The sequence below is a fragment of the Leucoraja erinacea genome, unplaced genomic scaffold (genome assembly GCF_028641065.1).
Source record: "Leucoraja erinacea ecotype New England unplaced genomic scaffold, Leri_hhj_1 Leri_125S, whole genome shotgun sequence".
Taxonomy (NCBI): Eukaryota; Metazoa; Chordata; class Chondrichthyes; order Rajiformes; family Rajidae; genus Leucoraja; species Leucoraja erinaceus.
In genome coordinates, this window is record NW_026575517.1 from 58,005 (window position 1) to 202,183 (window position 144,179).

The 144,179-nt window shown below is 45.2% G+C and overlaps 3 protein-coding genes and 1 long non-coding RNA gene across 8 annotated transcripts; 3 read left to right on the forward strand and 1 right to left on the reverse strand.

Moving 5' to 3' along the window:
- Window positions 1-3,641: 3,641 nt before the first annotated feature.
- On the reverse strand, window positions 3,642-34,147 carry LOC129715570 (uncharacterized). Of its 5 annotated transcripts, none has more exons than XR_008726528.1 (5): window positions 33,950-34,147; window positions 32,478-32,578; window positions 23,314-23,431; window positions 21,820-21,976; window positions 3,642-5,956 (listed from the first exon to the last, which is right to left on the reverse strand). It is a non-coding gene; the product is annotated as an uncharacterized LOC129715570 (long non-coding RNA). The 5 variants fall into 5 exon arrangements; XR_008726529.1 differs by lacking the exon at window positions 3,642-5,956 and adding an exon at window positions 20,683-21,430; XR_008726530.1 differs by lacking the exon at window positions 3,642-5,956 and adding an exon at window positions 29,942-30,133 and having other exon boundaries at window positions 21,458-21,976.
- Window positions 34,148-44,200: 10,053 nt separating this feature from the next.
- LOC129715572 (latent-transforming growth factor beta-binding protein 4-like) lies at window positions 44,201-61,031 on the forward strand. The gene is made up of 5 exons (XM_055665444.1): window positions 44,201-44,700; window positions 46,298-46,396; window positions 56,800-56,940; window positions 59,464-59,580; window positions 60,497-61,031. The coding sequence occupies exons 1-5, from the start codon at window positions 44,661-44,663 to the stop codon at window positions 60,736-60,738; spliced, it is 639 nt and encodes a 212-aa protein (XP_055521419.1). The 5' UTR covers window positions 44,201-44,660; the 3' UTR covers window positions 60,739-61,031.
- A 6,841-nt stretch (window positions 61,032-67,872) lies between these two features.
- Window positions 67,873-80,835, forward strand: LOC129715573 (fibulin-1-like). Its single transcript, XM_055665445.1, has 7 exons — window positions 67,873-69,438; window positions 70,980-71,096; window positions 71,819-71,950; window positions 73,866-74,003; window positions 75,386-75,517; window positions 75,657-75,797; window positions 79,675-80,835. The coding sequence occupies exons 1-7, from the start codon at window positions 69,429-69,431 to the stop codon at window positions 79,842-79,844; spliced, it is 840 nt and encodes a 279-aa protein (XP_055521420.1). The 5' UTR covers window positions 67,873-69,428; the 3' UTR covers window positions 79,845-80,835.
- LOC129715574 (adhesion G protein-coupled receptor E1-like) lies at window positions 80,412-117,644 on the forward strand. The gene is made up of 14 exons (XM_055665446.1): window positions 80,412-80,457; window positions 84,035-84,102; window positions 85,155-85,241; window positions 87,114-87,288; window positions 93,797-93,916; window positions 94,625-94,812; window positions 95,984-96,160; window positions 98,948-99,139; window positions 100,137-100,372; window positions 104,250-104,316; window positions 112,040-112,131; window positions 113,595-113,763; window positions 115,860-115,940; window positions 116,642-117,644. The coding sequence occupies exons 1-14, from the start codon at window positions 80,412-80,414 to the stop codon at window positions 116,645-116,647; spliced, it is 1,704 nt and encodes a 567-aa protein (XP_055521421.1). The 3' UTR covers window positions 116,648-117,644.
- The last annotated feature ends 26,535 nt before the right edge of the window (window positions 117,645-144,179 follow it).

Genomic DNA, 144,179 nt, shown 5'->3' on the forward strand with positions numbered 1-144,179 from the left:
ACCACCCAATCTGAACCCATGCCTTTTATATGCTGAAGAGAAAACTGAAGGGGACTAGCCCCCAAAACAAGCATCAGCTAAAGAAGGCTGCAATATAGGCCTGGCAGAGCAGCACCAGAGAAGATACCCAGCAACTGGTGATGTCCATGAATCGCAGACTTCAAGCAGTCATTGCAGGCAAAGAATATGTAACAAAATACTAAGCATGACTACTTTCATTTACATGACATTGCTGTGCCCCAATCATTATGGTGCCCTGAAATGGAACGGTGCTCCGGTGGCTGAGGCGGCGTTCTGGCGGCGGTGACCTGAGTCCGGGGTTCAGCCGCGGGTCAGTGGACAACGTCGTCAGCGGCTGCGTCCGCTGGACTGGAGGGCGGCAGCTCCGACCACCCTGGGCCGCGGTGTTTGAGCCGGCCCGTTCGCGGAGCTCGGTGAGCCACGGGACTGATTTTGCCATCGCCCGGTGGGGTATCGCCTCAGCGCAGAGGGAGAAGAGGAGGGAAGAGACTGCAGCCCTAAGATTTTTGTCTCCATCACAGTGAGGAGGTGCTTGGTGGACTCACTGTGGTGGATGTTCATTTGTGTTTACTGTTGTTTATTATTGTATTGTTGTATGTATGACTGCAGGCACGAAATTTCGTTCAGACCGAAAGGTCTGAATGACAATAAAGGAAATTGAAATGGGGGACTATATATAAACACAGCTGTAATTTCTACATGGTGAAATCAAAATGTATAAAAATGACCTTTATTAAAATCTGACAATGTACACTTTAGCCACATGGGATTTTGTTCTATGGCAAATCTCAAATTGTAGAGTACAGAGGCAAATAAATAAATAATGGGTCTTTGTCCCAAACATTATGGAGGGACTGTGAAAGTTGTTTTAAATAACAAGCTGCAATTTACAAAACAGAAACACTGATGGTAGCAATGTTACAAAATTTTGAGATTTTAAAAATCAAGCCGAGGGTTCGCCTAGTAAGTGGCCTAACCACCAGGTGGCGCCACAGTAGATTATTTTCTAAATGGGGAGAGAATCCAGAAATCTGAGGAGCAAAGGGGCTTGAGAGTGTTGGTGCAGGATTCCCAAAAAGTTTATCTGCAAGTCGAATTGCTAGTAAAGAAAGGAAATGCAATGCTAGCATTTATTTCGAGAAAGCTTATATATAAATAGAGGGATGTAATGCTGAGGCTCTATAGGGTGCTGGTCAGGCCGCATTTGGAATAGTGTGAGCAATTTTGGGCACCAAAATCGTGGTCAGGTCAGGGGGGGGGAATTCATTCTGTGATTCTCTTCCATACACTTTTTTTGTTCATTTTCAACTCGATAAAAAATTGGATTACAAACAGTTCTGAGGAACGGGTGAACCTTTTGTAACCTGGGGTGAGTGTACAAATCAAAACAGCCGAACAAGCCACCAAAATAAAGGATTCATTTGCAGCTATGAATTTTGTTTTCATTCTTTTAGATCGATAAGAATTTTAAAAAACTTCATATCAGACAGAAGCTACAGAAACACATTTGCATACCAGTTTTGGAACATTTTGATAAAAAATATAGGCAAGAACATGGTGAGTTGCGGGAAAAAGCAAGGTAATATTAGAGATTATTTCCTTCTCAGTAAATAGTGAAATCAGTGTTCTGATTTACAAAATAATCGATTCTGGTCTCAATTTATCATACCACTATCGAATCTTTAAAATGGTATCTGTTTAATACTGCATTAAAATGTTGCCATATGTTATGCACTGAAATACCTAGAACGGGTCTTGGGTTCATAATTATCTAACTGAAAGGATTGTGATCTATGAACGACCAACCTTGATGTCAAAGATGGATTTGTGGACAGATTATTAACATCAGTGTTATGGCACTACTCGCATGATAAACTTTAGACCACATGCTGGAGTTGTTTCTTTTAAATTCATTTTCTGCGTGTGGTTGGTAAAGCCAACAGTTATTGCCCATCCCTCATTGTCCTGGAGAAGGTGACCATGCAATGCTGCAGTATTGTGGAGGTCCTAACATTGCGCTTTTGCCCAGGGAACTCCAGGACTAAGACTCAGTCATAATGAAGGACTGGTAAATATTTCTAAGTCAGTATGGTGTGATACATGATGGGGAACTGAAAGTGGTGATGTTCCCATGATAGAGGTCGTGAGTTTACTTTAAAGATACAGCGTGGAAACATGCCCTTTGACCCACCGAGTCCTTGCAGACCAGCGATCCCCGTACATGCGCACAATTCTACACACTAGGAACAATTAACAATTTTTACGAAAGCCAATTAACCTGCAAACCTGCACGTCTTTGGAGTGTGGGAGGAAAATCGCACACACTAGAGGTAGGAAACATGTTGCTGATGTTGGGGGAGCACACACACACACACACACACACACACACACACACACACACACACACACACACACACACACACACACACACACACACACACACACACACACACACACACACACACACACACACACACACACACACACACACACACACACACACACACACACACACACACACACACACACACACACACACACACACACACACACACACACACACACACACACACACCCCCTCTTCTTGTCGTGGTTACCGAGACTCAGAGTTAGATAAGATGACATTGCGATGTTACAATACGTTGCTGCAGTTCTGCCACTGGTCATATGCGCGACTTTGGCGGGGGGGGGGGGGTCGGCGGGATTAAAATGCTGTTTTCTCTTGCGTATCGGAGGCGAACTTCCTCAGGCTGCTAGTTGCTGAAGAACAATCGATTGGACTTCCGTTCTCGGAAGTTTAAAAAGAAAATTGTGGGACAATTTAGTCAATGGAGTAAAATAAAAAGCTGCTTCTAACGCCGTCAACGCCTACAATGGGACGGATCACACGTAGGGGACAAAACAAAATGTAAGTCGTTTAGATTACATATAAACTTGCTTCTTTGGATAACTTTTATCAAAATTTCCTTGGCGAAAACGTGATTTTGGCCCCATACGAACTGGCAGTGTTTTTCCTGGGGTTCAAATTCACCGCTAATGCAATGTTCTGATCTATCGCGTTCCAGAAAAACCTACTCGCAAGATGATTTAAATGGCCATTAATTTACGGGAATTAAACATTAAATTATAAATTAATGACGATGAGATTAAAAAATCATGTTATATTGTGAATTCTTGTGTGAATGTTATTTGGACACTAAGGCTATTTAAAAATGTTAACCTTTTCTTAAGAAATGGATAGATGTTTAGATCTAGTAATTGAACCATAGAAACATTGAAAATAGGAGCAGGAGGGGGCCATTCGGCCCTTCGAGCCAGCACCGCCATTCATTGTGATCATGGCTGATCGTCCCCTATCAATAACCCGTGCCTGCCTTCTCCAATATCCCTCGACTCTGCTGGGTCCTAGTGCCCCCCCCCCCCCTGATTGTTCGCGATGTTGGGGAAGTCCAGAACAAGGGGTCACAGTTTAAGGATAAGGGGGAAATCTTTTAGGACCGAGATGAGAAAAACATTTTTCTGATAGGTACTCCTGCACCTATTTTCTATGTTTCCATGTTTCTATGACTCCACTACAGTCATATCTCTTCTACCTTACAAAATTGAATTTTGTAATTAGCTACAATTAGGTAACTAATTAATAATATGCTTTAATTTCAGGTCATCCAAGTAGATTGTTTCATATTTGTTTCAGAATGCTTCAATCTATAATAACTGAAAATGTCATTCAGTTCTCTTAATTTTTAAGAAAGTTGTGGGTTTTTGACTGTCCTCGATCACAGCTTTTGAATTAAGTCAATGGAAAAGCAATAGGGAACAAGATGCTAATTTCCGAGTGTGAAAATGGCCATAACCTTTTTAATACTGAAGATATGAAAGTGAATTAGGTGTCAAATTAAACTTCTTTTTATGCTTTATCTGATGGGGGTAATTTGCAGACTTGATTTTTAAAATCTCAAAGTTTTGTAACATTGCTAGATGACACAAACAATCCCCTGGGCGAATTCTTCAAGAAGTCGAAAAGCCTTTATTTGCAAACATCAGCTGCAACACTCAGGGAAGACAACCGCCTGCCTGCTCCCTGACTCCTCACACATTACAGCAGCAGGCTCCTTTTTAAAAAAAAATAGTTTTACAGGTATATCTCTTCTACCTTATCTTGCATACTCATACTCCTCTTGTACCCATCCATCTTCTATTCTGACACTCTCTGTCCTGCCACCATTAACATCCATTGTCGTTTCAATCTTATCTAAATTCTTATATCTCTTCCCATATCTCTTCTTCTTTCCCTACCCTTATTTCCCAGCTGCCATTCTAATCTCCCAGCTGTCACTCTAACTCACTTATTACCCTCTATTTCGCTACCCTTATTTTCCAGCTACAACTTGCTTGTTTCAAAGGTTACATACCAGTTTATAGGTTGAATACAAAGATACAAATGAATGACTAAAAATACAAAGATACACAAGTAGAAGTAAGTAACTTGTTTACTGGACAAATTATTTAACTAATTGACTAATAATAACATGAATGTGTTGCTAAAGGACTGACAATCACGTGAGTATTAAGTAAAGTAGCTGACATCTGGTTACGTAAAATAGCTGACATCTGCTGCTATGTGTATACTTCCATATAATTCCACCAATTTAGACCATTTGGTCTCAGAGAAAAAGAAAGCCACACACACATTTTCCCAGGTGGAATCACACATAGAGCCCTGAAATGCAGGGTTTTTAATGATGTTAGTGCAATGCTGTGCAATGTTCTTTCTCTAGCTCCCTGGGAGACTGAGCCAAAAACCTACCCCCATGTTCGTGGGGCAGGAAAAAAGACCCAGCTTCCCTTACAGACTTCCTTTAGTAGCCTTCTAAAATATCTTCTCCGTTGATATATTTACAAAGATTTTCAAGTCAAGAATAGAACCCAAAACGGAATGGATTATATTTGGAATAATAGGAGAAGATACCAATTTAAATAAAGATCAATATGTTTTTTTTAATTATGGGTTAATAATTGGAAAGAAATTGATACTTAAATTTTGGAAAAATACAACCACACCAACTGTTAAAATGTGGATTAGGAATGTGATGGACATAGCACGCCTTGAAGAAATGAGACTCCGACTAATAGATAAATATGACCAATTCTTAAGGAGTTGGTCTCCTTTCATCGACTTTTTGGAATCATGTGATGCAGCGGTACCGTAAGGATTGCTGATTTCAGTTCATGACGCGGATAGATCTACATCTCCGAATACAGATTTGTAAAATTCTCTTTTAAGGGGCCTTCTCTTCTATTTCTACTTTCCACTTTCTCTCTTCCTTTTTTTATTTTTTATATACACACTTCACGTTTTTCTACTCTCTACCATCTATTTTTCCACTTTTTCCCCTTTCTATTGTTTTCTTTTTCTTGTCCTGCTTACTTCCTTCTTATAACATAAAACTAGAGGTTGTACATAGAATGGATTACGGTATTACATAGTTGGCACCTAAAATTAGGTGCCACTGTACTGTTTTGTGCTGTATTAACTTCTAATAAAATAAACAAAAATAAACAAAAAAATAAATAAATAAATAAATAAAATATCTTCTCCGTTGTAGTAGTATTCCAGCATCGAGGTCCGTTTTTCTTGAGGGTCGGATTCGTCTTCTCCCGATAACAATGGGAATTGCTTTACCGCAGATTTTACTGGGAGAGACTCGGGGTTACCCTCGAGCTGTGCTGGCAGAATAGCCCTTGTGCAATGATTAAGATGGTACCACATGGATTGGCCCTCCACCTGAACTGCAGTAGGTGAGGCCTTAGTTACTGTGAATGGTCCTTCCCTTCTTTGTTCATTCCATGTTCTTCGAATGGCTCGTACATAAACTTGGTCTCTGGGCTTAATAGGTCCTTCCTCTTGGTCTGCCTCTGGCTCCTTTTGCTTTTCCTGTGCATAAATAGATGTATGTATCATAGTTAACTGTTACATATATTGTTTAAGTTCTACTTCTAATTGCTCCAAACTTGGTGCCTCATATGCATCTCTTCGTCTGGGCAACCGGCATGGGTCTGCTGGTGAGCATATCATGTGGTAAGAGGTGAGTCGTTCGATTAGTTTGCATACGGCAGCCGATGGCAGGGCATCAATCCAATTCAATTTTGTAGTGGCACAAATCTTCTTTAGTTTGGCTTTCAATGTCCCATTCACCCTTTCCACCATGCCTTGTGACTGAGGGTGGGTAAGCACATCCAAATCTTTGTTTCACCCTTAAGGCCTGCAGTACCAGCTTAACTGTTTTTTAAATAAAGGCTGACCCATTGTCGGAGCTAATTATTGTTGGCATGCCAAATCGTGGAATTGCCTAATTTGTCAAAAAAATTTACCACCGTACCCACCCCTAGATCGTTGGGAGGTACAGCCTCCACCCATCTGCTGAGTCGATCAATTATTACCAAAAGGTATTGTTTACCTCATACGTTTTTCAACATGTCCACATGGTCAATTACCAAATGTGTGAATGGTCCCTTGGGCACCGGTATGTGACCGATAGGTGTCGTTATGCCCTTCCTGACATTATTTTGTGCACATATCTCGCACCGGAACAAAATGTGATCTACTGAAGCCTATAGATAAGGTGACCAGACCCATCCTTTTTTACCTTTCGTATAACTTCCCCCCCCTTGCGCAATGGTATAGTCCATGCGCTTCTGAAATGAGAATGGTCAACAGGGGTGTAGGTGCCACTAACAGGCATTCGTTGGTGGTCCACAAGCCATCTGTGTTTGGCTTGACTCCCCTCCACTTCCACTTGTTCAGCTGGTGTAGCCTCGCTCTGCATTTCAATTATATCCTCCTTTGTGGATTCTGGGTCCAGGTTTACCTGAGGTGCAATTATTGCCAATTGGCATCCAGATGCTGTTTCAGCTGCTTCATCCGCTGCATGATTTCCCTTCGTAACTGTGTTACTGCCCTTTTTGTGCGCCTAACAATGGCCAATGCCCTAGGCTTTGCTAATGCCTTTATTACGTCAGAAATGTGTTGAAGATGTAGTATGGGATCACCATTACTTTTCATGAAGCCACTTTGCTTCCATACTGCACCAAATAGATGGCAGACCCCATGTGCATAAGCCAAATCTGTATAGATACCCACTTTTCCAACCTCCATCATTTCACATGCTGATGTTAAAGCCTTAATCTCCGCCAGCTGGGCTGAACATGGCTCTGATTAGGAACAGTCAACATGGATTTGTGCCTGGAAGGTCATGTTTGACTAATCTTCTTGAATTTTTTGAAGAGGTTACTCGGGAAATTGATGAGGGTAAAGCAGTGGATGTTGTATATATGGACTTCAGTAAGGCCTTTAACAAGGTTCCTCACGGAAGGTTGGTTAAGAAGGTTCAATTGTTGGGTATTAATGGTGGAGTAGCAAGATGGATTCAACAGTGGCTGAATGGGAGATGCCAGAGAGTAATGGTGGATGGTTGTTTGTCAGGTTGGAGGCCAGTGACTAGTGGGGTGCCACAGGGATCTGTGTTGGGTCCACTGTTGTTTGTCATGTACATCAATGATCTGGGATGATGGTGTGGTAAATTGGATTAGTAAGTATGCAGATGATACTAAGATAGATGGGTTTGTGGATAATGAAGTAGATTTTCAAAGTCTACAGAGAGATTTATGCCAGTTGGAAGTGTGGGCTGAAAGATGGCAGATGGAGTTTAATGGTGATAAGTGTGAGGTGCTACATCTTGGCAGGACAAATCAAAATACTGGTACATGGTAAATGGTAGGGAATTGAAGAATGCAGGTGAACAGAGGAATCTGGGAATAACTGTGCACAGTTCCCTGAAAGTGGAATCTCATGTAGATAGGGTGGTAAAGAAAGCTTTTGGTGTGCTGGCCTTTATAAATCAGAGCAATGAGTATAGAAGTTGGGATGTAATGTTAAAATTGTACAAGGCATTGGTGAGGCCAATTCTGGAGTATGGTATACAATTTTGGTCGCCTAATTATAGGCAGGATGTCAACAAAATAGAGAGAGTACAGAGGAGATTTACTAGAATGTTGCCTGGGTTTCAGCAACTAAGTTATAGAGAAAGGTTGAACAAGTTAGGGCTTTATTCTTTGGAGCGCAGAAGGTTAAGGGGGGACTTGATAGAGGTCTTTAAAATGATGAGAGGGATAGACAGAGTTGACGTGGATAAGCTTTTCCCACTGAGAGTAGGGAAGATTCAAGCAAGGGGACATGACTTGAGAATTAAGGGACAGAAGTTTAGGGGTAACATGAGGGGGAACTTCTTTACTCAGAGAGTGGTGGCTGTGTGGAATGAGCTTCCAGTGAAGGTGGTGGAGGCAGGTTCGTTTTTATCATTTAAAATAAATTGGATAGTTATATGGACGGGAAAGGAATGGAGGGTTATGGTCTGAGCGCAGGTATATGGGACAAGGGGAGAAGACGTGTTCAGCACGGACTAGAAGGGTCGAGATGGCCTGTTTCCGTGCTGTAATTGTTATATGGTTATATGGTTATATGGTCTTTCCTACACCTGTTTCCTGTGTAAATACTGCTGCCGCATACCCCTCTTGCCTGTTGGAAACGTACAGATGAAAGGATTTTTCATAATTAGGCAGGGCCAAGGCTGGAGTCAACTGCAACTCCTGCTTAATCGTGTTAAAAGCCACTTCAGCCTCGTCATTCCACTGCAGAACATTCTTTAGGCTTGTTTGTCCTGCTTCCTTCATTATCTTACTTAATGGCGTTACAATTTCAGCATACTCTCCAATCCAGACCGAACTGTATCCTGCCATTCCTAAGAATGTCTTTTTTTTAAATTAAAAAAATATATATATATTTTTATTAGAAGCAGTGTACAAAAGTATAAAGCATGGCATATAACATAATAAATTCATTGTACAGCTTCCATTTTAATTTTAGCAAAGATGAAATAGAAAAAGAGAGGAAGAGCACGAAAGAAAGAAAGTGAAACAGAAAGTGAATGTGTAAGAATAGAACCCCTAAACTACCAAATGAGTGTAGTCAAAGAGTGAGTAAGTAAAGACTTAAAGAAATAAAAAAGAAAAAAAAGTGTTGATATACCTGCTTCATATCTCTCCCCACCCATCACCCAGTATGTAAATCGGTTTAATTCCAAAGTTGTGTTGCACCAAACTATCCTTGTATTGAATCAATGAAAGGAATTCATATCTTTCAAAATAGCTCTGATTTTCCTGCTAAGACAAGTTTCATATCTTCAAGATGTAGCGTCTCAGACATGTTTGTAATCCACATTTTAAGAGTAGGGGCAGATTAATTTTTCCAAAATTTAAGCATGTTTTTTTGCCATTATCAGGTCATAATGAAGGAAACGTCTTTGTAATATTGATAGCTCAGGGCAGGCTTCTGCTGTTCCGAAAATAATAAGTTCCGTATGGGCGTCCAGTTTTGTTTTTAATGTGTTTGAGAAAATTTCAAAGATTCCTTCCCAAAAGTTATGTTGTTTATGCAAAAGGCAAAGGAGTGTGTTATAGTTTCTTCTTGAAGGAGACAGGAGACATTTGTCACAAATAGGAGATACATTTGAAAACATCTTATTCGGTTTGGTCTTTGAGCAGTAGAGTCTGTGCTGGATTTTGAATTGGATTAAAATGTGTCTAACATTAATCGAACAGTTATGTATATATAAGAGATATTTTTCCCATGTCTTTGGAAATTTTTAGGTCTAATTCCTCTTCCCATTCTCTTCTAATTACGTCTGACGATGGAATTTCTATATTTAGAAAGGTACTAAACTAAGTGGGACCCGTTGGGTCCCAGCATCACACGGGAGGGCTAGTCACCAACGCAATATTCCATCTCTCCACCAATTACAATATTCATTTTGTGAACACAAACTTGTTAAAAAAAAAGTGAGGCAAACAATTGGGCTGTAGACACCCGACAATCAAAATTCTTTGTGAACACAAACTTCTTAAAAAGGGCTGCAGCCACTTCACAGCCACATCGAGGGGACTCACCGTGGAGTAGACGTGCGTTCAGTTTTATTCGCAGCTCAGAGAGCCGTGAGCCTCTCACTTCCTGGGTCTGGCAGAGACTAAGTGAGGCACGACACTTCCTGGTTCTATAGTCCCTCCCCCTGCCGCCAGCTGGGGCAGCAGAGAGAATGGGGAATTTTGTACAAACATTAATATCTCTCTCATTTTCCATCAACGGAAAAAAATCCTCCGCACTCATATGGCAGAGGGGGGCTCTGGTGGCCCAACATGACAGCCATAGGTGGCGGGGTTCTCTCAGAAATCGCAGCACAGTCGGCCAAAAGCAGTCAAGATCAGAGATTTAGTAATATAGATTATACAAGTATGATGTTAGATTGTTTGACTCTATTTTCTATTCATACCTTCGTCTAATATATCTGGCAGCAGAGTTTGATAATCATGGGTATATGTTTTCAAATAATCTCGAATTTGAAGATATCTAAAATATTGATTACCTTTCTGACTGTATTTCGACTGTAATTTCTGAAATGACAGGAGATTTCCCATCTCGTACAAATCTCAAAGCTTTTTAATTCCTAGTCTTTCCCAATAAATACACATTTTATCTATAATAGATGGCTTAAACAAGGGGTTATTAACTATTGGTGAAAGAAGAGATAAATTACTTAGTTTAAAAGTTGATTTTACTTGTCTCCAGATTCGTAAAGTGTTGTGAATAATCGGATTTTTCTCATATATTGTGTTCTTCAACTTTATTGGGGAGAGAAGAATCGCAACTATATTAAAAGGCGAGCAGTCCTCTCTCTCCATTATTAACCAGTCTACCAGTTAACATTTGTTATCCAGCCAGTAAATTACATTTTTAATATTCGTTGCCCAATAGTAGTCTAAGAAATTGGGGAGCGCCAATCCGCCCATTTCTTTGGGTTTACATAGATGTTGTTTATGAATTTATGTGATTTATAATCCCAGATAAAGTTTGTAATCCGGGAATCAAGATGTTAAAAAAATTTAGGTTGGTATATCGGTATTGATTGAAATAAATAGAGAATTTGGGGGAGGAAAATCATTTTTATGGCATTTTTTCTGCCTATTAGAGACATCGGAAGTGTTTTCCAGAATTGAATAAGAGCGTTTAATTTAGTAACTAAAGGCGGGAGGTTTGCGTTGAATAAAGAAGTATATTTTCTGGTTACTTGGACACCCAGATATTTAAATTTTTCTGTAGCAATTCTGAAAGGGAATTTTAAAAGGTGTGTCGGCTCTTGAGGTTTTATTGCCATCATTTCACTTTTGTTCCAGTTTATTCTATATCCTGAGAAGGAACCGAATTTCTCTATAAGATTTAATATATTTGGAATACTAACTTGAGAATTGGTGATATTTAATAATAAATAATCTGCATGTAATGATATCTTGTTATTGGAGTGTTTGGTATTATGTTCGGATGTACTCTTATACTTTCCGCTAAGGGTTCAATCGCAAGGGCAAATAACAAGGGCGATAATGCACAACCCTGTCTATTGCCCCTGGATAGTTGAAATTTATACTCTCTCTCCCCCCTCATTCTTCCCCCCTCTCCCTCCGCATCTCTCTTTCTCTCTCCCTGTCTCTCTTTCTCCTTCCTCTCCCCCTTCCCCCCTCTCTCTCTCTGTCCCATTTTTTCCACCTCTCTCCCCTCCTCTCTATCTCCGCTCATCCCTCTCCTCTCTCCACCTCTCCCCTCTCCTCTCTCTCTCCCCTCTCACTCCCCCCTCTCTCTGCCCCTTCTCTCTCCCCTCCCCCTTTCTCCTTCCCTCTCTCCTTGCCCTCCGTCCTTCCCTCCCTCTTAACCCCTCAAAATGAGATAGCGAGAAAGAGAACGAGAGGGAGACGTGGGAGAAGGGAGATATAGAGAGGTGGGAGGAGTGAGAGAGGGAGAGGGGAGAGAGAGAGAGAGAGAGAGAGGAGGGAGGACAGAGAGAGAGGGTAGAGAGAGAGGTGGGAGAAGTGAGAGAGACAGAGTGGATGGTGGGGGGGAGATCAGGAGGGACGGGTGTGATCCCATGTTTGGGGACAGAGCCTCCCTCCCCCGCCCCTCCCCCCCCCCCTCCGTGATCGACTGCTCTCGTTGGTTCCCCCTCCATTCCTGAATCTCCCCTCTGCGCAAAGAAGAGGGAGACTCTCTCTCTCTCTCTCTCTAGTTCTCTCTCCCTCTCTCTCTAGTTCTCTCTCCCTCTTTCTCTCAGTCTCTATCTCATCGTTTGTAAATTTCTGAAGCCGTTTACACGCTAATTGATGAAAGAGGTAACTATCTATTTTTCTCACACATATCCGCATCTCATTTCTAGTCAAAACTGTGTGAAATATGTCAATAAAATAAAATAAAATAAAGAGTTTGTTGTTGTTGTTGTGTGTGTGTGTGTGTGTGTGTGTGTGTGTGTCTGTGTGTAAACATATATTTTTGTCATGGTAAAACTAACCATGTCCCAGTTTTTTTTCTCTCCTCTCCTCCTCCCCTCCTCTTTTCTCCTTCCCCCTCTCTGCCCAGCTCGGACGGAGGCCGGGCCAAAACGAAACATCAAAACAAAACAAGAGCTCTGAGTGCAAAAAATTAAATTGAATCTAAAACAATTGAAAGAAGAGAAAGAGAACGAAATGCAAAAAGAAAAAGAGATGCAGACCAACTGGCCCTGGGGATTTATCAGCCATCGGTCCCATCAGTCTACCCAACAACATTTCCTGCCTACTGTGGGTTTCCCGCAGTTCCTCTGTCAACCCAAATCCTCTGGCCACTACTATATCAGAAAGATTGTTTGTGTTCTCCTTAGTGAAGACAGATCCAAAGTACCTGTTCAACTCATCTGCCGTTTCCTTGTTCCCCATAATAAATTCACCTTTTTCGGTCTTCAAGGTTCCAACTTTGGTCTTAACTATTTTTTTCTTCTTCACATATGTAAATAAGCTTTTACTATCCTGCGTTATATTCTTGGTTAGCTTACATTCGTACCTCATCTATTTCCCCCGTATTGCCTTCTTAGTTATCTTCTGTTGCTCTTTAAACATTACCCAATCCTCTTACTTCCCGCTCATCATCTTTGCTACGTTGTACTTCATTTTGATACTGTCCCTGACGTCCCTTGTCAGCCATGGTCGCCCCTTACCTCCCTTGGAATCTTTCTTCCCCTTTTTAATGTTTGGAACCTTCTGTATTTATTCTCAGAAATACCTACCATTGTTGTTCCACTCTCATCCCTGCTAGTTTATATATCTTTAAGGTCAACTTTGGCCAGCTCCTCCCTCATGGCTCCCGCGGTGAATGTCAGGAGCCGGAGCCCGGAGCGGAGAGACTGCGGCCGCCTCTGGGATGGATGCGCTCAGGGCGGAAATTTATTAATGAGCCGAAGCACTGAGGTGAGCGGATATTTCACCGCGCTCTTCACCTGCTCCCTGAACTTGGACTGGGTCACCGCGTAAATAAATGTGTTGGTGCAGCAGCTGAGATTCTTCAGCAAATACCCGACGTTGTTAAATATATATTGAGAAACATTCCTATCAGCTGCAGTCCCTGTGATCCGATAATGGACGAAGTTTACAACCAGCGTCAGCCACAGGAGGATGAAGCTGCCGGAGATGGTGAAGAGTAAAACCACAGACCTACTCCTGCTCTCCATCTCCGGGTCACTGCGGTTCTCCCCCTTGCTCTCACCCCTCAGCCCCTTATGGACCCGACTGGCCACTAAAATGTGGCGGACTGTCAGAGCGTTGAGCAGCAGGATTACAGCGAAAGGGAGGAGCGGAGTTAAAACCGTGTCGATCCAGTCAAATGCCACCCACCCGGGGTCAGTGTAATAACTGTGTGCCGTGATACAGCCCCACGGGACATTGTCGATGATTGTCCCGGGTTCCTGTGTAAAGTAATGGGGAACGTTTTTTTAGACAGAGCAGAACGCCAGCTGTTGCCAGAACCACAGCCGCTGTTTTCCCGGTGCAATATTTGGTTTTCAGCGTCTGGCAACAAATGGCGACAAAGCGATCAAAGGTGAAAGTGACGGTGAACCAGACAGAACAGTCTGTAGCTGCAAACCTCAGTACAAGGAGAACACTGCACACAGGGGTGATGGACAGGAAACTCCATTTAAAGTAATGATATCGGATCCAATACAAAATGACCTCGGTGATGAGGACCAGTAGATCGGCCGCTGCCATGGCCACCAGGTAGCGAGTGGTGCAGGTGGAGAGGCCACACTTTCCCCGGGACAGGATCACAATCGCCACTAAATTCACTGCGGAAAGACAAGGGAACGGACACTGGGCATTTACTCAACACGGGGGGTCTCCGGGGCTGAACACGGGCTCGACTTTCAGCTCAAGATCAGGAGTGTTGGAGTCGGTGCGCGGCTGCTGCAAGTTGAACAATGTTAGAGCCGGCTCCGACTGTGCCCGACCTGCCTGCCTGCTTCAGGGGAGAAGAGATAAGGCGACGGGCAGACGGGGTAAAGGGCGGGGTGTGAGGGAACGATAGGCGCTACAATAAGCGCAATGGTCCTTTCTATAGTTAACTCTGCTGCTGTTCAATCTCTGATGGGGCCGCTTTCACAGACTTAACAGACAGACTCCACAGTGAGACACAGTGTCCACAAGAGCAGCTGGTCACTTTGATCAATAACTCAGACACAGCGAACTTCACAATGTGAACCCCTCTCTCCTAGTCACACCGTCCCGGAGAGCTGCTTGCCTGCCCAGCGACGTGTGCCCGTGAGCTACGGGTAATGTCTCGGAATGAAATGCAGATAGTTGAGCAGGTAGAGGCCTTTAGATACCTGGGTACAGAGATTGACACCCGCCTGTCCTTCTCCCAGCACACAGACTCTGTGTACAAGAAGGCACAGCAGCGCCTGTTCCTGCTGAGGAAACTCAGGAGCTTTGATGTCAGACAGGACATTTTAACAGCTGTCTATAAATCACTTATAGAATCTGTACTCACCTTTAACATCACATCCTGGTTCACCCTCACCTCTGTCAAAGACAAATCAAAGCTTTCCCGGATCATCAATCAGGCAAGCAAAATAACTGGCAAAACTCAAAATCAATTATCAGTACTCCACACCCAGGCAGTTAAAAGGAAAGCCAACCTCATTACACAGGATCCCACCCACCCCCTGCACAAGTCTTTCCAACTTCTGCCATCAGGCCGCCGATATAAAGTCCCCCTATCCAAGAAAAACATCCACAAAAACTCATTCATACCCATTGCCATAAACAGCTTAAATAAAAAATGAACAATGGACAAATTAACCCTGACGCATTGTCACTTTACACGTATCCACAACTTTTATCTTGTCTATTTTTACAGTTTTTAATCTTTATATTTGCTTTTAAGATCGATACACACTGTGTGTGCTCGCAGAAATCTGTGTTGTATGACTGCTTATCAGTACATTGTCCTGTCTGTATGTTGAGCCACGTCAAAGAAGATTTTCTGTTATGACAGACAATAAAGTTTTCTGAACCTGAATCGGAATCTGAACATTCCTGTAGATTTTATACAATTTTCTGTCTACACCAGGACCGTGAAGGTTCAACAGAGTTTAAAAATAGAAATTTTGAAATGATTCGCAAACAGATGACATCAGCCGAGTGAAATCCCTGCCGAGCCAGACAGGTTGTGATTTAATCAGGAAATTGATTGAGAAACTCCAAAGACTGGTAATTGTGGCGATAGATACTGAGGGATGGAAGTTGGGAGCGGCGGCATTGTTCCAGCAAAGGGGATATTGTTTCAAATTCCATGCCTTTAGCCACAAGGGCCAAATCTAACTCCCTCTTAAATATAGCCAATGAACTGGCCTCAACTACCCTCTGTGGCAGAGAATTCCACAGATTCACCACTCTCTGTGAAAAATGTTTTTCTCATCTCGGTCCTAAAATATTTTCCCCTTATCCTTAAACTGTGACCCCTTGTTCTGGACTTCCCCAACATCGGGAACAATCTTCCTGCATCTAGCCTGTCTAACACATTAAGAATGTTGTAAGTTTCTATTAGATCCCCCCCCCAATCTTCTAAATTCTAGCGAGTCCAAACAGAGTCTATCCAGTCTGTCTTCATATCGAAGTCCTGCCATCCCAGGACTCAGTCTTGCGAACCTTCTCTGTATTCCCACTATGGCAAGAATGTCTTTCCTCTGATTAGGAGACCAAGTAAGTCTACGCAATACTCCAGGGTATTGTCTCACCAAGACCCTGTACAACTGCAGTAGAACCTCCCTGCTCCAGTACTCAAATCCGTTTGCTATGAATGCTAACATACCATTCGCTATCTTCACTGCCTGCTGCACCTGCATGCCTACTTTCAATGAATGGTGTACCATGACACCCAGGTCTCGTTGCATCTCCCCTTTTCCTAATTGCCCACCATTCAGATAATAGTCTACTTTCCTGTTTTTGCCACCAAATTGGATAACCTCACATTTATCCACATTATACTGCATCTGCCAGGCATTTGCCCACTCACCCAGCCAATCCAAGTCACCTTGCAGCCTCCTCGCCGCAAACACTGCCCCACAGCTTCATGTCATCTGCAAACTTGGAGATGTTGCATTCAATTCTCTCGTCCAAATCATTAATATATATTGTAAATAGCTGGGGTACAACGATACCCGTTGTGGTACCCCACTAGTCACTGCCTACCAGTGTGAAAAGGACCCGTTTACTCCTACTCTTTGCTTCCTGTCTGCCAGACAGTTTTCTATCCACATCAATACTGAACCCGCAATACCGTGTGCATTAAGTTTGTATAATAATCTCTCATGTGGGACCTTGTCGAAAGCCTTCTGAAAGTCCAGATATAAAAAATCCACTGGTTCTCCCTTATCCACTCTACTAGTTACATCCTCAAAAAATTCTATAAGATTCGTCAGACATGATTTACCTTTTATAAATCCATGCTAACTTTGTCCAATGATTTCACCACTTTCCAAATGTGCTGCTATCCCATCTTTAATAACTGACTCTAGCAGTTTCCCCACTACCGATGTTAGACTAACTGGTCTGTAATTCCCCATTTTCTCCCTCCCTCGCTTTGTAAAAAGTGGGGTTACATTAGCTACCCGCCAATCCTCAGGAACTACTCCAGAATCTAAAGAGTTTTGAAAACTGATCACTAATGCATCCACTATTTCTGGGGCTACTTCCTTAAGTAATCTGGAATGCAACCTATCTGGGCCTGGGAATTTATCGGCCTTTAATCCATTCAAAACACCACTCCCCGGCTGACCTGGATTTATACTCAGTTCCTCCATCTCATTGGACCCCCGGTCCCCTGCTATTTCCGGCAGATTATTTATGTCTTCCTTAGTGAAGACAGAACCAAAGTAGTTATTCAATTGGTCTGCCATGTCCTTGTTCCCCATGATCAATTCACCTGTTTCTGACTGCAAGGGACCTAAATTTGTTTTAACTAATCTTCTTCTCTTCACATATCTATTAAAACTTTTGCTGTCAGTTTTTATGTTCCCTGCCAGTTTTCTTTCATAATCTATTTTTCCTTTCCTAATTAAGCCATTCGTCCTTCTCTGTTGGACTCTGAATTTCTCCCAGTCCTCTGGTAGGCTGCTTTTTCTGGCTAATTTGTATCCTTCATCTTTTGTTTTGATAATATCCCTGATTTCCCTTGTTATCCACGGATGCACTACCTTCCCCGATTTATTATTTTGCCAAACTGGGATGAACAATTGTTGTAGTTCATCCATGCAGTTTTTAAATCCCTTCTATTGCATATCCACCGTTAACCCTTTAAGAATCAATTGCCAGTCTATCTTGGACAATTCACGTCTCATACCGTCAAAGTTACCTTTCTTTAAGTTCAGAACCCTTATTTGTGAATTAACTATGTCACTCTCCACCCTAATGAAGAACTCGACCATATTATGGTCACTCTTGCCTATGGGGCCCATGCACAACAAGACTGCTAACTAACCCTTCCAAATTACTCAATACCCAGTCTTGAATAGCCTGCTCTCTCGTTGGTTCCGCTACATGTTGGTTTAGAAAACTATCCCGCATACATTCCAAGAAATCCTCTTCCTCAGCACCCCTGCCAATTTGATTCACGCAATCTATATGTAGATTGAAGTCACCCATTATAACTGTTTTACCTTTGTTGCACGCATTTCTAATTTCCTGTTTGATGCCATCCCCAACTCCACTACTACTGCTAGGTGGCCTGTACACAACTCCCACTAGCATTTTCTGCCCCTTAGTGTTTCGCAGGTGAGTGGGGTGAGGGGAGGGGGAGCTCCCCTAAAGTCTACAATCAATTCCACTGTCTTAAGAGCATTGAGCTCCAGGTTGTTGCAATGTTACCAGGACGCCAGCTGTGTCACTTCCTCTCTGGAGGCAGATTCCTCCTCATCCTGGATCAGTCTAATCAGGGTTGTGTCGACCGCAAACTTGAGAAGCTTGACATGGAGTCTGTGGGGGTGCAGACATTGGTGTAGAGAGAGGAGAGGAGAGGTGAGAGTACGCAGCCTTGCGGTGCTCCTATACTCAGGGTCTGCTGGTTCGAGATGTGCTTTCCCAGCCTCACATGCTGCTTCCTGTCTGTCAGGAAGTGGATGATCCTCTGACAGAGGGGTTCACGGACAGTCAACTTGGAGAGTCTGCGATTGTCTGCAGAAGGGTCTCGACCAGAACCAGAACCACAACCCTCTCCCCAGAGCCGCCACAGCCCCGTGTCCACCTTCAACTCCAGAGCCAAATAACATACCCACACTAGTGCTGGAGGACGTCAGCGGGCCAGGCGGCACCAGCAGAGGGAACTGACCAGGAGCCGCCACGGGCCAGGACTCTCCCAACCCCCCAACAGGAAGGAACCTCAGATGCAGCCGTCACCGCAAAACGTCAAATGATTCCGGGAATGCCGAGGCGACAGGGTGAGAGAGAGGGAGACGAGATCAAAGATACTAGAGGAGCTCCTCTACTATCTTTGGACGAGATGGGGAGCAGGAGAGCAAGTGAGGGAGGCAGAGAGAGAGTGAGTGAGGGAGGGAGGGAGAGTGAGGGAGGGAGGGAGAGAGAGAGAGGGAGGGAGAGAGAGAGAGTGAGGGAGGGAGGGAGAGAGTGAGGGAGGGAGAGAGAGAGAGGGAGGGAGGGAGGGAGGGAGAGGAGGGAGGGAGGAGAGAGGAGAGAGGGAGGGAGGGAGTGGGGGGGAGGGAGAGAGAGAGAGAAAGACAAGAGAGACACAGTGTTGGGTGAATGACTTTACCTGCAGGAAGAAGGCCGTGCTCGCGGTCCGGAGCCTTCAATGACTAAGTTTTAAGAAATTCTCACAATGTGTCGTAGAAAGAGAGAGAGAGAGAGAGAGAGAGAGAGAGAAGGGGCAGAGAGAGAGATGGGGTGAGAGACACATCAGGCCCATCATGACATTTTAACCACAGATTCGAGTTGGGGAGCGCAGCGGCCCGGGGCTGCTCTTAGTGTTGTTGCCGATTAGTTCCCTCGAATAGTCAGAGCCGAGACATCACTGGGCTGCCGTGAAGAAGGGTGCAATGGTGCGGTGCGGTGTTCGGCGGCGGTCAAAATGGGACGGCTGTGCGTTATAACGTGCCATCGTTCCTCTCTCCCCATCTCTCTTTGCCCCTTCTATCTCTCTCTGCTGCCCCATCTGTCTCTCTCTGCCCCATCTGTCTCTCTCTGCCCCATCTCTCTCTCTCTCTCTCTCTCTCTCTCTCTATCTCGGTCTCTGCCCCATCCGCCTTTCTCTCTCTTCCTCCCCTCTGTCTCTCTCTGCCTGAGAGTTGGCAGCCCTGCCAGTGTCCTAGGTCCAAAAGAGGATAGAAAGAAAATACTTTCAATGGTCTACATAAGAAGCTTTAAATAAGCTCTTCTACATTGAAATTGACACATTAGTGGCAAAATGCATCTTCAATATACAGGTCTCTCCCCACAACTGAACAATTGCACTTAAATGCTATATCAGACATTCTGCAGATATGTAGTTATAACTACATTTTTTTTTCTTCTTAGTTAATCAAGGGGAAGAATGAGAACCTCCCGTTAGCTACACAAAATTGTGCAAATGACGATTTATTTATTATGGTATATGTTGGAAATGTTGTTCTTTGGGGGTATGCAAGGGGTGGGGCTATAATTGTCTGAAATATGTTGAATTTTACATCACTTTCAAAACACTGCAACCCCCTGTATATGTCGTGCACAAAATGATGTGAATTATGTAAATATTACCATAAATGACGGAAATAAAAAGCGTTTTCCTTGTTTATAAAGTTCAATTTAGGGTTATTTGAAATTGTGCGGGTTGGTGCAATATACGGCTGACCCACAAATGTGTCGTTATGAGACATTCACATTTAAAAAATCCATGTCTCAAAAAAAAAGCAAGAAGGTCCCCATATTATTTGCACAACTTATCGACTGAATTTAAATATGTAGGTATGTATGCATTACATTGTGTTACGCTAATCTAGAATGGAAAAATATTTCGACATTGTGTTCATGGATATTTCATTCACAATATTAGGATTTCATATATATTTTATATATATATATATATATTATATATGTGTGTGTGTGTGTGTGTGTGTGTGTGTGTATATATATATATGTGTATATCACAATATATATATTGACAATATATGTGTATATACATATATATATATACATACATACACAGAGAATGAAAGAAAAAGGTTGCTAAACAAATTAGAGGAAATCTGAAGAAAGCAACTAGAGAAATATGTCGTCAAGTCACATTTATTTATATAGCACATTTAAAAAACTCTCGCACAACGCCACGCGCTAACTGTACGCCGTCAAGACGCTGCATACGTCCGTCGAGACGCTCAATGTGCCTGCAGGCATTGCAAGGTTTGGTTGCGCTAGACGCATGCTGGTGGGACAGGCCCCTTAACTTGCCTCTCACACACAGGCACACACAAACACACATTCATATAAATATATATACAAGTTAAATTTAATTTTGTGCACAGTGTGTGTTAAAGCAATACAAAGGAAGCTGCACAATACAATGCAAGGGAAACCGCAAAGGTGGCGGCTGGGGAGGAAAGATGGGAGGGAAATGGGGGAACGGGGCGAAAACATTTACAATAAAATTAATTAAAATATGCGAGGTGATAGATGCACTGTATCACACACTGTTCCCTACAACACTGATGATAGAGCGGAGTGCACAGCGGGAGGCATATCGGACAAATGGCAGCCGTGACGTTCCGTTACATACTACACGTCAACCCATTGGATTTCGGAGGATTGGGCTATCTTGCTCCTCTATAATCTTTGGTTGTGGTCCTCCTTATCGGAGAGGGGAGAGACACACTCACAGGTTGATTTCTTTGACATATACTGGGTGAATGTCACTCATGGAACAGAGCAGAGGTTCTGGGGCCAAATATCCAGGGGTTCAGCAGTTCTGGTGGAGAGAAGAGACACCCTGAGAGTCTACCCCTTCTCACCTCCCACCTCGCCTCCTCGAGAAATCCCCCCTCCTCCACCCTCAATGCTCGAGTCACAGGGGGACAAGGCGGTCAACAAGGCCATTGGCAGCCAGATCTCTCTCCCCCTGTCCCTGTCTCTCTCTCTCTGGTCCCTATTCAATCTTCTCCCCCCTCACTCACCTTAAACCCTCGTCCTCTGGTCCTCGATACACCTACTCTGGGCAAGAGACTCTGCGCCTACCCGATCTATTCCCCTCATGATTTTGTACACCTTATACCTCTACGCGTTCTCCAGAGATGCTGCCTGACCCGCTGAGTTACTCCAGCACTTTGTACCTGTCCACATTCTCCCCTCTCTCCTCACCTTTCAGCGTCTGGCCGGGCTGCAAGATGCAGGAGAATCCGAAATGGGAGATCGGATATGGATCCGGTCGTCGAGGAGAATGTTTTCCATCTTGATATCCCAGTGGACCACGTGTCGGCTGTGGAGGTATCTGACCACCTCCAGTAACTCCCTCACCCTGACCCAGCGAGGGGGAGGGAGAGAGGGGGAGATACAGAGGGAGAGATAATAGATAGAAAGATATAAATATATTGGTAGATGACGATTTTGACCCTAGTTTTCCCACGTAGTTTCTATGATGTTTGACCTCAGGTCTGATCATCCAACTCAGTATCCTGTACCTGCCTTCTCTCGGGGTGTTGGTCGGGGTGGGACTAGTGTAATGGGGCATGTTGGTCGGGGTGGGACTAGTGTAGACCACACCGACCAACATGCCATATCTACACTTGATGTGTAGGGCCGAAGGGCCTCTTTCCACGTTGTATCACTCTATGACTATGACTCCCTCTCTATCTCTCCCTCTCTCTCTCCCTCCATTCTCCTCCATCCCTCCCCATGAACACAATGGCGCCAACCATGACCCCTGACCCCGTCTCTGGTTTAATAGTTGCCCAATGACGCCAACCCTGACCCCTGACCCTGGCGTTGTCCACCCCTGGCCCCGTGCTATCTAAGATCTTTGGTGCTATCGGCCGCAACGTCATCACATCTCCAGCCATTGACCCAAGACATCGTTGCATCCCGTGGCCCCGCCCTCCGAGCGCCCGCGACATCATCATGTTCGCGCGGCCCCGCCCATCATTCCCCTATGATGTCATCGCGCAACCGCGCCGACGTCACTCATCGCATCCCTGACCCCGCTCATCGTCTGCCTTCGACGTCATTGCGCAAACTTCGGCCTCGCCCACCGACGTCACCGAGTCTCAGACCTCACCCATTCATCACCCCTCGACGTCATCACCCAACCGTCGCCCACCGTCTGCCTTCCGACGTCATCACAATTTATAGATTCCAATCTAATTGGAAACTAATTACCAATCAATGGGGACACAAGGAACTGCAGATGCTAGAAACTGCAGATGCTAGCAAAACACAAAGTGCTGGAGGAACTCTGGGTCAGGCAGCATCTGCGGAGGGAATGGACAATCATTGTTTCAGGTCAGGATCCTTCTTCAAACTGTTTGTAATGGAGGAAGAAAGCTGGAAAGGGGAGGTGGGGTGGGACAAAGTTTTGAACATGATCGGTAGATACAGGTGAGGGGGTAGTTTTATTTGCAGATGGATGGAGCAAGTGAGAAAGATGTGAGGCGCAAAGGAGACAAAAGGGCGTCAGGTAAGGAGAGAAATGGTGGAGTGAAATGTAAAACATGAGGGAGGGGAAAAAGGGGGCGATAAAAGGCCAGTGAGGGATTTTGGGATGGGAGATGAGTGTATGGCGGCAGGTAAAGGAGCAGGGTGACTGGAGAAGTGGGAAATTACTCATCTTTACCAATCTCTATACAGTTTGTGACTTACATTGACTTACGCTTCTGTCCTTTTCCCAGATATGCTTAGTCAGGAGTCAATAGTATTTGATGGTCGAATGTGCTGGCAATGGAATACTGAAATTCTTACTTGTTGCAGCTTGGCAGGCCTGTTAATGCAACAACACACACATATATAATGATCAATAAATGAATAACAGTAAAACTAGGTACAAAGGGCAGCACGGTGCCACAGCGGTAGAGTTGCTGCCTTACAGCGCTTGAGCCTGGGTTCGATCCCGACTACGGGTGCTGTCTGTACGGAGTTTGTACGTTCTCCCTGTGACCTCGTGGGTTTACTCCGAGATCTTTGGTTTCCTCCCCCACACTACAAAGACGTACAGGTTTGTAGGTTCATTGGCTTGGCGTATGTGTAAATTCTCCCTAGTGTGTGCAGGATAGCAGTAATGTGCCGGGATCACTGGTCGGTGCACATTCGGTGGGCAGAAGGGCCCGTTTCCACGCAGTATCTCTAAACTAAACTAAATTAGAACCAAAGTCGGCAGTGCAATCAAAAACACAGTCCATAGAAGATCATGGATCGGTCATACCCTCTACAGGTGCTGCCTGACGTGCTGAGTTTGTCCAGCACGCTGTTTTGCTCAAGATTCCAGCATCTGCAGTTCCTTGTTTCTCCATAGAAAATCATAGTCCAGGTTAATGTTGAGCAATGTTCAAGAGCCTGATGGTTACAGGGAAGCTGTTCTTGAACCTGACAGTCATGGTTTGCAGACTCATATACTGTTTTCCTGCCCCAATGGTTTCTAGTGCAAAACAATGGTCTGGACGAGAAAATATTAAGGAATAAAACCCATAAAATCTTTATCATGTGAACTCCATCACAGGTACTGACCTCCCCGCCATCAAATGGAGGTGGTGCTACCTCAAAAAGGCAGCCAAGATCATCAAGGACCCACACCAGCCTGACTACACTCTTACTTCATTCCTGCCATCAGGAAAAAGGTTTAGGGGTCTGAAAACCATGATGTCCAGTTTCAGGAACAGCTTTTTCCAAAAGAACAATCGGGCTCTCGAACATTACATGTGTAAGAGGGAACTGCAGATGCTGGTTTAAAACAAAGATAGACAAAAAATGCTGGAGTAACTCAGCGGGACAGGCAGCATCTCTGGAGAAAAGGAATGGGTGACATTTTGGGTGAAGTTTGAAGAACTCTCTGAAGTTTGAAGAACTGTCTGAAGAAGGGTCTCGACCCAAAACGCCACCCATTCCTTCTCTCCAGAGATGCTGCCTGTCCCGCTGAGTTACTCCAGCATTTTGTGTTTATTACATTTTGTGAACATTACAAATAGAAACTGAACTTCGAACTACATACTGACATGGTTGCACTTGCATTCAGTATTTTGTTTTGTTTTGCTACATATTGTCAAACCTGTTGTGCTGCTGCAAGTAAAAATGCCAATGTTCTGTTTTGGTACATATGACAATTAAACATTCTTGTCTTTCTTGACCCCCTCAGATAAATAACAAACATCAAGGTGTGACGATGGGTCCAGAACTGAATCATCATCCTTCCACCTCCCTCTGAAGGGTCTCGACCCGAAATGTCACCCATTCCCTCTCTCCCGAGATGCTGCCTGTGCTGCTGAGTTGTTCCAGGTTTATGTGTCTATCTTTGGTTTAAACCAGCATCTGCAGTTCCTTCATACACCTTCCACCTCTCTCCGCAGATGCTGCCCAACCTGCTGAGTTCCTCCAGGAGTTTGTCTTTTACTCACGATTCCAGCATCTGCAGTCTCATGTCACCAATTTGAAGGAGAGATGGCGATCAGTTTATTTTTTAATGATAATTGCTTCATCAATAGCTGACAAGGATGACTTCACCAGCACCATGGAAATCCTGACCTGTTATGATGCAGCAGGTAAGGATATAATTGTTCTGTTGTTGGTTCATATGACAATTAAACACTCTTGACTCTTGTTTGCAAATGAATGTTGATGAGCCAGTAGTGAAACTGCTCTCCTCTTTAAAACTTTGGTTGGATAGGTAGATAGAGTGGTAGAGGCAAGATAGACACAAAACACTCAGCGGGCCAGGCAGCATCTCTGGAAAGAAGGAATGGGTGACGTTTCGGGTCGAGACCCTTCCTCAGACTCAGAGTGGCAGAGAGCTGTATGGATATGCTTGACTTCATTGAGTGGAGCACTGAGTATAAAGGGCCTGTCCCACTTGCCGATTTTTTCGGCGACTGCTGGCGTCATATGAGTGTCGCCAAAATATTTTGAACATATCAAAATGCAGCAGCGACAAAAGAAATGTTGCGACGCTTGAAAAAACACTGCACATTAATACGTCATCACGCCACAAATTATACGGTGACCTGATACATCAGTCAATGATGCCGGCAGTCGCCAAAAAAAATCGCCAAGTGGGACAGGCCCTTAAAAGTCAGGAAGTCATCCTGCAGCTCTATAATGCTTTGGTTAGGCTTTAGTTGGAGTATTGCATGCAATTCTGGTCACCTCTTTACAGGAAAGATTGGAGGTTTCGGAGAGGGTGCAGAAGAGATTTACTGCATTGCTGCCTGGATTAGCTATAAGGAGAGGTTGAACAGACTTGGATTGTTTTCAGTGGAGCCACAAGAGGCTGAGGGGAGACCTGATGGAAGTATATAAAAATATGTGAGGCATAGATAGGGTAGACAGTCAAAACCTTTTTTCCCCAGGGTGGAAATGTCAAAATCCAAAAGGCTTAGCTTTAAGGAGAGAGAGTGGTATTCAAAGCAGATATGTGGGGCAGATTATGTTAGAACAGAGGTTGGTGGGTGCCTAGAACACACTGCCAGGGGTGGTGGTGGAAGCATATACTATAGTGGCATTAAAGAGCATTTTAGATAGGCACCTAAAAATGCTGGGAATGGAGGAATATAGATCATGTGGATGCAGAGAATATTGGTTTAACTTGGCATCCTGTTTGGCACGGACATTGTGGGCTGAAGGGCATGTTCCTATGCTGTACTGTTCTATGCTTAACCAGTGCTATATAAATGGAACCCAATTTAACCACCAGACATTTGGGGGGAGATTTCACTCATGGGTCCAGAAGCAAAAATTAATTCCAAATCCCTTCATATTTTCCCACGTTAATTAGCATTTCCATGCCTCCAGCTCCATTGGAACGAACCCACAAAGGAACACCATGCCTCATTAAACCCAACATCTTTACACCTTTGCTTAATTAACCTTTAACACGTAATTGTAAATAGTGAAGCACTGTGGGATATGATCTTTTTGCCAGATGTCAGACTGGTCATAACTCACTCACGGCAAGAGAAAGTCATTTTATTGGGCAAGTTTGCCCATATCCGAGGCAGATTAGCAGTTATCGACCACTTAGCACCGATTAGAGCAATTGGCTGGGACACTCTTGTAAATCAATTGTTTCGAGCTATGTGTGCATTTCTTTCAAATTATAAGCACTACACAATCTTGGTATTGGTTTATTATTGTCACATGAACTGAGACGCAGCAGAAAAACGTTTTGGTTTGACAGAGTCAAACTGCAGAGGCCAGGAAGAGGACATGACTTCAGACAAACAAGAGGACATGACTTCAGAATAAAGGGACAGAAGTTTAGGGGTAACATGAGGGGGAACCTCTTTACTCAGAGACTGGTAGCGGTGTGGAATGAGCTTCCAGTGGAAGTGGTGGAGACAGGTCCGTTGGTATCATTTAAAAATAAATCGGATAGGCATATGGATGAGAAGGGAATGGAGGGTTATGGTGTGAGTGCAGGCAGGTGGGCCTAAGGGAAAAAAAGTTGTGTCGGCACGGACTTGGAGGGCCGAGATGGCCTGTTTCCATGCTGTAATTGTTATATGGTTATATGGTTATAGGATGGGGTCAGAATGCTGGATCTGTGAGGCAGAGAGCGGCACGGTTGTGCAGCGGTCGAGTCGCTGCCTTATAGCGCTTGCAGCACCGGTGATCCGGGTTCCATCCCGACTACGGGTGCTGTCTGTAGGTAGTTTGTAGGTTCTCCCCATGGCCTGCGTGGGTTTTCTCTGATATCTTCGGTTTCCTCCCACACTCCAAAGACATACAGATATGCAGGTCAATGGGCTTGGTAAATGTAAAAATTGTCCCTAGAGTGTGTAGCATAGTGTTAATATGCAGGATCGCTGGTCGGTGCGGCCCCGGTGGGTCTATTTCCGCGCAAGTTTAAACTAAAGTCATAGAAAGATACAGCATGGAAACAGGCTCTTCAGCCCACCAAATCCACGCTGATAATCAGAGACTAAATTAGTTTAAAGATCCAGCATAGAGGCAGGCCCTTCAGCCCACCGAGTTCACGCCAACCATTGATCACCTGATAATTCTATGTTATCGCATCCACTCCCCACATACTAGGGGCAATTTTCCGAGGGCAAGTCTTTGGGATGTGGGAGAAACTGGAGTAACAAAAGGAAACCCATATGGTCACAGGGAGAACATGCAAACTCCACACTGACAGCATGAGAGGTCAGGATCGAACTGGGGTCTCTGTAGCAGTGAGGCAGCGGGTCTACCAGCTGTGCCACTGTGGCATCACTTACCAGGCCAGAAATAGGTCAACTAACAGGCAAGAGGCTAGATCTCTTCTGCAGAGAAGGATATGGGTGGGCAGCACAGCGACACAGTTGGAACAGCTGCTGCCTCACAGATCCAGCGCCACGACTCCATCCTGACCTCGGCTGCTGTATGCGTGGAGTCTGCACGTTCTCTCTGTGACCCCGCAGGTTTCCTCCGGGTGCTCGTTTCCGCTCACATCCCAAAGACTTGCGGGTTTGTAAGTTAATTAGCCTCTGTAGATTGTTAACCATATAACCATATAACAATTACAGCACGGAAACAGGCCATCTCGGCCCTACAAGTCCGTGCCGAAACAATTTTTTTTCCCCTTAGTCCCACCTGCCTGCACTCATACCATAACCCTCCATTCCCTTCCCATCCATATGCCTATCCAATTTATTTTTAAATGATACCAATGAACCTGCCTCCACCACTTTCACTGGAAGCTCATTCCACACAGCCACCACTCTCTGAGTAAAGAAGTTCCCCCTCATGTTACCCCTAAACTTCTGTCCCTTAATTCTGAAGTCATGTCCTCTTGTTTGAATCTTCCCTATTCTCAAAGAGAAAAGCTTGTCCACATCAACTCTGTCTATCCCTCTCATCATTTTAAAGACCTCTATCAGGTCCCCCCTTAACCTTCTGCGCTCCAGAGAATAATTGTTCCTGATGGGAGGCAATTGCCAGACCCTGGGAGGGTGCGGAGATGGTGGAAAACTTGGCAGGAATAAGGTGGTATTTGTGTGGTGCAAATTGGTGCTTGTTTCTCCATTCCCTACATATCCATGAGTCTATCCAAACACCTCTTCAACCTCACTATTGTATCTACCTCCACCATCACCCCTGGCAGCGTTACAGGCACCCATCACACTGTGTAAAGAAAACCTTGCCTCACATTCATGTCCTTTGTGTTTTGCTACTGAAATAAATAAATAGCAGGCCAGGGTTGTGGGAGGATGCAGATTAGTACATTGACTGATACCTCCGCGAGCTCTTTCTAAACCAGCATCAATGAGCCAGATGGGCAAGTACACCAACGTACAGTTAGGGATTTGTATTCTGCCCTGTGATTCATTCACATCATGTATCCAAATGCTTGGCATGTTTCAACATGGAACATCTATCTTTGCAACAGAACGGTGAATGCAGAGCAGATGTAATTGGAGCTTGATTAATGCATGAACGTTTCGGATTTTTAGTTTCAGCCACTGCCCCAAATTGAAATTTTAATGGTGTATTTTTCCCTCTGCAGTTCATAGATGCTTTCATAAAGTAAGCAGACAATGCCTCCACTTTTTTTTGGAAGTTTAAAGCGGTTCGGTATGTCGCTGAATGCGTGAACAAACTTCTACAAATGCGTTGTAGAAAGTAATGAAAAATGAACTGCATATGCTGGTTTATACTAAAGGTAACACTCAAAATGCTGGAATACCATGGCGAAAATGCAGAGAAAACATAGGGTGATCCGTTGTGGGGGGCGAGGCCACCGAGAACAAAGGGGGACCATTGGGGACTAATTAGAATGGTTTGTCAAGGGCCGGTCCCACTTACGCGACTTTTTTTGCGACTGCCGGCACCCGTCATAGGTCGTTACAGGTCGCCGAAAAATGTCAACATGTTGAAAATCCAGCGGCGACCAGAACAAGGTACGACTCTTTGGGCGACTACTCACGACCATACAGGCTTCACCCCGCGACATGTCGCCAGGTTGTCGCCTGTATGGTCGTGAGTAGTCTCCTTGTCACCCAAAGAGTCGTAGCGTCTTTCTGGTTACCGCTGGATTTTCAACATGTTGAAAATTTTCGGAGACCTATGACGGGTGCCGGCAGTCGCCGAAAAAGTCTCGTAAGTGGGACAGGCCCTTAACTTTGTCGGCAGCCTATATGTGGCCACTCTTTGCATACCTGTACATGCAAAACAAAGGATCCTACTGTGACATGTCACATGTGATTATCATTCATTCACAATGAACTTGAACTAATATGTATATATATTTTAAAATATTGAATCTCTGCAGAATCCCTCGGAAAATAGTAAAGGGATTTCTGACCTGTCACTGCGTGGTTGAGGAAGGCAGCGTTTTATGAGCGATGAATATCATGACCAACGTCTTAGCTGTCTAGTCTTAGACGACCAACGTCTAGTCTTAGCAGGGAGGACTCTCCACCACAGTCATCTTCACTGCTGAATGTATCTGTGATAACATCCGAATAAAATCAGTGCTGGTTACAGGAAGGTTACCCTTCAAGAAACACAAAACAGAGTTAACATGTAGCTAGTCCTCAATTCTTGTCCTACAATTATTTTCAATACCAAAAGCAACATTGTTTCCAGATTACTCCTGGCTCCTTTTACAGAATTTACATTGGTGCAGAAATTAGAAACAAAGAACTGCAGATGCTGGTGACAAGAATAAAAGGACACAATGTACTGGAATAGCTCAGAGGGTCAGGCAGCATCCCCAGAGTCTGAAGAAAAGTCCCGACCCGAAACATAATCTATCCACATTCTACAGGGATGCTGTCTGACCTGCTGAGTTATCCCAGTTCTTTGTGCTGTTTTTTTTAATAGAACAGTACAGCACAGGAACAGGCCTTTCAGCCCACAATGTCCGTGCTGAACATTGTGCCAAGTTAAAGTAATCTCCTCTGCCTGCGTGTGATCCATGTGCCTATCCAAAAGCCTCTTAAACGTTACTATTGTATCGGCCTCCACCACCACCCCGGCAGTACATTCCAGACACTCATCTCTGTGTATAAAAGCTTTCCCTTGCACACCTTCTTTAAACTTTGCCCCTCTCACCTTAGAGTTATGCTATTAGTGGGAGAGTCTAGAACAAGAGGCCAGAGCCTCAGAATAGAAGAACGTACTTTGGTCATGAACGTACTGATGAATCTGTGGAATTCATTGCCACAGACGGCTGTGGAGGCCGTCAATGGATATTTTTCAGGCGGAGATTGTCAGATTCTTGTCAGATTGTCAGATTCTTGATTAGTCAGAGGTTATGAGGCGCAGATAGGAGAATGGGGTTGAGAGGGAAAGATCTATCAGCCATGATTGCATGGTGGAATAAACTTGATGGGCTGAAAGGCCTAATTCTGCTCCGAGAACTTATGAACATGACATTGCAGAGAAAACAAACCAAGTTCTTCCAACCTCTTATCTCTAACACCCTCTAATCCAAGCATCATTCTGGTAAACCTCCTCTGCACCCTTTTCAAAGCCTCCCACATCCCTCCTGTAATGGGGCGACCAGAACTGCCACAACACTCCAAATTTGGTCTAACCAAAGTCTTCCTTTGTGCTCACATTATTAACATGATGTTGCCACAGTTACTAGCTCTGGAGGAGAGTTTCACAGCTGCACAGCTCTCAGTGAAGAGGATTCTATTCCCCAACAGGATCAGTCTCCTATTTTTAAAGTAGACACAGTGCTGGTCAAAGGAGGTTACCCTCAAGAAACACAAAACAGAGTTAACAGGTACAGTCCCTCAATTCTTGTCACAATTATTTTCAATACCCAAAGACATGTTTAAAGGATAGAAACGGTAGATGTTGGTTTACCACAAAAGACACAAAGTGCTGGAGTAAATCAACGGGTTAGGCAACATATCTGGACAACATGGATTGGTGATGTTTCGAGTCTGAAAAAGGGTCCCAACCCAAAAAATCACCTGCCCCTGCTCTCCGGAGATACTGCCTGATCCACCGAGAATGCATCACCTGTGGTGGTGGTGGAGGCAGATGGTGGTGTTTAAGAGGTTTTTAGAAAGGCACATAGAAGTGCAGGGAATAGAGGGATATGGATTATGTCCAGGCAGATGAGATTAGTTCAGCTAGGCATCATGTTCAGCATAAACATTGTGGGCCGAAAGGCCTGTTTTTGTGTTGTACTATTCTATGTTCATATAGTTCTCAACATTGCAGTGTATCAGTTCCACAGTGGAGTAGATGTCAATCGGACAGTACTAGTTTATGGAAGGGCCATTCAGTACCCGGATAAGGGTGGCACAGCAGTAGAGTTGCTGCCTTGCAGTGCAAGAGAATGGGTTAAATCCTGACTATGGGTGCTGTCTGTACGCAGTTTGTACAGCCTCTGTGACCATGTGGGTTTTCACGGGGTGCTTCGGTTTCCCCCTACACTCCAAAAGACATGCAGGTTTGTAGGTTAATTGGCTTATGTAAATTGCCACTAGTGTCCGGGATAGAACTAGTGTATGGGCCATCGTTGGTCGGCATGGGCTCGGTGTGCCGAAGGGCCTGTTTCCACGCTGCATCTCTAAAACTAAAACTAAACTGAGGGGAATAAGCTGTTTCTGAGCCTGGTGGTGTGTGCTTTCAAGCTTCTGCACCTTCTATAGGACAGGAGCAATAACAGTAAACTAATCTGAGTATGAAAGCACTTCTGGAGAAAATGGATAGGAGACGTTTCAGGTTGTGACCTTTCTTTAGAGTCAAAACGTCACCTATCCATTTTCTCCAGAGATGCTGCATCTGAGTTACTCAGCATTTTGTGTCTGCCTTTGGTATAAACCAGCAGTTCCTTCTTATTACATTGAGTCTGAAAGATTTAATTAGAAATTTACCTTATCAGTTGAGCTGTGCATTTTGTATTATGCAGTGGAACAGAAGTATGTTCAAAGAACAATTCATCATCGAAAGAGTCCTGAGCAACACCACAGGAGATCTGTCGTACAACATACAAAAATAGTCGTTTCACATAACATACAGAAATATCACAGTTGCCTACAGATACAGACAGATCTGCTCTGAGGTGAACTTTACGTAATCCTCTCTTTGAGGCAATGGTGAATGGGTGGACAAGTGCGCAGCATTAAATCAAAATCAAACCAAAACCTGCACTTCCCCCAACAGTGACACCAGCACAATTTTGGCACTGTCTTTAAGAGTTGGAACATTACCCAATTACCCTGGCTGGTAAGCCTAAAACTATGGCTCCAATCATCACCATAAATGGCAGCCAATACCTCAATACAAAACTAAAATAGCATACTGTTTCCTTTACATCATACAGAAACTATGCTTCACTCTTATTCATTTAACAGATATGCACACAGTGGTTAAAACTGTAAGTTGCAGAATGGCATTCCGTGGTGCTAACAATCCTCTGTTGTACAGGTGACTGAATAGAAACATTTCATGACAAAATTATATAGTGATCAATTTAATTTAACCACAAGGCGACGGATCATTTAGGTTGCAACTTCAAGGTCTGTCCGTGCAGGGGGAAGGGGGACAGCAACGAGACAATGCAACGAGCAAACACTCATTCACACAAAGAGGGGTTTACCGATGTAGATCAGCTGACATCTAGAGCAGCGGATGCATTAGATGAGGTTGGAGGAGATACAGGTGAACCTCTGTCGCACCTGGAACGACTGCTTGGGTCCTTGAATTGAGTCGAGGGGGGAGGTAAAGGGACAGGTGTTGCATTTCTTGCGGTTGCAATGGAAAGTGCCCGGGGTGGGGGTGGTACGGGAGGTAAGGGAAGAATTGACAAGGGAGTTGCGGAGGGAGCGGTCTTTGCGGAAGGCAGACATGGGGGGGAGATGGGAAGATGTGGCGAGTGGTTGGGTCATGTACGTCTGAAGAAAGGTTTCAGCCCGAAACGTTGCCTATTTCCTTCGCTCCATAGATGCTGCCGCACCCGCTGAGTTTCTCCAGCATTTTTGTGTAACCACTCATTCACACATTTAGCTCTAAGAACAGCACTCCCTTCCATCACATCACAATAGGCACCTTGCCCTTGGAAGACACAATAACACTATCCATAGGCTGGACGGGGAACAATTTTTTTTCTGACGGGACCCACTTTGCAGCAAGCTGCACAGTCCAGCAACTACAATACGCCACACTGTCACCATGCAATGCTCCAAACATTCATTTCTAAATGCACCTGACAGTTTACAGTCAAAACATGGAAGTGCAGCCCAGTGCAATGTCACTGTACAATGAAACGCACTCCAATGTCAATATGCACTTTTGCATTCAAGACAATCAGATCCCACTTTGTTTGGAAATTGAAAGAAGCACATACAGGGGTTTGGAGGAAGATGGGTCTTTGCAGCTGTGCTCCCTCAGGCTGCACTCACTCCTTGGTGGGTCCCTGTGGTGCGTGCCTGCTGGAGACTGCAGCCCCCTGCAACCAGCTCAGTGCAGCTGCATTGTGGCTTCAGCCAAGTGGCATCCATTACTGCCTGGGAATCCCTGGCTCAGCCCCAGCGCGCCCGCAGGAAGTCCCGCCCCTGCACACCACCCATTGGCCACCCCGATGTCATACATCCGCCAGGCCCGCCTCCCCACCGCGTCTATTGGTCGACAGCGCCGCGGGGGGCGGGGTCTCCTGAGCGGCAGCGCCGTCCGCCATTGGCCGGGCCGGCTGCCAGTCACTCGACCCGACCCCCCCGCTTCCGCTCAGCGCACAATGACCAAAGATCTTTGAGCAGAGCTATAGATGTTTGACAATGACAGCGGGAGAAGGGGCGGGGAAAGATGGAGATAGTGTGTGAGAGAGAGAGAGAAAGAGTGTGTGAGAGAGAGAAAGAGAGAAAGAGAGAGAGTGTGTGAGGGGAAGAAAGTGAGAGAGAGGGAGTGAGTGAGTGAGGGGGAGAGAGAATGAAAGAGGGTGGGGGCGAGGGAGAATGAGGGGTTAGGGAAGAGGGGAGATAACTGGTGTGAGAGGGAGCGAGTAAGTGGTTTGGGGAGAATGAGGGTGTGAGGGGCGAGAGCTTGGAGCGAGGGTTAAGGGAGAACTGCGGTGCTGGCTCGAAGGGCCAAATGGGGTCCTCCTGCACCTATGTTTCTATGGTAACTTTGGGCGAGGGTGTGAGGGGGAGTGTATTGGGGAGTACATGGGGTGAGGGGCAGAGTGAGGGTGTGGGGACGATGGGTCGGGGAGCATGAGGGAAGAGCTTGGAGTGAGGGTAAGAGGTGGAGTAGTGGGAGAAGATTAGGGGTACGAGGGGTGTGGGAGTTTGAGGTTATGGGGAAGAGCACAAGATCAAGGGTAGGACGGTGAGGGGGTGGGAAGCGTGAGTTGAGGGTTAGGAGGTCAAGGGGAGGGAGCCTGAGGGCTAGCTGGGCAATGAGGGATGGTAGGTGGGGGATATTAAATGACACAAGGGACCACAAAGTGGCGTGAGCCAGTTGGACCACAGGGTAAGATGCACTAAGGTGAACCATAAAGTAGTGTGCACAAGGATGGGCAGAAGGAACCACAAAATGGTGGCACAAAGTGGAGTGCACAAGAGGGACATAAAATGGGGTGCGCAAGTTGGACCAGTAAGTAGGGTGCACAAGGTTCGGGACATTACATGGGGGCTCAGGAAGCACAAAGTGGATGGGGTCAAGGTGGAGGATTTAGAAGAGAGAGGTGGCAGTGGGTGAACAGTTTTGATTTGATAGTTGAGGCTCGGGCTGTGGAGGAGACGTGATAGATGGTGATGGAATGAGTCTAGATGAGGTGGGATGGGCTGAGGGGGGTGGTGATGAAAATATGGTGGAGGTGCTTTGTTATCCTTCTCAATACCTCGTTCCTGCAAGAAAACCAAACCTAGCCAACTTTGGCCACAACAGATCTTCAACCCTGACACCATCTTCCCACAACAGATCTCCAACCTTTGCCACGCTCTTCCCACCCATTGTTATTGCTATTCCTTCCAATTGTATGACACCTAGGTTGTCCAAATGTTGTGAAACAGTTGAAGCAACGTCTAAAGGTGTATGATAAAATAGGAGCACGTGGAACTGCAGATGCTGGATATATTACATAGGACTCAAACTGCTGGAATAACTCAGCGAGTCAGGCAGCTAAAGAGATCTACAGATGGCAGAACAGAAGGAGTGAGAGAGGGTGAGATATTTTGTTTCAAAAATAAGCTCTTAAAAAATATATATACAAAACATCAAATTCTTAATACTTTCTTAGTGTGTCTCTACATTCAATATTGTCAGTGAACCCAGCAGAATTAGCACCTTTTTTCCCTTACAGATAGCACCCTTGCCACTCATGTGGCTCCCTGGGGTGATCTTCCTTCACCGGTTTGGGGGTGTCCCCACCAGACTCTGCCCCTCAATGTCCAGCAGCTGAGGGCCCTTTGACTGTGGTCCTCCCCCACAGAGCCTTGGTGTTGACTGCACCGAGCTGCAGTGCGTCCCTCAGCATGTACTCCTGCAGTCTGAAGTGGGCCAGTCGGCAACATTCCCCGACGGACATTTGTTGGGACACCAACATGTTTCAGGCAGACCAAAGAGCATTTTTCACCGAATTGATGGTCTTCCAACAACACTTGATGTCCGCCTCCGAATATGTCTCTGTGAACAGCGCATAAATCAGAGATAGACATAGAATGCTGGAGTCTGAAGAAGGGTCTCGACCCGATACGTCACCCACTCCTTCTCTCCAGAGATACTGCCTGTCCCGCTAAGTTACTCCAATTTAAAGTGCTAAGGTGTCCAGCAATTTAATACTTCATTTACACCAGCATGTACAGTATTCCTACGCATGTCCTCGGTTTACAGTTAATATTCGCCATAGCATATCTGAGATTGTGTAACTTGGCACCACGTTTGGCAGGGACATTTTGGCATGAGTGATCTGTGCTGTACTGTTCTATGTAAGAACCAGGGACTGCAGATACTGGTTTACAAAATAAAAATACACAAAGTGGTGGAGTAACTCAATGGGTTAGGCAGCACCCCTGGAGAACATGGGTAGGTGACATTTTGGGTGGTGACCCTTCTTCAAACTCCACTTTAATATTGCCTGAAAGTCTGAAGAAGAGCCCCGACCCGAAACGTCACATCCATGTTCTCCAGGGATGCTACCAGACCCAATGAGTTACTTCAACACTTTGAGTGCGGAGCTTTTCTGTACTGTTCTATATTTGCAGCATTGATTGTGGCTGGGTTCAGGTGAACCTTGACTATAACAAATTCTTCCAGAGGCAGTGATGTTGACACGAGAAACTGCAGACGCTGGTTTACAAACAAAGGCACAAAGTGCTGGGGTAACTCAGTGGGTCAGGCAGCATCTCTGGATAACATAGCTAGGTGACATTTCAGGTCGGGACCCTTCCTGTTGAGGGTTGTGAAGCTGGCTGCCACTAGTACCTTGGATTGCGGTTAAATTGTATGATGACACCAGGCAAGAACTTGGACAAATCACTTGCATGGAGAGAGTAGAGAAACCATTTTGTGGTGTACCACACTCATTGCTGCCAAGGTGCGGTTTCTAATTTCAGCTGCATATGGTGGAGGTATATGTTCTGTACTGTACACACTCCACCCGTAGTCAGGATCGAACCCGCAACTCTGCCACTTTAAGGCAGCAACTTTGCCACTGTGCCACCTGCCGCTGTGAATGCAGAATGAATCCCAGCTGCCATGGAGGCTGAGACAGGGAGAAAATATAGAAGCTGACCAAGGCAAATAATGAAGGAAATTATATTGTGGGCCACATCAAAGTGGCAGTCTCCAGTGAGACTGAATCTCCAGCAATGAGCACAAGAGGAATGATTACTCCACTGCCCACAAACTGATAAACTTCCCTTAAGCCGGACACTAAATCTAATCCTTACTCTAGTGATGACAAACACAAAATTGGCCAGTGTCCCAGGAGCCAAATTCATTCATGCTGCCTCTATCTTGGTAAAAATTGGTACCATGCCCAAAAATAAATAGCCAAAAAAGAAGTCATCTTCTCAATTGGCATTAATAAGCACTCCTAAAAAAAATCCAGATTGCTATTAAAGAATTCCAGTGAATACTAAAAATGGGCCATAAAAATGTCCTGTAGCAGAGTTTCCAAAACGGAACGCAATCCTCGAAGTGCGAACTCGCCAATGTCTTGTGCAACTGCAACATAACTTCCCTTACATTGAAAATATCTTACTATATTTTTATATCAGTCATTCATTAATTTGCAGTGGGAAAATGTTCTGGATCCTGTAATAAGGTCTGAATATCAAAACTGAAACATCCCTTGCATTACCCGCATGTTGATTTGTAGTCATAGAAACATGGAGACATAGAAAATAGGTGTAGTACTAGGTCATTTGGTTATTCGAGCCAGCACCACCATTCAATATATCATGGCCGATCATGTTGGAAATGGTGGAAGAACATAATTTCTTGCTCTCAGTCAGTAAAACCGCGAAATGCATTGTTAACTTTAGAAGGCCATGGATCTACAAGCCTACAAGCCTGTCTTCAGCAAAGGATCAGTGGTGGAGAAAGTCAATAACTTTGACTTCAAATTTCAGGCCATGCATATCTTTAAAGGTCTGTCCTGAATCCAGCACATTAATCCAGCACAAGAATGTCCTTCAACACCTCTAATTCCTTATAAGATTGAGAGGATCTCTCAAGAAATATTCTCTTGAACCTCTACAGGTAGAGAGCATATTGACAAGTTGCATCATGGCCTGGTTCTACAAATTGACCACCTAGGCTTGTAGGAGATTACAAAAAGTAAACGCTGCACAGTCCATCATAGGTGCTGACCTACTTAACATCAAAGGATTCAATTTCATGTAATTTAATTGTTCCATTTTGATCCATCCATCCCCTCCTTGCGGTCTACCACCTGGATTGGAGTGCCTTTCCTGCCGGGGACCCGGACCAGAGCTTCAGCAGCCGAGGCACAGCGCTGGATACATCGCAGAGTGGCAGATTTCTTACCTGGATCGCCGTTGAAGCTCCAGAGTGTTGGGACTGCTACTTCAACATCGGAGCTGTGGTTCGTAGAGCTTCCATCCCGGGTGGTGCTAACTTCAACATCGCGGAGTCCTGGGGCCCTTTGCCAAGGGCCACCAGCATTGAAGTGTCTGACCATCGCAGCCTGTAGACTTTGAGAGCCGCGGACTCCGGTCGGAGGTGGCCGATTCGGATGTCCAAGCCGCTGAGGATGTCCTCTGACCCCTGACCACGGGAGGACAACAGAGGAGGATGAATGAATTTTGGAGCCTTCCCTCACAGTGGGAAACTTTGATCCCGCTGCGTGGGGATGTCTGTGTTAAAGACTATGTCCGTGTTAGAGACTATGTCCGTGTTAAAGACTATCGTGTTCTGTGCTCTTTATTATTCGAATGGCGACCACTAACAATGGCAGCCGGAAGTGAGGGAGAACGCTGGCGCGACTAGCTGCTGCTGCTCTCTCTCTCCGAATTATGTATTATTGCTGTATATGTTATTTTTATTTCATTTTAATTATATATTTGTAATTTGCTTGTTTTAACTATAAGGTGTCCTTGAGTGTTCTGAAAGGCGCCCATAAATAAAATGCATTATTATTATTATTATTATCTTGTTTGTTTGTGCGGCCGTGTGCATGTGAGTGAGCGAGAGAGATCCTGAAATTATGTCAAAATAGTACATGGGAGTGCTATAATTTTTGGACCACCTTACCCACCATTGTCCTGTGGTGTGGTGTATCAAAGTTTTGTTCAGATTGATGTTATATTTTACGTTATTCACATTTTCAACTTTACAAAACCCCACTTTGAGAAAAATCACTTGAACACTGCAGTTGCAGTGGCAGTTACAGCTATGATGTCACAATGGGATCTCATTCACATAAACTGCCCGATAGCCATGCTCCACCCGACAATGACATCACAATGGGATCTCATTTACATAAAAAATGCAGCAATGGGGGAGTGGACGAGGATTGTTGTTTATTGTTATTTAAACAAATAGGGAGGGGAGAGGGGTTTATGGAGTGAGGATGTGAGGGGAGTGAAGAGGGAGGGGGAAGGAGTGTTGGGGATGAGGAAATCAGCCGCGCCTGCATTGGGGGAACGAGTTGCGTTGGAACGGGTGAGTGGTGGAAACAGGTTGCGTTGGGGGAGCGGGTGAGTGGTGGAATATTACGTTGATGTTATATTTTACAAGTTAGTCACATTTTTAACTTAAAAAAATCCAATTTGAGAAAGAATCACTTGAACACTGCAGTGGCAGTTACAGCTATGACATCACAATGGGATTGTAGCCCTGCCCGTTACAATCTTGCAAATCCCAGGACACGGAGTCCTGCCAGCAAGAGCAATTGTATTTTCTTTAAGTTTAAAAAGAGGGAGGGTGAATAAGGGGAAATGAGCTTCCCTCGCTCAGTTGGGGGCTATGGGTGAATGGTGGAACATTACATTGGGGGAATGGGTTGCGTAGGGGTAACGGGTGAGTGATGGAATAATGTGTTGCGGTACGGATTGCGTTGGGGGACCAGGCCTTCTGTGGGGGCTATGGATGAGTGGTCGAGTATTGCGTTGAGGGAACGGGGTGCGTTGGGGGACCAGGCCTCCTGTGTGACAGGGACCCAATGGGTCCCGCTTAGTCTAGTATGACAATAAAATTCTCTCGACTCTTGAAATTGCTGCACAGATGGCCGCAGTACCAATAATACCCCATTGATGGCGCCGATTAACCACTTGTACAGTTACACAGGGCAATGTGAAATGGACAGAAATGCTGCATGTCAGGTCAAATGTTTCTGGTTGATAAAGGGACATTAACTTAAAGAGAGAGTCAAGAAACTGCAGATGCTGGAGTCTTGAGTAAAAAGCAAAGTGTTGGAAGAACAGCGGGCCAGGCAGCATTTGTGGAGGGAATGGACAGACGATGCTTTGGGTCAATACCCTTCTACAGATTTTCTGATCTGTCTGATCAACTTGACCAAGGGATACAAAATGTCTGTCCACAGAAGTTGCCTGACCTGATAAGTTCCTCCAACACTTTGTATTTTGCTCACTTAAAACCTCCATTACTTTTCTCTCTCCACAGATGCTGCCTGACATGCTGAGTATCTCTAAGAGTTATGGTTTTTATTTCATATTTATCAGAAATTTCACTTTAAAAAAGAAGACTGATTTGAGAATTCATCTGATTTGTTTGCACCTCGTCCCAAAAAAGTGGTTGTAAAAGTGGGTAAAAAAGAGTGTATGAAGAGGTTCACTAGTACTACTCAGGGGGGTTTAAACTAGAAATGCAGGGGGATAGAAACCAGAGTAGTATGTCAGAAATTGGAAGGGGTAGAAATGGTGAATGCACAGAATATTTCAACATTACCGTAACCTGTCCAACAACGGTGGTGTCGTCAGTGAATTTAAAGATGGAGTTGAAACTGTTACCGGCTACACGGTCATGGGGAATAGAATGAGTAGAGCCTTGAGGTGCCACTGTTCTGATTGAGGAGGAAGTGTTGTTGCCATTTTATACCGATTATGGTCTGTAGATGTGGAAGTCTATGATCCAGTTGCAAGAGGCCCAGTTCTCTGAGCTTGGTAACAAATTTGGAAAGGATGATGGTATTGAAAGGGCATCAGTGTTCTTTCTTTCAATCTGTGTGTATAATGAATTTAGCGATGTTCAGAAGTGATGCCTCGCTGTTGCTTGAGTTGCCGCTTAGTTTTGCCTTGTGGAAAGTGATGGCATGCAAGTCCTGCCACAGCTGCCGAATGTCTGCCTCATCCTCCAATTTAAAGCAAAAGTCCTTCTTAGCATTTTTGATCAAGGTTGTATTTGAACTGTATGAGTCTGTGTTGCTAGCATTGAATGCCTGAGGTCTGGTACTCAAAAGATTGTGAACTTCCAAGTTCACCCAAGACTTTTGATTGGGGAACACTCCAATGATTTTGGTGGAAACACATTCCCCCACACATTTCTTTATGAACATGGACAGGACAGGTTTGGAGAGATATGGACCAAATGCAGACAGGTGGGATTAGTGTAGATGGGACATGTTGACCGGTGTGGGCAATTTAAGCCGAAGGGCCTGTTTTCACACTTTATCATTCTATGACTCTAGGTCTGAAACAGCTGGGTCATATTTGTTCAGGTCTCTTGCTGAGTCAGTGCCATACAGCGCGGAAATAGGCCCTTCGGCCTAAGTTGACGATGTTGATTATGATGGCCCATCTACACTAGTCCCACACGTCTGCGTTTGGCCCATATCTTTCTAAACCTTTCCTTGTCCAATCTGAGTCCTTGAACATCGGATAGTCTATGAACTCTTTCCTTTTCCTTTGGCTTCAACCATAGCGAGTCTTCGGGTCATACAGCATGGAAACGGGCCGTTCGGCTCATCATGACCACACAAAGCCGTGGTCCAGCATCAGCACTAATGTGCTCTAGCTTTCTCGCTGCCTCGGGAGATGACACCAGATCTCCTGATATGTTGTTGCTGACATGCCCTGCAGTTTCTTGAGCAGGAACTAAAGGGCATGCACACACTAGTGTGAGAATAGGGCCCCACTGCTCTGGATCCCTCGCTCTGCTGCAGACCATCCCAGCAGAAACTGCGGAGGCCAGCTGCGATCAGTGGGAGATGCTGGCGGGAGGAGAGTGGTCAGCACTACCGTGGCGCAGCCAGCCACTCATCCCTACCCCCCTGTATCCCTGGCCCTGACTCCCCATGGACTGATTCACGGCTCAGCTCAGCCCTTGTGCACAACTCTTGCATGTTGCTCGCTTATCTTCATTGACACCTTTCTGATCATAGTTGTGGTGACAACATTCATTGTCTCTGTTGGTCACACTGGGTAAGGAACTGCAAACTTCATTTATGGAAAGAAGTTATTTTTGTTTTTACAATGCGCTCCCAGTTTTCCAGTCACTATTACTGAAGACACCATTTAATGTTCACTGTTGACTTTCAACTTTTGATTATCAGTGTCTGGATGTGACTGAGAGCTGAAAGGATATTGAGTTTGGGCTGTTCCCTCTTAAAGGGAAGATCAGGAGGAGTGCATATCACATTGTTTGAGAGTGTAAAGGGGTTTCATAGTAGAGACATGGAATAGATTTTAGAGATACAGCAAGGAAACAGGCCATTCAGCCCACCACGTCCATGCTGATCATCTGTTCACCAATGTTATCCCACTTTTGCATCCACTCCCAACACTCTAGGGGTGGGATGGGAGATTGTAACCTTCACGTGGTCCTCCCTGTTTCGACTAATGCTATCAACCCGACGTGCACAAAGAAGATCAAGTTGACCTACAACTTTAGGCTGTGCACGCCATACGCTTTTCACTCTGCCTCAGTACACGTGCCAATAAAAATACAAAACTAGCTGCAACACTGTGCAGGAAGGAACTGCAGATGCAGGTTTTACACCAAAGATAGACACAAAAGCTGAAGTAGAGATGAGATAGAGAAAAGATATGCCATTTATTGTCACTATACATGTACAGTGAAACTGAAAGCTGCTCGTACTCAGTGCATACATACAATTTTACACAAAAAACAAGAAACAGGTAGAAGGGAGAGAGAATAGGTGCACCCTACGGCGGAGATAAAGGAATTGGTGACGTTTCTGGTTGATATAATTCTCGGGAAACCCATCTGTTTTCCTGGATTTGATGCACCAGCGCCTGTGCCGAACAGTTTCCACCAGTAACCTGATCTTCTTTCTGCTAACATGTCCATCCAGGGGAGAGGGCAACCAAATTTTCCTGGTTACCCTTGGCCTTTGGCTCCATGGTGCAGCTGCCATACCATGCTGCAGTATGTCAGCAGGCTCTCAATGGACGAGCGGTAGAAGGTCAGCAGCAGGTTAGAACCAGGTTTGTTCTGAGGACCCTCAGTGCACGGGTTACCGCTGTAGTCCGTCCAAGAGATGTCAATAGAAATGAATTTGACCCTCTCCACACAGTTAATGTGTAGGGGGCAACGTGGCAGCACGGTCGGCGCTCTGCTGGTGTTCAGACCTGTGCCAGAGACCCAGCTGCTGACCACAGTATGTCCTTCAATCCTGACTATGCGGTTGGGTGACTACAGTCGTAGGTGTAGAGACCTTATGGAAGTACTTTGTACGTTCTCACTGGGGCCGGTGTGACCTGCGTCCAGGGCATTTCTCCGAGGTGACCAGTTTACCTGAGGATGTCCGGGGATTGTGTTTCCTCCCAATTGCCAAAGACGTACAGCTTCGTCGGTTAATGGTGACGTTTTGGTTGAAAAGTTTGCAAAACTGTGCCACCGTAGTAACCTGTGTAGTTTGGGGCTAGTGCATTGTTCTTCAACGGTTTGGTCATATAGATTTCTTTGCCGTGGACTCAGACCTGGGCCAGAAAGGCCTGACTATTTCTACGTATGTTTTCTATAAACTACCTGCGTTGGTTTTCTCCGGGTGCTCTGGTTTCCTCCCAATTGCCAAAGACGTACAGGTTCGTCGGTTAATTGGCTTTGGTAAAGTTTTAAGGCCAATTATGGGTGAGTGAGACAAATGAGTGAGAAACTATTTTTGGATTTCCAGTAGCTCTCAGCCACAATGTGACTCGCTCCAGCAGAAGCAACACATCATTTCCCTCTTCTGTTCCTGTGACCCTCTTCGCTGGAGTAACACATTCTCTTCTGTGGTCGATAATCGTCCTCCCTATCTCCACACAATCGCATCGTGCCGAGCACTGTGGAAGAAGCTACTGCAATTACCATGCTCCCAAGTCCCAGGATTTGAACATTGAACCGTCCTCCCCAAACCACCTACACCCCCCCGCCCCCCCTCGGAATCGAACCCATGTTTGTGTCCTGGTCTGATCCAGGCATTCTGTTTCCCTGTCGAAATGACAACAGAGACATGGCCCTGAGATGCCCAACAAATACGTTTTGGATATCTTTGCCTTGAGAATGCCGCAGGAAGAGTGTTTCATTTCCTTTCCCCGCTGATTAGCTCGATGTGATGAAGCGATCAGATAGTGTATAAACTTTGGTGCTTTCAGAATCAGCTGACACAGGAGCGGGTGAAGCTGCAGAGAATGGGCCTCAGCAACATGGGCCGCTGTTTGCCTCTAATGGGTAAATATTCATTCCAATACTTCCCTTCTGCGCCCCACACCACTCTTTTCCCACTCTTTCCCTCGCCTCCCCTCATCTCCCTTTCTTCACATCCAACCCTTCCCATCTCCCAGTCCCCTCCCTCTCTTGTCCAATCTGTCCTCTCCTCCCACCCTCCCTCCGCCCTTTCCTTTCACCCCCCTCTCCCGACTCAGGGGCTGGGAGGGGAGGTGGGTGTGCGTCGAGAAAAGAGGGCATTCTGTGGTTTTCTTTTCTTCCTGTTTACTCCCACATCCCAAATACGTGTGTGGACTCTGGGGGTAGTTGATGAGAATGTGGGATTGATGAGAGATGACTGTAGGCTGATGGTCAGCGCAGACTCGGTGGGTCGAAGGGCCTATTCCCGTGCTGTGTCTCTCTGTGAATATTGGGCCAAGCACCAGGGGAACCTCCCTCGCTCCCCGCTCTTCACATCATTGGAGGGTAGCAGGTTGCCACCGGCAGCTGGCAAGCCCAAAAGTGCTGCACTCCACACACGGGGGGCCCTCCATTGGGAGTTCATTACTGGGGGCAATTTAGACCCCGGCCATCGAGTAAATTGTAATTTAGGGTGAAACGTCCATTGTGCCAAGGAGACAGTCACCAAGATCTTCATTTATAACACCTATTTCTCAGTGTTGTCCACAGCTCCCGTTAGCATTGATCAGGTTTAACTTTGTCGGAAGGTTTATTAATGAATCCCTACCCCTGCTGGTTTTAGCTAAGGTGTTGGACTGGGAGGGAGGGGAGAGGGGGTGGGTGTAGCAACAAGACGCAGCCTTGGTAAAGCTGGGAGATGTCACAGAAAATAAATACTTCTTTTGTTTGACGATGTGAGAAAGTCGTAGATAAACTGGAAGCCTTAAACAGTTCAAGAGTCAAGACTCTCCAGAGAGTTTTATTGTCATGTGTCCCAGATAGGACAATGAAATTCTTGCTTGCTGCAGCACAACAGAATATCATCGGCATAAATACAGAACAGATCAGTGTGTCCATATACCATAGACCATATATATAAACACACAAGTAAACAGATAAAGTGCAATAGGCTGTTATAGTTCAGAGTTTGTTTGATGTTGTGTTTAATAGCCTGATGCCTGTGGGGAAGCAGCTGTTCCTGAACCTGGATATACCAGATTTCTGGCTCCTGTACCTTCTACCTGATGGCAGCGGAGAGATGAGTGTATGGCCAGGATATTGTGGGTCCTTGATGATGTTGCCAGCCTTTTTGAGGCATCAACTGCGATAGATCTCTTCGATGGTTGGGAGGTCAGAGCCGTTGATGGCCTGGGCTGTGTTTACAACTTTGTGATATGGAGTCTCCTGAGCTTTAAACACCAGAGTTGATAGTAGCGGTGTCTACATTTTGGTAGTTGAGTACAAAGCACAGAATGCTGAGTGTTCAGTGCCTTCGATCCACATCTCAGGAAGGGAGCCCATTGCTTTCAGCCAGTCTCCCTCCCATGGTCAATGTCAGTGCTAGCCCATGCTGTATTGGGTTGTTGTGTTTTGTTTTCAGGAGAGAAGCAGCAAAACTGGGAGAACAAAAGTCTAACCGCTTCATTTTGTTTCTTCCTAGTTGCATTGAGCTGCAGTGTTTTCATGGTCGATCGATCCCAGGGTGCAACATGTTCACCAGGATCTCAAGTTGCCCCAAATGACAACAATCAGTGTATTGGTGAGTGCTAAATTGTCTCAGGTGACTGCTGTGTGCTTGAGATTAAAGTGGGGAATGCAGTCAGATTATTGAATTTCATGAATTAATGCAGTATGTTTGTACGAGGGTGTGTTTCAAATGTTTCTACTTAAGTGTGCATGTGTATAAGTATGTGCATAATTTGTTAAACTAAGATCTTATAGCAGCGGGTGTAGACCATTCGGCCCCTCATTGTTGCTTGCCTGTTCAATGAGATGGTGTGTATGTGTATAAATGTGCATATCGAGTGTTCATTAGTACAAAACTAAGATCGTATATTGGATCTTTCAGCCCCTTGTTGCTGCTTGCCCGTTCAATGAGATGTCGGCTGTTTTTTTACAACAGAAACACTTCCCTGCTCTAACATCACACCCCTTGATTGCCTCATTGTCCGAACGTATATTGATCTTGACACATCAACGCAGATCGTTGAAGAAATCATCACTGCGTCCACCCTGTCAAGTCATGTTATAACCATGCCCACATCAGTGAGATATTTTGCACATATGCGTTCCTGCTTAATCTTTCCACAGAGAGCTGCCCCTAGTCCAGCTGTCAGTCAATGAACCATTGCTGCCCGATTGTAAGGAGACCCTTCCTCAGGTACATAGACTAGACCCACACATGATATTCTAGCTCTGTCTCATCAGGGACTTTTGTAATTGGAGCAAGACATCTTTACTCTTCTAGGAATAAGGAAGTTATGTTGCAGCTCGATAAGATTTTGATTAGCCTGAATTTGGAGTACTGCAGACCCCATTACAGGAAGGATGTGTAGGTTTTGGAGAGACCCGACACCCCCCCCCACCGGGTTCCTCTTTGGTCTCCCGGTAGCCCTCCCCCCACACACACCGGGTCCCCCCTTGATACCAAGTGCAGAATATATAGGCGTTACAGCATTACAGAGAACATGTGGCAGGTCATGAGGTTATACATTATGTTAGTGCACATTTCTGCTGATAATTCTTGACCCTATTATCTCCGTACAATATCAACTGATGTGTTGAACAAAGAGATTCTCAGAGTAAGATCTGGTACAACGCAGTCTTTATTTTTAAGTTTTTACTAGACTAAGTCGGACTCGTTGGGTCCCATGTTCACACGGGAGGGCTGGTCCCCCAACACAATATTCCACCTCTCCACCAATTCCAATATTTTTGGCCAGTGGGGAGGGGGGGATTTCTGGAGCGTTAAAGTGGGTGTTGTGGGCCGAAGGGACTGGTTTCCAGAGGGCTAGTATGGACAGAATTTAGAAGTTTGAGGGGGGATCTCATAGAAACCTACAACATTCTTAAGAGGTTGGACAGGCTAGATGCAGGAAGATTGTTCCCGATGTTGGGGAAGTCCAGAACAAGGGGTCACAGTTTACGGATTAGTGGAAAATCTTTTAGGACCGAGATGAGAAAAACATTTATAATTATGAACTAAAGTCATCTATATAATTATATAGATGACTTTAGTTCAGTTTATGGCCACATTTACCGAGGTACAGTGGAACGATTTTGTTGCATGTTAATTAGTACCTAAGTCACCCACACATGCCGGCACATAATTAATATGCAATAACGGCACATTTAATTCACTGTTTCAACTAATTACTTATTACACTAAATCACAAGACCCGCAGCTTGGATTTAAATACTCCCCATGCGAGGTGGACTGGCCAGACTTATATCCAAGGTGATTGTCATTTTCTCTGAGCTCCAAGCTCAGAGTATTCCTTCTGCAATGACTGTTCCCAGAGTTTCACGGTCTTTCTATCACAGAGTAAAACATGTCCAGCAGGTCATCAACTTGATCCAAATGACAAAAAACAGTGCATAGGTGAGTGTTAAATTGTCTCAGGTGACTACTGTTCGCCTGAGATTAAAGTGGGGGAAAGAAGTCAAATTAATGATTTGTATGAAGGTATGTGTGTGTGTGCGCACTAGTATGTTTCCAATGCTTCTACTTAGCTATGCATGTGTATAAATATAAGTACATAATTTGTTGCTAGACAAAAATGCTGGAGAAACTCAGTGGGTGAGGCAGCATCAATGGAGCAAAGGAATAGGTGACGTTTCGGGTTCGATACCCTTCTTCAGACTGATGTGGGAAGCGGGGCGCGAAAAATGTGTTCATAAATTTGAACTAAGATCTTATAACAGCTGGAGTAGGCCATTTAACCATATAACCATATAACTATTACAGCACGGAAACAGGCCATCTCGGCCCTACAAGTCCGTGCCGAACAACCTTTTTCCCTTAGTCCCACCTGCCTGCACTCATACCATAACCCTCCATTCCCTTCTCATCCGTATGCCTATCCAATTTATTTTTAAATGATACCAACGAACCTGCCTCCACCACTTCCACTGGAAGCTCATTCCACACCGCTACCACCCTCTGAGTAAAGAAGTTCCCCCTCATGTTACCCCTAAACTTCTGTCCCTTAATTCTGAAGTCATGTCCTCTTGTTTGAATCTTCCCTATTCTCAAAGAGAAAAGCTGATCGACATCAACTCTGTCTATCCCTCTCATCATTTTAAAGACCTCTATCAAGTCCCCCCTTAACCTTCTGCGCTCCAGAGAATAAAGACCTAACTTATTCAACCTTTCTCTGTAACTTAGTTGTTGAAACCCAGGCAACATTCTAGTAAATCTCCTCTGTACTCTCTCTATTTTGTTGACATCCTTCCTATAATTGGGCGACCAAAATTGTACACCATACTCCAGATTTAGTCTCACCAATGCCTTGTACAATTTTAACATTACATCCCAGCTTCTATACTCAATGCTATGATTTATAAAGGCTAGCATACCAAAAGCATACAATATTTTTGCATTTGGACCATTCCGATTTTCACCATCAATGACCTTGATGTTCCCTCTGTTTTGCACTATCTTCTGGAAATTGTGTTGATGGACCCCTACTCAAGACTCTGAGTTCATTGAACTGGGTTGGGTTAACAGGGGACTTCTGCTTCTTGTTCCCCTTTCCATCCTCAATTCAGTGACCTAAGTAACTACAATCGGTTGTGGTCATCTATTTCCACTTCCTCTTCCCCCAACTTCTCAGTATTTAAACATAATTTTGTATAGATAAGAAATAGAACTGTACAGCACAGGAACAGGCCCTTCAGCCCACAATGAATGTGCCGAACTTGATGTCAAGACCAACTCTTACCTGCCAGCACATAACCCATATCCCTCCATTCCCAGCATATCCGTATGTTTGATATGTACCATCTAGTTTATTATTTGCTAACTCGCCGGATGAGGACAATACTACCATTGCTGTCCTTTGATGACTAGCCCAACTGTAGCTGAGTATGTAGAAAAGGCTGTAGGAAATCATCCATATTTTTGCATGTGGAGTTTAAAACCATTACAATAACATTCTTCAATTCAATTCCTACCCATGGATAAATGTGTACATTTGTACCACATGTCTACACATCATCCACTAACTGGCTACCTTAAAATCTTTAATGCCCCTGCCAAAGATCTAATGAATGTCCAATGAAGGGCCTGTTTCCACACAGTATCATTAAACTAAACTAAACTAAATGAAATTTACATCCAGGTCATTTATATATTATCATTATGCTGTTTCAGTGCTGTGTGCCTTGATGGCTCTGCTGGACTGGAGGTATAAAACATTATGCACTCTCACCCTGGAGTTTCTGAAAAGATCTATTCTCTCGGATAACCTGCCCGCTTCTCCTTTTGCAGTTTTCTGATTGTGGTATCAGGGGAAGAGGCCAGGCCGACAATGATTGTACCCACACACAAGTGGTACGGGGAACTCATGAGGAAAGGTTTATTTACTGTGAATGACAATGGTGATAAGAAGGTGTGGCTTCATGTGGGGGAGCAGTCCTTCATCTTCTGTGGGCAAGTGAGAAGTTGCTGGATGTTTTCTTTTTTCTTTCTCTCCCTCTCCTTATCCCCCTCCCCCCTCCCCTTCTACCTCTCCCCCTCTCTCCCTCTCCCTCTCACCCTCCCCCCCTCTCCCTGTCCCCCCTCTCCCCCTCCCCTCTCCCTCTACCCCTCCCTCTCCCCCTCCCCCCCTACCCCCCCATTCTCCACCTCTAACTCCCATTCTCCCTCATTCTCCCTCATTATCCCTCTTCCAATCTCATTCTCCCTCTCCCTCTCCCTCTCCCTCCCTCTCCCTCTCTCTCACTTTCTCTTTCTCTCCTTCCCCCCATCCCTTTCCATGTTTATTCCTCCTGCTGGGTTCACATTCCACACTTCTTCCCCCCTGTATCCGGCTACCTTTGGTATTTTTTTCCCTGACCTTTGTCCTATGATTTGCCAATCAAAGCTCTCCCACCTGTATCCAAGCGTAGACCTGGCATTCAGCGTTTTGCTGAGGATTTGCTCTTGGTCGGCCAATGCCAGCTATTATAACTTCCAGCCCCATTCCCACTGACCATTCTATCCTTGGCCTCTACAGATACTCGATCCTCCGCTCCAATGACACTCTTCTCTGTGTTTACGCCTCATGCCACCAATGGGCAGCAGTTCATGGTGAAGAGGAAAAGATTTAATAGGAACATGAGGGGTAACTTTTTTACACAAAGCGTGGTGGGTGTTTGGAACAAGCTGCCAGAAGAGGTAGTTCAGGCTGGGACTATCCCAACATTTAAGAAACAATTAGACAGGGACATGGATAGGACATGTTTGGAGGGTTATGGACCAAACTCAGGCAGCTGGGACATGTTGACCAGTGTGGGCAAGTTGGGCCAAAGGGCCTGTTTCAACACTGTATCACTCTATGACTCTATGCTGGTGTGTTGCTTCATCCAGGGTCACAGATTGCTGGCGTAACTGGGTTTACGATTGTGAAGGGAAAATGTGTTCATAAATTTGAACTAAGACCTTATAACAGCTGGAGTAGATTTGAACTAAGATCTTATAACAGCTGGAGTTTAACCATATAACCATATAACAATTACAGCACGGAAACAGGCCATCTCGGCCCTACAAGTCCGTGCCGAACAACTTTTTTCCCTTAGTCCCACCTGCCAGCACTCATACCATAACCCTCCATTCCCTTCTCATCCATATGCCTATCCAATTTATTTTTAAATTATACCAACGAACTTGCCTCCACCACTTCCACTGGAAGCTCATTCCACACTGCTACCACTCTCTGAGTAAAGAAGTTCCCCCTCATGTTACCCCTAAACTTCTGTCCCTTAATTCTGAAGTCATGTCCTCTTGTTTGAATCTTCCTTATTCTCAAAGAGAAAAGCTGATCCACATCAACTCTGTCTATCCCTCTCATCATTTTAAAGACCTCTATCAAGTCCCCCCTTAACCTTCTGCGCTCCAGAGAATAAAGACCTAACTTATTCAACCTTTCTCTGTAACTTAGTTGTTGAAACCCAGGTAACATTCTAGTAAATCTCCTCTGTACTCTCTCTATTTTGTTGACATCCTTCCTATAATTGGGCGACCAAAATTGTACACCATACTCCAGATTTGGTCTCACCAATGCCTTGTACAATTTTAACATTACATCCCAGCTTCTATACTCAATGCTATGATTTATAAAGGCTAGCATACCAAAAGCATACCGTATTTTTGCATTTGGACCATTCCGATTTTTACCATCAATGACCTTGATGTTCCCTCTGTTTTGCACTATCTTCTGGAAATTGTGTTGATGGACCCCTACTCAAGACTCTGAGTTCATTGAACTGGGTTGGGTTAACAGGGGACTTCTGCTTCTTGTTCCCCTTTCCATCCTCAATTCAGTGACCTAAGTAACTACAATCGGTTGTGGTCATCTATTTCCACTTCCTCTTTCCCCAACTTCTCAGTATTTAAACATAATTTTGTATAGATAAGAAATAGAACTGTACAGCACAGGAACAGGCCCTTCAGCCCACAATGAATGTGCCGAACTTGATGTCAAGACCAACTCTTACCTGCCAGCACATAACCCATATCCCTCCATTCCCAGCATATCCGTATGTTTGATATGTACCATCTAGTTTATTATTTGCTAACTCGCCGGATGAGGACAATACTACCATTGCTGTCCTTTGATGACTAGCCCAACTGTAGCTGAGTATGTAGAAAAGGCTGTAGGAAATCATCCATATTTTTGCATGTGGAGTTTAAAACCATTACAATAACATTCTTCAATTCAATTCCTACCCATGGATAAATGTGTACATTTGTACCACATTTCTACACATCATCCACTAACTGGCTACCTTAAAATCTTTAATGCCCCTGCCCAAGATCTAATGAATGTCCAATGAAGGCCCTGTTTCCACACAGTATCATTAAACTAAACTAAACTAAATGAAATTTACATCCAGGTCATTTATATATTATCATTATGCTGTTTCAGTGCTGTGTGCCTTGATGGCTCTGCTGGACTGGAGGTATAAAACATTATGCACTCTCACCCTGGAGTTTCTGAAAAGATCTATTCTCTCGGATAACCTGCCCGCTTCTCCTTTTGCAGTTTTCTGATTGTGGCATCAGGGGAAGAGGCCAGGCCGACAATGATTGTACCCACACACAAGTGGTACGGGGAACTCATGAGGAAAGGTTTATTTACTGTGAATGACAATGGTGATAAGAAGGTGTGGCTTCATGTGGGGGAGCAGTCCTTCATCTTCTGTGGGCAAGTGAGAAGTTGCTGGATGTTTTCTTTTTTCTTTCTCTCCCTCTCCTTATCCCCCTCCCCCCTCCCCTTCTACCTCTCCCCCTCTCCCTCTCCCTCTCACCCTCCCCCTCTCCCTGTCCCCCCCCCTCTCCCCCTCCCCCTCTCCCTCTACCCCTCCCTCTCCCCCCCTCCCCCCTACCCCCCCCATTCTCCATTTCTCCACCTCTAACTCCCATTCTCCCCTTCTCCCCCATTCTCCCTCATTATCCCTCTTCCAATCTCATTCTCCCTCTCCCTCTCCCTCTCCCTCCCTCTCCCTCTCTCTCACTTTCTCTTTCTCTCCTTCCCCCCATCCCTTTCCATGTTTATTCCTCCTGCTGGGTTCACATTCCACACTTCTTCCCCCCTGTATCCGGCTACCTTTGGTATTTTTTTCCCTGACCTTTGTCCTATGATTTGCCAATCAAAGCTCTCCCACCTGTATCCAAGCGTAGACCTGGCATTCCGCGTTTTGCTGAGCATTTGCTCTTGGTCGGCCAATGCCAGCTATTTTAACTTCCAGCCCCATTCCCACTCTGACCATTCTGTCCTTGGCTTCTACAGATACTCGATCCTCCGCTCCAATGACACTCTTCTCTGTGTTTACGCCTCATGCCACCAATGGGCAGCAGTTCATGGTGAAGAGGAAAAGATTTAATAGGAACATGAGGGGTAACTTTTTTACACAAAGCGTGGTGGGTGTTTGGAACAAGCTGCCAGAAGAGGTAGTTCAGGCTGGGACTATCCCAACATTTAAGAAACAATTAGACAGGGACATGGATAGGACATGTTTGGAGGGTTATGGACCAAACTCAGGCAGCTGGGACATGTTGACCAGTGTGGGCAAGTTGGGCCAAAGGGCCTGTTTCAACACTGTATCACTCTATGACTCTATGCTGGTGTGTTGCTTCATCCAGGGTCACAGATTGCTGGCGTAACTGGGTTTACGATTGTGAAGGGAAAATGTGTTCATAAATTTGAACTAAGACCTTATAACAGCTGGAGTAGATTTGAACTAAGATCTTATAACAGCTGGAGTTTAACCATATAACCATATAACAATTACAGCACGGAAACAGGCCATCTCGGCCCTACAAGTCCGTGCCGAACAACTTTTTTCCCTTAGTCCCACCTGCCAGCACTCATACCATAACCCTCCATTCCCTTCTCATCCATATGCCTATCCAATTTATTTTTAAATTATACCAACGAACTTGCCTCCACCACTTCCACTGGAAGCTCATTCCACACTGCTACCACTCTCTGAGTAAAGAAGTTCCCCCTCATGTTACCCCTAAACTTCTGTCCCTTAATTCTGAAGTCATGTCCTCTTGTTTGAATCTTCCTTATTCTCAAAGAGAAAAGCTGATCCACATCAACTCTGTCTATCCCTCTCATCATTTTAAAGACCTCTATCAAGTCCCCCCCCTTAACCTTCTGCGCTCCAGAGAATAAAGACCTAACTTATTCAACCTTTCTCTGTAACTTAGTTGTTGAAACCCAGGTAACATTCTAGTAAATCTCCTCTGTACTCTCTCTATTTTGTTGACATCCTTCCTATAATTGGGCGACCAAAATTGTACACCATACTCCAGATTTGGTCTCACCAATGCCTTGTACAATTTTAACATTACATCCCAGCTTCTATACTCAATGCTATGATTTATAAAGGCTAGCATACCAAAAGCATACCGTATTTTTGCATTTGGACCATTCCGATTTTTACCATCAATGACCTTGATGTTCCCTCTGTTTTGCACTATCTTCTGGAAATTGTGTTGATGGACCCCTACTCAAGACTCTGAGTTCATTGAACTGGGTTGGGTTAACAGGGGACTTCTGCTTCTTGTTCCCCTTTCCATCCTCAATTCAGTGACCTAAGTAACTACAATCGGTCGTGGTCATCTATTTCCACTTCCTCTTTCCCCAGCTTCTCAGTATTTAAACATAATTTTGTATAGATAAGAAATAGAACTGTACAGCACAGGAACAGGCCCTTCAGCCCACAATGAATGTGCCGAACTTGATGTCAAGACCAACTCTTACCTGCCAGCACATAACCCATATCCCTCCATTCCCAGCATATCCGTATGTTTGATATGTACCATCTAGTTTATTATTTGCTAACTCGCCGGATGAGGACAATACTACCATTGCTGTCCTTTGATGACTAGCCCAACTGTAGCTGAGTATGTAGAACAGGCTGTAGGAAATCATCCATATTTTTGCATGTGGAGTTTAAAACCATTACAATAATATTCTTCAATGCAATTCCTACCCATGGATAAATGTGTACATTTGTACCACATTTCTACACATCATCCACTAACTGGCTACCTTAAAATCTTTAATGCCCCTGCCCAAGATCTAATGAATGTCCAATGAAGGGCCTGTTTCCACACAGTATCACTAAATTAAACTAAATGAAATTTACATGCAGGTCATTTATATATTATCATTATGCTGTTTCAGTGCTGTGTGCCTCGATGGTTCTGCTGGACTGGAGGTATAAAACATTATGCACTCTCACCCTGGAGTTTCTGAAAAGATCTATTCTCTCGAATAACCTGCCCGCTTCTCCTTTTGCAGTTTTCTGATTGTGGCATCAGGGGAAGAGGCCAGGCCGACAATTATTGTACCCACACACAAGTGGTACGGGGAACTCATGAGGAAAGGTTTATTTACTGTGAATAGTAAATAAGTAAATAGTGAATAGTCCTTCATCTTCTGTGGGCAAGTGAGAAGTTGCTGGATGTTTTCTTTTTTCTTTCTCTCCCTCCCCTTATCCCTCTCCCCCTCCCCCTTCTCCCTCTCCCCCCTCCCCCTCCCCCTCTCCCCCCCTCCCCCTCCCCCCCTCTCTCCCCCCCCTGTCCCCCCTCTCCCCCTCTCCCTCTACCCCTCCCTCTCCCCCTCTCCCTCTCCCCCTCCCCCCTTCCCTCCCTCCCTCCTCCTCTCTTCCATTCTCCCCCCATTCTCCCTCATTATCCCTCTTCCAATCTCATTCTCCCTCTCCCTCTCCCTCTCCCCCCCTCTCCCTCTCTCTCACTTTCTCTTTCTCTCCTTCCCCCCATCCCTTTCCATGTTTATTCCTCCCGCTGGGTTCACATTCCACACTTCTTCCCCCCTGTATCCGGCTACCTTTTGTATTTTTTTCCCTGACCTTTGTCCTATGATTTGCCAATCAAAGCTCTCCCACCTGTATCCAAGCGTAGACCTGGCATTCAGCGTTTTGCTGAGGATTTGCTCTTGGTCGGCCAATGCCAGCTATTTTAACTTCCAGCCCCATTCCCACTGACCATTCTGTCCTTGGCCTCTACAGATACTCGATCCTCCGCTCCAATGACACTCTTCTCTGTGTTTACGCCTCATGCCACCAATGGGCAGCAGTTCATGGTGAAGGGGAAAAGATTTAATAGGAACATGAGGGGTAACATTTTTACACAAAGAGTGGTGGGTGTTTGGAACAAGCTGCCAGAAGAGGTAGTTCAGGCTGGGACTATCCCAACATTTAATAAACAATTAGACAGGTACATGGATAGGACATGTTTGGAGGGTTATGGACCAAACGCAGGCAGCTGGGACATGTTGACCAGTGTGGGCAAGTTGGGTGGAAGGGCCTGTTTCAACACTGTATCACTCTATGACTCTATGCTGGTGTGTTGCTTCATCCAGGGTCACAGATTGCTGGCGTAACTGGGTTTACGATTGTGAAGGGTTTTCATTGTTCACACAGATATCGACGAATGTAATTCATCACCCTGTCATGTTAATGCAACCTGTCTCAACACATATGGTTCCTACGACTGTACCTGCAACTCAGGGTTTCAGGAACCAGCCAGACATGCCGGCAAACGTAAAGGGCTGATGTGTGAAGGTAAGGACTTCATGTCAGCAAGAAGGCTTGTCAGCAATGCGGCACGGTGGCACAGCGGTAGAGCTGCTGCCATCCCGACTACGGGTGCTGTCTGTACGGAGTTTGTACGTTCTCCCCATGCGTGGGTTTTCTCCAAGATCTCCAGTTTCCGTCTACACTCAAAAGAAGTCAGGTTTGTAGGCTTGATAAATGTAAAAATCGTCCCTCGTGTGTAGGTTAGTGTTCATGTGCGGGGATCGCTGGTCGGCGCTGGTGGGCCGAAGGGTCTGTTTTCCTGTTGTATCTCTAAACTAAACTAAACTGCGAATAAATCCCCAGCTACAATTCAATTCAAAGCACTTTATTCGTCCCCGAGGGGCAATTTAAAAGGGCGCATTACAGTAGCTTTTTAAAAAGGGACACAATCAACAAACATAAGCAGCACGCATACTGCACAATCAACCAGCACACGCATTTCACAGACGCACTGCACAATCACACAACACACACCGCACATCAACATTCAACACATAGTAATAGTTTTTAAAGTGCTTCCTAAGTGCTTCAATTAAAAAGTGCATATAGAAGGTTATTTCATTTCATATGTTCATGAGTCAGTGATCAGCATTAAAAAGCTGGACAGCCCTGGGGATGAAGGTTGCCTTCCTCCTCTGTGTCCGGCAACCCGGACAGCGGAGTCTGCGTCCTGAGGGGAGCCACTCAAACTCAGGAAACAGGATGTGAGAGGGGTCCTGAAGAATCCTGCGTGTTAACTTTACAGACTGTTGGTCGCATAGTGCAGTGAGAGTTCGGACGGGCTGCTCAATGATTTTTGAGCAGACCTTGACCACATTCAACAGGCGGTTTCTGTTTTGCAGGGTGATGGAGTGGAACCAGCTAGTGAAAGAGAAGGTTATTACATTTTCAATGAATGCGTAGTAGAATGTGGTGAGAATGTCTTTGTTAATCCCAAATGACTTCAGCTTCCTGATTAGGTACTGTCTCTGATGGCACTTTTTAAGGATTTCCTCTATGTTAGAGGAAATCCTTAGCAGGTTGTCGAAGGCTGTTCCCAGGTATTTGTATACCTCCACTATCTCCACTGGCTCCTGTTGGATGATAGTGGTGGCTGCCTCAGCCATCTGTCTCTGTTGGGGGGAAAAAGTCACAATCATGTCCTTAGTTTTGCTTATATTTAGCTCAAGACAAGACTTTTCACACCATACTATAAAGTCCTGCAGGGCTGAGCTGTGATGTTGTGTGTGGCTGGGAAGAAGAGACAGGAGAACTGTGTCATCAGCAAATTTTACAAAGTGGCAGTTTGGCTGGGTGGATCTGCAGTCATCAGTGTAGAGAATGAAGAGAAGTGGGGAGAGGACACAGCCTTGTGGAGAGCCAGTGAAGGTGAAGAGGGTGTCGGACAAGGTGTGGTGCACCAACACCCTCTGTGATCTGTTGGTGAGGAAGTCTATAATCCACACAGTGAGTTGGTGGTTGAGGTGGAAGCGGGTGATGAGCTTCTCAGCCAAAATATGTGGCTGCATGGTGTTTGTGATGGTCACTCCTACAGGCAGATTCCTGTAATTCTAGATAATCCCCTTGCACTGCTCAGACAGAATCTCACTGAGAATCATCGTGGCGCAGTATTGGGGTCAAACATTGCTATTTGTTTTGTTCAGATTGAAGATTTGGTCAATGATTGTAAATACCTTGGAGACTGGGGAGTGAAGCTGTCCTGAGTAATTTCTAATCAGAAACCAGTGGACAAGACATTTGCAACCTCCACCAGCAGTGACATCTGATGCTCAGAGAATCCCGTCAACATCTCACCATGACACCTTCCACGCTCCGCCCATTGTTCTTCTTTGTCCATTCAGCATGTTGGTGTCGTTTTTACCAGGCATGTTTCTGTCTCTGGGCCTTGTCGCCAAGGACAGTGTTTAATGCCCATCCCTACTTACTCTTGAAGTTGATGGCGAGCTGCCTTCTTAAACTGCTGCAGACCATCTCGCGAGGTTGCTCCCGCAGTGGTGCTGGGGAGGGAGTTTCAGGAGTTCGATCCAGTACTGAGGAGGGAATGTCAAAATATTTCCACCTCAGGCCTCGGAGGGGCATCTGTTCCCCCTCCATTTGTTCACCCATGGACGGGGCCTTGAACCCGCCGCAATGGCTGCTACAGATGGCCCGATGTACAAGCCCTCTTGTTAGGGTGATCGAAACTCCGACGTCCGGACAGATCAGAACACACTCTGTAGTTCACAGGTTTGGAAGGTGCTGCTGAGGTGGCCTTGGAGAGCGACCGGTGACTTCCATGGGGCATTTTAAAGCTAAACTCACTGGTGGCTGGGTCGCAAGCAGGCCAGAGTACCCTCCTTGGATGGCATAAGGGAACCAGGTGGGTTTTAATGATAACTTGTTCATTTTGTGAGCTCCTTTCTAAATGCCAACTGCTCTGGTGGAATTGGAATTTGCTTCTGTACATTGCACTCACATTGGACTCCTCTGTGTCCGTGTTATTGTGAAGGATTTTCTCTGTTCATGCAGATGTCGAGGAGTGTGTCTCCTATCCATGTGAGCGACACATGACCTGTACCAACACGGTGGGTTCCTACCTGTGCAACTGCAACGCAGGGTTCCACAGTACAGGAACGGATTGTGTAGGTAAGAACTTTACGTCACCATGAAATGGAGAATAAATCTCGGATTGGGGTTGAGGATGTTAATCCTCCAGGACTGCCCTGCAGATTCCTGGAATTAAAGAACAGATTTCCCTTTCCCCTGAATCTCAGTCTTAAAAAGGACTCAACCCAAAACGCCATCCATTCCTTCTCTCCAGAGACGCTGTCTGTCCTGCTGAGTTACTCCAGTATTTTGTGTCTATCAGCAGTGTAAACCAGCATCTGCAGTTCCTTCCTACACTTTTTATCCCACAGATACCCAAAAATAAAGATCAATCGCACGGCCACTTCCATCAACAAATCCCACGGGCAAACCGGGGGGGTGAAAAATGTTAGCGGTTTTCTTTTATTCCTTTTCACACATTAGATCATTGATTCTGAACATTTCAGAAACTGGGGAATGTGTTGATTGAGCTGGCAGGTCCCTTGGAAACTGGAGATGGTGAAATGTATCATCCAGGGACGTGTCTGAACGGGTTGATACGTCTGGCCGTCGACATTGCCATTCCTCTCCTGGATCCCCATCCCCACACAGTCCAACATTACCCACTCAGTGAAGGGGCTGGCCGATGCATGGCCCCAACAGAGTTACTGCTCAACCTGTCCACTCTTACCGACAGACAGTTTCCCGTCCAATGGAATCGAGGACAATTAGCTTCTGGCTTGTCCAAGGCCATTTGGTTCCTCAATTCCATTTGATCCAGGCAGATCTATTCCTTAACTCCATCCATCTGTCGTCATTCCTCAACCCTTCATGCCCTTCTCAAGAAAAGCCGCTTGATCCTCTGTTCCAACGAGTGTCTGCTCTGTGTTTATGCTACATCCAGGGTCACAGAGTGCTCATGCAACAGGGAGCCAACTGGGTTTACCACTGTGAATGGTTTTCATTGTTCCCACAGATATCGATGAATGCAAATCCTCACCCTGTGGTGATGAGGAAACTTGTACCAACACCGAGGGCTCCTATGAGTGCAAATGCAGCGCTGGGTTTCAGGAATTGTCTGGCAACAGTGGAGGGAAGATCTGTGAAGGTGAGGACTTTAGGGCCTGTCCCATTTGGCCGTCATTTACACGACAGGCTGATAGTGACGGAGCGAGCATCATCATGCGACTTCAAATATTTTTTCTGTTCTGCAAGTAGAGTCAACGTATTGACATCATTTGTTAAGTGAAACATTGATAAAATTATTGTTTGCTGGAAAAATTCATTTATTTTTAAACTCTGTGAATTATTCCCAACAAACACAAATTTCTATTCCATTATAGCAGTCAGGGCCGGCCTTAAGCCGATTTGACCAATTGCTCCCAATTGGGCCCCGCGCCTAATGGGGGACCCGCACTAATGTTCCGTATTTCGTACGGAAATACGAATTCTCTTTGTTAAATAAAGATTTGTTTTAATTCGCCATCCGGATTGTTTTTTAAACGAACATGTATAACAACCGCTGCACGGCCATCAGACACAAACGATGTGTTAACTCGTACAGTTAGCACTTCTTAACATGAAGTAGTTAACAAGTTGTTATACAATGTCATCAATCTGCATCCATCCACATTCCTCAGTAAATGTTATTGCGTTTTGAACGAGTATTAATGACGCCGTGTTCCTTTGAATAAAATTCACGCGGCGTCAATAATACTCGTTTAAAACACAATTACATTTACTGAGGAATGTAGATCGATGACACATTGAGAATTTCTTTAAACTCACCATCATGAGTGAAGGCCCCGGACTGCGAGAAGAGGCTTCTTCCTGGTGTGCAGGTTAGTCATTCACCTACCGACCCACGTTGTGTCTCTGTGTGTATTGCTCTCTCTCCCCTCTCTCCCTCCCTCTCTCTCTCGTGCTCTCTCTCTATCACCCTGTCGCCTCAGCATTCCCGGAATCATTGACGCTTAGTGGTAGACAAAAATGCTGGAGAAACCCAGCGGGTGAGGCAGCCGCCTTGCTGCTGAGTTCCTTCAGCACTCTGTGTTTTTTGTTTGGCTCTGAAGTTGAAGGTGGCTCAGCGGGACGGGCAGTGGCTCTGGGGAGAGGGTTGCGTTTCTGGTTGAGACACTTCTTCAGACAATCACTAGTACTCTCACCGACGAGAGTTCAATTCAGTCTGAAGAAGGGTCTTCTCTCCAGAGTCGCTGCGCTGCCTGTCCTGCTGAGTTACTCCAGCTTTATGTCTATCTTCAATTTCAGAGAAATACAATTTCTCACGGGGGGCTTATAATGTCTCTAAACCCCTCTGGGACCCTCTGAACACATCCAAACCCCCTCTATTCCCCCCTATTTCCCTCTATAACACTTCTGAACACTTCTAAACCCATCTGAAGCCCTCTAAACTGTTTAAACCCCTCTAAACTAGGAGGCTGCAAGGTGACTTGGATAGGCTGGGTGAGTGGTCAAATGCATGGCAGATGCAGTATAATGTGGATAAATGTGAGGTTACCCACTTTGGTGGCAAAAACAGGAAAGTAGACTATTATCTGAATGGTGGCCGATTATGAAAAGGGGAGATGCAACGAGACCTGGGTGTCATGGTACACCAGTCATTGAAAGTAGGCACGCAGGTGCAGCAGGCCGTGAAGAAAGCGAATGGTATGTTGGCATTCATAGCAAAAGGATTTGAGTATAGGAGCAGGGAGGTTCTACTGCAGTTGTACAGGGCCTTGGTGAGACCACACCTGGAGTATTGCGTACAGTTTTGGGCTCCTAATCTGAGGAAGGACATTTTTGTCATAGAGGGAGTACAGAGAAGGTTCACCAGACTGATTCCTGGGATGTCAGGACTTTCATATGAAGAAAGACTGTATAGACTTGGCTTGTACTCGCTAAAATTTAGAAGATTTAAGGGGGATCTTATAGAAACGCACAAAATTCTTAAGGGGTTGGACAGGCTAGATGCAGGAAAGTTGTTCCCGATGTTGGGGAAGTCCAGAACAAGGGGTCACAGTTTAAGCATAAAGGGGAAATATTTTAGGACTGAGATGAGAAAAACATTTTTTACACAGAGAGTGGTGAATCTCTGGAATTATCTGCCACAGAATGTAGTTGAGGCTAGTTCATTGGCTATATTTAAGAGGGAGTTAGATGTGGCACTTGTGGCTAATGGAATCAGGGGGTATGGAGAGAATGCAGGTACAGGATACTGAGTTGGATGATCAGCCGTGATCATATTGAATGGCGGTGCAAGCTCAAAGGGCCGAATGGCCTCTACTCCTGCACCTTGTTTCTATGTTTCTATGACTGCGTCCAACTGCTGTCTGGTTCGTTGATCGGTTCGTAGATATTAACTGTTTTGGGAGAGAAAAATGCAGACCAAACGTGTTAAACAGAAATTGGTCAGATATTGAGCTTTACACAGTAAGAAATCATGTGAAATCATCACTGAATTTAATTTTAAATGAATGTACCTGCATGCTATACTGTTTAGTTTGAAGATACAACCAGATAGTCTACTGAGTTCGCACCGACAAGCGATTTTTGTTACAGATTTGACAATATTATTTGGCGGCCAATCAATCGCTGTCTCTAAAGGGGTTACATCCAATCACCAACCAGCTTGCTTTAAAATACCCGTCCAATCAACAACTAGGTCTCCTCCCATCCAATCATCCGCTGTCTCCAAGGGCATTAAGTCCAATCACATAATGCAGTTTAATGGTAATTAGCAGCTACGGTAAAGGTTGGAAGCCAGCGGAGCTACTGACAGTCAAACGGGAGGGAGCAGGAGAGATTCACACAGTGTATAATCCATAGCACCTAGTGTACAATTTCATAATATATACTAAATAACTGGGCTGACACACCTTGGCTGGGAACCTGGGGCCCACCAAAATTGTTCCCAATTGGGCCCCGCACATCCTAACGCCGGCCCTGATAGCAGTTTGAGGGTTTGAGCACAGCTTAAGAATTAGTTTGCAAATTTTAATTTTAGATGGTATTAGTAAAATTGTTGGTGGTTATTTAAAAAAAAAACTAATTTGGTTACTAGTGTTCTTTTAGGATATAAAATCTGCAACCCTTACCTGGATGTTAACTTTTGAAACATCCATTGGTTACGCACGGTGACATAGTCATGCCTCACCACGCGCTGCACGTACGAGGCGAGGACACCTGCGTGCGATCACAATACGCCCTCGTGCATACGCGATACGTCACACCAGATGCGCGCAAATATTTTGTACCCTGCACTATCCTGGACGCAGCGCGATACCGCCCGGAACTCCATACCCCTCCGAGCTTCTCCATGCAACCGTCCCGCGTTGCCCACACGCTACCCGTGCGTCTCAATGCAACGACGAGGTCACGTAAATGGCGCGCAAATGGGCCAAGTGGGACAGGCCTTATGTCTGCATCAAACAGGGAATAAATCCCAAGATTCAGCAGATCAGACAGTCTCTGTGGGGGGAGAGACAATGTCTCGGGTGAAACGGCCTTCGTGAGAACTGGAAATGAAGGAATGGGTGAATGAGGAGAGATAGAGAGAGAGAGAGAGAGAGAGAGAGAGAGAGAGGGAGGGAGAGAGAGAGAGAGAGAGAAACAGGGAGAGAAAAGAGAGAGGGAATGCAACAGGGAGAGAAAAGAGAGAAAGAGAATGCAACAGGGAGAGAAGAGAGAGAGAATGCAACAGGGAGAGAAACACTAAGGGGCAGAAAACGCAAGTGGGTGTTGTGTACAGGCCACCTAACAGTAGTAGTGGAGTTGGGGATGGCATCAAACAGGAAATTAGAAATGCGTGCAACAAAGGTAAAAAGTTATAATGGGTGACTTCAATCTACATATAGATTGGATGAATCAAATTGGCAGGGGTGCTGAGGAAGAGGATTTCTTGGAATGTAATTGGGATAGTTTTCTAAACCAACATGTAGAGGAACCAACGAGAGAACAGGCTATTCTCGACTGGGTATTGAGTAATGAGGAAGGGTTAGTTGGCAGTCTTGTTGTGCGTGGCCCCTTGGGCAAGAGTGACCATAATATGGTTGTTCTTCATTAGGATGGAGAGTGACATAGTTAATTCAGAAACAAGGGTTCTGAACTTAAAGAAAGGTAACTTTGAGGGTATGAGACGTATATTGGCCAAGATAGACTAGCAATTGATTGTTAAAGGGTTGACGGTGGACATGCAGTGGAAGGCATTTAAAGGCTGCATGGATGAACTACAACAATTGTTCATCCCAGTTTGGCAAAATAATAAATCAGTGAAGGTAGTGCATCTGTGGATAACAAGGGAAATCAGGGATAGTATCAAAACAAAAGATAAAGGACTGGGAGAAATTCAGAGTACAGCAGAGGACAAAGGGCTTAATTAGGAAAGGGAAAATAGATTATGAAAGAAAATTGGCAGGGAACATAAGGGAGAACCAGTGGATGTGTTGTATCTGGACTTTCAGAAGGCTTTTGGCAAGGTCCCACATAAGAAACATAGAAAGATAGAAAATAGGTGCAGGAGTAGACCATTCGGCCCTTCGAGCCTGTACTGCCATTCAATATGATCATGGCTGATCATCCAACTCAGTATCCCGTACCTGCCTTCTCTCCATACCCCCTGATCCCTTTAGCCACAAGGGCCACATCTAAGTCCCTCTTAAATATAACTGGCCTCAACTACCTTCTGTGGCAGAAGGTTCCAGAGATTCACCACTCTCTGTGTGAAAAATGTTTTTCTCATCTCGGTCCTAAAGGATTTCCCCTTTATCCTTAAATTGTGACCCCTTGTCCTGGACTTCCCCAACATCGGGAACAGTCTTCCTGCATCTAGCCTGTCCAACCCCATAAGAATGTGTGTAAGTTTCTATAAGATCCCCCCTCAATCTTCTAAATTCTAGCGAGTACAAGCCGAGTCTATCCAGTCTTTCTTCATATGAAAGTCCTGACATCCCAGGAATCAGTCTGGTGAACCTTCTCTGTACTCCCTCCATGGCAAGAATGTCTTTCCTCAGAATTGGAGACCAAAACTGTACGCAACACTCCAGGTGTGGTCTCACGAAGACCCTGTAAAACTGCAGTAGAACCTCCCTGCTCCTATACTCAAATCCTTTTGCTATGAATGCCAACATACCATTCGCTTTCTTCACTGCCTGCTGCACCTGCATGCCTACTTTCAATGACCGGTGTACCATGGCACCCAGGTCTCGTTGCATCTCCCCTTTTCCTATTCGGCCACCATTTAGATAATAGTCTACTTTCCTGTTTTTGCCACCAAAGTGAATAACCTCACATTTATCCACATTATACTGCATCTGCCATGCATTTGCCCACTCACCCAGCCTATCCAAGTCACCTTGCAGCCTCCTAGCATCCTCCTCACAGCTAACACTGCGCCCCAGGTTCGTGTCATCCAGAAACTTGTAGATGTTGCATTCAATTCCCACGTCCAAATCATTAATATATATTGTAAATAGCTGGGGTCCCAGTACTGAGCCTTGTGGTACCCCACTAGTCACTGCCTGCCATTCCGAAAAGGACCCGTTTACTCCTCCTCTCTACTTCCTGTTTGCCAGCCAGTTCTCTATCCACATCAATACTGAACCCCCAATACCGTGTGCTTTAAGTTTGTATACTAATCTCTTATGTGGGACCTTGTCAAAAGCCTTCTGAAAATCCAGATATAACACATCCACTGGTTCTCCCTTATCTACTCTACTAGTTACATCCTCGAAAAATTCTATAAGATTCGTCAGAGCTGATTTACCTCTCGTAAATCCATGATGGCTTCCTTAGTGAAGACGGAACCAAAGTAGTTATTCAATTGGTCTGCCATGGCCTTGTTCCCCATGATCAATTCACCTGTTTCTGACTGCAAGGGACCTACATTTGTTTTAACTAATCTCTTTGTCTTCACATATCTATAAAAATCTTTGCAGTCAGTTTTTATGTTCCCTGCCAGTTTTCTTTCATAATCTATTTTCCCTTTCCTAATTAAGCCCTTTGTCCTCCTCTGCTGGACTCAGAAATATAAGAGATTAGTATACAAACTTAAAGCACACTGTATTGGGGGTTCAGTATTGATGTGGATAGAGAACCGGCTGGCAGACAGGAAGCAAAGTGTAAACGGGTCCTTTTCAGAATGGCAGGCAGTGACTAGTGGGGTACCGCAAGGCTCAGTACTGGGACCAGCACTGAGCTATTTACAATATATATTAATGATTTGGACGAGGGAATTGAATGCAACATCTCCACGTTTGCAGATGACACAAAGCTGTGGGGTAGTGTTAGCTGTGAGGAGGATGCTAGGAGGCTGCAAGTTGACTTGGATCGGCTGGGTGAGTGGGCAAATGCATGGCAGATACAGTATAATGTGGATAAATGTGAGGTTATCCACTTTGGTGGCAAAAACAGGAAAGTAGACTATTATCTGAATGGTGGCCGATTAGGAAAAGGGGATATGCAACGAAACCTGGGTGTCATGGTACACCAGTCATTGAAAGTAGGCATGCAGGTGCAGCAGGCAGTGAAGAAAGCGAATGGTATGTTAGCATTCATAGCAAAAAGATTTGAGTATAGGAGCAGGGAGGTTCTACTGGTTGTACAGGGTCTTGGTGAGGCCAGTTTTGGTCTCCTAATCTGAGGGACGGCATTCTTGTCATAGAGGGAGTACAGAGCAGGTTCACCAGACTGATTCCAGGGATGTCAGGACTTTCATATGAAGAAAGACTGGATAGACTCGGCTTGTACTCGCTGGAATTTAGAAGATTGAGGGATGCAGGAAGATTGTTCCCGATGTTGGGGAAGTCCAGAACAAGGGGTCCAAGTTTAAGGATAAAGGGGAAATTTTTTAGGACTGAGATGAGTAAACATTCAAACATTTTACACAGAGAGTGGTGAATCTCTGAAATTCTCTGCCACAGAATGTAGTTGAGGCCAGTTCATTGGCTATAGTTAAGAGGGAGTTGTGGCCCTTGTGGCTAAAGTGATGGTATGTGGCTAAAGTATGGAGAGAAGGCAGGAACAGGATACTGAGTTGGATGATCAGCCATGATCATATTGAATGGCGGTGCAGGCTCGAAGGGCCGAATGGCCTACTTCTGCACCTATTTTCTATGTTTCTGAAAGAGAGAGAGAGCAAGAGAGTGCAACAGGGAGAGAAAAAAGAGAGAAAGAGAATGCAACAGGGAGAGGAGAAGAGAGAGCGAGAGAGAGAGAGAGAGAGAGAGAGAGAGAGAGTGTGAGAGAGAGAGAGAGAGAGAGAGAGAGAGAGAGAGAGAGAGAGAGAGAGTGTGAGAGTGAGAGTGTGAGAGAGAGTGTGAGAGAGGGTGAGAGAGAGAGTGTGAGAGTGGGGGAGAGAGAGAGAGTGTGAGAGTGAGAGAGAGAGAGCGCAAGAGAGAATGCGTTTAAAGCATACGCTGGTGTGTTGCTGCATCCAGACAACAGACATTAGACAATAGGTACAAGTGTAGGCCATTCTGCCCCTCAACAAAGCACCGCCATTCACTGTAATCATGGCTGATTAGCCACAATCAGTACCCTGTTCCTGCCTTCTCGCCATATCCCTTGAGTCCGCTATCTTTAAGAGCTCTATCTAACCCTCTCTTGAAAGCATCCAGAGAATTGGCCTGAGGCAGAGAATTCCACAGATTCACAATACTCTGTGTGAAAACGTTTTTCCTCATCTCTGTTCTAAATGGCTTACCCCTTATTCTTAAACAGTGGCCCCTGGTTCTGGACTCCCCCAACATCGGGAACAGGTTTCCTGCCTCATAACCCTTAATAATCTTATATGTTTCAATAAGATCTCCTCTCATCCTTCTAAATTCCAGAGTACACAAGCCCAGCCGCTCCATTCTATCAACATAGTTACAGAGTGCAACAGGGAGCAAACTGTGTTACTATTGTGAAGGGTTTTCACTGTTCCCACAGATATTGACGAATGCAAATCCTCACCCTGTGGCAAAAACACGTTTTGTGACAAAACGCCGGGTTCCTACCAGTGCAACTGCATCGCAGGGTTTCATGCATCAGCTGCAACCACCGGCATTGGTGCAGAGGATTGTGAATGTTGGGACGTTTAGTTTAGTTTAGAGATACAGCACGGAAACAGGCCTTTCAGCACACCCAGTCTGCGCAGAACAGTCTGCACACTAACACTGTCCTACACACACTAGGATACGTTCACAATTATACAAAGCCAATTAACCTATAAACAGCACCGGTTGTCAGGTTCGAACCCGAGTCCCTGGCGCTGTAAGGCAGTAACTCTACTGCTGCGCCACCGTGTCGCCCTGTATAAGCAAAAAACAGAGAATAAATCAGCATCATCTGTTACGTTTGTCAAGGTGTCCTTGGCCTCTACAGATACTCGATCCTCCGCTCCAATGACACTCTTCTCTGTGTTTACGCCTCATGCCACCAATGGGCAGCAGTTCAAGGTGAAGGGGAAAAGATTTAATAGAAACATGTGGGGTAACTGTTTCACACAAAGAGTGGTGGGTGTTTGGAACAAGCTGCCAGAAGAGGTAGTTCAGGCTGGGACTATCCCAACATTTAATAAACAATTAGACAGGTACATGGACAGGACATGTTTAGAGGGTTATGGACCAAACGCAGGCAGCTGGGACATGTTGGCCAGTGTGGGCAAGTTGGGCCAAAGGGCCTGTTTCAACACTGTATCGCTCTATGACTCTATGCTGGTGTGTTGCTTCATCCAGGGTCACAGATTGCTGGCGTAACTGGGTTTACGATTGTGAAGGGTTTTCATTGTTCACACAGATATCGACGAATGTAATTCCTCGCCCTGTCATGTTAATGCAACCTGTCTCAACACAAATGGTTCCTACGACTGTACCTGCAACTCAGGGTTTCAGGAACCAGCCAGACATGCCGGAAAACGTAAAGGGCTGATGTGTGAAGGTAAGGACTTCATGTCAGCAAGAAGGCTTGTCAGCAATGCGGCACGGTGGCACAGCGGTAGAGCTGCTGCCATCTTCACTACGGGTGCTGTCTGTACGGAGTTTGTACGTTCTCCCCATGACCTGCATGGGTTTCCTCCAAGATCTCCGGTTTCCGTCTACACTCAAAAGAAGTCAGGTTTGTAGGCTTGATAAATGTAAAAATCGTCCCTTGTGTGTAGGTTAGTGTTCATGTGCGGGGATCGCTGGTCGGCGCTGGCGGGCCGAAGGGCCTGTTTTCCTGTTGTATGTCTAAACTAAACTAAACTGCGAATAAATCCCCAGCTACTGTTTGTGATGGTCACTCCTACAGGCAGATTCCTGTAATTCTAGATAATCCCCTTGCACTGCTCAGACAGAATCTCACTGAGAATCATCGTGGCGCAGTATTGGGGTCAAACATTGCTATTTGTTTTGTTCAGATTGAAGATTTGGTCAATGATTGTAAATACCTTGGAGACTGGGGAGTGAAGCTGTCCTGAGTAATTTCTAATCACAAACCAGTGGACAAGACATTTGCAAACTCCACCAGCAGTGACATCTGATGCTCAGAGAATCCCGTCAACATCCCACCATGACACCTTCCACACCCTGCCCATTGTTCTTCTTTGTCCATTCAGCATGTTGATGTTGTTTTTACCAGGCATGTTTCTGTCTCTGGGCCTTGTCGCCAAGGACAGTGTTTAATGCCCATCCCTACTTGCTCTTGAAGTTGATGGCGAGCTGCCTTCTTAAACTGCTGCAGACCATCTCGCGAGGTTGCTCCCGCAGTGGTGCTGGGGAGGGAGTTTCAGGAGTTCGATCCAGTACTGAGGAGGGAACGGTAAAATATTTCCACCTCAGGCCTTGGAGGGGCATCTGTAGATGCTGGTCCCATGCACCCAAAGCCCATGTCCTTGAGAGTTCAAGTTCAAGTTCACATTTATTGTCATATGCACCAATTAAGGTACACTGATATTTGAGTTACCATACAGCCATTCAAGTAAAAAGGACCCCATACACGATACAGTTTAACATAAACATCCACCACAGTGGAACCAACATTCCTCACTGTGACAGAAGGCGATAAAGTTCAGTCAATCTTCCTCCATTTGTTCACCCATGGACGGGGCCTTGAACTGTCCTCTGTGGCTGCTACGGACGGCCCGATGTACAAGCCCTCTTGTCGGGGTGATTGAAACTGACGTCCAGACGGATCAGAACACACTCTGTAGTTCACAGGTTTGGAAGGTGCTGCTGAGGTAGCCTTGGAGAGCGACCGGTGACTTCCATGGGGAATTTTAAAGCCAAACTCACTGGTGGTTGGGTCACAAGCAGGCCAGAGTACCCTCCTTGGATGGCATAAGGGAACCAGGTGGGTTTTAATGATAATTTGTTCATTTTGTGAGCACTTTTCTAAATGCCAACTGCTCCGGTGGAATTAGAATTTGCTTCTGTACATTGCACTCACATTGGACTCCTCTGTGTCCGTGTTATTGTGAAGGATTTTCTCTGTTCATGCAGATGTCGAGGAGTGTGTCTCCTATCCATGTGAGCGACACATGACCTGTACCAACACGGTGGGTTCCTACCTGTGCAACTGCAACGCAGGGTTCCACAGTACAGGAACGGATTGTGTAGGTAAGAACTTTACGTCACCATGAAATGGAGAATAAATCTTGGATCGAGGTTGAGGATGTTAATCCTCCAGGTCTGCCCTGCAGATTCCTGGAATTAAAGAACAGATTTCCCTTTCCCCTGAATCTCAGTCTTAAAAAAGACTCGACCCAAAACGCCATCCATTCCTTCTCTCCAGAGACGCTGTCTGTCCTGCTGAGTTACACCAGTATTTTGTGTCTATCAGCAGTGTAAACCAGCATCTGCAGTTCCTTCCTATACTTATTATACCGCAAATACCCAAAAATTAAATGTCTGAACGGGTTGGTACGTCTGGCCGTCGACATTGCTATTCCCCTACTGGATCCCCATCCCCACACAGTCCAACATTACCCACTCAGTGAAGGGGCTGGCCAATGCATGGCCCCAACAGAGTTACTGCTCAACCTGTCCACTCTTACCGACAGACAGTTTCCCGTCCAATCGAATCGAGGACAATTAGCTTCTGGCTTGTCCAAGGCCATTTGGTTCCTCAATTCCATTTGATCCATGCAGATCTATTCCTTAACTCCATCCATCTGTCTTCATTCCTCAACCCTTCATGCCCTTCTCAAGAAAAGCCGCTTGATCCTCTGTTCCAACGAGTGTCTGCTCTGTGTTTATGCTACATCCAGGGTCACAGAGTGCTCATGCAACAGGGAGCCAACTGGGTTTACCACTGTGAATGGTTTTCATTGTTCCCACAGATATCGATGAATGCAAATCCTTACCCTGTGTTGATAACGCAACGTGTACCAACACCGAGGGCTCCTATGAGTGCAAATGCAGCGCTGGGTTTCAGGAAGGGTCTGGCAACAGTGGAGGGAAGATCTGTGCAGGTGAGGACTTTAGGGCCTGTCCCATTTGGCCATCATTTACACGACAGGCTGATAGTGACGGAGCGAGCATCATCATGCGACTACAAATATTTTTTCTGTTCTGCAAGTAGAGTCAACGTATTGACATCATTTGTTAAGTGAAACATTGATAAAATTATTGTTTGCTGGAAAAATTCATTTATTTTTAAACTTTGTGAATTATTCCCAACAAACACAAATTTCTATTCCATTATAGCAGTTTGAGGGTTTGAGCACAGCTTAAGAATTAGTTTGCAAATTTTAATTTTAGATGATGTTAGTAAAATTGTTGGTGGTTATTTAAAAAAAGCCTAATTTAGTTGCTAGTGTTCGTTTAGGATATAAAATCTGCAATCCTTACCTGGATGTTAACTTTTGAAACATCCATTGGTTAAGCACGGTGACATAGTCATGCCTCACCACGCGTTGCACGTACGAGGTGAGGACACCTGCGTGCGACCGCAATACGCCCTCGTGCATACGCGATACGTCATGCAAGAGGCGCGCAAAGATTTTGTTTCCTACAATATCCAGGAGCGCCGCGCGATACTGCGCGCAACTCCATACTCCTCCGAGCTTCTCCATGCAACTATCCGGCGTGGCCCACACGCTACCCGTGTGGCTTAATGCAACGACGAGGTCACGTAAATGGCGCGCAAATGGGCCAAGTGCGACAGGCCCTTTTATGTCTGCATCAAACAGAGATTAAATCCCAAGATTCAGCAGCTCATTACCCACAGAGGCTGGCGAGACAGAGTCAATGTCTCAGGTCAAACGCCCTTCATGAGGACTGGAAATGAAGCAATGGGTGAATGAGGAGTGATAGAGAGAGCAACAGGGAGTGAAAAGAGAGAGAGAGAGAGAGAATGCAATGGGGAGGGAAGAGAGAGTGAGAGAATGCAGCAGGGAGAGAAAAGAGAGAGAGCGAGAGAGTGCAACAGGGAGAGAAAAGAGAGAGAGAGAATACAACAGAGAAAAAAGAGAGAAAAAGAGAATGCAACGGGGAGAGCAGAGAGAGCGAGAGAGAGGGAAAATGCGACAGGCAGAGAAGAGAGTGAGAGAGAGAGAGAGAGAGAATGTGACAGGGGAGAAGAGAGAGAGAGAATGCGCCAGGGAAATAGAGAGAGAGAGAAAAAGAGATGGAAAGAGTGAAACTGAAAGTGAGGGACCCAGGGAGATGGAGACACAGAGAGAGAAAGAGAGAAAGACAGTTAGCGAACTATAGGAGAGGCAGTGAAATACTTGCTGGATATCTGACGATTGAAAATTCCATTTGATCCAGGAAGATCTGTTCCTTAACTCCATCCACCTGGCTTTCTCCCTCAACCTTTCACTTAATGCTTTGGTCCAACGAGAGTCTGCTCTGTGTTTGTGACATACGCTGGTGTGTTGCTGCATCCAGACAACAGACATTAGACAATAGGTGCAGGTGTAGGCCGTTCGGCCCCTCGACCCAGCACCGCTATTCACTGTGATCATGGCTGATTGTCCAGAATCAGTACCCCGTTCCTGCCTTCTCACCATACCCCTTGACTCCGCTATCTTTAAGAGCTCTATCAAACTCTCTCTTGAAAGCATCCAGGGAATTGGCCTGAGGCAGAGAATTCCACAGATTCACAACCCTCTGTGTGAAAAATGTTTTTCCTCATCTCCGTTCTAAATGGCTTACCCCTTATTTTTAAACTGTGGCTCCTGGTTCTGGACTCCCCCTAACATCGGGAACATGTTTCCTGCCTCATAACCCTTAATAATCTTATATGTCTCAATAAGATCTACTCTCATCCTTCTAAATTCCAGAGTACACAAGCCCAGCCGCTCCATTCTATCAACATAGTTACAGAGTGCAACAGGGAGCAAACTGTGTTACTATTGTGAAGGGTTTTCACTGTTCCCACAGATATTGACGAATGCAAATCCTCACCCTGTGGCAAAAACACGTTTTGTGACAACACGCCGGGTTCCTACCAGTGCAACTGCATCGCAGGGTTTCATGGATCAGCTGCGACCACCGGCATCGGTGCAGAGGATTGTGAAGGTCGGGACGTTTTGTTTAGTTTAGAGATACAGCGCGGAAATAGGCTTTTCGGCACACCCAGATTGTCCCCGCACACTAATACTGTCCTACAAACACTAGGGAATGTTCACAATTATACAAAGCCAATTAACCTATAAACAGCACCGGTAGTCAGGTTCGAACCCGAGTCCCTGGCGCTGTAAGGCAGTAACTCTACTGCTGCACCACCGTGCCGCCCTGTATAAGCAAGAAACAGAGAATAAATCGGCATCATCTGTTACGATTGTCAATCCTACAGGAATGACCGGCAGATTCCTGAAATTTGAGAATGAACTCCTCTGAACAAACCTCACTGAGCATCATTGTGGGGTGGTGCTGGGGGTCAAACATTGGCTTTTTTATTCGTTCCTTTGGACAGATTTGGTCGACTATTCTGAATCATGTTGAGACTGGGGAATTAATATATTGCCCAGGTTGGTCCCTTGAAAACAGGGGACCATGTGATGTATCGCCCAGCAACTGGTCTGACCAGAGTTGGCAGCTCCAACTGGCTAGATCATTAGAAAATCAGAGGTGCAGGAGTAGGCCATTCAGCCTTTCGAACCAGCACCGCCTTTCAATATGATCATGGCTGATCATCCAAAATCAGTACCCCGTTCCTGCTTTCTCCCCATATCCTTTGATTACAATTCCACTTCCCGATCCCTAGTATTTTGTGTCTATCAGCGGTGTAAACCAGCATCTGCAGTTCCTTCTACACTTTTTATCCCACAGATACCCAAAAATAAAGATCAATTGCACGGCCACTTCCATCAACAAATCCCACGGGCAAACCGGGGGGGTGAAAAATGTTAGCGGTTTTCTTTTATTCCTTTTCACACATTAGATCATTGATTCTGAACATTTCAGAAACTGGGGAATGTGTTTATTGAGCTGGCAGGTCCCTTGGAAACTGGAGATGGTGAAATGTATCATCCAGGGACGTGTCTGAACGGGTTGATCATTGCCATTCCTCTCCTGGATCCCCATTCCCACACAGTCCAACATTATCCACTCAGTGAAGGGGCTGGCCGATGCATGGCCCCAACAGAGTTACTGCTCAACCTGTCCACTCTTACCGACAGACAGTTTCCCGTTCAATCGAATCGAGGACAATTAGCTTCTGGCTTGTCCAAGGCCATTTGGTTCCTCAATTCCATTTGATCCAGGCAGATCTATTCCTTAACTCCATCCATCTGTCATCATTCCTCAACCCTTCATGCCCTTCTCAAGAAAAGCCGCTTGATCCTCTGTTCCAACGAGTGTCTGCTCTGTGTTTATGCTACATCCAGGGTCACAGAGTGCTCATGCAACAGGGAGCCAACTGGGTTTACCACTGTGAATGGTTTTCATTGTTCCCACAGATATCGATGAATGCAAATCCTCACCCTGTGGTGATAAGGAAACTTGTACCAACACCGAGGGCTCCTATGAGTGCAAATGCAGCGCTGGGTTTCAGGAATTGTCTGGCAAAAGTGGAGGGAAGATCTGTGCAGGTGAGGACTTTAGGGCCTGTCCCACATGGCCGTCATTTACACGACAGGCTGACAGTGACGGAGCGAGCATCATCATGCGACTTCACGGAGACCAGTCCTAGTGATCTCACCAGGTTAACAATTGTCACTGTTTACACAGATATCGATGAGTGTGAATCCTTGCCCTGTCACCATAACACAACTTGTAACAACACGCTGGGTTCCTTCCAGTGCAACTGCAATGCAGGCTTTCATGCATCAGCTTTGTCCACCGGACTCCATGCAAATAAGATCTGTGAAGGTGAGGACTTTAAGAGATATTGGTACACTGATTATGTCGGCTGGAGCTGGTTACATTACCGGATTTCCTTCCAGGGAGGGTATAAAAGAAACAAATGGGTTTTCATGAGGGTACACAAAAATGCTGGAGAAACTTAGCGGGTGCAGCAGCATCTATGGAGCGAAGGAAATAGGCAACATTTCGGGCCAAAACCCTTCTTCAGACTAATTTTGTTCATTTTATGAGTGCCATCACTGATGAGTATTTCTCTAAATTCGCGCTGGAGTAGAGGGATTTGAATTCCAGTTTTGTAGATGACTATTTTGATTTTATCCCTGGACCACCAACACACTAGACACCAGAGTCCTCGTGTAACAGAGAACATTGCAGTGGCAGGGTGGTGCAGAGATGGACTCTGGGTGCTATCTGTATGCAGTTTCTACGTTCTCCCCGTGACCGCACAGGGTTTTCTCCTTCTGCACTGGTTTTCTCCCACGCTTCGAAGATATACAGGTTTGCTGATTAATTGGCTTCGGTAAAATTGTGATTGTTCCTTTTGAGTATTGTAGTGCTAGTATACGGCATGCACTCAATGGGCCGAAGGGCCTGCTTCTGCGCTGTGTCTCTAAAAGTCTCAGAAGTCTAAACAAGGTTTACAATTGTGAAGGGTTTCTCTGTTTCCACGGATATCAATAAGTGTGCGTCTTCGCCGTGTCACCGTGACGCGACGTGACAACATTGTGAGTTCCTTCCAGTGCAATTGCAACACAGAGTTTCTGGTCTCAGCTGCGACCACTGGGCTTGGTGCAGGGAAGATCTGTGAGGGTAAGGTCTTCACATCACCATGAAGTGGAGAATAAATCTCGAATTGGGAATGGGATTGGGAATGCTCCAGGATTGTTTTGCAGATCCCTGGAATGAAGGAATAATTTCCTGGCTGCTGCACTGTGGAAATTCCAAAATAAATAGCATAGGGTGGCGGTGGGTTGTGCCAGCTGGGTTCAATCAATCCAAAATAGGCCTATTTCTTACTTTTCATTCTAAATATATTAGAGATTGGGAGATGAGTTTATGGATCAGCCAGGTTCCTTGGATGGAGACCGTGTCATGCTGAGGAACATGTCCCATTGGGTCAGCAGTGCCAGCTGCCGTGGTCACTCCTGTCCCAAGCTCCAGCCTAGGCTCAACGCACTACTAAACACCACCAGCTTCTCGTTCTCACCCACAAACAGCAAACAATGGCTTGTTTCCTTTACCATCGTTACTTTTTTGCATATCTTTCATCAGTGCCGGATTTAGATGAAGAGAGGCCCTAAGCTGTTCCACTTGTGAGGCCCCCAACGACTGGACAGCCATGGCGGCCAAATCTCCAACAATTCAAAGCGAGGGAGAAAGTGCCCAGCGCCGACCAGTTGCCATTGCAGTGCGCATGCGCAGGGCGGCCGATGATGTGCTGGCCGTGGTTGTGCGCATGTGCAAGGCGGCCTGCCGTGCCGGCGGATGAGGAGCGAGCGGAGCCCGGCGGCCCGGACACCGATATTTTTTCCATATTTTTTCCATCCAGGCCTTCCATTCTTCAGTAAGTTTCAATGAGATGCCCCCATCATCCATCTAAACTCCACCAAGTACAGGCCCACAAACCGTGGGTTCAGCCAGAGCAGCGAGTGTGTTGGTGGTGAGGAACTGGTTGTTCTCTGCTCAAGGAACAGAATATTAGTTGCTCACAAGGTGAGGTCCATGATTTAGACCCAGTAATGATGTAGGACCAGCAAAGTATTTCCAAATAGGGTTGTGCATGACTTGGAGGGGAACCTGTGGGTGGTGGTGTTCCCAGCACCTGAAGCCCTTGTCCTTTTTGCTGATAAAGGTAAAAATGTCTGGAAGCAGCTGTTGGAGCAACCAAGGCAAGTAATCGACTGACTTCAATAGACAATAGGTGCAAGAGTAGGCCATTCGGCCCTTCGATCCAGCACCGCCATCCAATGTGATCATGGCTGAGCATCTTCAATCAGTACCGCGTTCATGCCTTCTCCCCATATCCCCTGACTCCGCTCTCTCTTGACTTCCTGTTTTTGCTACCAAAGCGGATAACCTCACATTTATCCGCATTAAACCTCATCTGCCATTCATCTGCCCACTCCCCCAACCTGTCCAAGTCACCCTGCATTCTCATAGCATCCTCTTCACAGTTCACACTGCCTCCGAGCTTTGTGTCATCTGCAAAGTTGCTATTGTTACTTTGAATTCCTTCATCCAAATCATGATGTATATTGTAATTAGTTGCGGTCCCAGCACCGAGCTTTGCGGTACCCCACTAGCCACTGCCTGTCATTCTGAAAAGGACTCGTTAATCCCTATTCTTTGTTTCCTCTCGGCCAACCACTTCTCTATCCATGTCAGCACTCTACCCCAAATACCATGTGCCCTAATTTTGCCCACTAATCTCCTATGTGGGACCTTATCAAATGCTTTCTGAAAGCCCAGATACACCACATCCACTGGCTCTCCCATGTACATTTTCCTAGTTACATCTTCAAAAAATTTCAGAAGATTAGTCAAGCATGATTTCCCCTTCGTAAATCCATGCTGACTTGGACCGATCTTGTTACTGCTATCCAAATGTTCAGCTATCTCATCTTTTATAATTGACTCCAACGTTCCCCACCACCGATGTCAGGCTAACTGTAGCAATGTTACAATATTTTGAGATTTAAAAACTCAAGTCTGTAATTTATCCCATCAGATAAAGCATTAAAAGAAGTTTAATTTGACACCTAATTCACTTTCATATCTCAAGTATATAAAACGTTATGGCCATTTTCATACTCGGAAATTAGCATCTTGTTCCCTATTGATTTTCTATGGACATAACAAAAACGCTGTGATCGTGGACAGTCAAAAGCCCATAACCTTCTTAAAAATTAAGAGAACTGAATGAAATGTTCAGTTATCGTAGATTGAAGCATTCTGAAACAAATATAAAATAATCTTACTTGGATGACCTGAAATTAAAGCATATAATTAGTTAGTTACCCAAGTGTAGCTAATTTCAAACTTCAATTACTAGATCTAAACATCTATCCATTTCTTAATAAATGATTAACATTTTTAAATAGCCTAAGTGTCCAAATAATATTCATAAATAATTCACAATAAAACATGATTTTTAAATCTCATTTACATTAATTTATAGGCCAAATGGAAGGAATTTAGTGTTCAATTGCTGTAAAAAAGTCCATTTTAAATCAGCTTTCTAGTGGGTTCCTGTGAACGCGCTGGTTTAGAACATTCACATTGTGGTAGATTTGTGCCTCAAATGCCCAGAAAAATACTGCGGGATATAATGGGCCCAAAATGAGCTACTCGCAATATTAAACTTTGTATAAAGGGATCTTAAGAAGCCCTTTTTAATGTAAAAATAAGCAGCCTACGTTCTGTTATTTGCTCTATGCAACCCTGACAGCTGCCGGTGGTCGCGGGTTTAGAGATTGATTTTTAAACTACTATAACTATTATACGAGGCCTTTAAAACTAATAATAGCTTTTGCGACGGAGTCTTCCAGCGATTTTTCGTTAATAATTAACTAGGCTGAACATCTTCGATTTGAGCAGCCTAGAGAAAATCGCGTTTTAAACACGCCCCCTCTAAACGGCGCCAAAATCGCGCACACCCGCAGCGACAGATTTTCAGCGACGCTTCAGGTATGCTTTGCAACATACCTACTAACTGGTCTACAATTCCCTGTTTTCTCTCTCACGCCTTTCTTAAAAAGTGCGATAATCTTCCAAGGACATTTCCTGCAGTATTGGTTACATAGGCCAGTCCTGGGGATCACACCAAGTTAATAACGAATAAACAATGTGTTTTTGTTGTTAATGATTGTCACTGTTTACACAGATATTGATGAGTGTGAATCCTCGCCCTGTCACCATAACACAACTTGTAACAACACTCTGGGTTCCTACCAGTGCAACTGCAACGCAGGGTTTCAGGCATCAGCTTCGTCCACCGACCTCCGTGCAAATACGATCTGTGAAGGTGAGGACAGGAAGAGTCAACCACATTAGTGCGTAGGTCATGTGTGCTTGACCTGGTGAGAACACCAGATCTCCTTCCCTGGAGACGTGAGAGAAACTGATGGTATATTTGTGACAACTTGTTCATTATTGTGAGCACCATTACTCATGATTAGTTGTTTCCTATATTCCCGCTGCTGTGATGGGATGTGAATCTGAGTTTGTAGATGGAGACTGTGATGATTTTATCCTGCACCACCAACATACTCTGACCAGACACAATGTCCTCAGGTTACAGAGAACAACGAGGTTTACCATTGTGTAGGTTCTCAAGTTGGCATTGGAGTTTCCTACCCTTCATATTATCCTGCAGATTCCTGGAATTAACAAAGGATCTCATGGACGTTGTCGTCAGCCAAGGCCACATGAAGGTCGTAGTGTTTTCAAAGAAGGCTGGGGTCACTTGGGATTTGTTGTCCACTGAAATTCAAAATTCAAACCTGGTTAGAGCCCAACCTGAGCCTGAGCCCAACCCGGAGTTGTGTTCCGCTGGAGGCGGTCAAGTCAAATGGTTTAACTTTACTTTGGACATGGATGTGAATGTGTGGGGATTGGGAGATGGAGATGTGGACCAGGCTGTGCCCTTGGAAGCAGCGGTCATGTGGTAACTCCAAATTTTCAGTACCATATGTATTGCCCCCAGTACCAGCTTAGCTGGGTCCCCTGCTAAGTGTGAAGAATTTACTCCATTTTTCACCCGCAAAGTTAAGAACATCAGATCGAATATTTCCCCTCCCATCCATGACCTAGCTGTCTCATTGGTCTGTTCTTCAAAATTAGACTGTTTCCAACCCGTTACTCTACCCTCCCTTGTAAAGCTGGTCACCACTATGAAACCTGCTACCTGCCCCCTCAACGTTGTCCCCTCTGCCCTTCTGAAGGATGTCATTGCAATAGCTGGTCCCAACATCCTCGCCATCATCAACAATACTCTGGCCACTGACACTGTTCCTACCTGCTTCAAGCATGCAGGGGTCCAGCCACTCCTGCAAACACCTAACCTAGACCCCCCCCCCCCCTTGCCTAAGCAACTAGAGGCCTATTTCCAAACTGTCTTTCCTTTCAAAAGTCCTTGAACAGGTAATTTTATGTCAACTTATGCCTTACCTTCACCAAAATACCATCCTGGAAACTTTCCAATCAGGTTTCAGGCCCCACCACAGCACAGAGTCTGCCTTGTTCAATGTATATACGACCTGCTTCTCACCATCGACTCCGGCGATTGTGCAATCCTGCTCCTTCTCGACCTCAGCACAGCATTTGATACTGTCGACCACACCATCCTAATTGACCGTCTCCAGTACGGGGTTGGTATTGATGGTACTGAACCAGCTCAGAGAACCAGCTCAGAAATCAACCCTGAGCTGGTTCGTTTCCTACCTCAAAGATAGGAGATTCTTTACAAACATAGGCAACTCTTTCTCCTCCCGAGCTAGCCTTTGCTGCGGGGTTCCACAAGGTTCCATCCTAGGCTCCATTCTCTTCTCCCTGTATATACTCCCCTTAGGCCAAGTCATTCAAAGGCACGGCATTTCCTTCCACTGCTATGCAGACGATACACAGCTCGAACTCCACCTGAAACCAAACAACCGATCTAATCTACTCAGCCTTATCCACTGCCTCGAGGATATAAAGTGTTGTATGACCCAGAACTTCCTCCAACTGAACAAGAGTAAGTTTGAGGTCATCTTGCTCGGCCCCTTGGACTCAATCAAAATAAGTTACACAGAGAGTGGTGAATCTGTGGAATTCTCTGCCACAGAAGGTAGTTGAGGCCAGTTCATTGGCTGGATTTAAGAGGGAGTTAGATGTGGCCCTTGTGGCTAAAGGGATCAGGGGGTATGGAGAGAAGGCAGGTAAGGGATATTGATTTGGATGATCAGCCATGATCTTTTTGAATGGCAGTGCAGGCTCGAAGGACCGAATGGCCTACTCCTGCACCTATTTTCTATGTTTCTATGTTTCTATGATAGCAGGCAGCCTTGGAAGCCTTACCCCATTACTCAAACCTCACGTCAAAAACCTTGGCATGATATTTGACCACGTTGAAATTTGACAAACAAGTCAATGCCGTGGTAAAAGCTAGCTTCTTCTAGCTTCGCACGATAGCTAAAATAAACCAATTCCTCCAATTTGATGACCTCGAAAAGATCATCCACTCATTTATCTCCTTCCGTCTTGATTAGTGCAACACCCTTTACACTGGCATCAGCCAATCATCCCTGTCCCGCCTGCATTTGGTCCAAAACGCCGCAGCGTGAGTCCTGACTGGCACCCGAAAAAGGAACCACATCACCCCGACTCTGGCCTCTGTCCACTGGCACCCTGTGCGGTTCCGAATAAATTTCAAGCTCCTTCTTTATGTATACTTAACGGCCTTGCCCCCACCTACATCAAAAATCTGCTTACCCACGATACCACCTCCAGGTCCCTCAGATCAGCCGACTTGGGGTTACTGATCTTCCCGCGGTCTAGGCATAAGCTCAGGGGTGACCGTGCTTTTGCGATTACAGCTCCTAGACTGTGGAACAGCATCCCTCTTCCCATCAGAACTGCCCCCTCCATCGGCTCTTTTAAGTCTAGACTAAAAACTATTTCTACTCTCAAGCCTTTCTTGAGGTCCTCTGAGGGAGCGCTGTATGTATTTATTTATCTATGTATGTATTGTAATCTATATACCACTGTATGAAGCACGTTAGTACCTGCACTAATGTAAAGCACTTTGGCCAACGAGAGTTGTTTTTAAATGTGCTATAGATAAAAAATTGACTTGACTTGACTTGACTTGACTTATCCCTGGACCTGTCCAAGTGTCTGTTAAATGTTATTAAAGCATCTGCTTCAATTACCTCCTCTGTCAGCTCATTCTATATATCTACCCCCCTCTGAGTGAAACAGTTGCCCCTCAGCTTCCTATTAAATTTGCCCCTCTTAACCTCTGTCCTCTGTTTTTTAATTCCCCTGCTCTGGATAAAAAAACTGTGCATTCACCCAATCTATAGAAACATAGAAAATAGGTGCAGGAGTAGGCCATTCGCCCCTTCGAGCCTGCATCGCCATTCAACATGATCATGGCTGATCATCCAACTCAGTATCCCGTACCTGTCTTCTCTCCATACCCCCTGATCCCTTTAGCCACAAGGGCCACATCTAACTCCCTCTTAAATATAGCCAATGAACTGGCCTCAACTACCTTCTGTGGCAGAGAATTCCACAGATTCACCACTCTCTGTGTAAAAAATGTGTTTCTCATCTCGGTCCTAAGAGACTTCCTCCTTATCCTTAAGCTGTGACCCCTTGTTCTGGACTTCCCCAACATCGGGAATAATCTTCCTGCATCTAGCCAGTCCAACCCCTTAAGAATTTTGTACGTTTCTATAAGATCCACCCTCAATCTTCTAAATTGTAGCGAGTACAAGCCGAGTCTATCCAGTCTTTCTTCATATGAAAGTCCTGCCATCCCAGGAATCAGTCTGGTGAACCTTCTCTATGGCAAGAATGTATTTCCTCAGATTAGGAGACCAAAACTGTACGCAATACTTCAGGTGTGGTCTCACGAAGACCCTGTACAACTGCAGTAGAACCTCCCTGCTCCTATACTCAAATCCTTTTGCTATGAATGCAAACATACCATTTGCTTTCTTCACTGCCTGCTGCACCTGCAGGCAGTAAATAACTGGTGTACCATGACACCCAGGTGGATCTGAGAGTGCACTCCTGTCACAGTCCGTGCATCACTCCCTCGTCAATCGCAGTCTCTCGCTCCTCACCATCCATGCTGTCGATGTTTGTATCTCTATCCCTCTCTGCAACAGACGTGGACGAATGCGGTTTACATGGCTCTCTGGGGGTGGGAAATTGTGCATTATAAATTTGATTGGGTGCTTTGAAAAGGTGACAAAGAAGGCACATGCCATGTTTGCCTTCATTGGTCAGGGCATTCAGTACAACAGCTGAGTTGTTGTGCTACAATTGTACAAATGTTGGGTTGACCACACTTGGAATATTGAGAACACTTCAGGTTGCCCAGTCTGACACTGCACATAGTGGGAGCACCATAGTGGAGCTCTGGGTGAGGGGCAGAGATGAAGTCTACTCTGCCCGATGGGTGAACATCAGGAGGGTGACTGGTGGAGTCTACAGGTGGCACTGACATCTCTTTCATGTGATTCTTACACCAGTCGATCCACTCAATTGTTCCGACTCGGGAAAGCAGAGTTCCACAGTGCAGCGGTGCAGTTCCAACCAGGTATGTGAACGGCCTCTGACTTCCACAGAGACACAGTGATTAGATCTACACTGCTGGAGTGACTCAGCGGGTCAGGCAGCACCTGTGGAGGGAATGGACAGACAACGTTGAGTGGCGGGACAATCCTTCAAGATTTCACATTGTAGTGTCCACTACAATCAGACTGAAGAAGCTTCACGACCTCGAAACATCACCTATCCATGTTCTCCAGAGATTCTGCCTGACCCGCTGAGTTACTCCAGCACTTTGTGTTTTACACTATGTACCATACCCTGTAAAGTGCATGTTGCTGTATAGGTCTTTTGTTCGGCTACATTTGGACCATTGCATATAGTTCTGGTTGCCACGTTATAGGAAGGATGTCGAGGATCTGGAGAGGGTGGAGAATAGTGTCTGGATTAGGTGGTGTTAGCCACAGGAGAGATTGGACAGACTTGGATTGTTTTCACTGGAATGCCAGAGGTTGAGGGGAGACCTGATTGAAGTATATAAAATGATGAGAGACATGGATGGGATAGACAGTCAGCTTTAGGGTGAGAGGGGCAAAGTTTCACGGAGTTGATCGGGGGGGGGCAAGTGTTTTATACACGGGGTAGTCGGTGCCTGGAACACACTGATGGGGGTGGGGGTGGAGCAGATATGACCATGGTGTTTAAGATACTTTTGTATTTGCACACAGATATACAGGGAATGCAGGGATATGGGTCATCCACAGGCAGATAAGAGTTGGTCTTATCATCATGTTCGGCACTGACATTATGGGCCGAAGGGCCTGTTACTGTGCTGTACTCTTCAGTGTTTTGTGTTTATAAAGGCAACCCTTCTTTATAAGCAACTCCTTCCTGTCGTTGCCACCATTTAAGCCTTTGGGTCCATTCAGAGTTGCCATGGTACATAATGCTCACACCACCCCTGTACACAAGCAGTTTTACAGCCTTTATAGTCAGACATTAACAAGTAGATTTGGAAGACTCTTTTTCCGATTGCTTGTAACATTTGACCCAGCACGGCCAGTCCAATACATCTAACTGTTGTCTTGTTCCATTGTCCAGTTAACCTCTGCAGAAGACGTGCTGAACAAAACTGCTTGCTTCCAAGATAAAATGTGTCAGAATTTCAGCATGGAAAGTGATATCAAGGTAAGGTTTTACAAACCGTACGAATTTATCTTTGGGTAAAAGTGGTGAGCGTCTGAGATAGAGAGAGTCACGAGGATATTTACAAAGATTATGTGGGCGGAACAATGGCGCAGCGGGTAGAACTGCTGCCTCACTGCGCCAGATACCGGGATTCGATCCTCTGACGTTGGGTGTTGTCTGCGAGGAGTTTGCACATTCTCTGTGTGACTGTATGGGTTTGCTTTCCTCCCACATCTGAAAGATGTGCGGGTTTGTAGGTTAATTGGCTTCTGTAAGTTGCCCTAAGTGTATCGAGAGTGGATGAGAAACTGGGATGGCATGGAACTAGTGTGAACGGGTGATCGATGGTCGGCGCGGACTTGGTGGGCCGAAGGGCCTGTTTCCGTGCTATTTCAGACTTTCAGCATTCAATATGATGGTGACATCGAGAAAGGAAACAAGCTCTTTGGCCAAACTCACCCATGTTGACCAAGATACCCCACCTAAGCTCGTCCCATTTCCTCATATTTTGCCCATATTCTCTCAACATTTCTGAACCATGTAACTGCAATAACCATATAACCATATAACAATTACAGCATGGAAACAGGCCATCTCGACCCTTCTAGTCCGTGCCGAACACATATTCTCCCCGAGTCCCATATACCTGCGCTCAGACCATAACCTTCCATTCCCTTCCCGTCCATATAACTATCCAATTTATTTTTAAATGATAAAAATGAACCTGCCTCCACCACCTTCAGTGGAAGCTCATTCCACACAGCCACCACTCTCTGAGTAAAGAAGTTCCCCCTCATGTTACCCCTAAACTTCCAAATCTGAGGAAGGACATTATTGCCATTGAGGGAGTGCAGAGACGGTTCACCAGACTGATTCCTGGGATGTCAGGACTGTCTTATGAAGAAAGACTGGATAGACTTGGTTTATACTCTCTAGAATTTAGGAGATTGAGAGGGGATCTTATAGAAACTTACAAAATTCTTAAGGGGTTGGACAGGCTAGATGCAGGAAGATTGTTCCCGATGTTAGGGAAGTCCAGGACAAGGGGTCACAGCTTAAGGATAAGGGGGAAATCCTTTAAAACCGAGATGAGAAGAACTTTTTTCACACAGAGAGTGGTGAATCTCTGGAACTCTCTGCCACAGAGGGTAGTTGAGGCCAGTTCATTGGCTATATTTAAGAGGGAGTTAGATGTGGCCCTTGTGGCTAAGGTGATTAGGGAGTATGGAGAGAAGGCAGGTATGGGATACTGAGTTGGATGATCAGCCATGATCATATTGAATGGCGGTGCAGGCTCGAAGGGCCGAATGGCCTACTCCTGCACCTAATTTCTATGTTTCTATGTAAACTTCAGTCCCTTAATTCTCAAGTCATGTCCCCTTGTTTGAATCTTCCCTACTCTCAGTGGGAAAAGCTTTTCCACATCAACTCTGTCTATCCCTCTCATCATTTTAAAAACCTCTATCAAGTCCCCCCTTAACCTTCTGCGCTCCAAAGAATAAAGCCCTAACTTGTTCAACCTTTCTCTGTAACTTAGTTGCTGAAACCCAGGCAACATTCTAGTAAATCTCCTCTGTACTCTCTCTATTTTGTTGACATCCTTCCTATAATTAGGCGACCAAAATTGTACACCATACTCCAGAATTGGCCTCACCAATGCCTTGTACAATTTTAACATTACATCCCAACTTCTATACTCAATGCTCTGATTTATAAAGGCCAGCACACCAAAAGCTTTCTTTACCACCCTATCTACATGAGATTCCACTTTCAGGGAACTGTGCACAGTTATTCCCAGATCCCTCTGTTCACCTGCATTCTTCAATTCAATGTTTTTCTTTCCAATATATTGAGTGTTCTCTTCACCCGTAGGGCATGGAAACCTTTACAAACACGGTTCTCAATCATTCACTGCTGGAAACCATGAACACAAATGAAAGGCTGAAGGTAGTAACAGCCACAATGGACCTTGTGGACAATATGGCCATGGCGATAGCTCTCACTCTGCCCAGTTCAAAAGTGAAGACCATCACAACAGATTCATTTGGTAAAGTACTCTCCGTTGGAAACATCCACCATCGCAACAAAGGTTCTCGTTGCTAGTTACCGTGTGTGGAACTGGATTTAAATGAAGGGTGGGGGGGGGCAATGTGGAGTTTACTTTAAAATAATCAGCTTTGAGGCTGAAGTGCCTGTTCATCACTTGGTGTAGAATAGATGAAGATGGATTGATTAAGATGTTGGCTCTTGATATCAATGTTACTGCAATATATCCTGAGGCAGAAAATCAACAGAACTGCAGATTGAATGTAATTTGTGGGTAAAGGGCCCAGAAAATGCTGGAAACACTCAGCAGTTCAGGCAGCATCTGAGGCAAGAGAAACGGCCGATGTTTCAGGTTAAAGACGTGAACTCTCTCTTTCCAATCGTTCTGCCTGAGCTGCTGAATCCACCGCCTGCTGCGTTTTGATGTCAGAGTTGCTGAGACTATCTGGGAAACATTTGGTGTAACATGATACGCGTGAAATGGTGAGGTGTCCTGTCTCATGGGAGGGGGAGGGAAAGAGAGAGAGGGAATGCCGGGGCTACCTAAAGTGAGAGTAATCAATATTCATACCACTGGGCTGTAAGCTGCCCAAGCGAACTATGAGATGCTGTTCCTCCAATTTGCATTTAGCCTCACTCTGACAATGGAGGAGACCAATGACAGAAAGGTCTGTGTGGGAATGGGAAGGAGAATTAAAGTGTTTGCCAACCAGGAGATGAGGTTGGTTCAGGTGGACTGAGCAAAGGTGTTGAGCTAAAAGATTGCCCTGGTTCCCCGCACTGTGCATTGCAGACTGGAGCTCGCCTGTGCTGTACTTATTCCCACAAACTCTAACTGTATTTGTAGTAGCCGTTTAGCTGGCCACTGTTCACACTCAACTCACAACCTTCTCCAAAGAAAACAATGCCTCCTTCTCTGGCCCGTCCATGCAACTGGTGTTCCTCAGTGACTGGATACCTATCTATATAATTAAAAGTCTAATCTTGACCACTTCGTGTTTGCGCTGTATGTTGATTTTAGGTGATGAGGATTTTTCCCATCGATGAAAAATAAAAGAGTTATTAGTGTTTAAAAATGTTGAGATTCTCTCTCCTATCAATCACGCCATGAAGGCCACGCCCCTTAAGGTGGGAAGGTGAGGGACGAAAACACGGAAGTGTGGGCGTGGCTCAATCTCTGCAAGATGGGGAGGGAGAGGTCACGACTCTGTCTGAGCTGTGAATTAACTGAACACACTGAATGTCTACTGAACTGTGAGTGTGGTTTTATGTTGGTTTTATGGTGGTTTTAACCTACTTGGTGGCCTTGCACCTTGCTCGAAATGGTATGAAACAGCATTAGAATTTGGTGGCCTTGCACCCTGCTCGAAATGGTATGAAACTGCATTTGAATTTGGTGGCCTTGCATGCTGCATGAAATGGAATGAAACTGCATTTGAATTTGGTGGCCTTGCACCCTGCTTGAAATGGTATGAAACTGCATTTGAATTTGGTGGCCTTGCACCTTGCTTGAAATTGCATGAAACTGCATTTGAATTTGGAGGTCTTGCACCCTGCTTGAAATGGTATGAAACTGCACTTGAATTTGGCGGCCTTCCACCGTGCTTGAAATGGAAAGTAACTGCATTTGGAGTTGGTGCCCTTGCACCCTGCTTGAAATGGTATGAAACTGCATTTGAATTTGGTGGACTTGTACCCGCTTGAAATGGTATGAAACTGCATTTGAATTTGGTGGCCTTGCACACTGCTAGAACTGGTATGAAACTGCACTTGAATCTGGTGGCCTTGCGCCCTGCTTGAAATGGTATGAAACTGCACTTGAATTTGGTGCCCTTGTACCTGGCTTGGAATGGAATGAAAGTGTACTTGAATTTGGTGTAGTACTTGAATGGAGGGTTATGGTATGAGTGCAGGCAGGTGGGACTAATGGAAAAAAAGTTGTTCGGCACGGACTTGTAGGGCCGAGATGGACTGTTTCCGTGCTGTAATTGTTATATGGTTATATGGTTAATTTGGTGGACTTGCACCCTGCTTGAAATGGTATGAAACTGCAGTTAAATTTGGTGGCCTTGCACCCTGCTTGAAATCGTATGAAACTGCACTTGAACTTGGTGGCCTTGAACCTGCATGAAATGATATGAAATTGCATTTGAATTTGTTAGCCTTGCACCCTGCTTGAAATGGTTTGAAACTGCACTTGAATTTGGTGTCCTTGCACCCTGCTTGAAATGGTATGAAACTGCACTTGAATTTGGTGGCCTTGCACACTGAATCAAATGTTATGAAACAGCATTTGAATTTGGTGGCTTTGCACCCTGCTTGAAATCGTATGAAACTGCACTTGTATTTGGTGGCCTTGCACCCAGCATGAAATGGTGGTATGAAACTGCACTTGTATTTGGTGGCCTTGCACCCGGCTTCAAACGGTATGAAACTGCACAAATCTGGTGGCATTGCACCCAGCTTGAAATGGTATGAAATTGCACTTGGATTTGGTGTCCTTGCACCCTGCTTGAAATGGTATGAAACTGCACTTAAACTTGGTGGCCTTGCACACTGCTTGAAATGGTATGAAACTGCACTTAAACTTGGTGGCCTTGCACCCAGCTTGAAATGGTATGAAACTGCACTTAAACTTGGTGGCCTTGCACTAGCTTGAATTGGGAAGAAACTGCATTTGAATTTGGTGGCCTTGCACCCTGCAAGTAAGGGTATGAAACTGCGTTTGAATTTGGTGACCTTGCACCCAGCTTGAAATGGTATGAAAAGGCATTTGAATTTGGTGGCCTTGCACCCTGATTGAAATTGTATGAAACTGCATTTGAATTTGGTGGCCTTGTTTCCTGCTTGAAATGTTATAAAACTGCATTTGAATATGGTGGCCTTGCACCCTGCTTGAAATAGTATGAAACTGCATTTGGATTTGATGCCATTGCATCCTGCATTAAATGGTATGAAACTACCTTTGAATTTGGCGGCCTTGCACCGTGCTTGAAATTTGAAAGTAACTGCATTTGGAGTTGGTGCCCTTGCACCCTGTTTGAAATGGTATGAAACTGCATTTGAATTTGATGGACTTGCACCCTGCTTGGTATGAAACTGCACTTGAATTTGGTGGGCTTGCACACAGCTTGAAATGGGATGAAACTGCATTTGAATTTGGTGGCCTTGCACCCTGCTTGGTATGAAACTGCACTTGAATTTGGTGGGCTTGCACACAGCTTGAAATGGTATGAAACTGCACTTGAATTTGGTTGCCTTGCACCCTGCTTGAAATGGGATGAAACTGCATTTGAATTTGGTGGCCTTGTTTCCTGCTTGAAATGGTATGAAACTGCATTTGAATTTGGTGGCCTTGCACCCTGCTTGAAATGTTATGAAACTGCACGTAAATTTGGTGGCCTTGCACCCTGCTTGAAATCGAATGAAACTGCACTTGAATTTGGTGGCCTAGCACCCTGCGTGAAATGGTACAAACCTTCACTTGAATTTGGTAGCCTTGTACCCTGCTTGAAATGGTATGAAGCTGCACCTGAATTTGGTGGCCTTGCACCCAGCTTGAAATGATATGAAACTGCACTTGTATTTGGTGGCCTTGAACCCGGCTTCAAATGGTATGAAACTGCATTTGAATTTGGTGGCCTTGCACCTTCTTGAAATGGTATGAAACTGCACTTAAACTTGGTGGCTTTGCACCCTGCTTGAAATGGGATGAAACTGCATTTAAATTTGGTGGCCTCGCACACTGCTTGAAATGGTATGCAACTGCATTTGAATTTGGTGGCCTTGCACACTGCTTGAAATGGTATGAAACTGCACTTGATTTTGTTAGCCTTGCACCCAGCTTGAAATGTTATGAAACTGCACGTGAATTTGGTGGCCTTGCACCCTGCATCAAATGTTATGAAACAGCATTTGAATTTGCTGGCCTTGCACCCTGCTTGAAATCGTATGAAACTGCACTTGAATTTGGTGGCCTTGCACCCAGCTTGAAATGATATGAAACTGAACGTATTTGGTGGCCGTGTACCCTGCATGTAAGGGTATGAAACTGTGTTTGAATTTGGTGACCTTGCACCCTGCTTGAAATGGTATGAAAAGGCATTTGAATTTGGTGGCCTTGCTCCCTGCTTGCAGTGGTGTGAAACTGCATTTTGAATTTGGTGGCCTTACACACTGCTTGAAATGGTATCAAACTGCACTTGAATTTGGTGACCTTGCACCCTGCTTGAAATGGTATGAAAAGGCATTTGAATTTGGTGGCCTTGCTCCCTGCTTGCAGTGGTGTGAAACTGCATTTTGAATTTGGTGGCCTTACACACTGCTTGAAATGGTATCAAACTGCACTTGAATTTGGTGGCCTTGCACACTGCTTGAAATGGTATGAAACTGCATTTGAATTTAGTGGCCTTGTTTCCTTCATGAAATGGTATGAAACTGCACTTGTATTTGGCAGCCTTACACCCTGGTTTAAGTGGTTTGAAACTGCCTTTGAATTTGGCAGCCTTGCACCCAGCTTGAAATGGTATGAAACTGCACTTGAATTTGGTGGCCTTGCACCCTGCTTGAAATGGTATGAAACTTCATTTTAATTTGGTGGCCTTGCACACTGCTTGAAATGGTATGAAACTGCACTTGAATTTGGTGGCCTTGCACCCTGCTTGAAATGGTATGAAACTGCACTTGAATTTGATGGCCTTGCACCCTGCTTGAAATGGTATGAAACTGCAATGAAAATGGAAATGAAATGAAAATGCAATGAGCTGTTTGGCCTGCTGTGTGCTTGAAACATGCAATGGAAGTGGAATTGGAAATGAAATAAAAATCCAATGAGCTGTTTTGCCTGCCCTGTGCTAGAAACTGAAATGGAAATGAAATGAAAATGCAATAAGCTGTATGGCCTGCCCTTTGCTTGAAATTGCTATGGAAATGGAAATGAAATGAAAATGCAATGAGCTGTTTGGCCTGCTCTGTGCTTGAAACTGCAATGGAAATGGAAATGAAATGAAAATGAAATGAGTTTGTTTGGCCTGCCCTGCGCTTGAAACTGCAATGGAAATGGAAATGTAATGAAAATGAAATGAGTTGTTTGTCCGCCCAATGATTGAAATTGAAATGGAAATGGAAATGAAATGAAATTAGTTGTTTTGCCTGCCCTGTGCTTGAAACTGCAATGGAAATGGAAATTAAATGAAAATGCAATGAGCTGTTTGGCCTGCCCTATGCTTGAAACTGCAATGGAATGGAAATGGAAATGAAATTTAAATGAAATCAGTTGTTTGGCCAACCCTGTGCTTGAAATTGAAATGGGAATGGAAATAGAAATGTAAATGAAATGAGCTGTTTGGCCTGCCATGTGCTTGAAATTGAAATGGAAATGAATGGAATTGAGTTGTTTGGCATGCCTGAAACCACTAATTTCAGCCCACAAGGCCCCCTATTAGCTGAGACACCAGTCCCTTTTGCCTAAAATGCCCGTATTAACCCAGGAGGAGCATTTTGGCCCAAAAGGCCCGTGCCAGGCCATGAAACGTCCAGAAAAAGTTCCTTTCACTGAGATTTTACTCAGATTTTTTTAAGAGCCCCCTCGGCCCATCAGGCCTGTCATAGCACAGGAGGAGTCCCTTCGGCCCATCAGTAAGTATTCCCCCTGCAAGTATTAAACCTCACCCCAGTATTTTTCTCGTTCCCTTCATTGGCTCCATGTTGGATCCAGGCCAGGATAGACTTTCCTACTTCATTGCTGTAGAAAAATATGCAGAAGAATATGAAAAATGTGTAAAATTCATTCTCCACTATTTCCCCCTTCTCTTTTACAGAGTCTCTCACCTGTCTTGGGAAGTATTTCTGGTAGTTTCTGAGCTGCCAGCCCACCATGTTTGAGTGACTCAGCTGCCAGCCCACCAGGCCTGAGTGGCTCAGCTGCCAGCCCAAGAATCTATTTGGCCCACAATGTCCATAATAGCCTGCTGGAAACCAGTCCCTTCTGCCCACAACGCCCATACTAGCACTTCAGAAAGCCCCCACCCCACGAATGGCCACCAATATTGGAATTGGTGGAGAGGTGGAATATTGCCTTGGGGGACCAGCCCTCCCGTGTGAACACCGATCCCAACAGGTCCCACTTAGTCTAGTTACCACCAAATCTTGCCTGCTCTGTCTCTGTAAGGGCACATCTTCCCTCATGCATGGTACTCAGGTGCAATATGACTGAACCAGCTTCATAGCAATTCAACGACACTTCAACAGTGACATCCATCAGGATGTTCTGAAGTTGGGAGAGGCACAGGGTTGAGGACCAGTCAGCCCAGACTCTGTGCTCAGGGTGTGGAAGTAGGACTCCACACTACCTCCAGGCTCAGGGGCAAGAGGACTACCTGAGCCACGGCTAACAAGTGTTATCAAGCTGTTAGACCTTGGGGATTGTTGCAAAGCTTGCCGCAGAGAGAGAGAGAGAGATCAGTTCTGTTGCCATTGCACGCTTCACAACGTCTGATCTTTTTTCATAGTTCTGAAGGTCCAGGTGATTGAAAAGAAGAATAGCAGTGAGGACCAGTTGGTGGAGATGCAGATTAAGGGCAATGTCATGAAGATATTCTGGAGTTCAATCACTGGAGGCACTAACCCTGGTAAATAATTTGTCTCTTTCCCATCCTTCCATACCTGGTGTGTAGATATCACAGGAACTGATGGAACATAGAAAACAATACAGCAGAGGAACAGGTCCTTTGGCCACAAGCCACAAGCCAAGATGAACTAGCCAGCCTGACCATGATCCATATCCCTCCATTCCCTCCATATCTATGTGCCTATCTAAAACCTCTTACATGCCATTATTGAGTCAGCTTACACCGCCACCCCTGGCAGCATGTTCCAGGCACCCACCACCGTCTGTATTAAAAACTTGTCCCGCACATCACCTTAAATCTTTTCCATTCTCACTTCAAAGCCATGCCCTTTCGTCTAGATATTTGGGACATTCAGGATATCTAGTCATCATTTAATTGTGCAGAATGATATTATCTCCTGTGTATGGCCATGTGTAACCACCCACAAGGCACAAGTCAGGACCGTGATAGATCACCGTCCACTTGCCTGGATGAGTGCAGTTGCAACAGCACTCAAACTACCCTGACACTGTCCTGGACAAAGTTGGCCGCACGATGATCTCCTGATCCACCACTGTTTACAGCTGGTTTTAATGCTCAGAGCTCCAGTACAGGGCACCACTGGAATGGGTGGCGTGTGCTGTAGATCTGCCATTATGTCCAGTTTCTGGAGTCTTACACCTGACGTTTCTCCACACTCACCAATGGTTGAACTGTTATCTCCGGCAGGGTTTGTGGCTATTTCCTTTCTCGTATACGAAGACATGGAATCCTTATTGAACAGAGAGATTAAAGGAGGAAACTCATCTGAGAGGACGGTCCCATTAAAATCCAAGGTGGTCTCAGCCACGATCAGCAACAAAGTTGCCAGCTCCAAGCTGCAAGAAATAGTCAATTTCACTCTGGAACTCAACCAGGTTTGTAAATACCACCCGGGGTGTTTCCCGATGGATAATGGGCTCCCCCAAAGGTACAATGGGCAATAGTTCCTGAACTCAGAATTAAACTCCTTCTGCCTCCATTGGGTAAGTCCCCATCAAATCTGGGTCACATAGTGCAGGTGTTATCTAGGACTAACTGGGCAAGTAGATGAGGGAAAAGCTAAAGGTGCAGAGACTGGAATGAAATACAAAAAATACCTGAAACACTCAGCAGGTCAGGCAGCATCTGTGGAGAGAGGAACAAAGCTAACTTCTCATTGTCTGCAGAACCTGCCTGACCTGCTGAGTACTTGCACCATCTTCTGTTTACATTAGACAGATGAGAGGATTGGCTCGGATTGCCCTCTTGGTGAACGAGGGAGAAGATCAGGAAGAACCTTTGCTCTGGGTGATTTACTGCTGGGAAGTCATCGTACACTGTGTAGGGATGGGTGTCCATGTGACCCTGGTTAACCCACCACACCCTGCAGTGTGAAGGTTGGGAGGGCAGTGGACACACTGAGCCTGGCTTCAGGCCTGATGTCTCCACGTAAGGTGGGTCTGAACTGGTTCAGGTCAGTTCATGGTCACCTCTCCTTTCACCGTTACTCAGGGTCAGTACAAGGAGACCTGATGCAGGAAGTGGAAATGCCACATCTGAGGGAGAGGGGAGAAGGGTTAGAGATTGGTAATGAAACGGGTCACAGGAGGAGACCATGTGCCACCATTTCTCAGGTGGTGGTGAAGCTGTAGTTACAGAGTACAGCCGCCATATCAATGAAAGACAATCGCTATCACTGCACTGTGTATGTGGGATGTCAGCTGGGATATTGTAGAAGGAGCTTCACTCTCGATACACTCTGACTGTCCTTCCCCAGGCCAGGTTCAATGTGGAGGGAGCTTCACTCTGTATGTATCCAGTGCCTCCACCCTGGGGCAGTTTGACGGGACAGTACGGTGAGATTGATAGCAATGGTGTTCCCTCTGTTGTGTTAAATGTGATCCTGTGGCCGGTTTCCCACCTGCAGGAGGTCACTGTGAATTGCTGTCACCAAAGGGACAAGACAGATCTGATGTTTTCTGTGCTAACACAACTTGGGGAAGTGTGAATGCTCAACCTGTTATCAGAAAGATTCCATCGATGGTTAACAGAGTTTGCTCTTCTCAGACACAGGAACAGAAAGACAACGAGAAGCCAACGTGTGTGTTTTGGAAAACGACGGAAGAGGAAAGTGTCTGGTCCCATGAGGGTTGTGTAACGTATGGTTTCAATCAGACATACGTGGACTGCCAGTGTGATCACCTCACAAGCTTTGCTATTTTAATGGCTCCTGTTGATCTTGAGGTACGAGATCGTTCAACAGAATACCTAAAGAGGGAACAAGTCAGAGAGTCATAGTGAAGGAGACACACAGCATTAAACAGACACTTCAGCCCACCATGTCAATGCAGACACTCAAGCATCTATTGGTCTGAAGAAGGGTCTCGACCCAAAACGTCACCCATTCCTTCTCCCCAGAGATGCTGCCTATCCCGCTGAGTTACTCCAGCTTTTTGTGTCTGTTAATTCTGCTACATAGAATAGAAAATAATAGAATAGAATGCCTTTTATTGTCATTCAAACAGCTTGGTTTGAATGAAATTGCATGCTCTAAAGTCTTACACTACTTGATAGACTGAAGAAGTCTTCAGTCTGAATAAAGGTCACGAAACAAAACATCACCCGTCCTTTTTCTGCAGAGATGCTGCCTGACCTGCTGAGTTTCTCCAGCACTTTGTGTCTGTCTTCAGTATAAATCAGCATTTGCAATTCCTTTCTACACAATGCTACTACTTGGTCTGTTGCCTTCTGCACCTTAGTGTTTTAAGTCGTACTTAGAGCGCTGTGAGGTAGCTGTCTCTCCCACCCACTCAATCTGGGTGTCCCAGATCACAGGCACCCACTGGATGAAATCATTCCTCCTCAAATCCTCCCCATACCTCACACCCTTTACCCTACAGCTATACCCTCTGGTTTTAGATGCCTGTGCTATGGTATGAAGTTTCTCATTATCCACTTTGTCTACACCCATCCCATTCATAATGTGTGTACCTTAATCAAGTACAATCAACCTTACGGAAGATGAATCATGAACTGAGGGACATGGGTTGAAGGTGAGAGGGGAAAAAATTAAACCTGAGGGGTTCACAGTTTTTTTATTATACAAATACTTTTATTCCCAAAAAACCCATACAAATTAACACAATCACAGACAGCCTATGTTGACAGATTTACAAACTAACGATCATCAAATTAATATAATTGGGTATAATTGGGTGTAAATGCAGGAATAGCAAGATGGATTCAACAGTGGCTGAATGGGAGAAGCCAGAGGGTAATGGTGGATGGCTGTTTATCGGGTTGGAGGCAGGTGACTAGTGGGGTGCCTCAGGGATCTGCGTTGGGTCCTTTGTTGTTTGTCATGTACATCAATGATCTGAATGAAGGGGTGGTAAATTGGATTAGTAAGTATGCAGATGATACCAAGATAGGGGGTGTTGTGGATAATGAAGAGGATTTCCAAAGTCTACAGAGTGATTTAGGCCATTTGGAAAAATGGGCTGAAAGATGGCAGATGGAGTTTAATGCTGATAAATGTGAGGTGCTACACCTTGGCAGGATACATCAAAATAGGACGTACATGGTAAATGGTAGGGAATTGAAGAATACAGTTGAACAGAGGGATCTGGGAATAATCGTGCATAGTTCCTTGAAGGTGGAATCTCATATAGATTGGGTGGTAAAGAAAGCTTTTGGTATGTTAGCCTTTATAAATCAGAGCATTGAGTATAGAAGCTGGGATGTAATGTTAAAATTGTACAAGGCATTGGTGAGACCAAATCTGGAGTATGGTGTACAATTTTGGTCGCCCAATTATAGGAAGGATGTCAACAAAATAGATAGAGTACAGAGGAAATTTACTAGAATGTTGCCTGGGTTTCAACAACTAAGTTACAGAGATAGGTTGAATAAGTTAGGTCTTTATTCTCTGGAGCGCAGAAGGTTAAGGGGAGACTTGATAGAGGTCTTTAAAATGATGAGAGGGATAGACAGAGTTGATGTGGACAAGCTTTTCCCTTTGAGAATAGGGAAGATTCAAACAAGAGGACATGACTTCAGAATTAAGGGACAGAAGTTTAGGGGTAACATGAGGGGGATCTTTACTCAGAGTGGTAGCGGTGTGGAATGAGCTTCCAGTGGAAGTGGTGGAGGCAGGTTCGTTGGTATCATTTAAAAATAAATTGGATAGACATATGGATGAGAAGGGAATGGAGGGTTATGGTATGAGTGCAGGCAGGTGGGACTAAGGGAAAAAAATTGTTCGGCACGGACTTGTAGGGCCGAGATGGCCTGTTTCCGTGCTGTAATTATTATATGGTTTAAATGCCAACTTTATCAACAAAACACTCGACCTCCCGTGGCGACCAGCATTCCCAGAATGCCTCAAGTCCCAGTTGACACCGCGTGTTCCCTCTCCAGGGACACGCGGGCACGGACGTTGGCCTGGAAAAGGGGCAGGCAGTGGGTGGCAGGTATGTGAAAGTAGTTGAGACAGGTCCAATGCCAATATTTAAAAGACGTTTGAACAGGCGCAGAGGAATGTGGTCCAACTACGGGCAAATGGGATTCAAGGGTTCTTGAATGTGGGGTTGAATGGGAAGCATTCTAGAACACAATGAATGGTGTTCTAGAGGTTGATTGGACCTGGCCTAAAGCTCCAGCCCGTTGTCCCTGGAGACACTGCGAGTATCAAAGACTCGGGACATCAGGTTGACATGGGTTCTCGATCACATAGGAATTGATGGTCAAAATTCTAGAACATGACGAGTTGGCGCCTGTAGATCTAGCACTCAAGCAGAGCTGGCTCAGAGCTCCAGCCTGTTGTCCATGGACATTCTGGGGGTATCAGAGCCCCACACATCAGGGTTGGTGTTCATGAGTGAATTGATAGTTGGCGTTGTAGAACATGATGAGTTGGGGCATGGAGATCGAGTGCTTGAGAGGACCAGACCAGGGGTCCATCATGTTGTCCCTGGAGACCCTGCCACTGCTGTGGTGTGAACGTTGTGTCCCACATTGTGCCCGCTGCAGGATGACCGACACTTGAAGGTGATCACCTACATCTGCCTCATCATCTCTCTGCTGTGCCTCGCCGCCTCCATCGCCATCTTTGTCAACTGCAGCTCCATCCAGAACGCCAACACCACCGTCCACAAGCATCTGAGCTTCACCCTCTTCCTGGCACAGTTCGTCTTCCTGATAGGAATGCCGATTAAACACGAGGTTAGAAATCCAAGCTGCAGCTTCATATTCTCAGCTCTCTCCTGAATCTTGACCTTATCTCCGCCTCTCATCATTTCACATTCTCCTCCCATATCTACCCTCAGCCTCCAAGTATTGCCACAGAGAAAATAATAAGTTAGCTCAACTTCACCTTTTAGCATATCCCTCTAATCCAGGCAGCTTCCTGGTGAACCCCTTCTGCACCCTCTCCAAAGCCTCCACAACCTTCTTATCATAGACTTGGTTGAATTACAGATCTATTTAATTATTGGTGGGATTGAAGTTCACATCCTGGGTCCAAGTCCAGCAATTGACCCATTCTGCTTGGCTGCTGGGATCAACAGAAATGTGCAATTTAATTACACCACTAGACCTTGCTGGAGATATTGAGACCCGGAACTCGTGCAGAACTCCAAATTCATCATTCCAAACTAGGTTTAGTTTAGTTTAGAGATACAGCTCTGAAACAAGCCCTTTGGCCCACCAAATCTACGCGGACTAGCGACCCCCACACACTATCCTACACACTCAGGACAATTTACAATCTTTTCTTACCCTCACCAAATAACCTACAAACCTGTACGTCTTTAGAGTGCGGGAGGAAACTGGAGCTCCCGGAGAAAACCCAAGCGGTCACTGGGAGAATGTACAAACTCCGTACAGGCAGCACCCATAGTCAGAATCTCTAGGCAGGCAGTAAATCTCCCACTGCGCCATTGTGCCACGCTAATATCCAGTCACATGTATAGTGGCGATAGTTTCTCTGGGTATCTGTGTGTGTGTGTCTCTGCCCACCGTTTCTGAGCATTGCTGCCTGTATCTCAGTATCTACATCAGGAAATCACCCACAAGAATGTTACACAAAAAGGTGGAAAGCAGACAAATACAATCCTTCCTTTTCTGAAGAGCTTGAGGGTGTTACACAATTGCATTTACAAATGAATTTCTGCTACCACCCAGTGCTGCCCACTAACCCAGCTGTTGCCATTGTCTTTAGGTGGTGTGCGGCCTGATCGCAGGCTGTTTGCATTACCTCTTCCTCGCTGTCTTCATCTGGATGTTCCTGGAGAGTTTGCAGCTTTTCATCATGTCCAGACACCTCACTGTCACAAACTACAGTCGCACGCAGGCCATCAAACGAAAATACCTCTACATTTCCAGCTACGCCGTGCCTGCTGTGATAGTCGTTATCTCCGCGGCAATAAAACCCAAAGGATACGGATCGAATAATGGGTGAGTAACAACTTATGGACAGGAATGTTTCAGTGGGATATGGGCCAAACGCTGGTACATGGGACTAGGGTAGATGGGCCAGCTTGGTCGGCATGAACAAGTGGGGCCGAATGGCCTGTTTCCATGCTGTATAACTCTATGACTCTGATAGGGAAATGACACAGTTCTATAGCTGATTTATTCCTACACATTGAGGCCATTTGGTCGATTGGATCAATGCAAGCTCCCAGGAGACTGATCCCAGCAGTCCCATTGCCCCTCTCCTTATCTCCCTGCATCTTATTCTCTCAGTAACTCTGACTCTTTTCCCACCCACCTACACGGAGGGGGAATTCACCGCAGATCATCTTCTCCCCCTCATCTTTAACAACTCCAAAGACGTACAGGTTTGTAGGTTAATTGGCTTGGATCTAAATGTAAAATTATCCCTAATTTGTGCAGGATCGTGTTATAACCATATAACCATATAACAATTACAGCATGGAAAACAGCCCTTCAAGTCCGTGCCGAACACTTATTTCCCCCTAGTCCCATCTACCTGCAATCAGACCATAACCCTCCATTCCTTTCCCGTCCATATACCTATCCAATTTATTTTTAAATGATAAAATCGAACCTACCGCCACCACTTCCACTGGAAGCTCATTCCACACAGCTACCACTCTGAGTAAAGAAGTTCCCCCTCATGTTATCCCCAACATTTTTGTCCCTTAATTCTCTAGTTATGTCCTCTTGTTTGAATTGTCCCTACTCTCAATGGGGAAAAGCTGATCCACATCAACTCTGTCTATCCCTCTCATCATTTTAAAGAACTCTATCAAGTCCCCCCTTAACCTTCTGCGCTCCAAAGAATAAAAACCTAACTTGTTCAACCTTTCTCTATAACTTAGTTGCTGAAACCCAGGCAACATTCTAGTAAATCTCCTCTGTACTCTCTATTTTGTTGACATTGTTCCTAATAATTAGGCGAACAAAATTGTACACCATACTCCAGAATTGGCCTCACCAATGCCTTGTACAATTTTAACATTACATCCCAACTTCTATACTCAATGCTCTGATTTATAAAGGCCAGCACACCAAAAGCATTCTTTAGCACCCTATCTACATGAGATTCCACCTTCAGGGAACTATGCACAGTTATTCCTAGATCCCCCTGATCAACTGCATTCCTCAATTCGCTACCATTTACCATGTATGTCCTATTTTGATTTGTCCTGCCAAGATGTAGCACCTCACATTTATCAGCATTAAACTCCATCTGCCATATTTAAGCCCACTCTTCCAAATGGCCTAAATCTCTCTATAGACTTTGAAATCTACTTCATTATCCACAACACCACCTATCTTAGTGTTTCAGAGGGAACTGCAGATGCTGGAGAATCGAAGGTTACACAAAAAAGCTGGAGAAACTCAGCGGGTGCAGCAGCATCTATGGAGCGAAGGAAATAGGCAACGTTTCGGGCCGAAACGTTGCCTATTTCCTTCGCTCCATAGATGCTGCTGCACCCGGTGAGTTTCTCCAGCTTTTTTGTGTAACCACCTATCTTAGTATCATCTGCATACTTACTAATCCAATTTACCACACCATCATCCAGATCATTGATGTATATGACAAACAACAGTGGACCCACCACAGATCCCTGAGGCACCCCACTAGTCACCGGCCTCCAACCTGACAAACAGCCATCCACCATTACTCTCTGGCATCTCCCATTCAGCCACTGTTGAATCCATCTTGCTACTCCACCATTAATACCCAACAATTGAGCCTTCTTAACCAACCTTCCATGAGGAACCTTGTCAAATGCCTTACTGAAGTCCATATACACAACATCCACTGCATTAGCCTCATCAATTTCCCTAGTAACCTCTTCAAAAAATTCAAGAAGATTAGTCAAACATGACCTTCCAGGCACAATTCCATGTTGACTGTTCCTAATCAGACCCTGTTTATCCAATGCTTATATATATTATCTCTAAGTATACTTTCCATTAATTTGCCCATCACTGACATCAAACTAACAGGTCTATAATTGCTAGGTTTACTCTTAGAACCCTTTTTAAACAATGGAACCTGCGCAGTACGCCAATCCTCCGGCATTATTCCCGTTTCTAATGACATTTGAAATAATTCTGTCATAGCCCCTGCTATTTCTAAACTAACCTCCCTCAATGTCTTAGGGAATATCCTGCCAGGACCTAGAGACTTATCCACTTTTATATTTTTCAAAAGTGTCAGTACTTCCTCTTCTTTGAATCTCATAGTTTCCATAGCTACTCTACTTGTTTCCCTTACCTCACATAATTCAATATCCTTCTCCTTGGTGAATACTGAAGAAAATAAATCATTCCATATCTCCCCCATCTCTTTTGGTGTGCAGATAGCTGTCCACTCTGACTCTCTAATGGACCAATTTTATCCCTCATTATCCTTTTGCTATTAATATAGCTGTTGAAAGCCTTCGGATTTAGTTTCGCCAAAGCAACCTCATATCTTCTTTTAGCTTTTCTAATTTATTTCTTAAGATTCTTTTTACATTCTTTATACTCCTCAAGCACCTCATTTACTCCATGCTGCCTATAATTATTGTAGATCTCTCTCTTTTTCCGAAACAAGTGTCCAATTTCCCTTGAAAACCATGGCTCTTTCCAATTTTTACTATTTCCTTTCAACCTAACAGGGACATAAAGATTCTGTACTCTTAAAATTTCACCTTTAAATTTCCTCCATTTCTCTTCCACATCTTTCCCATAAAACAAAATGTCCCAATTCACTCCTTTTAAATCCTTTCGCATCTCCTCAAAGTTAGCCTTTCTTCAAACAAAAATCTCAACCCTAGGCCCAGTTTTGACCCTCTCCATAATTATATTGAAACTAATGGTATTCTGATCACTGGACCCGAAGTGCTCCCCAACGCATACTTCCGCCACCTGACCTGTCTCATTTCCTAACAGGAGGTCCAGCACTGCCCCTTCTCTAGCAGGTACCTCTATGTATTGCTGCAAAAACTATCCTGCACACATTTTACAAACTCCAAACCATCCAGCCCATTTACAGAATGTGTTTCCCAGTCTATGTGTGGAAAATTGAAATCTCCCACAATCACCACCTTGTGCTTACTACTAATATCTGCTATCTCCTTACATATTTGCTCTTCCAATTCTCGCTCCCCATTAGGCAGTCTATAATACACCCCTATAAGTGTTGCTACACCTTTCCCATTTCTCAGTTCCAACCAAATAGCCTCCCTAGACGAGCCCTCTAATCTATCCTGCCAAAGCACTGCTGTAATATCTTCCCTGACAAGCAATGCAACACCTCCACCTCTTGCCCCTCCAATTCTATCACTCTTGAAGCACCGAAATCCTGGAATATTTAGTTTCCAATCACAGCCCTCCTGCAGCCATGTTTCATTGATCGGCACAACATCATACTTCCAGGTGTCAATCCAGGCTCTAAGCTCATCCACCTTTCTTACAATGCTCCTAGCATTAAAATATACACATTTAAGAAACCCACCACCTCTTATTCTCTGTTTATTATCTTTTTCTTCTTTCTTCGCTACATTTTGGATCCGAGTGCTTCCCTTCTCTGCCACCTGCCTCACACACTGTCTACTAGCTCTATTTGAGTCCCTCCCCCCAACCGTTCTAGTTTAAAGTCTCCCCAGTAGCCAGTTATTGTACGGCGATTGGGGGTCGGTGCGGCCTCGGTGGGCTGAAGGGCCCATTTCTGTGTTGTATCTCTAAACTGTACTAAACTATACTAAACAGTGACCCTGTGTGTGTCAGTGCTAGCTCACAGCACTGGGCCTTCCACAAGTTCCTCATGAGGCAAGTGTGAGTCAGTAACAAAACTCTTTCCTCCTTACAGCTGTTGGCTGACCCTGGAGTCAGGTTTCCGCTGGAGTTTCCTGGGGCCAGCCTGCCTGGTGATCGTGGTAAGCCTCTCCCCGGTGACTCCCCCCAACCCAAAAACACTTCACTAAACGCTTCACTGCTTGCAGCTGGTGGCAACTCCATGGAGTCATAGAGTCATAGAAAGAAACATTGTGGAAACAGGCCCTTCGGCCCAACTCGCCCACACAGGCCAAGAATGTCCCAGCTACCCTAGTCACACTTGCCCGCGCATGGTCCATAACCCTCCAAACCTGTCCTATCCATGTACCTGTCCAACTGTTTCTTAAATGATGGGATAGTCACAGCCTCAACTACCTCCTCTGGCAGCTTGTTCCATATACCCATCTTAACTGTGTGTAAAAGTTACCCGTCGGATTTCTATTTAACCTTCACCTTGAACCTATCTCCTCTGGTCCTTGATTCCCCTACTCTGGGTAAAGGGCGCTGTGCTTCTACCTGATCTATTCTTCATTATTTTCTATATAAGATCTCCCCTCATCCTCCTACGCTCCATGGAATAGAGACCCAGCTTACTCAGCCTCTCGCAATAGCTCACACCCTCTAGTCCTGGCAACATCCTCGTAAATCCTTTCTGAACTCTTTCAAGCTTGACACTTGTTCATCAGAATGCTGGAGGGAATTAGCTACAAGTAGAGGTTGGACAGACTTGGATGGTTATCCCTGGAGTGCAAGTATGGGCATTGTAGGCAGAAGGGTCTAGTTTCAGAGATCTAGTATGGACATTGTGGGCCGAATGGATTCTTGGGCTGGCAGCTCAGTCACTCAGGCCTGCTGGGCTGGCAGCTCAGTCACACAGGCCTGGTGGGCTGGCAGCTCAGTCACTCAGGCCTGGTGGGCTGGCAGCTCAGAAACTGCCAGAAATTCTGCTCAAAACTCTGTGAGTGAGAAGGGGGAGAGGGTAGAGAATAAATTTTAGACATTTTTCACATTTTTCTGCAGATCACAGCAATGAAGGAGGACAGTCTATCCTGGCCTGGAACTCACAGGGAGCCAATGAATGGAGGGAGAAAAATACTGGGGTGAAGTTTAATACTAGCAGGTGGAATATTTACTGATGGGTCAAAGGGACTCTTGGGCTAGTAGGCCTGATGGGCCAAAGGGGCTCTTTAAAAAAAAATCGGAGTGAAATCTCAGTGAAAGGCATTTTTAATGGAGTTTTCCTGGCTTGGCGTGGGCCTTTTAGGCCAAAATGTTCCTCCTGGACTAGTACGGGCATTTTGGGCAAAAGGGATCTCGGATAATAGGGGCATTAAATTAGTGCTTTCAAGCAGTTTCAAACAATTCATTTCATTTCATTTCTATTGCAGTTTCCAGCACAGGGCAAGCCAAACAACTCATTTTCATTTCATTTCTATTTCCATTTCCATTTCCATTGCAGTTTCAAGCACAGGGCAGGCCAAAGAGCTCATTATATTTTCATTTCATTTCCATTGCCATTGCAGTTTCAAGCACAGGGCAGGCCAAACAGTTTATTGCTTCTTCATTTCATTTCCATTTCCATTGCAGTTTCAAGCACAGGGCAGGCCAAACAGCTCATTGCATGTTCATTTTATTTCTGTAGATTGGTTTATGCATGCAACCAATCATATATAGGTTAGCGTCACTAACCCCGCCTTACTGTATCATTTATATTAACACCTACTTCCTATGCTACGCATTTCGGTAGCAGACAGGAGGCAGTGACTACTAACATGCTGTTAAGTCTGTATGTGGATTAAAGATGATCTTAAGTTACATGTTGTGTGGATGTCATATTTACATGGTGTCAAGTTTGGGTTAACCCACATCTCCTGTTTATCGGTTTTTATTTCCTTTTATCAAGTTTTTATTTTCATTTTTTTGCGATGGCTTTTGCCTGCCGACAGCCAGCACAGCTTATCTTTGATTGGGGCAGACACCCACTTTTTAAGGGGGAAGGAGGGCCAACCCTGCATCTAATAGTGAGCCTCCCAAAAGATGCCCCAATTGCAACCATCTGCATAACAGGCAATCACCATGTCCTGCCTATGGAAAGGCCTGTAACTATTATAAGAAAATGAACCATTTCTCTGCTGCCTGTCATTCTCGTGGGAAGAATCCCTTCAGTCCCAACCTAACCTAAACATGCTGGTCCAAGACGATAACAACTAGGACTCCCAATTCAAGCTCGACACTGCCCCCGACAGCAGTCCAATTAATTCGCAAGGGGAGTCAAACATGTATTAACTCCTACATGCAGCTGGCAAGTTTCCCGACCCTATAGTTTTGATAACTGTCAACAACTTTAACTTTCATGCTAAATTAGATACTGGTGCAAAAGTCAATGTACCGTCAGATCAACCTCAAGCTCAACCCTAACAAGTGCAAGTTCAGGGTTTCAGAGGTCACCTACGTCGGGCACGTATTCACTTCCGACGGCCTCAAGCCCGATCCACGGAAAGCTGCTGCCATCACTGAGATGCCGACCCCCACCGACGTGCTCGGCCTGCAGCGTTTCCTGGGTATGGTGAACTATCTTGGAAAATTCATACCAAACCTCAGTGTACTAAGCTCGCACCCTGCGACAACTGACTAAAAAGGACATTGCTTGGTCCTGGTTCCAGCAACATCAACAAGCATTTGATGCTTTAAAATCCAAGCTGACCAGTGCACCAACTCTAATATTCTTCGATTTGAAACGTCCTGTGACTATCACCTGTGATGCTTCGCGATTCGGGCTCGGGTCAGCCTGCCTACAACCATCAACTGATGGTACCTTGCTCCCCGTTTCATATGCCTCCTGTACCATGACCAACACAGAACAACACTACGCACAGATCGAGAAGGATGCCTGCTCCAAATTCAAAGACTTTATCTTCGGAAACACTTTCACGGTCGAGACAGACCACCAGCCACTGGTGACGATTGTGAACAAACCAATCCATGCTGTACCAGCCGACGTGCAACGCGTGATGATGCAGCTCCAACGTTCGACTTCACCCTTGTTTACAAAAAGGGTACGGCATGCACGTTGCGGATACTCTATCTCGTGCACCTCGAGCATCCTGCGAACGACACTCCTATGAACAGGAAGAGCTTATGGTCCTTGGCATTGACTTCGTTCCTACTAAACAAATACACAGCCTAGCCGAACATACTGCCGCTGCCGCCACCCTCCAAATACTCTCATCAGTGATCAAAAGGGATTGGCCAGACAGGCGTTCTAGCGCACCAACAGAGGTGCAGCTGTTCTTCCTAGTCCGCGATGAACCGGTCATACAGGACGGTGTCATAGTCTAGGGCCACAAAGTCGTGATCCCCTCATCATTGCATGATAAATACTACAATGAGGCGCACAGCGGTCACCCGGTAGTCGATGCTACACTGACCCATGCACAGAACCTGTTCTACTGGCCTAGGATGGCCAAATACATACGGGACCGTATCTCCTCTTGCCCCACCTGCAACAGTCTTGAAACACACCAGCAGAGGCAGCCCCTACTGCAACAACCTCCACCAGCCCTGGCCTGGACGTCGGTGGCAGCAGACATCTTCCAATGGCACGGTAAGCACTACCTCGTCCTCGTCGACTCGTTTTCAAACTGGTTTGAACTCGAACTCCTGACCTCCATCACATCTGAGATGGTCATCCGAAAATTAAAGAAACACTTCTCCCCATTCGGCCACCCGTCCGTTTGCAGACCGACAACGGAAGACAGTTTACCAGCCACGAGTTCAAGCTCTTTGCTAACCGATGGAATTTCCACCACGTCACGAGCAGCCCTGAGTACACACAGAGTAACGGACTTGCCGAACGGGCTGTCAGAAGCGCTAAACAACTGATGGAGCAATCACGCCTGGCCAATTCAGATTTTTACCTTGATCTCCTGAACCTCAGAAACATTACCAGAGACGGGACCCTGGGATCACCAGCCCAGCGACTGATGTCCAGGACAACAAGACCTCCGATTCCGATTGCTCAGCAAAAGCTGATACCTCAAGTGCTGAAGACTGCTTCAATCCAAAAATGTATTCAGGAGAAACACGATAATCAGAAACGGTCGCACGACAAATCATGCAAACCCCTCCTGCCTCTACTGCTGGGACAGGTTGTTCGTTTACAAACTACCAGTGGACATTCCCATCTGGCTACTGTTGTCGGCACAGCTGACGCTCCTCGATCTTACCTTGTGAACTATGAGGGAACAGTCTATCGCAGAAGTCATCAACATGTGCTTGCTGTGCGAGAACCCCGTCCGCCGCCAGCAGGACCCTATGCTCCACCGCTTCAGTTCCAGCCGTTCACTGCCGAACCTTCTACCGCTCCCTGCACGCCCCATACTCCTCGCATGTCCCATACTCCTCCACGAGCAGCAGCCATGACTAACCACGGGATTACCCCTCCTGCATACTTCCCCTTTCGGCCACCACAAGCCTCTCCCGCGGCTTTCTCGCTTCCGGGTTCACCCCCTCCCTCTAATCTTTTCGGTGAAGGAGGGGAGGATTTGGTCTGTACACGTTCGGGCCACATCAATAGACCGCCTGATAGATATGGCGAATTTGTTTAATAGCATGGGTGCTCACTATACTCACTCTTTAAGGGGGGAGGATGTAGATTGGTTTATGCATACAACCAATCATATATAGGTTAGCATCACTAACCGCGCCTTACTGTATGATTTATATTAACACCTACTTTCTATGCTACACAGTTCGGTAACAGACAGGAGGCAGTGACTACTAACATACTGTTTAGTCTGTATGTGGACGAAAGATGATCTTAAGTTACGTGTTGTGTAGATGTCATATTTACAATTTCTTTTTACATGGCAGTTTCAAGCACAGGGCAGGCCAAAGCTCATTGCATTTTCATGTAATTTCCCTTTCCATTGCAGTTTCAAGCACAGGGCAGGCCAAACAGCGCGTTGCATTTTCATGTCATTTCCATTTCCGTTGCAGTTGCAAGCACAGGGCAGGCCAAAGAGCACGTTGCATTTTCATGTCATTTCCATTTCCGTTGCAGTTTCAAGCACAGGGCAGGCCAAACAGCGCATTGCAATTTCATGTTATTTCCATTCCCGTGGCAGTTTCAAGCACAGGGCAGGCCAAACAGATCATTGCATTTTCATGTCATTTCCGTTTCCATTGCAATTTCAAGCACAGGGCAGGCCACACAGCTCGTTGTATTTTCATGTCATATCCATTTCCGTAGCAGTTTCAAGCACAGGGCAGGTCAAATAGCTTGTTGCAGTTTCAAGCACAGAGCAGGCCAAACAGCTCATTGCCTTTTCGTGTCATTTCCATTTCCATTGCAGTTTCAAGCACAGGGCATGCCAAACAGCTCTTTTCATGTTTGTGTCATTTCCATTTCTGTTGCAGTTTCAAGCACAAGGCAGGCCAAACAGCTCGTTGCATTTTTGTGTCATATCCATTTGCGTTGCAGTTTCAAGCACAAGGCAGGCAAAACAGCTTGTTGCATTTTCATTTCATTGCCATTTCCATTGCAATTTCAAGCACAGGGTAGGCCAAACAATTTGTTTTATTTTCACATCGTTTCTGTTAGCGTTGCAGTTTCAAGCATAGGGCAGGCCAAACAGCTTGTTGCAGTTTCAAGCACAGGGCAGGCTAAACAGCTTGTTGCATTTTCAATTTGTTTCCATTTCCGTTACAGTTTCAAGCACAGGGCAGGCCAAACAGCTTGTTGCATTTTTCACGTCATCTCCATTTCCGTTGCAGTTTCAAGCAGAGGGCGGGCCAAACAGCTCATTGCATTTTCATGGCATCTCCATTCCCGTTGCAGTTTCAAGCACAGGGCAGGCCAAACCGCTCGTTGCATTTTCATGTAATTTCCATTTCCGTTGCAGTTTTAAGCACAGGGCAGGCCACACAGGTCATTGCATTTTCATGTCATATCCTGTTCCGTAGCAGTTTCAAGCACAGGGCAGGCCAAACAGCTCGCAGCATTTTCATGTAATTTCCATTTCAGTTGCAGTTTCAAGCACAGGGCAGGCCAAACAGCTCGTTACAGTTTCAAGCACAGGGCAGGCCAAACAGTTTGTTGCTTTTACGAGTCATTTTCATTTCCATTGAAGTTTCAGGCACAGGGCAGGCCAAACAGCTCGTTGCTTTTTCGTGTCATTTTCATTTCCATTGAAGTTTCAAGCACAGGGCAGACCAAACAGCTTGCTGCATTTTCATGTCATTTCCATTTCCGTTGCAGTTTCAAGCACAGGGCAGGCCAAACAGCTTGTTGCAGTTTCAAGCACTGGGCGGACCAAATAGCTCATTGCTTTTTCACGTCATCTCAATTTCCGTTGCAGTTGCAAGCACAGGGCTGGCCAAACAAATCATTGCTTTTTCATTTCATCTCCATTTCCGTTGCAGTTGCAAACACATGGCAGGCCAAATATCTCATTGCATTTTCACGTCATCTCCATTACTGTTGCAATTTCAAGCACAGGGCAGGCCAAACAGCTCGTTGCATTTTCACGGCATCTCCATTTCCGTTGCAGTTTCAAGCACAGGGTGGGCCAAACAGCTTGGTGCTTTTTCATTTCATCTCCATTTCCGTTGCAGTTTCAAGCACAGGGCGGGCAAACAGCTTGTTGCATTTCCATTTCATTTCCATTTCCGTTGCAGTGTTAAGCACAGGGCGGCCCAAACACTCATTGCATTTTCATGTCACCTCCATTTCCGTTGCAGTTTCAAGCACAGGACGGGCCAAACAGCTCGTTGCATTTTCATTCCTTCTCCATTTCCGTTGCAGTTTCAAGTACAGGGCAGGCCAAAGAGCTTGTTGCATTTTCATTTCATTTGCATTTCCGTTGCAGTTTCAAGCACATGGCAGGCCAAACAGCTCATTTCATTTTCATTTAGGGATAACAAATCATTTATTGCAAGTACATTGCAATCACAGTTCAGTTGATTCACAGCTGAGAATCACAGTTGTGGCCTCTCCCTCAAGATTTTCCAGAGTGTCTGACACACGTCCAGGCATCCAGGGTTTTATAGTCCTGCCCCCCCCCCCCCCCCCCCCCCCCCCCCCCCCCCGGAAGGGATGTTACCTTCGTAATGGTGATTGACAGGCGAGAGCACCAATGAACTGATCTCAAGATTTTTTAAACACTCATAACTTTTTTATTTTCCTTCGATCAGAAAATGATGATGAAATGAAATGATTCAATTTATTGTCATTGTCAGTGTACAGTACAGAGACAACGAAATGCATTTTTAGCATCTCCCTTGAAAGGGAGACACAGGGCGTCGCGGTGTGCCCGCGCCTGCCGCCGTAACATTCCATTACAGGCAAAGGTGGGTGAAGTGTCTTGCCCAAGGACACAACGACAGTATGCACTCCAAGCGGGATTTGAACCGGCTACCTTCCGGTCGCCAGCCAAACTCTTAGCCCATTGTGCTATCTGTCGGCCCAAAAAATCCTTGGGGCTGCCTCAGCGGAGGAGGACTGTGAGTAATATGGCCAAAAATTATAGCGATATAGGGTAGCGTTCTTTCTAAAATCAATAAACAGCGCAGACAGGAACTGGTCAAGATGAGATTTAGTTATATAGGTGAGTGGGTTGTTATTTTGCACAGAGAGTGGTCTGTGCCTGGAATGCGCTGCCAGGGATGGTCGTGGAGGCAGATAAGGTGATGATGTTTAAGAGTGGTTGAGATAGGCACATGGATAGGCACGTGGCAGCGGGAGAGAATGGAAGGCATCAGAGGGAATTGCGTGTGGGATGTGGAGAATGCCTGCCTCAGGAGACTGTTTCTCTCCCTCTCCAGGTCAACACTGTGCTGCTAGCTTGGACACTCTGCCTATTGAGGAAACATTTTGCTTCACGCAACAAGGAAGTGTCAAAGCTCCAAGAAACCAGGTATGTGGAGCAAAGAACATAGAACGGCACAGCACAGCAACAGGCCCTTCAGCCCATCATGTCTGTGCTGACCACGATCAACATTGCAACGCATCCCATCTGCCTGCGTGTGGGCCATATCTCTCCACCCTCAGCCTGTTCAAGAGCATGTCTGAATGTCTCTTAAATATGACCATGGTGTCTGCTGCCACCATCTGGCCTGGCAGCGCAGTCCAGGCACCCATCACTGTGTAAAAACAACTTGCTTCTCATATCTCCCTTAATCTTTCCCCCTTACACTTTAAACCTATGCCCTCTAGCATTTGACCTTTCCCCCATTGAGAATAAAACTCTACCCACCTTTTGTGTAGGAAGGAACTGCAGATGCTGGTTTAAATTGAAGATAGAAAGGAAATGCTGGAGTAACTCAGCGGGATAGGCAGCATCTCTGGAGAGAAGGAATGGGTGACGTCACCTATTCCTTCTCTCCAGAGCTGCTGCCTGTCCTGCTGAGTTACTCCAGCATTTTCTGTCCATCTACCCACCTTATCTTTGCTTCTCATAATTTTATGTTTTTTTATCGCTCATCGCTCTGCCTCAGTCGTTCAGGTGAACACAATCCAAGTTTGTCCAACCTCACCTTCATTTTAAAACTCTCTGATCCAGCCAGCATTCTGATGAACCTCTCAAATCTCCTTTAACTTTCACCCTCCGTGCGTTAAGCCAAGCCCTTTGGTATGTGAGATTTCCACCCTGAGAAAGTATCCATCTTCCTTATTGACATCCCTCATAAATTTATATACTGCTCATCAGGTCACCCCTTAGCCTCCGACATTCTGGAGAAGGCATTCCAAGTTGTTCCAAACTCTCCTTATAGCTCAAACTCTCTAATCCTGGCAGCATTCAGGTGAATCTTTTCTGCTCCCTCTCCAAATCCACCACAATCTTCCTGTGATCTGGTGACCAGAAATGCAGGCAATGGTGCAAATGTGATAGCTGGTGACTGAGTGGGCTGAGGGATGGCAGGGTCCCAGGGTGTGTCTCTGGCCACGGCGCTGGTCTCTGACCATGGTGACAATGGAAGTAGGGAGGGAAGCTGGATTAGTTTACAGTTACATCTTGGAACCAGGCCCTTCGGCCCACTGACTCCATGCTGACCATTGATCACCCATTCACACTAGTTCTATGTCATCCCACTTTCTCTACACTCACTGCACACTTGGGACAATTTCCAATTAACCTATAAACCCACACATCTTTGGGGTGTGGGAGGATACAGGAGCATCCAGAGAAAACCCACGTGGTCACAGGGAGAACGTTCAAACTCCACACAGGCAGCAGCCAAGGTCAGGATCAAACCCGAGTCTCTGGCGCTGGGAGGCAGTAGCTCCACCCGCTGCACCATTGTGCCGCCCCTTAAGTCAGGATCAATTTCTTCATGATGATGTTCCCATTGACCTGCTCTCTTCCCTCCTTGTGCACAGAACCCTGACCCTGAAGGCTGCCGCACGGATGCTTGTTTTGGGAAGCACCTGGATCTTGGGAATATTCCAGGTGGATGAGAGCACCATGGTGTTGTCCTCCTTGTTCACCATCATCAACAGTCTGCAGGGGATGTTTGTATTCCTCATTTACTGCGTCTTCAACCGCCAGGTGAGGAGAACCTCCGCAGAGAAGCCTTCCCTCCTGTGATGCTGCTCTTTGCACTCTGTGGTCAATGTTCACACAGTCTTTCAATGACCCACGGACTGGGAGCAAGAATCGCCCACTTGCTCCTTCTCATTCCCTCCGCCATTTACTACGACCAGGCTGATCTAATTGTGATCTCCCACCTTCGTTCCAGAACAAGGGGTCACAGTTTAAGGATAAGGGGGAAGCCTTTTAGGACCGAGATGAGAAAAACATTTTTTATACAGAGAGTGGTGAATCTGTGGAATTCTCTGCCACAGAAGGTAGATGAGGCCAGTTCATTGGCTATATTTAAGAGGGAGTTAGATGTGGCCCTTGTGGCGAAAGGGATCAGGGGGTATGGAGAGAAGGCAGGAACAGGATACTGAGTTGGATGATCAGCCATGATCATATTGAATGGTGGTGCAGGCTCGAAGGGCCGAATGGCCTACTCCTCCACCTATTTTCTATGTTTCTATTGACCCTCGATCACCTTTCACCCCATGCTGATCCAGAAGCTCTCCATCTCTCTGGGAAGGTTTTCCAAGAGCCTGCTCCCACTACATTTTGAAGCCAATTGGTGGTGTTTTGGATGGTGAGGAGAGTAGTCTCAGGCTATGGACAGATATTGATCAGCTCCTGAGGTTGGCAGACCAAATGCAGATGGAATTTACGATACGTGTGATGTGTTTTCGGAGAGGATGTTACCAGGACTTGGGGGACTGTACTTTTGGATGAGTTTGAGCAGACTAGGACTATATTCTTTGGAGCGCAGGAGGATGAGGGGTGACCTGATAGAGGTGTACAATATCATGAGAGAAGTTGTTTGGGGAGATGCACAGAGTCTCTTGACCAGAGTAGGGGAATCAAGAACCAGACGATATAGGCTTAAAGTGAAGGGGGAAAGATTTAATACAAATCTGAGGGGTAACATTTTCACACAAAGGGTGGTGGGTGTATGGAACGAGGTGCCTGAGGAAATAGTTGAGGCAGGGACTATTGCAAGGTTTAAGAAACAAGTAGGCCGGTATATGGATAGGCCAGATTCAGAGGGTTATGGGCCAAACGCAGGCAGGTGCGACCAGTGTATATGGGACATGTTGGTCGAAGTGGGCAAATTGAGCCGAAGGGCTTGTGTCCACACTGTATGACTCTTTATGACTCTTAATGGCAGGATACACATGAATTATGGGGTATTCAGGGACAGAGACACCTTGATGTACAAGTCCTTAGTCCACTGAGGGTCACAGCACAGGTGTGTAGGGTGAGAAAGATGGCTACACTTTGCCATCTTCATTGGCTGGGACAAAGAATATAAGTGAAAGGATGGTATGGGGCAACTTTATAAAGCATTGGTGAGGCCACGTCTAGAACATTGTCTCCAGTTGTGGTCACCTCAGTCTAGAAATGACATGATTGCTCTGGAGGTGGAGTAGAGGAGATTCACCAACACGTTGCCCAGAGTGGAGAGTCTCAGTTATGGGTGGAGACTGGGTTTGTGTCCTTGGGGCGTAGAGGGCTGAGGGGGGACTGAGAGAGGTGTACAAAATGATCAGGGGCAAGGATAGTATTAAATCTCCCTCACAGCAGAGATGTCCGTTATCGGAGGGCAGAAGTTTAGAATGGATATAAGGAAGAATGTTTTCACTCATAGTTGGAGATTGGAGCCACTGCCTGAGGGACAGTGGAGACACGGACTCTCACAACATTTACACAAACACTTGAAGTGCCAAGGCATAGAAGGCTACAGGCCAAGTGTGGGTAAATGGGATCAGTATTGATGGTTACTTGATTGTTAGCATGGAGAGGATGGGCCGAAGGGCCTGTTTCTCTGCTGAACAACTCTGTAACTGAAGAGGGATCCAGAGAATCACGACCCTGTCACGGTGGACAGGCCAACCCCAATGGAGCTGGCAAGAAGAGGAAGCATCTTGGAGACTCGCTCCTGAGTGAGTGATCCCAAGGAGATGCTAACGGCAGAAGCCACTGGATAAGTGTGAACTCTCATTGACTTTGGGACAAAGCGCGTTGAACGGTTGGAAGTTTTCTCCATGGGTTGAAATATTCCCATTTCGTTGAAGGTGGCGACTGAATGTCGGAAATGGTTGACCAAAAAGCACAAGAATTTCACCACCGAATCCTCACAGATTGAGATGACTGAGGTAAGGAGCTTCATCCGGAAACACAGAACTCCTCAGCAGGTCAGGTAGCATCTGTGGAGAGAGAAACCAAGTGAACGACTCTGGTCAATAATCTCACATCAAACTAATCAAGAATCAGTCAATCTCCAGTTTAAGAATATGCTTTAACTTGGCCTCAACAGCCATCCATGGCAATGAAATCCCCAGATTCACCACCCTCTGACTAAAGAAATGTTTTATCTCTTTTCTAATGGTATGTCCTTTTATTCGGAGGATATGGCTCAGTGCCATCAAACGCTCATCATATCTTAGCCTAATCATTCCTGGGATCATTCTCGTAAATCTCCTCTGGACCCTTCCCAACGCCAGCACATCCTTCCTCAGATATGGGGCCCAAAACAGCTCGCAATACTCCAGAGGCGGTCTGACCAGTGGCTTATAAAGCCTCGGCATTACATCCATCCTTATTAAGCCTCAGCCAACAAGCACAGTGAACAGAGGGCCCCTAAGTCTATGATAGATACTACAAGCTGGAGCAACTCAGCTGGACAGGCAGCATATCTGGAGAAAGAAATAGGTGATGTTTCGGGTCGAGATCCTTCCTCAGACTGAGAGACGGGGGAAAGGGAAATGCATCAGGTTTCATGAGGTCCATGAGGTTGGTCTCAACTGTGTGTTGCTAAGAACGAGACGTCATTGCATTCTCATTTTGTTTTATCCAGACATAAAACGTTATAAGCGGAAGGTTCAAGACTCAAGGACAAGATTTATCTCAGTGGATCTTCCTCCTTTCATGCTCTCTCACTGTCGTTCCCCAACTCGTTCTGCTTTCTACCCTGAAGATTATGGATTGAAGTCACGCTCCAGTGGTGGGAGATTAACGTTTCAGGAATGCTTGCTCCTCCAGTGTTATTTGGCTCATCCTGGGCTTGTGAAAATACACTGTACAATGTAAGGCAGTGTCTGCAAGTAAGCTGATCAGGGAATGTGTGGATGAACATTGGCTTTTGTGCATGTGACCACAAATATACAATACAATACAATACAATACAATTTATTGTCATTTGAGCCCCAGTGAGGCTCAAACGAAATTCTGTTTCCACAGCCATACAAACAAAGACAATTTCCTAGACATACACACAATTTAATTCACACAAACATCCATCACAGTGGACCCACTGTGATGGAAGGCAAAGTCTTTTCTCTCCCCTGTTCTCCATGTCTCTCCCGATATCCAAGCCCCAGGTGGGCGATGATAAGTCCCACGGCCATTTTAGGCCGTGCCGGGCGATTTACGGCCCCGCTCCCGGTCTAAATGTCACAAAGTTGGAGCCCCCGGCGGGCGCTGGAATGTCCCACGGCCATGAAGCCGCGCCGGGCGATGTACGTCCCCGCTCCAGGTCGTTCCAACCCCGCGACACGGGCTGGAGAAGTCGCGTTGCGGGAGCTCCGGGAAGCGGTCTCTCTCCCCCCGGACCCGCGAGCTCCCGATGTCCCAGTTCACCGGACCTGTGGCTGCGTTGCTGGAGCCTCCGAGCCCCAGGAGTCGAGTCGCAGCAGCGAGTCACCACCGCTCCCCACGCTCCGAGGCCGGCCAGCCCCACGATGTTGAGTAGTCCGCAGCTCCGCAGTCTCCCGAGCCCACGGGTCGTTCAGGTTGGAGGCCGCTCCACGGTGCTAGGCCCCAACGACAACGGAGACCCGACAGGGAAAAGGTCGGGTCTCCTGGACAGGGAAGAGATTTTAAACGGTTTCTCCCTTACCCCGCCCCCCCCCCCCCCCCCCCTTATACACATTTAAAACCAGTATTAAAAAAAACACCAACACTACATTTAACTAGACAAAAAATAAAAAAAGACAATATTTCTGGACTTTAGCTCATTTTCCAAGTTATACCCAACCATCCTGCATTATTCCCCCTGAGATACTTGGCAGTGCGGACAAGACTCGGACATCACTGTTAGCATCTGATCTGAAGTCAACGTCAGCCCAGATTTGGACTTGACCTTATCCCAAATGTTGCAAACACAAGTATGGACTGGTGCATGTTGCACGGTCCAGATACACACAGATCATGTACACACGTGTACACCACATACTGACAGATGCAATACACCTGCAAAACAGATCACGACAGAACGTGGACATGTACACAATTCATATCGAGTACACAGACAGAAGTACACACAAAAACACATACACACACATGCATGTACATATTAATACACACTCACAGACGTGCACATACTCAGACTCACTCGCAGACATACACACACATGCATACGCACAGACATGCGCACACAACACACACACACAGACCTGCACGCACAGACAAGCACACACACAGAACCGCACATGCACATATACAAATACACACTCGCAGACCCATACACACAGACCCGCACTAACACAGACCATCACACGCACAGACACTCACACACACACAGACCTGCCGTACAGACACACACACACAGACCCACATAAACAAAAACCAGCATACATACGGGCCTGCACACACACAGACATGCACACACACAGACCAGGACCCGCACATACACAGACATGCACACACAGAGACATGCACGCACACACACAGACACGCACTAACAGACCCGCACACACACACACAGACACGCACTAACAGACCCGCACACACAAACTTGCACACACACAGCCGTGCACACAAACAGACCCGCACACACACAGACATGCACACACACAGACACGCACACACAAACCCGCTGCACAGACACACATACACAGACTCACACAAACAAAGACCAGCATACATACAGACCAGCACTAACAGACCGCACACGCACAGACACGCGCACACATGGACCCACACACAAACACAAATAGACTCCGCAATCACAGACTTGTGGCACAATTGCAGCAGAGACACACCACTCAGGATCTGAGGCCAATCTTAACTTTTCTTTGACTGCCCAATGCAGTATCGATGGAATGAATATCACACCTTCTCCCATTCTCGTTCTGTGACAGTGAACCTTCATGAACAGAACCAACTTGTAGCTTCTTGCTTTATTCATTTAAAAACAATGTGTATGTAAAACATACTTCAATTATTTTTCTTATTGTAATAATGTGGTTTATTTACAAAGGAGCCTATGCTTGGAAATCACTGCACTGTTGTTCAAAGTTCATTTAATTAAGCTACACAAATAAATATTATTGCATCTACCAAGACAAATGCAATGCCTAATGCTTAAGTGTAGATGAGATATTAAAACCTTGTGACCTGTAACGTCACCTGTCCATTCCCACCACAGATGCTGCCTGACCCAATGAGTTCCTCCCCAGTGTTTTGTGTTTTACTGTAAAGTAAAATCACAGAATAGTTAAATACTCAGCCGGGCAGGCAGCATCTGTGGAGAGAGGAATATAGTTAAGGCCTCAAATTGGTGACCATTCACCCATTCTGAAGCGTCTGACCTGAAATGTTAAGTAATGAAGCGGACTGATCTCTGGCATGGCAATACTGAAAAGAGATTAGGCCAGATGTGGCCACAGGGAACTGCAGATGCTGCAATCTTGTATAGAATACAGAAACTTAGAAAATAGTTGCAGGAGTAGGCTATTCGGCCCTTCGAGCCTGCACCGTCATTCAATATGATCATGGTTGATCATCCGACTCAGTATCCTGTACCCGCCTTAACCATATAACCATATAACAATTACAGCACGGAAACAGGCCATCTCGACCCTTCTAGTCGGTGCCGAACACGTATTCTCCCCTAGTCCCATATACCTGCGCTCAGATCATAACCCTCCATTCCTTTCTCGTCCATATAACTATCCAATTTATTTTTAAATGATAAAAACGAACCTGCCTCCACCACCTTCACTGGAAGCTCATTCCACACAGCCACCACTCCCTGAGTAAAGAAGTTCCCCCTCATGTTACCCCTAAACTTCTGTCCCTTAATTCTCAAGTCATGTCCCCTTGTTTGAATCTTCCCTCCTCTCAGTGGGAAAAGCTTATCAACGTCAACTCTGTCTATCCCTCTCATCATTTTAAAGACCTCTATCAAGTCCCCCCTTAACCTTCTGCGCTCCAAAGAATAAAGCCCTAACTTGTTCAACCTTTCTCTGTAACTTAGTTGCTGAAACCCAGGCAACATTCTAGTAAATCTTCTCTGTACTCTCTCTATTTTGTTGACATCCTTCCTATAATTAGGCAACCAAAATTGTACCCCATACTCCAGAATTGGCCTCACCAATGCCTTGTACAATTTTAACATTACATCCCAACTTCTATACTCAATGCTCTGATTTATAAAGGCCAGCACACCAAAAGCTTTCTTTACCACCCTATCTACATGAGATTCCACTTTCAGGGAACTGTGCACAGTTATTCCCAGATCCCTCTGCTCACCTGCATTCTTCAATTCCCTACCATTTACCATGTACGTCCTATATTGATTTGTCCTGCCAAGATGTAGCACCTCACACTTATCAGCATTAAACTGATAAAGAGAGGCCCAGGGAGCCGTTGGTGAGAGGGGAGGAGTACCTGCACTGTAAGTATAAAATACACCGCGGGGTTTGTTTCCACAGAGGCCCAGGGAGCCGTTGGTGAGAGGGGAGGAGTACCTGCGACCAAATCGCCAACGTTCCAGAGAAGGAGTCTGGGGGAAGCCTCTGATTGGTTTACATTTTTACATTTTTGCCTTTAGGTTAAGGATTCTGGGAGTTAAGGATTCTGGGAGTTAAGGATTCTGGGAGTTAAGGGTACAGTATTATTTATTAGTAAAGTTTAACGGATAAAGTTTTGTGTTTTTTAATATTTAATATAGTTAAATTGGGAGTAGGATATGTCGGTGGAGATTGGCCCCGTGGTTTGCTCAGCCTGCAACATGTGGGAGATCAGGGATATGGTCGGTGTCCCTGGTGACTATGTTTGCAGGAAGTGTGTACAGCTGCAGCTCCTGGCAGACCGCATTGAACGATTGGAGCTGCGGTTGGATTCATACTGGAGCATCCACGACGCTGAGAAAGTCGTGGACAGCACGTACAGTGAGTTGGTCACACCGCAGGTAAAAGGTAAGAGGACAGAAGGGGAACGGGTGGCCAATAGTCAGCAAAGCAGTAGGCAGGTAGTGCAGGAGTCCCCTGCGGTCATCTCCCTCCTAAACAGGTATACCATTATGGAAACTGTTGAGGGAGATTGCTCATCAGGGGAAGGCAGCAGCAGCCAAGTTCATGGCACCATGGGTGGCTCTGGGGCACATGGGGGGGGGGGGGGGGGGGGGGGGGGGAAAGAGTAGAAGGGCAATAGTAATAGGGGATTCAATTGTCAGGGGAATAGATAGGCGTTTCTGCGGCCGCAAAAGACCAGGATGGTATGTTGCCTCCCTGGTGCAAGGGTCAGGGATGTCACTGAATGGCTGCAGAACATTCTGGAGGGGGAGGGTGAACAGCCAGTTGTCGTGGTGCATATTGGCACCAACGATATAGGTAAAAAAAGGGATGAGGTCCTACAGGATGAATTTAGGGAGCTAGGAGATAAGCTTAAAAGTAGGACCTCAAAGGTAATAATCTCTGGATTACTACCAGTACCACGGGCCAGTCAGAGCAGAAATAGGAGGATATTGCAGATGAATACGTGGCTTGAAAAATGGTGCAAGGGGGAGGAATTCAAATTTTTAGGGCATTGGAACCAGTTCTGGGGGAGGTGGGACCAGTACAAACAGGACGGTCTGCACCTGGGCTGGAATGGAACCAATGTCCTTGGGGGGGGTGTTTGCTACTGCTGTCGGGGAGGATTTAAACTAATGTGGCAGGGGGATGGGTACAAGAGCAGAGGGGCAGGGGGGTGTAAAATGAAGGTAGAAGCAATAGGTAGCAAGGTGAAAAGTAAAAGTGGCAGGCAGACAAAACCAGGGCAAAAATCAAAAAGGGCCACTTTTCAACATAATTGTATAAGGGGTAAGAGCGTTGTAAAAACAAGCCTGAAGGCTTTGTGTCTCAATGCAAGGAGTATTCGTAATAAGGTGGATGAGTTGAACGTGCAGATAGCCATTAATGATTATGATATAGTTGGGATCACGGAGACATGGCTCCAGGGTGACCAAGGCTGGGAGCTGAACATCCAGGGATATTCAATATTCAGGAGGGATAGAGAGAAAGGAAAAGGAGGTGGGGTAGTGTTGCTGGTTAGAGAGGAGATTAACGCAATGGAAAGGAAGGACATTAGTTTGGAGGATGTGGAATCGGTATGGGTAGAGCTGCGAAACAATAAGGGGCAGAAAACGCTGGTGGGTGTTGTGTACAGGCCACCTAACAGTAGTAGTGAAGTTGGAGATGGTATCAAACAGGAAATTAGAAATGCTTGTGACAAAGGCAAAGCAGTTATAATGGGTGACTTCAATCTACATATAGATTGGGTGAATCAAACTGGCAGGGGTGCTGAGGAAGAGGATTTCTTGGAATGTATGCGGGATAGTTATCTAAATCAACATGTAGAGGAACCAACGAGAGAGCTGGCTATTTTAGACTGGGTATTGAGTAATGAGGAAGGGTTAGTTAGTAGTCTTGTTGTGCGTGGCCCCTTGGGCAAGAGTGACCATAATATGGTTGAGTTCTTCATTAGGATGGAGAGTGACATTGTTAATTCAGAAACAATGGTTTTGAACTTAAAGAAAGGTAACTTTGAGGGTATGAGATGTGAATTGGCCAAGATTGACTGGCAATTAATTCTAAAAGGGTTGACGGTGGATATGCAATGGAAGGCATTTAAAGACTGCATGGATGAACTACAAAAATTGTTCATCCCAGTTTGGCAAAAGAATAAATCAGGGAAGGTAGTGCATCCATGGATAACAAGGGAAATCAGGGATAGTATCAAAGCAAAGGATGATGCGTACAAACTAGCCAGAAAAAGCAGCATACCGGAGGACTGGGAGAAATTCAGAGACCAGCAGAGGAGGACGAAGGGCTTAATTAGGAAAGGAAAAATGGATTATGAAAGAAAACTGGCAGGGAACATAAAAACTGACTGCAAAAGTTTTTATAGATATGTGAAAAGAAAGAGATTAGTTAAAACAAATGTAGGTCCCTTGCAGTCAGAAACAGGTGAGTTGATCATGGGGAACCAGGATATGGCGGACCAATTGAATAACTACTTTGGTTCCGTCTTCACTAAGGAAGACATAAATGATCTGCCGGGAATAGCAGGGGTCAAAGGAGGTGAAGGAATTGAGTGAAATCCAGGTTAGTCGGGAAGTGGTGTTGGGTAAATTGAATGGATTAAAGGCCGATAAATCCCCAGGGCCAGATAGGCTGCATCCCAGAGTACTTAAGGAAGTAGTTCCAGAAATAGTGGATGCATTAGTAATAATCTTTCAAAACTCTTTAGATTCTGGAGTAGTTCCAGAGGATTGGCGGGTAGCAAACGTAACCCCACTTTTTAAGAAGGGAGGGAGAGAGAAAACGGGGAATTACAGACCAGTTAGCCTAACATCGGTAGTGGGGAAACTGCTAGAGTCAGTTATTAAAGATGGGATAGCAGCACATTTGGAAAGTGGTGAAATCATTGGACAAAGTCAGCATGGATTTACGAAAGGTAAATCATGTCTGACGAATCTTATAGAATTTTTTTCGAGGATGTAACTAGTAGCGTGGATAGGGGGAGAACCAGTGGATGTGGTGTATCTGGACTTCCAGAAGGCTTTCGACAAGGTCCCACATAAGAGATTAGTATACAAACTTAAAGCACATGGCATTGGGGGTTCAGTATTGATGTGGATAGAGAACTGGCTGGCAAACAGGAAGCAAAGAGTAGGAGTAAACGGGTCCTTTTCACAATGGCAGGCAGTGACTAGTGGGGTACCGCAAGGCTCAGTACTGGGACCCCAGCTATTTACAATATATATTAATGATCTGAATGAGGGAATTGAAGGCAATATCTCCAAGTTTGCGGATGACACTAAGCTGGGGGGCAGTGTTAGGTGTGAGAAGGATGCTAGGAGACTGCAAGGTGACTTGGATAGGCTGGGTGAGTGGGCAAATGTTTGGCAGATGCAGTTTAATGTGGATAAATGTTTGTTTTTTTTTTAATTTAAAAAAAAAAAAAAAATTTTAATTTTATTTTTATTAGAAGTACGGTAAATTACAATCCTACACAACACATATATCTTAATACATTTTTTGTACCGCTTCATTTTTTTTGAGCTTTAAGAAAAAGGTAGAAGTAAGGAAAGTAAAGAAAGTGCAAGAGAGTCGTGAAGTGCAAGAGTGTTGGGAAAAGAAAGCCCCTTAGGAAAGAAGTTAGAGAAGGAAGTAAAGTGAGAAAATAGACCCTAGAAAAGAAAGAAAGAGAAAATAGAAACAATCGCTCTATTATAACATTAAACTCCGCAGAAAGGGGACTACCAACCAAGTCTGTTTTTGTTGTTTTACCTCCCGTTACCAGGTCCTGATACCACTTATTTATATATATATTTTTTTTTAAATTACTATTGCACCTCATACTTGTAATAGGTCCAGAAACATAGACCACGTCTTTTGGAATTGGTCTGCTTTACCTGCTAGGAGGAATCTCATCTCTTCCAGATGTAATGTTTCAAACATATTTGATATCCACATTTTTATTGTTGGTGTCGGCGCATTTTTCCAGAATTTAAGTATAAGCTTTTTTCCCATTATTAGCCCGTAATTAAATAAATTCTTCTGAAACACGTTTAATTCAGGGTTACCTTCCGATATTCCGAAGATAATCCATTCTGGTTTTGGTACCAGTTTTATTTTGATCAATTTTGAAAAAATATCAAATATTTCATACCAGAATTTTTGGATTTTTGTACAAAAAACAAAAGAGTGCGCTATGGTAGCTTCTTGACACAGGCATTTATCACAGATTGGTGAAACATTAGGGAAGATTTTATTTAATTTAGTTTTTGAATAATATAATCTATGTAATGTTTTAAATTGGATGAGCGTATGTCGTACGTTGATCGAACATTTATGCACCTGTAGTAAATGATTATCCCAGGTCTCTTTTGAGATTTTTATAGCTAATTCTTGTTCCCAATCTTTTCTAATTCCGTCTGTTGTGGGTATTTCTATGTTTAAAATGATATTATATAGGTACGATATTAAATTAGCTGATTCCGCCTTGGTCTTCATTGCTTCATCCAATAAGTCGGAAGGCATATTATGATAGTCTTTTGTGTGTTTTTTCAGATAATCACAAATTTGAAGATATTTAAAATATTGGTTATTTTTCAAATTATATTTCAGTTGTAGTTGTTGAAATGATAGTAAATTCCCCAATTCATGCAGATCTTCGAGCGTTTTAATTCCCATTCTTTCCCATTGTATAAATGATTTGTCTATGATTGATGGTTTAAACGATGGATTATTGACTATTGGTATTAAAAGAGATAGGTTTCTTAATTTTAAATTCTGTTTTATTTGTTTCCATGTTCTTATTGTGTTATGTATAATTGGATTTTTATTATAATTTTTATTATTCAAATTTATTGGTGAGAGGATGGTCGCTCCTATATTACTCGGGGAGCAGTCCCCTTTTTCCATTACCATCCAGTCCGCCTGCTGTGCAGAATTGTCCAGCAGGTGAATCATATTTTTAATATTTACTGCCCAATTATAATACATAAAATTAGGGAGCGCTAGACCCCCCAGCTCTTTTCGTTTATTAAGGTGTGCTATTTGTATTCTATGGGATTTATAATCCCATATAAAATTTGTAATGTCTGAGTCCAATTTTTTGAAAAACTTTTTTGGGAGATATATAGGTATTGATTGAAATAGGTATAAAATTTGTGGTAAGAAAACCATTTTAATAGCATTTATTCTGCCTATTAAGGACATCGGAAGTGTTTTCCAGAATTTAATCAGATTATTCAATTTCTTGAGTAAGGGATTATAATTGGCTTTAAACATATCCTGGTAATTTCTAGTAATTTCAATTCCCAAATATTTGAAATTTTCTGTAGCTATTTTAAAGGGAAATTTCCGAAGATGTGTTGAGTCTTTTGGTTTTATCGACATAATTTCACTTTTGTTCCAATTTATTCTATATCCCGAAAAGGATCCAAAGTCCTCAATTAAATTTAATATGTTTGGTATACTAATTTGTGGTTTTGTGATGTACAGTAGTACATCATCGGCATATAGGGATATTTTATTCTTTGAGTATTTTGTATTATAACCATAAATATCCGGATGTGTTCTTATTTTTTCAGCAAGGGGTTCAATTACCAAAGCAAATAACAGCGGTGATAATGAGCATCCTTGTCTATTGCCCCTTGATAGTTCAAATTTCGAGGATAAAATATTATTAGTTAATATTCTAGCCGTAGGTTTGTTATATAATAGTTTTATCCATGCGATAAAGTTTTCTCCCAATTGGAATTTTTGCAATACTTTAATCATATAATCCCATTCTACTTGATCAAACGCTTTTTCTGCGTCCAGTGAGATAATAGATAACTCTTGGTCGTGAAATTTATGTGAGTGCATTATGTTAAGCAAACGTCTCAAATTATTGAATGAGTGTCTCTTAGGTATAAATCCTGTTTGATCTCCATTTATTAATCTACTAACGTACCTGCTTAGTCTACTGGCTAGTGTTTTCGCTATTATTTTTTGATCCGTATTTAACAAAGCAATAGCTCTATATGAGCCTGGTTCTTCTATGTTTTTATCTTTTTTAAGTATTAATGTGATCGTTGATTCTGCTAATGTTTCGGGTAAGCTTTGCTCTTTAAAAGCGTATGTATACATTTTCTGTAATCGTGGGGTAACTATATCATAAAAGGCTTTATAGAATTCACTACTGAATCCGTCTGGTCCTGGTGTTTTGCCATTCTTTAGTGTTTTTATTGTGTCTTCTATCTCCTTAGAAGTAATTGTTGCTCCCAGTTCCTCTTGTTCCCTCAATTCTAATTTTGGGAGGTTACAATTTTCCAGAAATTCTGAAACTTTATTATTATCTATTGACGTTTTAGATCTATATAGATTTTCGTAAAATTGAGCAAATCTTTTATTGATATCCTTGGGTAATGTTAATAATTCCCCACTATCTGATTTAATCTTTAGTATTGCATTCTCTTTTTCCCGTTTTTTCAACTGGCGTGCTAAGAGTTTGTGGGGTTTGTCCCCGAATTCAAAGTGTTCTTGTTTTGTAACTTGGAATAATGTTATAACTTTCTCTGACAATAATTTATTCAGCTTGAATTTCAATAATAGGATTTTATTATGTTTATCCATAGTTGGATCTTTAGCATTATCTGTATCTAATTGTTTTATTTGTTCTTCTAAATGTCTTTGTTTTTTCTTATTCTTTTTATTTTGATAAGCTTGAAATGAAATAATGACTCCTCTAATAAATGCTTTAAAGGATTCCCATAATAGCGTGGGGGATATATCTGGTGTATCATTTATCTCAAAGAATAAGTCCATCTGTTTTTTTAGATATATACTCCCTTGTGGGTCTTTTAAAAGTTGCGAATTAAACCTCCAGAACGATTTATTCATAGACATTCCTTCTAATTTTAAAACAAAGGTTAAAGGAGAGTGATCTGAAATCGCATTAATGTGGTATTTAGGATTCATAGTGTGTGTAATTAATTTTGTATCCACAAGAAAATAGTCTACCCATGAATATGTTTTATACACCGTTGAATAGAACGAGTAGTCCCTTCCCGTCGGATTTGCAATCCTCCATACATCTGCTATATTTGTGTTTTCCATATATGTATGTAAGAGTTCACTGGTTTTAGATTTCATATTACCTTTTTGTTTTTGCATCGAATTATCTAAATAAGGGTCTAAAACACAGTTGAAGTCTCCTCCAATTATAACATTTTGATAATTAAATTCTGCAATTATATTCAGAATTTTATTAAAAAATTGAGGGTTATCAAAGTTGGGCGCATATATATTTACCAGCGTAATTGGCGTATTATTGATCTCTCCTGCTACTATAAGATATCAACCTTCCTTATCTGAAATAGTATTCTTTGATTTAAATGGAATTCCTTTACGGATAATAATTGCAGTACCTCTAGATTTAGAAGTGAATGAAGAGTGAAATGTTTGGCCTATCCAGTTAGCCCTCAGTCTCGTCTGATCTTGATGTTTAAGATGCGTTTCCTGTAGGAACGAAATGTCCGTGTTGTATGCTTTCAACTGAGCTAGTATCTTGACCCTTTTAATAGGTTCATTAATACCCCTTATATTCCAACTACATAGTGTGACTCCTCCCATTTTCCTTTGATTGTCGTCATACATTTTTACCAATTTTAATGACCTTACTTATTATGGTGCATCCATACCTCAGGACTCTGGTTATTTTGGGAGCATTTATATTATAGACTTTCTTGGTAGTTCCCCTCTGCGATTGTCCTTGAAAAAAAACCACATAAATGTGACATATTGTGATTAAAAAAAAAGTATATAGAATAAATGTACGGTGTCTGGATTTCCGACACCGTAGTGAGTGGCCCACTCGTCTGTGGGATACGACATCAATATTGCTTCTGGCGTAGCTGTTATGAAGTTAGCCCCGCTGACTTTATTACTCATAACCTAGGGGGTAGGTACCGTTTCCAAATCAGTTCTATTTCACCCCATTGCAGTATATATATATATATATGTTTCATTCCGACTTATCAAATCTAATCAAGTATTCAGTTACATATATTCCTCTCTCTTTATCTCTTAACAATTTGTAATTGGTTTTAGTATTGTTAAAAGTGAGCTGTTCGTTGAAAGGGTTAACCAGAGTCAGGCTCCTGGAATTGAGCCAGGTGCCTGAGTCTCTTCCCCTCCCCACTCGAGCTGCGGAACCTGTAAGATTACAATGTTGTCTGCGTTATAACACATATTTATCAATATCAGTTTATGTATTAGTATTGTTAGTTATTAATTACTAATAATTCTCTATACTTTGTAAGAGTCTGTAAGAATATGTAAGCCATGTGATGTTTTTCACTCTCTCTCAGCTTCAGCAGATCCTCAGCTTCAGCAGATAAATGTGAGGTTATCCATTTTGGTGGCAAAAACGGGAAAGCAGATTATTATCTAAACGGTGGCCGATTGGGAAAGGGGGAGATGCAGCGAGACCTGGGTGTCATGGTACACCAGTCATTGAAGGTAGGCATGCAGGTGCAGCAGGCAGTAAAGAAAGCGAATGGTATGTTGGCTTTCATAGCAAGAGGATTTGAGTATAGGAGCAGGGAGGTTCTACTGCAGTTGTACAGGGTCTTGGTGAGACCACACCTGGAGTATTGCGTGCAGTTTTGGTCTCCAAATCTGAGGAAGGACATTATTGCCATAGAGGGAGTGCAGAGAAGGTTCACCAGACTGATTCCTGGGATGTCAGGACTGTCTTATGAAGAAAGACTGAATAGACTTGGTTTATACTCTCTAGAATTTAGGAGATTGAGAGGGGATCTTATAGAAACTTACAAAATTCTTAAGGGGTTGGACAGGCTAGATGCAGGAAGATTGTTCCCGATGTTGGGGAAGTCCAGGACAAGGGGTCACAGCTTAAGGATAAGGGGGAAATCCTTTAAAACCGAGATGAGGAGAACTTTTTTCACACAGAGGGTGGTGAATCTCTGGAACTCACTGCCACAGAGGGTAGTTGAGGCCAGTTCATTGGCTATATTTAAGAGGGAGTTAGATGTGGCCCTTGTGGCCAAGGGGATCAGAGGGTATGGAGAGAAGGCAGGTACGGGATACTGAGTTGGATGATCAGCCATGATCATATTAAATGGCGGTGCAGGCTCGAAGGGCCGAATGGCCTACTCCTGCACCTAATTTCTATGTTTCTATGTTTCTAAACTCCATCTGCCATCTTTCAGTCCACTCTTCCAACTGGCATAAATCTCTCTGTAGACTTTGAAAATCGACTTTATTATCCACAACCCCTCCTATCTTAGTATAATCTGCATACTTACTAATCCAATTTACCACACCATCATCCAGATCATTGATGTACATGACAAACAACACTGGACCCAACACAGATCCCTGTGGCACCCCACTAGTCACTGGCCTCCAACCTGACAAACAACCATCCACCATTACTCTCTGGCATCTCCCATTCAGCCACTGTTGAATCCATCTTGCTACTCCACCATTAATTCCCAACCATTGAACCTTCTTAACCAACCTTCCATGAGGAACCTTGTCAAAGGCCTTACTGAAGTCCATATATACAACATCCACTGCTTTACCCTCATCAATTTCCAGAGTAACCTCTTCAAAAAATTCAAGAAGATTAGTCAAACATGACCTTCCAGGCACAAATCCATGTTGACTGTTCCTAATCAAACCCTGTTTATCCAGATGCTTATATATATTGTCTCTAAGTATCCTTTCCATTAATTTGCCCACCACTGACGTCAAACTAACAGGTCTATAATTGCTAGGTTTACTCTTGGACCCCTTTTTAAACAATGGAACAACATGCGCAGTACGCCAAACCTCCGGCACTATTCCCATTTCTAATGACATTTGAAATATTTCTGTCATAGCCCCTGTTATTTCTACACTAACTTCCCTCAATGTCCTAGGGAATATCCTGTCCGGACCTGGAGACTTATCCACTTTTATATTTCTCAAAAGTGTCAGTACTTCCTCTTCTTTGAATCTCATAGTTTCCATAGGTACTCTACTTGTTTCCCTTACCTCACATAATTCAATATCCTTCTCCTTGGTGAATACCGAAGAAAAGAAATTGTTCAATATCTTCCCCATCTCTTCTGGCTCTGCAGATTGCTGTCCACTCTGACTCTCTAATGGACCGATTTTATCCCTTGTTATCCTTTTGCTATTAATATAGCTGTAGAAACCCTTTGGATTTACTTTCACCTTACTTGCCAAAGCAACCTCATATCTTCTTTTAGCTTTTCTAATTTCTTTCTTAAGATTCTTTTTACATTCTTTATACTCCTCAAGCACCTCATTTACTCCATGCTGCCTATAATTATTGTAGATCTCCCTTTTTTTCCGCAAGGGCCGCATCTAACTCCCTCTTAAATATAACCAATGAACTGGCCTCATCTACCTTCTATGACAGAGAATTCCACAGATTCACCACTCTCCGTGTGAAAAATGTTTTTCTCATCTCGGTCCTAAAAGATTTCCCCCTTTTACTATACTCAAATCCTTTTGCTATGAATGCTAACATACCATTCGCATTCTTCACTGCCTGCTGCATCTGCATGCCTACTTTCAATGACTGGTGTACCATGACACCCAGGTCTCGTTGCATCTCCCCTTTTCCTAATCGGCCACCATTCAGATAATAGCCTACATTCTTGTTTTTGCCACCAAAGTGGATAACCTCACATTTATCCACATTATACTGCATTTGCCATGCATTTTCCCACTCACTCAGCCTATCTAAGTCACCTTGCAGCCTCCTAGCATCTTCCTCACAGCTAACACTTCCCCCCAGCTTTGTGTCATCTGCAAACTTGGAGATGTTGCATACAATTCCCTCGTCCAAATCATTAATATATATTGTAAACAGCTGGGGTCCCAGCACTGAGCCTTGCGGTACCCCACTAGTCACTGCCTGCATTGTGAAAAGGACCCGTTTACTCCTACACTTTGCTTCCTGTCTGCCAGCCAGTTCTCTATCCACATCAATATTGAACCCCCAATACCATGTGCTTTAAGTTTGTATACCAATTTCTTATGCGGGACCTTGTCGAAAGGCTTCAGAAAGCCCAGGTATAATAACACATCCACTGGTTCTCCCTTATCCACTCTACTAGTTACATACTCGAAAAATTCTATAAGATTCGTCAGACATGATTTACCTTTCATATATCCATGCTGACTGTCCAATGAATTCACCACTTTCCAAATGTGCTGCTATCCCATCTTTAATAACTGACTCTAGAAGTTTCCCCACTACCGATGTTAGACTAACTGGTCTGCAATTCCCCGTTTTCTCTCTCTTTTTGAAAATTGGGGTTACATTAGCTACCCTCCAATCCTCAGGAACAACTCCAGAATCTAAAGAGTTTTGAAAAATTATCACTAATGCATCCACTATTTCTGGGGCTACTTCCTGACGTATTCTGGGACGCAGCCCATCTGGCCCTGGGGATTTATCGGCCTTTAATCCATTGAATTTACCTAACACCACTTCCCGGCTAACCTGGATTTCACTCAGTTCCTCCATCTCATTTGACCCCCGGTCCCCTGCTATTTCCGGCAGATTATTAGATTCCTTAGTGAAGACAGAACCAAAGTAGTTATTCAACTGGTCTGCCATGTCCTTGTTCCCCATGATCAATTCACCTGTTTCTGAATGCAAAAGACCTACATTTGTTTTTAACTAATCTTTTTCTCTTCAGATATCTATAAAAACTTTTGCAGTCAGTTTTTATTTTCCCTGCCTGTTTTCTTTCATAATCTATTTTCCCTTTCCTAATTAAGCCCTTTGTCCTCCTCTGCTGGACTCTGAATTTCTCCCAGTCCTTTGGTAGGCTGCTTTTTCTGGCTAATTTGCATGCTTCATCTTTTGTTTTGATAATATACCTGATTTTACTTCGGAGTCACGTGAGTGACTACGTGAAGAACCCACCCAGTGCGCAGGCGCGACATTACGCCAGCAGCGCAACAGCGGCGGCAGCTGGAGCCAGACTCTCCAGCTGCAGGATAAAGACAAGACCTCAGGTAAGTGAGTCTTTTGTATTGCAGAGAAGTCGCTAGCATGGCTACCCGCAAGCGACCAACTAAACGGACTGCCTGCCCAACTCCCCCCGAGGAAGGGTCGACATCTGGGCGGCAGCCACTGGCGGCGGAGCAGCAATTTGAGCGCTCCCGTACACCCGACCCCGAGCCGCTCCCTGTGCTGCCGACTTCAACACCTCGCACAGGGAGGAAATCCACCCGTAAAACGGACCGGCCGGTGGTCTCCGACTCGTCGGAGGAACGGGAACATTCTCCACCGGCTAAACGGGGAGACAGCCGCTTAAGCCGCATGAGGCAGCTCCTCGAGCAAATGCTCGAGCAGGAGATGCAGGCAAGGCATCTCCAGGGAGGACGGGCTGAGGCCTCCTCCAAACCGTCACCTCACCCCTCTGCTCCCTCCTTGTTTGAGGTCAGCAAGGGAGGCCAGGACTGGGTTGGTTTATCGCAGGGGCAGGCGGACGACTGCACGAGTATGCCAGGGGAGCAGGAGGAAGAAGAGCTGCTGGGTGTGGTCAACAGATATGCGGCGCCCCCGAGGGCCGGGAGAATGCTGAGCCCAAAAATGGCGGCAAGCATAAACTGGCTCTCCAACAAGCCTCTCCAGGAGAAAGTACTCCAGGAGGCTCTCGAGACGTACACGGCACCCGAGAACTGTGAGGCGCTGCGGGTCAAGACCGTCAATGGCCAGATATGGAGCCAGCTAGGCCAACACATAAGGAGCCAAGAGCTGAAGATGCAGCGCATCCTGAAGCTCCATACCGCAGCCATCACCGCCTTTGCTTGGTCCGCAGAGAATACTGACCTCACTACACCCCAACAGGATGTCCTAGCTCTGATGTGCAACACCCACTTTGAGATGAATAACTTGAGGCGGGAAAACATCAGGCCTGCCCTCAACCCCAAATATGCGGGGCTTTGCAAAGCTCCTGCGCCAGAGAAAGAGGCACTGCTATTTGGGGCTGACCTGGGAAAAAGGCTGAAAGAACTTGAAGAGGCTGCCAAACCTGTAGGCCTCATGAGGGCAGGACCAGCGCCGAGCAGGGCGAAGACACCCAGTTGGCAGCACCCCTCAGCATCCACCAGCAGATACCGGACTGGTGAAAGCCTGGCAACCGCTCCTTACTACCCCCACAGCTCTTTTTTAGAGAGGGGCCCAGGGCGGAGCCGTGGGAAGATACGCCGCCCCGTGACAGCACCAACAAGAACGCCCTCGAGCCAAACCCACCAACGGAGACGCTCCCAAAAATGAACATGGAGGTAGGTGGGTCTGGTTCCTGTCAACATACACAAACCAAGGGTGTTTTACTAACAGGAGGGCGTTTACGTTTCTTTAAACATGTTTGGTGTACTATCACTAACAACAAATACATACTCAACAGTATTAGTGGATACAAAATTGAATTTAAAACAGGCATAATACCGCCGGTTCAGCATATACCCCAAAGGGTATTCCTTCCCACTGAACTAGAGAAGGAGGAAGGACAGGCTGAACTAGAAAGGCTCATGTCTAAAGGAGTCATTGAAAGGACCCAGACATGAGCCATTGGAATTTGTATCAAATATATTTATTAAAACCAAAAAAGATGGTGGATGTCGCATCATCATTGACCTAACATCACTAAATCAATCTGTTGAGTATCAACATTTCAAAATGGAGACATTTGTCACTGCCAGACAACTGATCTCCAAGGGATACTTCATGGCAAGCATAGACATCAAAGATGCTTACTATTTAGTACCCATTCACAAGGATCATTTTAGATACCTGAAATTTTTCTGGATGGGGCAACTATGGCAGTATAGAGCACTGCCCAATGGTTTAACGACAGCTCCCAGATTATTTACCAAAATTCTTAAAGTAGCCATGAAAATATTAAGAGAACAACAATACCTAGTCATGGCTTATCTGGACGACATTCTCATAATGGGGAGAACCAAGGAACTAGCTGTCGCAGCAGTTTCAGCTACCAAACAACTCCTTGAAACATTGGGATTTGTTCTACACCCAGATAAATCAATATTGAAGCCGTCAACTAACATGGACTATCTAGGCTTCACCATCGATTCTATCCACATGACTGTTACTCTGCTAAGGGATAAAAAGGTTGCATTAATACACAACCAAGGAACCGGCATGTTGCCAGAGTAATTGGGAGTATTGTAGCAGCATTTCCAGCTGCACAATATGGACCCTTGCATTACCAAAATTTGCAAAGAGCAAGGACACACGCACTACATCAAAGTAGGGGGCATTATGACCGAACAATGTATTTACCCACTGAGGCCATATCAGAACTTCAGTGGTGGTCAGAAAATATTTGGCACAGCTACAGTCCCATTGTCGTCACCAATCCTAACATAGTCATCACGACGGATTCCAGTGCTTTAGGCTGGGGAGCTACTAACTCTATATCCAGCACAGGTGGCAGATGGACTAATTCAGAGACATCGCTACTACACTCACTAGGCATAAATTATTTGGAAATGCTGGCCGCCTTTTATGGGCTAAAAGCATATTCATCCAATATGCAGCACGTGCATGTTAGGTTAATGATTGACAATACAACGGTGGTGGCCTACATCAAGCACATGGGTGGCATAAAATCAGTATCATGCGACAAATTGGCTAATATAATCTGGCAATGGTGTGTCGAGAGACATATTTGGCTATCAGCTGCCTATCTACCAGGTAAGCTAAACACAGTGGCAGACACCAGGTCACGAAAATTCAATGATAACATCGAATGGATGTTAGATCCAAAAATATTTGCAAAAATTATTAAGCAATATGGAACGCCAGATATAGATTTGTTTGCGTCTAGATTGAATCACCAGTTACCCATGTATGTGGCTTGGGAACCAGACCCAGAGGCAGCAGCGGTAGATGCCTTCACGCTGGATTGGGGAAATTTCTTCTTCTATGCTTTCCCTCCCTTCTGCCTCATCAGCCGGGTACTCCAGAAAATACAGTCAGACTCTGCTTCAGGTATTTTGGTCGTACCCAACTGGCCTACCCAACCATGGTTCCCAGTCTTTCACGACATGGTGGTTGAGTCACCTATGGTCTTTCACAGTCACCCACAACTATTGACTCACCCAGTATCCGACATAAGTCATCCATGCCATCAAAATTTAAAACTCCTGGTTTGTAGGTTTTAACCAGGCCTTACCAGGGACTGGGGTTATCAGAACGAACCATCACCACCATGTCGGCATCCCTGCGAGACTCAACCAAGAAGCAGTACCTGACATATATCAAGAAATGGGAGCAGTACTGCTTGGATGCAGGGACGTCGTATAAGACACCCTCAATCACGGACATGTTGGAGTTCCTGGCCCACTTACACCATGACCAGAAGATGAGCTACAGTGCCGTCAATGCAGCACGAAGTGCCCTGTCTGCTTATCTCATGCCAACAGGACACCATAGCATCGGGTCCCACCCGCTGGTCATAAAACTCCTCAAGGGGATTTACAATAACAAACCCCCTACACCCAGGTATACCCATGTATGGGATATAAGTGTCGTGTTATCACACCTCAGAGGATGGCCACCGGTGGGATCCCTCAGTCTAGAGCAATCCACACTCAAGACCCTCATGCTAATGGCGCTCGTCTCTGCACAAAGGGTCCAGTCGCTACATCAACTACGACTGGACAACATGGTAACTAACCCAGACTGCATCACATTCATTATGCCGGGGTTAGTTAAACAAAGCAGGCCAGGTATGTCCAACTCGCCATTAATCTTCCGGGCCTACCCTCCAGAACCTAGGCTGTGTGTAGTGACCCATTTATACAACTATGTAGACACAACCCATACACTTAGAGGGAGTGAAAAAGCCTTATGGGTCAGCCACAAGAAGCCTTTTGGACGGGTAACCAGCCAAACTATATCTAGGTGGTTAAAACAGGTCCTGAAAGCTGCAGGGATTAACACTGATGTTTTCAAATCCCATTCTATTAGGGCAGCATCTACGTCAGCGGCGGAACGGATGGATGTTCCCATAGACCACATCCTAAGCACAGCAGGATGGTCAAGGGAATCGACGTTCCGGATATTCTATCATAAACCGCTGATGCAGAAAGACTTGTTTGCAGAGAAAATTTTAGAAACTGCAAATTTATAATTTAAGCCCAAGGGAGCTATTTTTGTTATTGTTTAATAAACATTTTGTTTTCAAAAAACAAACAGATTCGTTGGTCTTTAGATACCACTTCCTCCCTCGATAACTTCGGCAGCGAGTGATATAGCTGTTACACGGTTTGAAATCACAGACCTTTGAAGTCTTCACGTAGTCACTCACGTGACTCCGAAGTAAAATAGTGAGATTAAACGAGTACTTACCAGTGCGAAGTTTGATCTGTATTTTATGAGGAGTTACGATGAGGGATTACGTGCCCTCCGCTCCCACCCTCAGTATATGGATCAAACTCAAACTGATGTCTCTTTAATCTTTACTATCTTTACTTCAAATATTGTGTCTACCTGTGATTCCACACCGCTGCTTGGAAGTATGCCGCGCCTGCGCACTGGGTGGGTTCTTCACGTAATCCCTCATCGTAACTCCTCATAAAATACAGATCAAACTTCGCACTGGTAAGTACTCGTTTAATCTCACTATTTCCCTTGTTCATCCATGCAGTCTTTAAATGCCTTCCATTGCATATCCACCATCAACCCTTTAAGAATCAATTGTCAGTCTATCTTGGCCAATTCACATCTCATACCCTCAAAATTACCTTTCTTTAAGTTCAGAACCCTTGCTTCTGAATTAATTATGTCACTCTCCATCCTAATGAAGAACTCAACCATATTATGGTCACTCTTGCCCTTGGGGCCACGCACAACAAGACTGCTAACTAACCCTTCCTCAATATGATCTGCTGGAGTAACTCAGTGGGTCAGACAGCATCTCTGGAGGACATAGATAGGCGTGTGACACTTCTTCATAATAGGTGAAAATTTGGTTTATATTCACTTGAGTTTTGAAGAGTGAGGGAGGATTTCATTGAAATTCTAAAGAGGACAAGATAGATTTGCTGGTTATATTGATCACTCCTTGTTCCAAATGCACCGCGGCACCATTCTTCAACTCTTTTCAGCAGTCTGAAGGAAGGGTCTCAACACAAAACCTTGTCTGCTCATTCCCTCCACAGATGCTGCATGACCCGCTGAGTTCCTCCAGCGCTTTGTGTGTTGCTCAGGATTCCAGCACCTGTACTTCCTTGAGTCTCCACTGAGGGGCGCACTCCTACCCAATGACAGTCAATGATATTCACAACCCAGGCTAAAGGCTGGTCAGTCCCAAGAACTTGATGGCTTGTATCTGGAGATCCTACAATGAGTGGTCGCTGAGATTGTTCATGCCGTGGTCGTAATTGTGCAGACATTCTCAGGGTCTGGAGAGGATTGGAAACCTGCCCGGCCTTGTTTACAGAGAACATGAACTCTTATTTCTGCGGCAGGATCTCCAGTCTTGTGCCCACCCCCCGATGTTCAACAGGAATGATGCTGTTTGTGCCACGATGAGCATCAGTTTAGTTTAGTTACAGCACGGAAACAGTCCCTTTAGCCCATCGAGTCCACACCGATTAGCAACCCCCCGCGTATTAACACCATCCCACACACACTGGGGACAATTTACATTTATACCAAGCCAATTAACCTACGGAAGAAGGAACTGCAGATGCTGGAATATCGAAGGTACACAAAAACCTACAGATCTGAGTTTGGAGTATGGGAGGAAACCGAAGATCTCAGGGAAACCCCACACAGTAAAGTTTAGAGATTAAAGTTTAGTTTAGAGATACAGCATGGAAACAGGACCTTCAGCCCACCATGCCAACCATCGATTACCCATTAATATAAGTTATACATTATTATCGCAATTTCTCATCTACTCCCTACACACCAGGGACAATCTACAGAGGCCAATTTACCTATAAACCTGCACGTCTTTGGGATGTGGGAAGAAACCGGAGCACCTGGAGGAAACCCACGTGGTCACATGGAGAACGTGCGATCTCCACACAGGACATAGGAGGTCAGGATCAAACCAGGGTCTATGGTGTGAGGCAGCAGCTTTACCCCGCTGTGCCACTGTGCCGCCCAAACCTGGTGACATTTCGTGCACTAGGCATTTGGAAGCAGCTGTTAAGTGGACATTGGCAGTGACATCCAAACCCTAACCCTAAGTCCTGAACTCTCCTGCCTCTCCCTGACCAGTGGCAGCAGCTTCCCCAACAATGGAAGCCACAGTCCTGGCAATTGGTACGTGTTCTCCCAGGGATGGTGAGAGAGGGGCCAGGCACACTGACTGTAATGTGTGGTTGCGTGAGTGAGGGCACACCAGCTGGTGGTTGCACCAGTCTGGGACACAGCTCTCCTGGTTTAATCCCCAGTCTACTGTGCAGAGAGGGGCTGAGTCTTGTGGGAATTCCCCTCCAACAAGGGAAGGGGTAGCAGCCCCAAGTGCCACATGTGTAGCAATGGTGCTTTGAACTGATTGAAAGACACAGCGTGGAAACAGGCCCTTCGGCCCACCAAGTCCACGCCAACCATCGATCATCCGTTCACACTACCTCTATGTTGCCCCATTCTCTCATCATCTCCCTACACACTAGGGGGGAATTTGCAGAGGCCAACTAACCTACAGACCGGCACATCTTTGGGATGTGGGAGGAAACTAGAACAGCCGTAGGAAACCCAGACAAAACGTGCAAAATCCACACACAGACAGCACACGAGGGCAGGATTGAACCTGGGTCTCTGCTGTGAGGCAGCAGCTCAACCCGCTGCACCACTGTGCCACCCGAATGTGCAAGGAAAATGCAAGGTGCTAACTCTACTGGTGATAACACTAGCAATATTGAATTTATAGACACTAAGAATGCGTGATGCGTTTTGCACAGTTTTTGGTTTATATATATACTAAGTCGGACCCATTGGGTCCCAGGTTCACACGGGAGGGCTGGTCCCGCAATGCAATATTCCATTTCTCCACCAATTCCAATATTGGTGGCCAATGGGGAGTTCTGGAGCGCTAGCATGGGTGTTGTGGGTCAAGTCAAGGACAGTGAGTGCAGGGCTATTTCAATTCATTTCATGTCAATCCATTTCAAGTCGTCAAGTCAAGCACAGGGCAGGCGGGGCCAGCCAGCAATACAATCCATTTGTTTTCATTTCAAGTGGTTTCAAGCAAAGCAAAGGCAAATCAAAAGCAAAGCACAGAGCAGGTGGGGCCAGCCAACAATACAATCCATTTGCTTTCATTTTTAGGTGAGCTCAAGCAAAGCAAAGCCAAAGCAAAAGCAAAAGCAAAAGCACAGAGCAGGCCAAACAACTAATTTCATTTCCATTTCCATTTCCATTTCAAGCACAGGGCAGGCCAAGCAACTCATTTCATTTCATTAAGGGCTAACAAATCATTTATTGCAAGCACATTAAGGGTTAACAAGTCAACATTCATTGCAATCACATTGCTGGCTAACACATCATTCATTTCAAGCACATTAAGGGTTAACAAGTCATCATTCATTGCAAGAACATTGCTGGCTAAAAAAATAATTTATTGCAAGCACATTAAGGGTTAAAAAATCATCATTCATTGCAAGCACATTGCTGGCTAACAAATCATTTATTGCAAGCACATAACCACATAAAGGCTAGAATCACAGTTCAGTAGACTCACAGCAGAATCAGAGTTGTGGCCTCTCCCTCGTGATCTTTCAGAGTGACTGACTCGCGTCCAGGCACCCCGGGTTTTATAGTCCTGCCCCACCCCCACCCCCCCCCCCCCCCCCGGAAGGAGCGTTCGTCATGGTGATTGACAGGCGAGAGGACTGTTGATCAGTTGATCTCAGGGATTTTTAAACACTCATATCTTTTTGTATTTTTCATCGATGGGAAAAATTCTCGGGGCTGCCACAGTGGAGGAGGACTGCGAGTAAGATGGCCAAAAATTCATAGCGATATAGAATAGCATACTTTTCTAAAATCAATATACAGCACAGACATGAAGCGGTCAAGATGAGACTTTTAATTATATAGATTATTTTTAATTATAAATAAAATTTAATTCTGAAAACAAAACTGGACGTTGATGGAGTTTGAAGATTGGCAGCGCTGGGAGCAATGTAACTGGGGAGGTCATTAAGAAGGAACTGCAGAGGCTGGAAAAGGTACGCAAAAAAATCTGGAGAAACTCAGCGGGTGCAGCAGCATCTATGGAGCGAAGGAAATAGGCAACGTTTTGGGCCAAAACCCTTCTTCAGACTGATGGGGGGTGGGGTGGGGAGAAAAAAGGGAAATGGAGGAGACAGCAAGGTCTAACAAAATTGGGAGAATTCAATGTTCATGCCCCCAGGATGCAGACTCCCCAAGCGGAATATGAGGTGCTGTTCCTCCAATTTCCAGTGTTGCTCGCTCTGGCCATGGAGGAGACCCAGGACAGAGTGGGAGGGGGAGTTGAAGTGCTGAGCCACCAGGAGGTCAGGTTGGTTATTGCGGACCGAGTGGAGGTGTTCGGCGAAACGATCGCCCAGCCTCCGCTTGGTCTCACCAATGTAGATCTGCTGACATCTAGAGCAGCGGATGCAATAGATGAGGTTGGAGAAGATGTAGGTGAACCTCTGTCGCACCTGGAACGACTGCTTGGGTCCTTGAATGGAGTCGAGGGGGGAGGTAAAGGGACAAGTGTTGCATTTCTTGCGGTTGCAATGGAAAGTGCCCGGGGAGGGGGTGGTATGGGATGGAAGGGAAGAATTGACAAGGGGGTAATGGAGGGAGCAGTCTTTGCGGAAGGCAGACATAGGGGGAGATGGGAAGATGTGGCGAGTGGTGGGGTCACGTTGGAGGTGGCAAAACTGACGGAGGATTACTTGGTGGGTGAAAGGTGAGGACTAGGTGGACTCTGCCCTTGTTGCGAGTAGGGGATGGGGAGAGAGAGCAGTGTTGCTGAGTGTGGAAGAGACCCTGGTGCGAGTCTCATCTATGGTACAGGAGGGGCACCCCCGTTCCCTGAAGAATGAGGACATTTCAGATGCCCTGGTGTGGAACGCCTCATCCTGGGAGCAGATGCAGCGTAGACGGAGGAATTGGGAGTAGAGGATAGAGTTCTTACAGGAAGCAGGGTGGGAAGAAGTGTAGTCCAGATAGCCATGGGAGTCAGTAGGTTTATAGTGGATGTCGGAATGGATGCAGAGGTCGATGGACCAAAACCATCCTCTGCTATGGGGTCCAGAGAAGGTTAACATAGAAACATAGAAAGTAGGTGCGAGAGCAGACCACCAGGTCCATCGAGCCCGCACCGCCATTCGCTCATGGCTGAACACTAAACAGACACACTTACCCACAAACAGTAGACACAAGACACAGAACACAAGACACTACCCTCCCCTTTATACCGCTATCACCCCTCTCCACCCCAAGAACCTCGTGATCTCCTGGGGGAGGCAAAAAAACGGATAAAAACCCACGTCCAATTCGGGAAAGAAATCCGGGAAATTCCTCTCCGACCCCAATCTAGGCGATCGACACTTGTCCAGGAGATCACTCAGGTCTTACTATACTAACCATACCTAGGTCCATATCCCTGCCCTCTCCCCATAGCCCCTTATCCCCTTGGCAGCTAAAAAACCATCTATTTTAGTCTTAAATATATTTAAAGTTTCTGCTTCCACTGCTCCCTGGGGCAGTGAATTCCATAAATTAACCACCCTCTGGGTGAAGAAGTTCTTCCTCATCTCAGTTTTAAAAGAGCCCCCCCTTATTCTGCAACTATGTCCCCTAGTTCTAGTTTCCCCGATCATTGGGAACATCCTCGGTGCATCCACCCGATCAAGGCCCCTCACGATCTTATATGTTTCAAGGTTCTGCCTACATTGGAGTCTATTATCTATAAGGTGAGGTTAGACAGATTTGGATTATTTTCTCTGGAGCATCAGAGGCAGAGAGACCTGATAGAAGTATATAAATTTATGAGAAACACAGATAGGGTGAACAGTCAGAACCTTTATCCCAGGGTGGAAATATCTAAGATAGAGGGAATAGCTTTGAGATGAAAGGAGCACAGTTTAAAGAAGATGTGTTAAATTTACTGTAGGTGTCCATATCTGGTGTCTCACATTGACCAGAGAAGCTCTCAGCCATGTTGGCTCCACAGTAGTATATCTCCATAGTAAATAAGCAAAATAATACAATCCTAGACGTACAACGCAGGGTCTTTAGCCCAACACGTCCAAACCAACCAAAGTGTCATTCTGAGTTAGTCCCTTGTGCCTGCATTTGTCCCATGTCCCTCGAAACCTTTTCCACTCACAAACTTGTCCAAATGTCTCTGAAATGTTGGAATTATAACTGCCCTTGCCACCTCCTCTGACAGCTCAATTATTAAACTCACCACTCTGTGTGGTGAGTTTACTCTTTTTTTTATTCCTATGGCTGTATGGTGACCCCAAATGTCACTGTACCAATTGATGCATGTGACAATAAATGTCTCTTGAGTCTCTTGAATCTTGAAAAAAGTGTCCTCTCATGTCCCATTTAAATCTCTTCTTTCTCACCTTAAATCTCTACTTTTACACTCCCCTACTCTGGGAACAAGATTGAACCCAACCACTTTATCTGCACCCGTTATGGTTTTACAAAACTCTGTAAGGTCAACCCTTAGTCTCCAGCACTCCAGGGAAACAGAGATTCCTTATCATGGAGGACTGCTGGGCAAATCTCGGAATATTAGCAACAATTCAAAAAACAGGTTGATAATCACACACACACACACACGCACACGCACACGCGCACACGCACACGCGCACACGCACACGCACACGCGCACGCGCACACGCACACACACGCACACACGCACACACACACACACACACACACACACACACACACACACACAGAAAAAGCAGCACATATCATTCCTTTACAGACTCATAATTCATACACGCACTTGAAGATGTTAAATTATACAATAAGCATTCCTTCAATGTCAATAGATGGAATCAGCTGGTGGTGGACTTCAGGAAGTGGGGTGAGGGGTGAGGTACAGGCCCCAGTCTGTATCAATGGGGCTGAAGTGGAGGATGGGCGAAACCTTTATGTTCCCAGGTGTAAATATCATCAATGAGTCGTCCTGGTCAACCACACTGAGGCCACGGCAAAGACAGGACATCAGCACCTCGACTTCCTCAGAAGGCTCAGCAAATTCGGATATCTCCAGCCACATTCTACGCTTGATGAAGAGGAGCGAGCAGTCCTCAAACGTAAATCTCCTGAGCTCTGGAGTGCGACTTCAACCCACAATCTTTGGGGTGGGAAGCAGAGCGAGATGAGGAGTGACAGTGAGAGAGCATGAAAGGAGGAAAATCCACTGAGATAAACCATGTCCTTGAGTCTTGAAACCTGCCGCTTATGACGTTTTCTAAGTCTGGATAAAAGAAAATGAGATTGCAATGGTTTACTGTATTTCACTCCAATGAACACACACTTGAGACCAACCTGATGGACCTGAAATAGACACAAAGTGCTGGAGTAACTCAGTG

What these genes read in the sequence shown, in the direction of transcription:
- LOC129715572 (XM_055665444.1), top strand. Translation starts at nt 44,661, where the DNA reads ATGGGCCTCAGCAACATGGGCCGCTGTTTGCCTCTAATGG. An exon ending in TGACAACAATCAGTGTATTG is followed by an intron (nt 46,397 to 56,799) that starts GTGAGTGCTAAA and finishes TTGTTCACACAG; the next exon opens with ATATCGACGAATGTAATTCA. An exon ending in TACAGGAACGGATTGTGTAG is followed by an intron (nt 59,581 to 60,496) that starts GTAAGAACTTTA and finishes TTGTTCCCACAG; the next exon opens with ATATCGATGAATGCAAATCC.
- LOC129715573 (XM_055665445.1), top strand. An exon ending in TGGAGGGAAGATCTGTGCAG is followed by an intron (nt 71,951 to 73,865) that starts GTGAGGACTTTA and finishes CTGTTCCCACAG; the next exon opens with ATATTGACGAATGCAAATCC. An exon ending in TGCAAATAAGATCTGTGAAG is followed by an intron (nt 75,798 to 79,674) that starts GTGAGGACTTTA and finishes CTGTTTACACAG; the next exon opens with ATATTGATGAGTGTGAATCC.
- LOC129715574 (XM_055665446.1), top strand. Translation starts at nt 80,412, where the DNA reads ATGGAGATGTGGACCAGGCTGTGCCCTTGGAAGCAGCGGTCATGTG. An exon ending in GCATGGAAAGTGATATCAAG is followed by an intron (nt 85,242 to 87,113) that starts GTAAGGTTTTAC and finishes CTTCACCCGTAG; the next exon opens with GGCATGGAAACCTTTACAAA. An exon ending in ACTGCGTCTTCAACCGCCAG is followed by an intron (nt 113,764 to 115,859) that starts GTGAGGAGAACC and finishes ATTTCGTTGAAG; the next exon opens with GTGGCGACTGAATGTCGGAA.